Source organism: Meriones unguiculatus, chromosome 5 (assembly GCF_030254825.1).
Source record: "Meriones unguiculatus strain TT.TT164.6M chromosome 5, Bangor_MerUng_6.1, whole genome shotgun sequence".
NCBI classification, from domain to species: Eukaryota; Metazoa; Chordata; class Mammalia; order Rodentia; family Muridae; genus Meriones; species Meriones unguiculatus.
Window position 1 is genome coordinate 58909889 of NC_083353.1, and position 144179 is coordinate 59054067.

A 144179-nucleotide genomic window follows, 5' to 3' on the forward strand; every position below is an offset into this window, starting at 1 on the left:
ATATCATCCCAGATCAGAAAAAAATTGCTTCCAATTAAATCACCCTAGAACAAAAAAATTCCCTTTCTACGAAATCACCCGAGAACACAAAAAATTCGCTTCCAACGAAATCACCACAGAGCACAAAAAATTCGCTTTCAAAGAAAAGACTCCAGAGCACAGAAAATATGATTCCAATGAAATGACCCCATATTTCAAAAATATGCTTCCATCGAAATCCCCAGAGAACACAAAAAATTCGCTTCCAACGAAATCACCGCAGAGCACAAAAAATTCGCTTCCAACGAAATGACTCCAGAGCACAGAAAAGAAGCTTCAAATGAAATTACCCCAGAACACAAAAAATTCGCTTCCAACGAAATCACCCTAGAACATAAAAAATTCGCTTCCATCGAAATCACCACAGAAGACAAAAAATTCACTTCCAACCAAATCACCCCAGATCTCAAAAAATTCGCTTTTATGAAATTACCCTAGAACATAAAAAATTCGCTTTCAACGAAATCACCCGAGAACACAAAATATTCGCTTCCAAAGAAATCACCGCAGAGCCCAAAAAATTAGCTGCCAATGAAAAGACTTCAGAGTACAGAAAACACGCTTCCAAAGAAATGATCCCATACTTCAATAATTTGCTTCCATCGAAATCACCCAAGAACACCAAAAATTCGCTTCAAACGACATGAACCCATAACACAAAAAATTTGCTTACATCGAAATCACCCGAGAACAGAAAAAATTCGCTTCCAAAGAAATTACGCCAGACCACCAAAAATTCGCATCCAATGAAATCACACGAGAACAAAAATATTAGCTTCCAACGAAATCACGCTACAACATAAAAAAATCGCTTCCATCGAAATCACCCGAGAACACAAAAAAATTCGCTTCCAACGAAATTACCTCAGAACAGAAGAAATTCCCTTCCAACGAAATGGCTCCAGAGTACAGAAAACACGCTTCCAATGAAATGACCCCCTACTTCAAAAATTTGCTTCCATCGAAAAAACCAGAGAACACAAAAAATTCGCTTCCAACGAAATCACCCTAGAACACAAAAAATTCGCTTCCAATAAAATCACCCCAGAACACAAAAAATTCGCTTCCAAAGAAATCACCACAGAGCACAAAAAATTCGCTTTCAACGAAATCACCCTAAAGCAAAAAAATTCACTATCAATGAAATCACCCGAGAACACAAAAAATTCACATACAACGAAATTACCCGAGAATTGAAAAAATTTACTTCCAACCAAATCAACCTAGAGCACAAAAAATTCCCTTCCAACAAAATCACCCGAGAACACAAATATTGACTTCCCACGAAATTACCCCAGAATGGAAAAAGTTTGCTTCCATCGAAATCACCCCAGAACACAAAAAAATCGCTTCCAACAAAATTACCCCAACACACAAAAAATTTACTTCCAAAGAAATCAACCCAGAACACGAAAAATTTGCTTCTATTGAAATCACCCGAGAACAGAAAAAAATTCGCTTCCAACAAAAATACCACAGAACATGAAAAATTAGCTTCCACCGAAATCACCAGGGAACAAAAATATTTGCATCCAACGAAATCACCCAGGAACATAAAAAATTCGCTTCCAACGAAATGTCCCTATACTTCAAAAATTTGCTTCCAGCGAAATTACCTGAGAACAGAAAAAATTCGCTTCCAACGAAATTACCCCAGAACACAAAAAATTCGCTTGCAAAGAAATCTCCTGAGAAGACAAATATTCGCTTCCAAAGAAATCACCCCAGAGCACAAAAAATTCGCTTCCAACGAAATCACCCCAAGCACAAAAAATTCGCTTTCAATGAAATGAGCCCATACTTGAAAAATTTGCTTCATCGAAATCACCCGAGAACACGAAAAATTCGCTTCCAAAGAAATTACCCCAGAACACAAAAATTTGCTTCCAAGGAAATCACCCCAGAACACAAAAAATTTGCTTCCAAAGAAATGACTCCAGAGCACAGAAAACATGCTTCCAATGAAATCACCCCATACTTCAGAAAAATTCACTTCCAACTAAATTGCCCCAGAACACAAAAAATTCGCTTCCAACGAAATCAACCCAGAACACAAAAAATTTGCTTCCATCGAAATCACCCGAGAACAGAAAAAAATTCACTTCTAACGAAATCACCCGGGAACACAAATATTAGCTTCCAATGAAATCACCATAAAATCAAAAAATTCTGTTCCAAAGAAATCTCCTGAGAACACAAATATTCGCTTCCAAAGAAATCACCCCAGAGCACCAAAAATTCACTTCCAACGAAATAACCCTAAGGAAAAAAATTTCACTTTCAACGAAATCACCTGAGAACACAAAAAATTCGTGTCCAATGAAATCAACCCAGAACACAAAAAATTCTCTTGCAACGAAATCACTCCAGAACACAGAAAAAACGCTACCAACGAAATCACCCCAGAACACAAAAAATTTGCTTCCAAGGAAATGACTCCAATGCACAGAAAACATGCTTACAAAGAAATCACCCCAAAACACAAAAAATTTGCTTCCATCGAAATCACCCGAGAACAGAAAAAATTCGCTTCCAAAGAAATTACTCCAGAATAGATAAATTTACTTCCACCCAAATCAAGCCAGAGCACGAAAAATTCCCTTCCAAAAAAATCACCCGAGAACACAAATATTGGCTTCCAAAGAAATTACCCCAGAACGGAAAATTTTTACTTCCATCGAAATCCCCCAGAACACAAAAAATTCGCTTCCAACGAAATTCCCGCAGAGCACAAAAAATTGCTTCCAAGAAATCACCCTAGAATACAAAAAATTCGCTTCCAACAAAATCACCCCAGAACACAAAAAATTTGCTTCCAAGGAAATGACTCCAATGCACAGAAAACATGCTTACAAAGAAATCACCCCAAAACACAAAAAATTTGCTTCCAACGTACTTAACCCAGAACACAAAAAATTTGCTTCCAACGACATCTACCCAGAAGACAAGAAATTCGGGACCACCGAAATCACCCGAGAACACAAAAAAATTCGCTTCCAATGATATTACCCATACTTCAAAAATTTGCTTCCATCAAAATCACCTTAAAACACAAAAAAATAGCTTCCAACTAAAATACCCCGGAACACAAGAAATTCGCTTCCAACGAAATCACCCCAAAGCACAAAAAATTCGCTTCCAACGAAATTACCACAGAACACAAAAAATTCGCTTCCAAAGAAATCACCCCAGAACACAAAAAATTCACTTCCAAAGAAACGACTCCAGAGCACAGAAAACACGCTACAAACGAAATGACCCCCTACTTCAAAAATTTGCTTCCATCGAAAAAACCGGAGAACACAAAAAATTCTCTTCCAACGATATTACCCCAGAAGACAAAAAATTCTTTTCCAACGAAATCTCCTGAGAACACAGATTTTCGCTTCCAAAAATATCATCCCAGAGCACAAAATATTCGCTTCCAAAGAAATCACCCTAGAACGCAAAAATTCCCTTTCAACGAAATCACGCGAGAACACAAAAAATTCGCTTCCAACGAAATCACCCCAGAGCACAAAAAATTCGCTTCCAACGAAGTGACTCCAGAGCACAGAAAACACGCTTCCAACGAAATGATCCCATATTTCAAAAATTTGCTTCCATCGAAAAAACCGGAGAACACAAAAAATTCTCTTCCAACGATATTACCCCAGAAGACAAAAAATTCGCTTCCAATGAAATCACCTGGAAACACAAATATTCGCTTTCAACGAAATCACCAGAGAACACAAAAAATTTGCTTCCATAGAAATCACCCCAGAGCACAAAAAATTGGCTTCCAACAAATGACTCCAGAGCAATGAAAACATGCTTCCAACGAAATGACCCCCTACTTCAAAAATTTGCTTCAATTGAAAAAACCAGAGAACACAAAAAATTCGCTTCCAACAAAATCACCCCAGAGCACAAAAAATTTGCTTCCAAAGAAATGACTCCAGAGCACAGAAAACACGCTTCCAACTAAAGCCCTCCTGAGCACAAAAAATTTGCTTCCAACAAAATCACCCTAGAACATAAAAAATTCGCTTTCAACGAAATCACCCGAGAACACAAAAAATTCGCTTCCAAAGAAATGACTCCAGAGCACAGAAAACACGCTTCCAATGAAATGACCCCAGAAAACAAAAATTTCACTTCCAACGAAATCACCCTAGAACATAAAAAATTCGCTTCCATCGAAATCACCACAAAACACAAAAATTCACATCCAACGAAAAGACTCCAGAGCACAGAAAACACACTTCCAACGAAATGACCCCCTACTTGAAAAATTTTCTTCCATCGGAAAAACCAGCAAACACAAAAAATTAGCTTCCAATGAAATTACCCCAAAAGACAAAAAATTAGCTTGCAACGAAATCTCCTGAGAACACAAATATTTGCTTCCGACCAAATCAAGCAAAAACACAAATATTCGCTTCCAACGAAATCACCAGGGAACACAAAAAATTCGCATCCAAAGAAATTACCCCAGAATAGAAAAAAATTACTTCCAACCAAATCAACCCAGAGCACAAAAAATTCCCTTCCAACAAAATCACCCAGGAACACAAATATTGGCTTCCAACGAAATTACCCCAGAAATGAAAAAATTTGCTTCCATCGAAATCACCCAACAACACAAAACTTGGCTCCCAAAGAAATCACCGCAGAACACAAAAATTTCGCTTCCAACGAAATCACTCCAGAACACAGAAAAAACGCTACCAACGAAATCACCCGAAAACACAAAAAATTCGTTTCCAACGAAATCATCCTAGAACACAAAAAATTTGCATCCAATGAAATGACTCCAGAGCACAGAAAACACGCTTTCATCGAAAAACCCGAAAACATAAAAAATTCGCTTCCAAAGAAATGACCTCAGACTTCAAAAATTTTCTTCCATCGAAAAGACCAGAGAACACATAAAATTCGCTTCCAACGAAATTACCCCTGAACACAAAAAATTCACTTCTAAAGAAATCTATTGAGAATACAAATATTGGCTTCCAAAGAAATCATCCCAGAGCACAAAAAATTTGCTTCCAAAGAAATCACCCCAGAATACAAAAATTCCCTTCCAACAAAATCACCCGAGAACACAAATATTGGCTTCCATTGAAATCACCCCAGAACACAAAAATTTCGCTTCCACCGAAATGACTCCAGAGCACAGAAAACACGCTTCCATCGAAAAACCGGAGAACATAAAAAATTCGCTTCCACCGAAATTACCCCAGAACACAAAAAATTCTCTTGCAACGAAATTTTCTGAGAACACAAATATTCACTTCCAATGAAATCACCCCAGAACGAAAAAATTCGCTTCCAACGAAATGACTCCAGAGCACAGAAAACACGCTTCCAACAAAATGACCCCCTACTTCAAAAATTCGCTTCCATCGAAAAAACCAGAGAACACAAAAATTCGCTTCCAACAAAATTACTCAGGAACACAAAAATATGCTTCCAAAGAAATTACCCCAGAACACAAAAAATTTGTTTGGAAGGAAATCTCCTGAGAACACAAATATTCGCTTCCAAAGAAATCACCCCAGAGCACAAAAAATTCGCTTGCAACGCAATCTTCTGAGAACACGTATATTCGCTTCCAACAATATCACCCCAGAACACAAAAAATTCGCTTCCAATGAAATGACTCAAGATCACAGAAAACACGCTTCTAATGAAATGACCCCAGAAAACAAAAATTTCACTTCCAATGAAATCACCCTAGAACACAAAAAATTCGCTTCCAACGAAATCATCCTAGAACACAAAAAATTCGCATCCAACGAAATGACTCCAGAGCACAGAAAGCACGCTTCCAATGAAATGACCCCAGAAAACAAAAATTTCGCTTCCATCGTAATCACTGAAAAACACAATAATTCACATCCTACGAAAAGACTCCAGAGCACAGAAAATATGCTTTCAACGAAATGACCCCCTATTTCAAAAATTTGCTTCATTCAAAAAAACCGGAGACACAAAGAATTCGCCTCCAACGAAATCACCCCAGAACACAAAAAATTTGCTTCCAAAAAATTACTCTAGAGAACAGAAAACAACCTACCTACGAAAGAAACCCATACTTCAAAAAAATTCGCTTCCAACAAAATCACCCCAGAACAAAATCTTTTCCTTTCAACGAGATCACCCCAGAGCACAAAAAATTCAATTACAACGAAATTACCCCAGAACACAAGAAACACTCTTCCAACAAAATCACCCCAGAGCACAAAAAATTCGTTTCTAACGAAATTACCCCAGAACACAAAAAATTCGCTTCCAACGAAATCACCCCAGAGCACAAAAATTTGCTTCCAACGAAATGACTCCATAGGTAGAAAACACGCTTCGAACGAAATGACCCCCTACTTCAAACATTTGCTTCCATCGAAATCACCCGAGAACACAAAAAATTCGCTTCCAATGAAATCTCCCCAGAACATAAAACATTCGCTTCCAACGAAATGACTCCTGAGCACAGAAAACACGCTTCTAACGAAATCACCCCATACTTAAAAATATTCTCGTCCAACGAAATTATCCCAGAGCAGAAAACATTTGCTTCCAACGAAATCACCCCAGAGTACAAAAAATTCGCTTGCAAAGAAATCACCCTAAAGCACAAAAAATTCGATATCAACGAAATCATCCTAGAACACAAAAATTCCCTTTCAACGAAATTACCCCAGGATAGAAAAAATTTGCTTCTATCGTAGTCACCACAGAGCACGAAATATTCGTTCTCAATGTAATCACACCAGAACACAAAAAATTCACTTCCAACGAAATCACGCTAGAACACAAAAAATTAGCTTTTTCAACGAAATCACCCGAGAACACAAAAAATTCGCTTCCATTGAAATCACCCCAGAGCACAAAAAATTCGCTTGCAATGAAATCTCCTGAGAACATAAATGTTCGCTTCCAACGAAAGGACTCCAGAGCACAGAAAACACGCTTCCAATGAAATCACCCCAAAACACAAAACATTGTCTTCTAACGTAATTACATCAGAACACAAACATTCGCTTCCAAAGATATCATCCCAGAGCACAAAAAATTCGCTTCCAAAAAAATTACCCCAGAACACAAAAAATTCTTTTCAACGAAATCTCCTGAGAACACAAATATTCGCTTCCAAGGAAATCATCCCAGAGCACAAAAAAATTCGCTTTCTATGAAATCAACCTAGAACACAAAAAATTCCCTTTCAACGAAATCATCTGATAACACAAAAAATTCATGTCCAGCGAAATTATCACAGAACAGAAAAAATTCTCTTCCAACGAAAATTAGCTTTCAATGAAATCACCCCAGAGCACAAAAAATTCCCTTCGAACGAAATGACTCCATCGAAAAACCGGAGAACATAAAAAATTCGCTTCCCACGAAATTACCCCAGAACACAAAAAATTCGCTTGCAACGAAATCTTCTGAGAACACATATATTTGCTTCCAACGAAATCACCCCAGAACATAAAAAATTCGCTTCCAATAAAATGACTCCAGAGCACAGAAAACACGCTTCCAACGAAATGACCCCCTAATTCCAAAATTTGCTTCCATCGAAAAAACCGGAGAACATAAAAAATTCGCTTCCAACGAAATGACTCCAGAGCACAGAAAACACACTTCCAATGAAATGACCCCAGAAAACAAAAATTTCGCTTCCAACAAAATCACCCTAGAACATAAAAAATTCGCTTCCATCGAAATCACCGCAAAACACAAAAATTCACCTCCAATGAAAAGACTCCAAAGCACAGAAAACACGCTTCCAACGAAATGACCGCCTACTTGAAAAATTTTCTTCCATCGAAACAACCAGCGAACACAAAAAATTAGCTTCCAATGAAATTACACCAAAACACAAAAAAATTAGCTTGCAACGAAATCTCCTGAGAACACAAATATTCGATTCCGACGAAAACCGAAGAACACAAAAAATTCGCATCCAAAAAAATTAACCCAGAATAGAAAAAAATTACTTCCAACCGAATCAACCCAGAGCACAAAAAATTCACTTCCAACAAAATCACCCAAGAACACAAATATTGGCTTCCAACGAAATTACCCCAGAACTGAATAAAATCACCTGAGTACGCATATATTTGCTAACAACGAAATTACCCCAGAACAGTAAAAATTTGCTTCCATCGAAATCACCCCAGAACACAAAAATTTTGCTTCCATCGAAATCACCCCAGAACACAAAACTTTGCTTCCAAAGAAATCACCCCAGAACACAAAAATTCGCTTCCAACAAAATCACCCCAGAACACAAAAAATTTGCTCCCAAAGAAATCACCGCAGAACACAAAAATTTCGCTTCCAACGAAATGACTCCAGAACACAGAAAAAACTCTACCAACGGAATCACTCGAGAACACAAAAAATTCGCTTCCAACGAAATCATCCTAGAACACAAAAAATTCGCATCCAACGAAATGACTCCAGAGCACAGAAAACACACTTCCAATGAAATGACCCCAGAAAACAAATATTTCGCTTCCACCGAAATCACAGCAAAACACAAAAATTCACATCGAACGAAAAGACTCCAGAACACAGAAAAAACGCTACCAACGAACTCACCCGAGAACACAAAAAATTTGCTTCCAACGAAATCATCCTAGAACACAAAAAATTCGCATCCAACGATATGACTCCAGAGCACAGAAAACACGCTTCCAGTGAAATGACCCTAGAAAACAAAAATTTCGCTTCCATCGAAATCACCGAAAAACACAAAAATTCACGTCCAACGAAAAGACTCCAGAGCACGTAAAAAAACACGCTTCCAACGAAATGACCCCCTATTTCAAAAATTTGCTTCATTCGAAAAAACCGGAGACACAAAGAATTCGCCTTCCACGAAATCACCCCAGAACACAAAAAATTCGCTTCCAACGATATTACCCCAGAAGAAAAAAAATTTGCTTCCAACGAAATCTCCTAAGAACACAAATATTCGCTTCCAAAGAAATCACCCTTAGCACAAAAAATTTGCTTCCAAAGAAATCACCGCAGATTACAAAAATTCCCTTCCAACAAAATCACCCAAGAACACAAATATTGGCTTCCAACGAAATCACCCCAGAACACAAAAAATTCGCTTCTAACGAAATCACCCTAGAACACAAAAATTCCCTTTCAAAGAAATCACCCGAGAACAAAAAAAAATTCGCTTCCAACGAAATGACCCCAGAGAACAAAAATTTCGCTTCCAAAGAGTTGACTCCAGAACACAGAAAACACGCTTCCAAAGAAATGATCCCCTACTTCAAAAATTTGCTTCCATCGAAAAGACAGGAGAACAAAAAAATTCTCTTCCGACAATATTACCCCAGAGACAAAAAATTCTTTTCCAACGAAATCTCGTGAGAACACAAATATTCGCTTCCAAAGATATCATCCCAGAGAACAAAAAATTCGCTTCCAACGAAATTACCCCAGAGCACAAAACATTCGCTTCCAACGAAATCACCCCAGAATACCAAAAAATTCGCTTCCAAAGAAATAACCCAAGAATATAAAAAATTCGCTTCCAAAGAAATAATCCAAGAATATAAAAAATTCGCTTCGATCAAACTCACCCGAGAACACAAAAAATTCGATTCCAACGAAATTACCCCAGATTACAAGAAATTCCTTCCAACGAAATCACCCCAGAGCACAAAAAATTCCCTTCCAACGAAAGGACTCCAGAGCACAGAAAACACGAATCCAACGAAATGACCCCCTATTTCAAATATTTGCTTCCATGGAAATCACCTGAGAACACAAAAAATTCGCTTCCAACTAAATTACCCCAGAAGACAAAAATTTCTTTTCCAACGAAACCTCCTGAGAACACAAATATTGGCTTCCAACGAACTCACCCCAGAGCACAAAAAACTCGCTTCCAAAGAAATCACCCTAGAATATAAAAAATTCGCTTTCAACGATATCACCTGAGAATACAAAAAATTCGCTTCCAAAGAAATTACCCCAGAACACAAAAAATTCGCTTGCAATGAAATCTCCTGAGAACACAAATATTCGTTTCCAATGAAATCACCCCAGAGCACAAAAAAGTCGTTTCCAACGAAATGACTCCAGGGCACAGAAAGCACGCTTCCAACGAAATTACCCCCTACTTCAAAAATTTGTTTCCATTGAAATCACCTGAGAACACAAAAAAATTCACTTCCAACGAAATCACCCCAGAACACAAAAAATTCGCTTGCAACGAAATCTCCTGAGAACACAAATATTCGCTTCCAGCGAAATCACACCAAAGCACAAAAAATTCGCATCCAACGAAATGACTCCAGAGCACAGAAAACACGCTTGCAACGAAATGACCCCCTACTTCAAAAATTTGCTTCCTTCGAATAAACAGGAGAACACAAAAAAATTCTCTTCCAACGAGATTACCCCAGAAGACAAAAAATTCTTTTCCAATGAAATCTCCTGAGAACACAAATATTCGCTTCCAAAGAAGTCATCCCAGAGCACAAAAAAATTCGCTTCCAACGAAAGCACCCGATAACACAAAAAATTCACGTCCAACGAAATTATCACAGAACAGAAAAAAATTTGCTTCCATCGAAATCACCCCAGAATAAAAAAAATTTGCTTCTAACGAAATGACGCTAGAACACAAAAAATTAGCTTTTTCAACGAAATCACCCGAAAACACAAAATTTCCTTTCAAAGAAATCACCCGAGAACACAAAAAATTCGCTTCCAATGAAATCACCCCAGAACACAAAAAATTTGCTTGCAATGAAATCTCCTGAGAACACAAATATTCGCTTCCAACGAAATCGTCCCAGAGCACAAAAAATTCGCTTCCAACGAAATTACCCTAGAACACAAAAATTCCCTTTCAATGAAATCACCCAAGAACACAAAAAATTCGCTTCCAACGAAAACACCATAGAACAAAAAAAAAATCGCTTCCATCGAAATCACCACAGAAGACAAAAAATTCTCTTCCAATGATATTACCCGAGAAGACAAAAACTTCTTTTCAAACGAAATCTCGTGAGAACACAAATATTCGCTTCCAAAGATATCATCCCAGAGCACAAAAAATTCCCTTCGAACGAAATCACCCAAGCACGAAAAATTCGCTTCCAAAGAAATGACTCCAGAGCACAGAAAACATGCTTCCAATGATATGACCCCATACTTCAAAAATTTGCTTCCATCGAAATCACCCCTGAACACAAAAAATTCGCTGCCAACGAAATCACCCTAGAACACAAAACATTCCCTTTCAACGAAATCACCCGAGAACACAATAAATTAGCTTCCAACGAAATGACTCCAGAGCACAGAAAATTCGCTTCCAACGAAATCACCCTAGAACACAAAAAATTTCCTTTCAACAAAATCACCTGAGAACACAAAAAAGTCACGTCCAACGAAATTACCACAGAACAGAAAATATTTGTTTCCATCGAAATCACCCGAGAACACAAAAAATTCTCTTCCAACGAAATCACGCTAGAACCCAAAAAATTAGCGTTCAATGAAATCAACCCTGAGCAAAAAAAATTCTCTTCCAACGAAATGACTCCAGAGCACATAAAACACGAATCCAACGAAATGACCCCCTACTTAAAAAATTTGCTTCCATCGAAAAAAGGAGAACATAAAAAATTCGCTTACAACGAAATTACACCAGAACATAAAAAATTCGCTTGCAACGAAATTTTCTGAGAACACAAATATTCGCTTCCAACGAAATCACCCCAGAACACAAAAAATTCGCTTCCAACGAAATGACTCCAGAGCACAGAAAACACGCTTCAAACGAAATGACCCCCTACGTAAAAAATTCGCTTCCAAAAAAATCACCCGAGAACACAAAAAATTCGTTTCCAATGAAATCACCCCAGAACACAAAAAATTCGCTTGCAACGAAATCTCCTGAGAACACAAATATTCGCTTCCAACGAAATCGTCCCAGAGCACAAAAGATTCGCTTCCAACGAAATCACCCTAGAACGCAAAAAGTTCCCTTCCAACGAAAGGACTCCAGAGCACAGAAAACAAGCTTCCAACGAAATGACCCCCTACTTAAAAAATTTGCTTCCATCGAAAAACATGAGAAGATAAAAAATTCGCTTCCAAAGAAATTACCCCAGAACACAAAAAATTCGCTTGCAACGAAATTTTCTGAGAACACAAATATTCGCTTCCAACGAAATCACCCGAGAACAAAAAAATTCGCTTGCAACGAAATTACTCCAGAGCACAGAAAACATGCTTTCAACAAAATGATCTCATACTTCAAAAATTTGCTTCCATCGAAATCACCAGAGAACACAAAAAATTCGCTTCCAACGAAATGACTCCAGAGCACAGAAAACACGCTTCAAACGAAATGACCCCCTACTTAAAAAATTCGCTTCCATCGAAAAAAACGGAGAACACAAAAATACGCTTCCAACGAAATTACCCCAGAACACAAAAAATTCGCTTGCAACGAAATCTTCTGAGAACACATATATTCGCTTCTAACGAAATCACCCCAGAACACAAAAAATTCGCTTCCATTGAAATGACTCCAGATCACAGAAAACACGCTTCCAATGAAATGACCCCCTATTTCAATAATTTGCTTTCATTGAAAAAACCAGAGAACGCAAAAAATTAGCTTCCATCGAAATTACCCCAGAACACAAAAAATAGGCTTCCAACGAAATGAATCCAGAGCACAGAAAACAAGCTTCCAACGAAATGATCCCATACTTCAAAAATTTGCTTACATTGAAATAATCTGAGAACACAAAAAATTCGCTTCCAACGAAATTACCTCAGAAGACAAAAATTTCTTTTCCAACGAAATCTCCTGAGGACACAAATATTTGTTTCCAATGAAATCACCCCAGAGCACAAAAAAACTCGTTTCCAATGAAATGATTCCAGGGCTCAGAAAACACGCTTCCAACGAAATGACCCCCTACTTCAAAAATTTGCTTCCATCGAATAAACCGGAGAACACAAAAAATTCTCTTCCAACGAGATTACCCCAGAAGACAAAAAATTCTTTTCCAACGAAATCTCCTGAGAACACAAATATTCGCTTCCAAAGAAACCATCCCAGAGCACAAAAAAATTCGCTTCCAACAAAAGCCCCCGATAACACAAAAAATTCACGTCCAAAGAAATTATCACAGAACAGAAAAAAATTTGCTTCCATCGAAATCACCCCAGAATAAAAAAAAAATTGCTTCCAAAGAAATCACGCTACAACACAAAAAATTAGCTTTTTCAACGAAATCACCCGAAAACACAAAATTTCCTTTCAAGGAAATCACCCGAGAACACAAAAAATTCGCTTCCAATGAAATCACCCCAGAACACAAAAAATTCGCTTGCAATGAAATCTCCTGAGAACACAAATATTCGCTTCCAACGAAATCGTCCCAGAGCACAAAAGATTCGCTTCCAACGAAATCACCCTAGAACGCAAAAATTCCCTTTCAATGAAATCACCCGAGAACACAAAAAATTCGCTTCCTACGAAATCACCCCAGAACACAAAAAGTTCCCTTCCAACGAAAGGACTCCAGAGCACAGAAAATAAGCTTCCAACGAAATGACCCCCTACTTAAAAAAATTGCTTCCATCGAAAAACCGGAGAACATAACCGGAGAACATAAAGAATTCGCTTCCAAAGAAATTACCCCAGAACACAAAAAATTCGCTTGCAACGAAATCTTCTGAGAACACATATATTCGCTTCCAACGAAATCACCCCAGCACATAAAAAATTCGCTTCCAATAAAATGACTCCATAGCACAGAAAACATGCTTCCAACGAAATGACACACTATTTCAAAATTTGCTTCCATCGAAAAGACCGGAGAACACAAAAAAATTCTCTTCCAACGATATTACTCCAGAAGACAAAAAATTCTTTTCCAATGAAAACTCCTGAGAACACAAATATTCGCTTCCAAAGATATCATCCCAGAGCACAAAAAATTCGCTTCCAACGAAATCACCCTAGAACATAAAAAATTGGCTTCCGTCGAAATAACCACAGAAGACAAAAAATTCCCTTCTAACCAAATCACCACAGAGCACAAAAATTTCACTTCCAACGTAATCACCCTAGAACATAAAAAATTCGCTTTCAACGAAATCACCCGAGAATAGAAAAAATTCGCTTCCAAAGGAATCACCCGAGAATAGAAAAAATTCGCTTCCAACGAAAGCACCCCAGAGCACAAAAAATTCACTGCCAAAGAAATAACTCCAGAGCGCAGAGAACACGCTTCCAACGAAATGACCCTCTACTTAAAAAATTTGCTTCCATCGAAAAAGCGGAGAACACAAAAAATTTGCTTCCAACGAAATTACCCCAGAACACAAAAAAGTCGATTCCAACGTAATTACCCCAGAAAACAAAAAATGCGCTTCCAACGAAATCACCCTAGAACACAAAAAATTCCCTTTAAATGAAATCACCCGAGAACACAAAAAATTCGCTTCCAACGAAATCACTCCAGAGCACCAAAAATTCTCTTCCAACCAAGTGACTCCAGAGCACAGAAAACATGCTTCCAACAAAATGACCCCCTACTTCAAAAATTTGCTTCCATCGAAAAAACCGGAGAACACCAAAAATTCACTTACAACAAAATTTCCACAGAACAGAAAAAATTCGCTTTCAACGAAATCACCCCAGAACACAAAAAATTCGCTTCCAAAGAAATGACTCCAGAGCACAGAAAACAGGCTTCCAAAGAAATGACCCCAGAACACAAAAAATTCCCTTTCAACGAAATCACCCGAGAACACAAAAAATTCACTTCCAACGAAATGACTCCAGAGCACAGAAAACACGCTTCCAACGAAATGAGCCCAGAACACAAAAAATTCCCTTTCAACGAAATCACCAGAGAACCCAAAAAATTTGCTTCCAACGAAATCACCCAAGAGCACAAAAAATTCGCTTCCAATAAAATGACTCCAGAGCACAGAAAACACGCTTCCAATGAAATGATCCCAGAACACTAAAAATTTCCTTTAAACGAAATCACCCGAGAACACAAAAAAGTTCACTTCCAACGTAAATACCCCAGAAAACAAAAAATGCGCTTCCAACGAAATCAAAATAGAACACAAAAAATTCCCTTTCAATGAAATCACCCGAGAACACAAATATTAGCTTCCAATCAAATCACCCCAGAGCACAAAAAATTCGCTTCCAACGAAATCACCCTAGAACAGAAAAACTCTCTTTAAACGAAATCACCCTAGATCACAAAAAATTCGCTTCCAACGAAATGACTCCAGAGCACAGAAAACACGCTTCCAACGAAATGACCCTCTACTTAAAAAATTTGCTTCCATCGAAAAACCGGAGAACACAAAAAATTTGCTTCCAACGAAATTGCTCCAGAACATAAAAATTCGATTGCAAGGAAATATCCTGAGTACACAAATATTAGCTTCCAATCAAATCACCCCAGAGCACAAAAAATTCGCTTCCAATGAAATTACCCCAGAACACAAAAAATTCGCTTCCACCGAAATGACTCCAGAGCACAGAAAACATACTTCCAACGAAATGACCCCCTGCTTCAAATTTTGCTTCCATCGAAAAAACCGGAGAAAACAAAACATTCGCTTCCAACGAAATTAACCCGGAACACAATAAATTCGCTTCCAGCGATACCTCCTGAGAACACAAATATTTGCTTCCAAAGAAATCATCCCAGAGCACAAAAAAATTCGCTTCCAACGAAATCACCCTGGAACACAAAAAATTCCCTTTCAACGAAATCAACCGAGAACACAAAAATTTCGCTTCCAACAAAATCACCCCAGAGCACAAAATATTCACTGCCAAAGAAATTACTCCAGAGCACAGAAAACACGCTTCCAACGAAATGACCCTCTATTTAAAAAATTTGCTTCTATCGAAAAAACAGGAGAACACAAAAAATTCGCTTCCAATGAAATTACCCCAGAACACAAAAAATTTGCTTGCAATGAAATATCCTGAGAACACAAATATTAGCTTCCAATCAAATCATCCCAGAGCACCAAAAATTCGATTCCAACGAAATCACCCCAGAACACAAAAAATTCGCTTCCAACGAAATTACTCCAGAGCACAGAAAACATGCTTCCAACGAAATGATCCCCTGCTTCAAAAATTTGCTTCCATCAAAAAAACCGGAGAAAACCAAAAATTCACGTCCAACCAAATTACCACAGAACAGAAAAAAATTGCTTCCATCGAAATCACCACAGAACACAAAAAATTTGCTTCCAACGAAATCAGCCCAAAGCACAAAAAATTCCTTTCCAACGACATTACTCCAGAGCACAGAAAACGAGCTTCCAACGAAATGGCCCCTACTTCAAAAATTTGCTTCCATCGAAAAAACCGGAGAACACAAAAAATTCGCTTGCAACGAAATCGTCTGAGAACACAAATATTTGCTTCCAACGAAATGACTCCAGAGCACAGAAAACACGCTTCGAATGAAATGATACCATACTTCAAAAATTTGCTTCCATTGAAATGACCCGAGAACACAAAAAATTCGCTTCCAACAAAGTCACCCAGAACACAAAAAATTTGCTTCCACGAAATCCCCCCAGAGCACAAAAAATTCGCTTCCATCGAAATGACTCCAGAACACAGGAAACACGCTTCCAACTAAATGACCCCAGAACACTAAAAATTCGCGGCCAAAGAAATCACCCGAGAACACAAAAAATTCGCTTCCAACTAAATGACTCCAGAGCACAGAAAACAATGTAGCAATGAAATGACCCGAAAACACAAAAAATTCCCTTTCAAGAAATCACCCGAGAACACAAAAAATTCACGTCCAACGAAATTATGACAAAATAGAAAAATTTTGCTTCCATCGAAATCACTCCTGAACACAAAAAATTCGCTGCCAACGAAATGACCCTAAAACACAAAACATTCCCTTTCAACGAAATCACCCGAGAACACAAAAAATTAGCTTCCAACCAATTCACCCCAGAACCCAAAAAATTCGCTTCCAACCAAATGACTCCGGAGCACAGAAAACAGGCTTCCAACGAAATCACCCCTGAACACAAAATATTTGCTTCCATAGAAAATACCCGAGAACACAAAAAAATCGCTTCCAACGAAATTAACCCAGAACACAAAAAATTCGCTTCCAACGAAATCACCCAGAACACAAAAACTTTGCTTCCAACGAAATCACCCCAGAGCACAAAAAATTCGCTTCCATCGAAATTACTCCAGAACACAGAAAACACGCTTCCAACTAAATGAACCCAGAACACTAAAAATTCGCGGCCAAAGAAATCACCCGAGAACACAAAAAATGCGCTTCAAACGAAATGACTCCAGAGTACAGAAAACAATGTAGCAATGAAATGACCCGAGAACACAAAAAATTCACTTTCAATGAAATCACCTGAGAACAAAAAAATTCACGTCCAACGAAATTACCCCAGAATAGAAAAAAATTGCTTCCGACGAAATCACCCCAGAGCACAAAAAATTCCCTTCCAATAAATCACCTGAGAACAAAAATATTCGCTTCCCACAAAATTACCCCAGAACGGAAAAAATTTCTTTCCATCGAAATCACCGCAAAACAGAAAAAATTCGCTTCCAACGAAATGATTCCAGAGCACAGAAAACACGCTTCCAACGCAGTCACCCCAGAACACAAAAAAATTCCTTCCAACGAAATGACCCCAGAACACAAAAAATTCCCTTTCAACGAAATCAACCTAGAACCCAAAAAAATTGCTTCCAACGAAATCACCCAAGAGCACAAAAAATTAGCTTCCAACGAAATGATTCCAGCGCACAGAAAACACGCTTCGAATGAAATGATGCCAGAACACTAAAAATTTCCTTTCAATTAAATCACCCGAGAACACAAAAAATTCGCTTCCAAAGTAATTACCCCAGAAAACAAAAAATGCGACTCCAGAGCACAGAAAACATGCTTCCAACAAAATGACCCCCTACTTCAAAAATTTGCTTCCATCGAAAAAACCGGAGATCACAAAAAATTCGCTTCCAGAGCGACTCCAGAGAACAGAAAACATGCTTCCAACAAAATGACCCCCTACTTCAAAAATTTGCTTCCATCGAAAAAACCGGAGATCACAAAAAATTCGCTTCCAACAAAATTTCCACAGACCACAAAAAATTCGCTTTCAACGAAATCACCCCAGAACACAAAATATTCGCTTCCAACGAAATGACTCCAGAGCACAGAAAACAGGCTTCCAAAGAAATGACCCCAGAACACAAAAAATTCCCTTTCAACGAATCACCCGAGAACACAAAAAATTCACTTCCAACGAAATGACTCCATAGCACAGAAAACATACTTCCAACGAATTGACACACTATTTCAAAATTTGCTTCCATCAAAAAGACCGGAGAACGCAAAAAATTCTCTTCCAACGATATTACCCCAGAAGACAAAAATTCTTTTCGAACGAAAACTCCTGAGAACACAAATATTCGCTTCCAAAGATATCATCTCAGAGCACAAAAAAATTCGCTTCCAACGAAATAACCCTAGAACATAAAAAATTCGCTTTCAACGAAATCACCCGAGAATAGAAAAAATTCGCTTCCAACGAAATCACCCCAGAGCACAAAAAATTCACTGCCAAAGAAATGTCTCCAGAGCACAGAAAACACGCTTCCAACGAAATGACCCTCTACTTAAAAAAAATTGCTTCCATAGAAAAACCGGAGAACACAAAAAATTCGCTTCCAGCGAAATTACCCCAGAACATAAAAATTTGCTTGCAACGAAATATCCTAAGAACACAAATATTAGCTTCCAATCAAATCACCCCAGAGCACAAAAAATTCGCTTCCAACGAAATCACACCAGAACACAAAAAATTCGCTTCCAACGAAATTACCCCAGAACACAAAAAAATTGCTTCCATGAAATCACCCCAGAACACAAAAAATTCACTTCCAACGAAATGATTCCAGAGCAGAGATAACACACTTCCAATGAAATGACCCCCTGCTTCAAAAATTTGCTTCCATCGAAAAAACCGGAGAAAACAAAATATTCGCTTCCAACGAAATTACCCCAAAACACAAAAAAATTCGCTTGCAACGAAATCTTCTGAGAACACGAATATTTGCTTCCAACGAAATAACCACAGAACACAAAAAATTAGCTTCCAACATAATGACTCCAGAGCAAAGACGATTCCAACGAAATGACCACATATTTCAAAAATTTGCTTCTATCGAAAACACAAAAAATTCGCTTCTAACGAAATTACCCCAGAACACAATAAATTTGCTTCCAACGATACCTCCTGAGAACACAAATATTTGCTTCCAAAAAAATCATCCCAGAGCACAAAAAAATTCGCTTCCAATGAAATCACCCTGGAACACAAAAAATTCCCTTTCAACCAAATCACCCGAGAACACAAAAAATTCACGTCCAACGAAATTACCACAGAACAGAAAAATTTTGCTTCCATCGAAATCACCCCTGAACACAAAAAATTCACTGCCAACGAAATCACCCCAGAACACAAAAAATTTGCTACCAACGAAATCACCCCAGATCACAAAAAAATTCGCTTCCTGCGAAATGACTCCAGAGCACAGAAAACACGCTTCCAACTAAATGACCGCAGAAAACTAAAAATTCGCGGCCAAAGAAATCACCCAAGAACACAAAAAATTCGCTTCCAACGTAATTACCCCAGAACACAAAAAATTCGCTTCCAACAAAATGACTCCATCAAACAGAAAACAGGCTTCCAACGAAATGAACCCAGAACACTAAAAATTCGCGGCCAACGAAATCACCCGAGAACACAAAACGTTTACTTCCAACGAAATCAACACAGAGTACAAAAAATTGGCTTCCAACAAAGTGACTCCATAGCACAGAAAACAGGCTTCCAACGAAATGAACCCAGAACACTAAAAATTCGCGGCCAACGAAATCACCCGAGAACACAAAAAATTCGCATCCAACGTAATTACCCCAGAACACAAAAAATTCGCTTCCATCGAAATCACCCCAGAGCACAAAAAATTCCCTTCCAATGAAATGACTCCAGAGCACAGAAAACACGCTTCCAACGAAATGACACCCTCCTTCAAAAATTTGCTTCCATCAATAAAACCAGAGAAAACAAAAAATTCACGTCCAACGAAATTACCACAGAACAGAAAAAACTTGCTTCCATAGAAATCACCACAGAACACAAAAAATTCTCTTCCAATGAAATCTCCTGAGAACACAAATAGTCGCTTCCAAAGAAATCATCCCAGAGCCCAAACAAGTTCGCTTACAACGAAATCACCCCAGAGCGCAAAAAATTACCTTCCAACGAAATGACTCCAAAGCACAGAAACCACGATTATAACGAAATGACCCCCTACTTCAAAAATTTGCTTACATCAAAAAAACTGGAGAACACAAAAAATTCACTTCCATCGAAGTCACCCCAGAACACAGAAAATTCTCTTCCAACGAAATCACCCTCGAAAACAAAAACTTCCCTTTCAACGAAATCACCCGAGAACACAAAAAATTTGCTTCAAACGAAATTACCCCTGAACACAAGAAATTCACTTCCAACGAAATCACCCCAAAGCACATAAAATAGCTTCCAACGAAATGTCCCCATACTTCAAAAATTTGCTTCCATCGAAATCACCTGAGAACACAAAATAATTCGCTTCCAACGAAATTACCCCAGATCACAAAACATTCGCTTCCAACGAAATCACCCCTGAACACAAAAAATTTCGCTTCCAACGGTATGACCCCCTACTTCAAAAATTTGCTTCCATCAAAAAAACCAGAGAACACAAAAAAATTCGCTTCCAACGAAATTACCCCAGAACACAAAAAATTCGCTTCCAACAAAATCTCCTGAGGACACAAATATTCGCTTCCAAAGAAATCACCCCAGAGCACAAAAAATCCGCATCCAATGAAATCACCCTAAAGCAAAAAAAATTCACTTTCAACGAAATCACCTGAGACCAAAAAAATTCACGTCCAACGAAATTACCCCAGAATAGAAAAAATTTACTTTCAACCAAATCAACCCAGAGCACAAAAAATTCCCTTCCAACAAAATCACCCGAGAACAAAAATATTGGCTTCTAAAGAAATTATCCCAGAACGGAAAAAAATTGCTTCCAACGAAATCACCCCAGAGCACAAAAAATTCCCTTCCAATAAATCACCTGAGAACAAAAATATTGGCTTCCTACAAAATTACCCCAGAATGGAAAAAATTTCCTTCCATCGAAATCACCGCAGAACACAAAAAATTCGCTTCCAACGAAATGACTCCAGAGCACAGAAAAGACGCTTCCAATGAAATCACCCCAGAACACAAAAAATTTGCTTCCAACGAAATCAACCCAGAACACAAAAAATTTGCTTCCAACGAAATCAACTCAGAACACAAAAAATTCGCTTCCAACGAAATCACCATAGAATACAAAACATTCCCTCTCAACGAAATCACCCAAGAACACAAAAAATTCGCTTCCAACGAAATGACTCCAGAGCACAGAAAACGCACTTCGAACGAAATGATACCATACTTCAAAAATATGCTTCCATCGAAATCACCCGAGAAAACAAAAAATTCGCTTCCAACGAAATTTTCCCAGAACACAAAAACTTCGCCTGCAACGAAATCACCCCAGAACACAAAATATTCGCTTCCAACCAAATGACTCCAGAGCACAGAAAACAGGCTTCCAACGAAATGACCACAGAACACAAAAAATTCCCTTTTAACAAAATCACCCGAGAAAACAAAAAATTCGCTTCCAACGAAATGACTCCAGAGCACAAAAAATTCACTTTCAACGAAATCTCCCCAGAACACAAAAAAATCGCTTCCAAGGAAATGACTCCAGAGCACAAAAAATTCACTTTCAACGAAATCACCCAAGAGCACAAAAAATTCACTTCCAACGAAATCACCCCCGAGCACCAAAAATTTGCTTCCAACGAAATGACTCCAGAGCACAGAAAACGAGCTTACAACGAAATGACCCCATATTTCAAAAATTTGCTTCCATTGAAATCACCGGAGAACACAAAAAATCGCTTTCAACGAAATTACCCCAGACACAAAATATTCGCTTCCAACGAAATCTCCTGAGAACACAAATATTCGCTTCGAAAGAAATCATCCCAGAGCACAAAAAAATTCGCTTCCAAGGAAATCACCCTAGAACACTAATAATTCCCTTTCAAAGAAATCACACGAGAACAAAAAAAATTCACCTCCAACGAAATTACCAGAGAACAGAAAAAGTTTGCTTCCATCGAAATCACGGCAGAACACCAAAAATTCGCTTCCAACGAAATCACCCAGGAACACAAAAAATTCCCTTTCAACGAAATCACACTAGAACACAAAAAATTCACTTCCAACGAAATCAGCCCAAAGCACAAAAAATTCCCTTTCAACGAAATTACTCCAGAGCACAGAAAACAAGCTTCCAACGAAATGACCACCTACTTCAAAAATTTGCTTCCATCAATAAAACAGGAGAACACAAAAAATTCGCTTGCAACGAAATCGTCTGAGAACACAAATATTCGCTTCCAACGGAATGACTCCAGAGCACAGAAAACACGCTTCCAACTTAATGACCCCAGAACACTAAAAATTCGCGGACAAAGAAATGACCACAGGACACAAAAAATTCCCTTTCAACGAAATCACCCGAGAACACAAAAAATTCACTTCCAACGAAATCACCACAGAGTACCAAAAATTGGCTTCCAACAAAATGACTCCAGAATACAGAAAACATGCTTCCAATGAAATGACACACTATTTCAAAATTTGCTTCCATCGAAAAGACCGGAGAACAGAAAAAATTCTCTTCTAACGATATTACCCCCGAAGACAAAAAATTCTTTTCCAACGAAAACTCCTGAGAACACAAATATTCGCTTACAAAGATATCATCCCAGAGCACAAAAAATTCCGTTTCAACGAAATCACCTGAGAACACAAAAATATCGCTTCCAATGAAATCACCCGAGAGCACAAAAAATTCGCTTCCAACGAAATGACTCCAGAGCACAGAAAACAATTTACCAATGAAATGACCCGAGAACACAAAAAATTCGCTTCCAAAGAAATCACCCTAGAACATAAAAAATTGGCTTCCATTAAAATAACCACAGAAGACAAAAAATTCCCTTCCAATAAATCACCTGAGAACAAAAAAATTCACGTCCAACGAAATTACCCCAGAATAGAAAAAATTTGCTTCCAACGAAATCACCCCAGAGCACAAAAAATTCCCTTCCAATAAATCACCTGAGAACAAAAATATTGGCTTCCCACAAAATTACCCCAGAATGGAAAAAATTTCCTTCCATTGAAATCACCGCAGAACACAAAAAATTTGCTTCCAACGAAAAGACTCCAGAGCACAGAAAACACGCTTCCAACGAAATCACCCCAGAACACAAAAAATTTGCTTCCAATGAAATCAACCCAGAACACAAAAAATTTGCTTCCAAAGAAATGACTCCAGAGCACAGAAAACACGCTTCCAAAGAAATGACCCCAGAACACAAAAAATTCCCTTTCAACGAAATCACCACAGAACACAAAAAATTTGCTTCCAAAGAAATTACCCCAGAACACAAAATATTCGCTTCCAGTGAAATCACCCCAGATCTCAAAAACTTCATTTCCAAAGAAATCACACCAGAACAGAGAAAAATTCGCTTCTAACAAAATGACTCCAAAAGACATAAAACCCGCTTCCAAGAATATTACCCCAGAAAACAAAAAATTCACTTTCAACTATATCACCACAGAACACAAAAAATTCGCTTCCAACAATATCACCCCAGGAACACAAAAAATTCGCTTCCAACGAAATCTCCTGAGAACACAAATATTCGCTTCCAAAGTAATCACCCCAGACCACAGAAAACACGCTTCCAACGAAATCACCCCAGACCACCAAAAATTCGCTTCTAACAAAATCACCCCAGAACACAAAAAATTCGCTTCCAAAGAAATGAATCCAGAGCACAGAAAACACGCTTCCAACGAAATGACACCAGAACACTAAAAATTCCCTTTCAACGAAATCACCCTAGAACACAAAAAATTCGCTTCCAACGTAATTACCCCAGAAAACAAAAAATTCGCTTCCAAAGAAATCACACCAAAGCACCAAAAATTCCCTTCCAATGAAGTGACTCCAGAGCACAGAAAACACGCTTCCAACGAAATGACCCCCTACTTCAAAAATTTGCTTTCATCGAAAAAACCGGAGAACACAAAAAATTCCCTTCCAACGAAATTACCCCAGAACACAAAAAAATTCGCTTGCAATGAAATCTTCAGAGAACATGAATATTCGCTTCCAACGAAATCACCCAAGAACACAAAAAATTCGCTTCCAACGAAATGACTCTAGAGCACAGAAAACAGGCTTCCAACGAAATGATCCCATACTTCAAAAATTTGCTTCCATCGAAAACACCCGAGAACACAAAAAATTCGCTTCCAACAAAATTACCCCAGAACATAAAAAATTTGCTTTCATGGAAATCACCCAAGAACACAAAAAATTGGCTTCCAACGAAATCACCCGAGAACACAAAATATTCGCTTCCAACGAAATTGCCCCAGAGCACAAAAAATTAACTTCCAATGAAATGACTCCAGAGCACAGAAAACACGCTTCCAACAAAATGGCCCCCTACTTCAAAAATTTGCTTCCATCAAAATCACCCTAGAACACAAAAAATTTGCTTCCAACGAAATTACCCAAGAACACAAAAAATTAGCTTCCAACGAACTATCCTGAGAACACAAATATTCGCTTCCAAAGAAATCATCCCAGAGCACAAAAAAATTCACTTCCTCGAAATCACCCTGGAACACAAAAAATTCGCTTCCAACAAAATGACTCCAGAGCACAGAAAACAAACTTCGAACAAAATGATACCATACTTCAAAAATTTGCTTCCATCGAAATCAACCGAGAACACAAAAAATTCGCTTCCAACGAAATGACTCCTGAGCATAGAAAACACGCTACCAACGAAATGACCCCAGAACACAAAAAATTCGCTTCCATCAAAATCACCCTAGAACACAAATAGTTTGTTTCCAAAGAAATCATACCAGACCACAAAAAATTCGCTACCAACGAAATCATCCCAGATCACAAAATCTTCATTTCCAACGAAATCACACCAGAACAGAGAAAAATTCGCTTTTAGCGAAATGACTCCAAAGGACATAAAACCCGCTTCCAACAAAATTACCCCAGATCACAAAAAATTCCCTTCCAATGAAATCACCACAGAACACACACACAAAAAAATTCGCTTCCAATGAAATTACCCCAGAAGGCAAAACATTCTCTTACAACAAAAACATTCCAGAGCAAAAAAAATGCGTTTCCAACAAAATCACACCAGAACAGAGAAAAATTCGCTTCCAATGAAATGACTACAAAGGACATAAAACCCTCTTCCAACAAAATTACCCCAGAACGCCAAAAATTCGCTCCCACGGAAATCTCCCCAGAACACAAAAAAATCGCTTCGATAGAAATCAACCCAGAACACAAAATATTCGCTTCCATTAAAATGACTCCAGAGCACAGGAAACACGCTTCCAAATAAATCACCCCATACTTCAAAAAATTCGCTAACAACGAAATAAACCCAGACCACAAAAAATTCGCTTCCCACGAAATTACCCCAGAAAACAAAAAATTCACTTCCATCAAAATCACCCGAGGAACACAAAATATTCGCTTCCAACAAAATCACCCCAGAGCACAAAAAATTCGTTTACAATGAAAACACCCTAGAACACAAAAAATTTGCTTCCAACGAAATCACCCGAGAATGCAAAAAATTTGCTTCCAAACAAATTACCCCAGAACACAAAAATTTGCTTCCAACGAAATCACCACAGAGGACAAAAACTTCGTTTCCAAAGAAATCACACCAGAACAGAGAAAAATTCGCTTCTAACGAAATGACTCCAAAGGACATAACACCTGCTTCCAGAGATATTACCCCAGAACACAAAGAATTCACTTTCAACGAAATCACCCCACAACACAAAAAAATTCGCTTCAATCGAAATCAACCCAGAACATAAAAAGTTCGCTTCCAACAAAATTACCCCGATCACAAAAACATCATTTCCAACAAAATCAACAAAGATCACAAAAAATTTGCTTCCATCGAAATCACCCGAGATCACAAAAAATTAGCTTACAAAGAAATCACCCGAGAACACAAAAAATTAGCTTCCAATGAAATTAACAAAGAACGCAAAAAATTCGCTTCAAAGGAAATCACCCCAGAGCACAAAAAAATTCGTTTCCAACGAAATCACCGCAGATCACAAAAACTTCATTTCCAACGAAATCACACCAGAACAGAGAAAAATTCGCTTCTAACGAAATTACTCCAAAGGACATAAAACCTGCTTCCAAGGACATTACCCCAGAACACAAAAAATTCGCTTCCAACGAAATCACCCCAGAACACAAAAAATTCGCTTCCAACAATATCACCCCAGAACACAAAAAATTCGCTTCCAACGAAATCTCCTGAGAACACAAATATTCGCTTCCAAAGTAATCACTCCAGACCACAGAAAACACGCTTCCAACGAAATCACCCCAGACCACCAAAAATTCGCATCCAACGAAATCACCCCAGAAGACAAAAAATTCGCTTCCAACGAAATTGCCCCAGAACACAAAAAATTTGCTTCCAACGAAATCACCCCAGAACACAAATATTTCGCTTCCAAGGAAATGACTCCAGAGCACAGAAAACACGCTTGCAATGAAATGACCCCCTGCTTCAAAAATTTGCTTCATTGAAAAAAAACGGAGAAAACAAAAAATTCCCTTCAAAGGAAATAACCCCAGAACACAAAAAAATTCGCTTTCAACGCAATGACTCCAGAGCACAGAAAACACGCTCCAAACGAAATGATCCCAATCTTCAAAAATTGGCTTCCATCGAAATCACCCGAAAACACACAAAATTCGCTTCCAACGAAATTACGCCAGAACACAAAATATTCGCTTGCAACGAAATCTTCTGAGAACACATATATTCGCTTCCAACGAAATCACCCCAGAACACAAAAAATTCGCTTCCAACATAATGACTCGAGAGCAGAGAAACCACGCTTCCAATGAAATGACCCCATATTTCAAAAATTTAGTTCCATCGAAATCACCCGAGAACACAAAAAATTCGCTTCCAACGAATTTACCCAAGAACACAAAAAATTTGCTTCCAATGAAATCTCTGAGAACACAAATATTTGCTTCCAAAGAAATCATCCCAGAGCACAAAAAAATTCGCTTCCACCGAAATCACCCTGAAACACAAAAAAATCCCTTTCATCGAAAACACCCGAGAACACAAAAAATTCACGTCCAACGAAATTACCACAGAACAGAAAAAATTTGCTTACATCGAAATCACCCCTGAACACAAAAAATTCGCTTCCAACGAAATCACCCTAGAACACAAAACATTTCCTTTCAACGAAATCACCCGAGAACACAAAATATTCACGTCCAAAGAAATCACCACAGAGAACAAAAAATTCGCTTCCAACGAAATGACTCCAGAGCACAGAAAACACGCTTCCAACGAAGTGTCCCCAACTTCAAAAATTTGCTACCATCGAAAAAACCGGAGAACACAAAAAATTCGCTTCCAATGAAATTACCTTAGAACACAAAAAATTCGCTTCCAAAGAAATCACCCCGGGACACAAAAAAATTGCTTCCAACGAAATGACTCCAGAGCACAGAAAACAGGCTTCCAACGAAATGACCCCATATTTCAAAAATTTGCTTCCATTGAAATCACCCGAGAACACAAAAAATTAGCTTTCAACGAAATTACCCCAGAACACAAAATATTCGCTTCCAACGAAATCTCCTGAGAACACAAATATTCGCTTCGAAAGAAATCATCCCAGAGCACAAAAAAATTCGCTTCCAACGAAATCACCCTAGAACACAAATAATTCCCTTTCAATGAAATCACCCGAGAACACAAAAAATTCGCTTCCAACAAAATCAACCCAGAGCACAAAAAATTCGCTTCCAACGAAATGACTCCAGAGCACCGAAAACATGCTTCCAACGAAATGACCTCCTACTTCAAAAATTTACTTCCATCGAAAAAACCGGAGAACAGAAAAAATTCGATTGCAACGAAATCTTCTGAGAACACAAATATTCGCTTCCAACGAAATCTCCCCAGAACACAAAAAATTCGCTTCCAACGAAATGACTCCAGAGCACAGAAAACACGCTTCGAACAAATGATACCATACTTCAAAAATTTGTTTCCATTGAAATCACCCGAGAACACAAAATATTCACTTCCAACGAAATCACCCCAGAACACAAAAAATTCGCTTCCAAGGAAATCACCCCAGAACACAAAAAATTCGCTTCCAATGAAATTACCCCAGAACACAAAAAATTCGCTTGCAAGGAAATCTTCTGAGAACACAAATATTTGCTTCCAAAGAAATCATCCCAGAGCACAAAAAAATTCGCTTCCAAAAAAATCACCCTAGAACACAAAAAATTCACGTCCAACGAAATTACCCCAGAACACAAGAAAATCGCTTCCAGCGAAATTACCCGAGAACACAAAAATTGCGCTTCCAACAAAATCACCCCAGAGCACAAAAAATTCGATTCCAACGAAATGACTCCAGAGCACAGAAAACACCCTTCCAATGAAATGATACCATACTTCAAAAATTTGTTCCATCGAAATCACCCGAGAACACAAAAAATTCGCTTCCAACGAAATGACTCCAGAGCACAGAAAACACGCTTCCAACGAAATGACCCCAGAACACAAAAAATTCCCTTTTAACGAAATCTCCCGAGAACACAAAAAATTCGCTTCCAACGAAATCACCCCAGAGCAACAAAAATTCCCTTCCAACGAAGTGACTCCAGAGCACAGAAAACACGCTTCTAACGAAATGACCCCCTACATAAAAATTTGCTTCCATCGAAAAAACCTGAGAACACAAAAAATTCGCTTCCAACAACATTACCCCAGAACACAAAAAAATTCGCTTGCAACGAAATCTTCTGAGAACACGAATATTCGCTTCCAGGAAGTCACCCAAGAACACAAAAAATTCGCTTCCAACAAAATGACTCCAGAGCACAGAAAACACGCTTCGAACGAAATGATACCATACTTCAAAAATTTGTTTCCATTGAAATCACCCGAGAACACAAAATATTCGCTTGCAAGGAAATCTTCTGAGAAAACAAATATTCGCTTCCAAAGAAATCATTCCAGAGCACAAAAAAATTCGCTTCCAAAAAAATCACCCTAGAACACAAAAAATTCACGTCCAACGAAATTACCCGAGAACACAAGAAAATCGCTTCCAACAAAATTACCCGAGAACACAAAAATTTCGCTTCCAACAAAATCACCGCAGAGCACAAAAAATTCGATTCCAACGAAATGACTCCAGAGCACAGAAAACACGCTTTCAAGGAAATGATCCAATACTTCAAAAATTGGCTTCCATCGAAATCACCCAAGAACACAAAAAATTCACTTCCAACGAAATTATCCCTGAAAACAAAAAATGCGCCTCCAACGAAATCACCCCAGAGCACAAAAAATTTGCTTCCAACGAAGTGACTCCAGAGTAGAGAAAACACGCTTCCAACGAAATGACTCCCTACTTCAAAAATTTGCTTCCATCGAAAAATCCTGAGAACATAAAAATTTCTATTCCAACGATATTACCCCAGAACAAAAAAAATTCGCTTCCAAAGAAATGCCTCTAGAGCACAGAATACACTCTTCCAACGAAATGACCCCATATTTCAAAAATTTGCTTCCATTGAAATAATATAAGAACACAGAAAATTCTCTTCCAAAGATATTACACAAGAAGACAAAAAATTGTTTTCCCACGAAATCACCCGAGAACACAAAAAATTCTCTTTAAAAGAAATCACCTGAGAACACAAAAAATGTGCTTCCAACGAAATCACGCCTGAGCACCAAAAATTCCCTTCCAACGAAGTGACTCCAGAGCACAGAAAACACGCTTCCAACGAAATGACCCCCTACTTCAAAAATTTGCTTCCATCGAAGAAAAAGGAGAACACAAAAAATTCTCTTCCAACGATATTACCCCAGAAGAAAAAATTCTTTTCCAACGAAATCTCCTGAGAACACAAATATTCGCTTCCAAAGATATCATCCCAGAGCACAGAAAATTCGCTTCCAACGAAATCACCCTAAAACATAAAAAATTCGCTTCCATCGAAATCACCACAGAAGACAAAAATTTCGCTTCCAACAAAATCACCCCATAGCACAAAAAATTGTCTTCCAACGAAATTACTCCAGAGCACAGAAAACACGCTTCCAAGGAAATGATCCCATACTTCAAAAATTGGCTTCCATCGAAATCACCCAAGAACACAAAAAATTCACTTCCAACGAAATTATCCCAGAACACAAAAAATGCGCTTCCAACGAAATCACCCCAGAGCACAAAAAAATTCGCTTCCATCGAAATGACTCCAGAGCACAGAAAACACGCTTCCAACAAAATGACTCCCTACTTCAAAAATTTGCTTCCATCGAAAAATCCTGAGAGCACAAAAATTTCTATTCCAACGAAATTACACCAGAACACAAAAAATTCGCTTCCAACGAAATCACCCTCGAACACAAAAAATTCCCTTTCAACGAAATCACCCGAGAATACAAAAAAATCGCCTCCAACATAATCAACCCAGAGCACAAAAAATTCGATTCTGACAAAATGACTCCAGTGCACAGAAAATACGCTTCAAATGAAATGACCCCAGAACACCAAAAATTCGCTTCCAAAGAAATGACTCCAGAACATAGAAAACACCCTAGAACATAAAAAAATTGCTTCCATCGAAATCACCACAGAGACAAAAAATTCGCTTCCAACCAAATCACCCCAGGGCACAATAAATTCGCTTCCAACAAAATCACCCCAAAGCAGAAAAAATTTGCTTCCAAAGAAATGACCGTATACTTCAAAAATTTGCTTCCATTGAAATCACATGAGGACACAAAAAATTCGCTTCCAAACCAATTACCCCAGACCACAAAAAAGTCGCTTGCAACGAAATCTTCTGAGAACACAAATATTTGCTTCCATCGAACTCACCCCAGAACACAAAAAATTCGCTTCAATAGAAATGACTCCAGAGCACAGAAAACACACTTCCAACGAAATGATCCCATACTTCAAAAATTTCCTACAATCGAAATCACCCCAGAACACAAAAAATTCCCTTCTAACGAAGTTACCCCAGAACACAAAAAATTTGCTTCCAACGAAATGACTCCAGAGCACAAAAACACGCTTCCAAGGCAATGACCCCCTATTTCAAAAATTTGCTTCTATCGAAATACCGGAGAACACAAAAAATTCTCTTCCAACGAGATTACCCCAGAAGACAAAAAATTCTTTTCCAACAAAATCTCCTGAGAACAAAAATATTCGCTTCCAAAGATATCATCCCAGAGCACAAAAAATTCGCTTCCAACGAAAGCACCCTTGAACACAAAAATTCCCTTTCAACGAAATCACCCGAGAACAAAAAGAATTCGCTTCCAACGAAATCACCCCAGAACACAAAAAATTCACTTGCAACAAAATCTCCTGAGAACACAAATATTCGCTTCCAAAGAAATTACCCCAGAACACAAAAAATTCGCTTCCAACGAAATCACCGCAGAACACAAAAAATTCCCTTGCAAGGAAATCTCCTGAGAACACAAATATTTGCTTCCAACGAAATCACCCCGGAGCACCAAAAAATTCGCTTCCAATGAAATGACTCCAGAGCACACAAAACACGCTTCCAATGAAATGAGCACAGAACACAAAAAATTCCCTTCCAACGAAATCACCCTAGAATATAAAACACTCGCTTCCTTCGAAATCACCACAGAAGACAAAAAATTCGCTTCAAACCAAATCACCCAAGAGCACAAATATTTGCTTCCAAAGAAATTACCCCAGAATACAAATATTCGCTTGCAACGAAATCTTCCGAAAAAACATATATTCGCTTCCAACGAAATCAACCCAGAACACAAAAAATTCGTTTCCAACAAAGTGACTCCAGAGCACAGAAAACACGCTTCCAAAGAAATGACCCGATATTTCAAAAATTTGCTTCCATCGAAATCACCCGAGAACACAAAAAAATTCGCTTCGAACGAAATGACTCCAGAGCACAGAAAACATGCTTCCAACGAAATGACCCCATATTTCAAAAATTTGCTTCCATCGAAATCACCCAAGAACACAAAAAATTCGCTTCCAACGAAATTACCGAAGAACACAAACAATTCACTTCCAACGAAATCTCCTGATAACACAAATATTCGCTTCCAAAGTAATCATCCAAGGGCACAAAAAAATTCGCTTCCAACAAAATCACCCTAGAACACAAAAAATTCCCTTTCAGTGAAATCACCCGAGAACACAAAAAATTCACGTCTAACGAAATTACCACAGAACAGAAAAAATTTGCTTCCATCGAAATCACCCCAGAACACAAAAAATTAGCTTTAAACGAAATCACCTGAGAACACAAAAAATTCGCTTCAAACGGAATCACCAAAGAGCACAAAATATTCGCTTCCAATGAAATGACTCCAAAGCACAGAAAACACGCTTCGAAAGAAAGGACCCCAGAACACAAAAAATTCGCTTCCAATGAAATCACCCTAGAACATAAAAAATTCGCTTTCAACGAAATCACCCAAGAACACAAAAAAAATTCGCTTCCAACGAAATGACTCCAGAGCACAGAAAACACGCTTCCAATGAAATGACCCCAGAACACAAAAAATTCCCTTCCAAGAAAATCACCCTAGAACATAAAACCTTCCCTTCCTTCGAAATCACCACAGAAGACAAAAAATGCGCTTCCAACCAAATCACCCAAGAGCACAAAAAATTCGCTTCCAACGAAATCACCCTAAAACACAAAAAATTCGCTTGCAACGAAATCTCCTGAGAACACAAATATTCGCTTCCAACGAAATCACCCCAGAGCACAAAAAATTCGCTTCCAACAAAATGACTCCAGAGCACAGAAAACACGCTTCCAATGAAAAGACCCCCTACTTCAATAATTTGCTTCCATTGAAATAACTGGAGAACAAAAAAAATATTCTTCCAAAGATATTACCCCTGAAGACAAAAAATTCTTTTCCAACGAAATCTCCTGAGAACACAAATATTAGCTTCCAAAATATCATCCCAGAGCACAAAAAATTCGCTTCCAACGAAATCACCCTAGAACACAAAAATTCCCTTTCAACGAAATCCCCCGAGAACACAAAAAATTTGCTTCCAACGAAATCACCCCAGAGCACAAAAAATTCGCTTCCAAAGATATGACTCCAGAGCACAGAAAGCACGGTTCCAATGAAATGACCCCTGAACACAAAAAATTCGCCTCCAACGAAATCACCCTAAAACATAAAAAATTTGCTTCCATCGAAATCACCACAGAAGACAAAAAATTCGCTTCTAACCAAATCACCCCAGAGCACAAAAAATTTGCTTCGAACGAAATCACCCCAGAGCACAAAAAATTCGTTTCCAACGAAATGAATCCAGAGCACAGAAAACATGCTTCCAACGAAATGACCCCATATTTCAAAAATTTGCTTCCATTGAAATCACCCAAGAACACAAAAAATTTGCGTCCAAAGAAATTACCCCAGAAAACAAAAAATTCGCTTCCAACAAAATCTCCTGATATCACAAATATTCGCTTCCAAAGAAATCATCCAAGAGCACAAAAAAATTCGCTTCCAACAAAATCACCCTAGAACACAAAAAATTCGCTTTCAACGAAATCACCCGAGAACACTAAAAGTTCACTTCCAACAAAATTACCACAGAACAGAAAAAATTTGCTTCCATTGAAATCACCCCAGAACACAAAAAATTCGCTTCCAAAGCAATCACGTTAGAATACAAAAAATGAGCTATAAACGAAATCACCTGAGAACACAAAAAATTCGCTTCCAACAAAATCACCACAGAGCACAAAATATTCGCTTCCAACATAATGACTCGAGAGCAGAGAAACCACGCTTCCAACGAAATGACCCCATATTTCAAAAATTTAGTTCCATCGAAATCACCCGAGAACACAAAAAATTCGCTTCCAACGAATTTACCCAAGAACACAAAAAATTTGCTTCCAACGAAATCTCTGAGAACACAAATATTTGCTTCCAAAGAAATCATCCCAGAGCACAAAAAAATTCGCTTCCACCGAAATCACCCTGAAACACAAAAAAATCCCTTTCATCGAAAACACCCGAGAACACAAAAAATTCACGTCCAACGAAATTACCACAGAACAGAAAAAATTTGCTTACATCGAAATCACCCCTGAACACAAAAAATTCGCTTCCAACGAAATCACCCTAGAACACAAAACATTTCCTTTCAACGAAATCACCCGAGAACACAAAATATTCACGTCCAAAGAAATCACCACAGAGAACAAAAAATTCGCTTCCAACGAAATGACTCCAGAGCACAGAAAACACGCTTCCAACGAAGTGTCCCCCTACTTCAAAAATTTGCTACCATCGAAAAAACCGGAGAACACAAAAAATTCGCTTCCAATGAAATTACCTTAGAACACAAAAAATTCGCTTCCAAAGAAATCACCCCGGGACACAAAAAAAATGCTTTCAACGAAATGAATCCAGAGCACAGAAAACAGGCTTCCAACGAAATGACCCCATATTTCAAAAATTTGCTTCCATTGAAATCACCCGAGAACACAAAAAATTAGCTTTCAACGAAATTACCCAAGAACACAAAATATTCGCTTCCAACGAAATCTCCTGAGAACACAAATATTCGCTTCGAAAGAAATCATCCCAGAGCACAAAAAAATTCGCTTCCAACGAAATCACCCTAGAACACAAATAATTCCCTTTCAAAGAAATCACCCGAGAACACAAAAAATTCGCTTCCAACGAAATCAACCCAGAGCACAAAAAATTCGCTTCCAACGAAATGACTCCAGAGCACCGAAAACATGCTTCCAACGAAATGACCTCCTACTTCAAAAATTTACTTCCATCGAAAAAACCGGAGAACAGAAAAAATTCGATTGCAACGAAATCTTCTGAGAACACAAATATTCGCTTCCAACGAAATCTCCCCAGAACACAAAAAATTCGCTTCCAAAGAAATTACTCCAGAGCACAGAAAACACGCTTCGAACAAATGATACCATACTTCAAAAATTTGTTTCCATTGAAATCACCCGAGAACACAAAATATTCACTTCCAACGAAATCACCCCAGAACACAAAAAATTCGCTTCCAAGGAAATCACCCCAGAACACAAAAAATTCGCTTCCAATGAAATTGCCCCAGAACACAAAAAATTCGCTTGCAAGGAAATCTTCTGAGAACACAAATATTTGCTTCCAAAGAAATCATCCCAGAGCACAAAAAAATTCGCTTCCAAAAAAATCACCCTAGAACACAAAAAATTCACGTCCAACGAAATTACCCCAGAACACAAGAAAATCGCTTCCAACGAAATTACCCGAGAACACAAAAATTGCGCTTCCAACAAAATCACCCCAGAGCACAAAAAATTCGATTCCAACGAAATGACTCCAGAGCACAGAAAACACCCTTCCAATGAAATGATACCATACTTCAAAAATTTGTTCCATCGAAATCACCCGAGAACACAAAAAATTCGCTTCCAACGAAATGACTCCAGAGCACAGAAAACAGGCTTCCCACGAAATGACCCCATATTTCAAAAATTTGCTTCCATTGAAATCACCCGAGAACACAAAAAATTAGCTTTCAACGAAATTACCCCAGAACACAAAATATTCGCTTCCAACGAAATCTCCCCAGAACACAAATATTCGCTTTGAAAGAAATCATCCCAGAGCACAAAAAAATTCGCTTCCAACGAAATCACCCTAGAACACAAATAATTCCCTTTCAAAGAAATCACCCGAGAACACAAAAAATTCGCTTCCAACGAAATCAACCCAGAGCACAAAAAATTCGCTTCCAACGAAATGACTCCAGAGCACCGAAAACATGCTTCCAACGAAATGACCTCCTACTTCAAAAATTTACTTCCATCGAAAAAACCGGAGAACAGAAAAAATTTGATTGCAACGAAATCTTCTGAGAACACAAATATTCGCTTCCAACGAAATCTCCCCAGAACACAAAAAATTCGCTTCCAACGAAATGACTCCAGAGCACAGAAAACACGCTTCGAACAAATGATACCATTCTTCAAAAATTTGTTTCCATTGAAATCACCCGAGAACACAAAATATTCACTTCCAACGAAATCACCCCAGAACACAAAAAATTCGCTTCCAAGGAAATCACCCCAGAACACAAAAAATTCGCTTCCAATGAAATTACCCCAGAACACAAAAAATTCGCTTGCAAAAAAATCTTCTGAGAACACAAATATTTGCTTCCAAAGAAATCATCCCAGAGCACAAAAATATTCGCTTCCAAAAAAATCACCCTAGAACACAAAAAATTCACGTCCAACGAAATTACCCCAGAACACAAGAAAATCGCTTCCAACGAAATTACCCGAGAACACAAAAATTGCGCTTCCAACAAAATCACCCCAGAGCACAAAAAATTCGATTCCAACGAAATGACTCCAGAGCACAGAAAACACCCTTCCAATGATATGATACCATACTTCAAAAATTTGTTCCATCGAAATCACCCGAGAACACAAAAAATTCGCTTCCAACGAAATGACTCCAGAGCACAGAAAATACGCTTCCAACGAAATGACCCCAGAACACAAAAAATTCCCTTTTAACGAAATCTCCCGAGAACACAAAAAATTCGCTTCCAACGAAATCACCCCAGAGCAACAAAAATTCCCTTCCAACGAAGTGACTCCAGAGCACAGAAAACACGCTTCTAACGAAATGACCCCCTACATCAAAAATTTGCTTCCATCGAAAAAACCTGAGAACACAAAAAATTCGCTTCCAACAACATTACCCCAGAACACAAAAAAATTCGCTTGCAACGAAATCTTCTGAGAACACGAATATTCGCTTCCAGGAAGTCACCCAAGAACACAAAAAATTCGCTTCCAACAAAATGACTCCAGAGCACAGAAAACACGCTTCGAACGAAATGATACCATACTTCAAAAATTTGTTTCCATTGAAATCACCCGAGAACACAAAATATTCGCTTCCAACGAAATCACCCCAGAACACAAAAAATTCGCTTGCAAGGAAATCTTCTGAGAAAACAAATATTCGCTTCCAAAGAAATCATCCCAGAGCACAAAAAAATTCGCTTCCAAAAAAATCACCCTAGAACACAAAAAATTCACGTCCAACGAAATTATCCCTGAAAACAAAAAATGCGCCTCCAACGAAATCACCCCAGAGCACAAAAAATTTGCTTCCAACGAAGTGACTCCAGAGTAGAGAAAACACGCTTCCAACGAAATGACTCCCTACTTCAAAAATTTGCTTCCATCGAAAAATCCTGAGAACACAAAACTTTCTATTCCAACGATATTACCCCAGAACAAAAAAAATTCGCTTCCAAAGAAATGCCTCTAGAGCACAGAATACACTCTTCCAACGAAATGACCCCATATTTCAAAAATTTGCTTCCATTGAAATAATATAAGAACACAGAAAATTCTCTTCCAAAGATATTACACAAGAAGACAAAAAATTGTTTTCCCACGAAATCACCCGAGAACACAAAAAATTCGCTTCCAACGAAATCACCCTAGAACACAAAAAATTCTCTTTAAAAGAAATCACCCGAGAACACAAAAAATGTGCTTCCAACGAAATCACGTCTGAGCACCAAAAATTCCCTTCCAACGAAGTGACTCCAGAGCACAGAAAACACGCTTCCAACGAAATGACCCCCTACTTCAAAAATTTGCTTCCATCGAAGAAAAAGGAGAACACAAATAAAATTCTCTTCCAACGATATTACCCCAGAAGAAAAAATTCTTTTCCAACGAAATCTCCTGAGAACACAAATATTCGCTTCCAAAGATATCATCCCAGAGCACAAAAAATTCGCTTCCAACGAAATCACCCTAAAACATAAAAAATTCGCTTCCATCGAAATCACCACAGAAGACAAAAATTTCGCTTCCAACAAAATCACCCCATAGCACAAAAAATTGTCTTCCAACGAAATGACTCCAGAGCACAGAAAACACGCTTCCAAGGAAATGATCCCATACTTCAAAAATTGGCTTCCATCTAAATCACCCAAGAACACAAAAAATTCACTTCCAACGAAATTATCCCAGAACACAAAAAATGCGCTTCCAACGAAATCACCCCAGAGCACAAAAAAATTCGCTTCCATCGAAATGACTCCAGAGCACAGAAAACACGCTTCCAACGAAATGACTCCCTACTTCAAAAATTTGCTTCCATCGAAAAATCCTGAGAGCACAAAAATTTCTATTCCAACGAAATTACACCAGAACACAAAAAATTCGCTTCCAACGAAATCACCCTCGAACACAAAAAATTCCCTTTCAACGAAATCACCCGAGAATACAAAAAATTCGCCTCCAACATAATCAACCCAGAGCACAAAAAATTCGATTCCGACAAAATGACTCCAGAGCACAGAAAATACGCTTCCAATGAAATGACCCCAGAACACCAAAAATTCGCTTCCAAAGAAATGACTCCAGAACATAGAAAACACCCTAGAACATAAAAAAATTGCTTCCATCGAAATCACCACAGAGACAAAAAATTCGCTTCCAACCAAATCACCCCAGAGCACAATAAATTCGCTTCCAACAAAATCACCCCAAAGCAGAAAAAATTTGCTTCCAAAGAAATGACCGTATACTTCAAAAATTTGCTTCCATTGAAATCACATGAGGACACAAAAAATTCGCTTCCAAACCAATTACCCCAGACCACAAAAAAGTCGCTTGCAACGAAATCTTCTGAGAACACAAATATTTGCTTCCATCGAACTCACCCCAGAACACAAAAAATTCGCTTCAAAAGAAATGACTCCAGAGCACAGAAAACACACTTCCAACGAAATGATCCCATACTTCAAAAATTTCCTACAATCGAAATCACCCCAGAACACAAAAAATTCCCTTCTAACGAAGTTACCCCAGAACACAAAAAATTTGCTTCCAACGAAATGACTCCAGAGCACAAAAACACGCTTCCAAGGCAATGACCCCCTATTTCAAAAATTTGCTTCTATCGAAATACCGGAGAACACAAAAAATTCTCTTCCAACGAGATTATCCCAGAAGACAAAAAATTCTTTTCCAACGAAATCTCCTGAGAACAAAAATATTCGCTTCCAAAGATATCATCCAAGAGCACAAAAAATTCGCTTCCAACGAAAGCACCCTTGAACACAAAAGTTCCCTTTCAACGAAATCACCCGAGAACAAAAAGAATTCGCTTCCAACGAAATCACCCCAGAACACAAAAAATTCGCTTGCAACGAAATCTCCTGAGAACACAAATATTCGCTTCCAATGAAATTACCCCAGAACACAAAAAATTCGCTTCCAACGAAATCACCGCAGAACACAAAACATTCCCTTGCAAGGAAATCTCCTGAGAACACAAATATTTGCTTCCAACGAAATCACCCCGGAGCACCAAAAAATTCGCTTCCAACAAAATTACCCTAGAACACAAAAAATTCACTTTCAACAAAATCTCCCGAGAACACAAAAAATTCACGTCCAACGAAAATAACCCAGAACACAAAAAAATTCGCTTGCAACAAAATCTTCTGAGAACACTTATATTCACTTCCAACCAAATCACCACAGAACACAACAAATTCGCTTCCAAAGAAATGACTCCAGAGCACAGAAAACACGCTTCCAACGAAATGACCCCCTACTTCAAAAATTTGCTTCCATCGGAAACACCGGAGAACACAAAAAATTCTCTTCCAACGATATTACCCCAGAAGACAAAAAATTCTTTTCCAACGAAATCTCCTGAGAACACAAATATTCGCTTCCAAAGATATCATCCCAGAGCACAAAAAATTCGCTTCCAACGAAATCACCCTAGAACACAAAAAATTCGCTTTCAACGAAATCTCCTGAGAACACATATATTCGCTTCCAACGAAATCACCCCAGAGCACAAAAAATTCGCTTCCAACAAAATGACTCTACAGCACAGAAAACAGGCTTCCAACGAAATGACCCCCTATTTCAAAAATTTGCTTCCATCGAAAAAACCGGAGAACACAAAAAAATCTTCCAACAATATTACCCCAGAAGACAAAAAATTCTTTTCCAACGAAATCTCCTGAGAACAGAAATATTCGCTTCCAAAGATATCATCACAGAAGAAAAAAATCGATTCCAATGAAATCACCCTAGAACACAAAAATTCCCTTTCAACGAAATCCCCCGAGAACACAAAAAATTTGCTTCCAACGAAATCACCCCAGAGCACAAAAAATTCGCTTCCAAAGATATGACTCCAGAGCACAGAAAGCACGCTTCCAATGAAATGACCCCTGAACACAAAAAATTCGCCTCCAACGAAATCACCCTAAAACATAAAAAATTTGCTTCCATCGAAATCACCACAGAAGACAAAAAATTCGCTTCTAACCAAATCACCCCAGAGCACAAAAAATTTGCTTCGAACGAAATCACCCCAGAGCACAAAAAATTCGTTTCCAACGAAATGAATCCAGAGCACAGAAAACATGCTTCCAACGAAATGACCCCATATTTCAAAAATTTGCTTCCATTGAAATCACCCTAGAACACAAAAAATTTGCGTCCAAAGAAATTACCCCAGAACACAAATTATTCGCTTCCAACAAAATCTCCTGATATCACAAATATTCGCTTCCAAAGAAATCATCCAAGAGTACAAAAAAATTCGCTTCCAACAAAATCACCCTAGAACACAAAAAATTTGCTTTCAACGAAATCACCCGAGAACACTAAAAGTTCACTTCCAACAAAATTACCACAGAACAGAAAAAATTTGCTTCCATTGAAATCACCCCAGAACACAAAAAATTCGCTTCCAAAGCATTCACGCTAGAATACAAAAAATGAGCTATAAATGAAATCACCTGAGAACACAAAAAATTCGCTTCCAACAAAATCACCACAGAGCACAAAATATTCGCTTCCAATGAAATGACTCCAAAGCAAAGAAAACATGCTTCCAATGAAAGGAACCCAGAACACAAAAAATTCGCTTCGAATGAAGTTACCCCAGAACACAAAAATTCGCTTCCAACGAAATCACCGCAGAACACAAAAAATTCGCTTCCAACAAAATGACTCCAGAGCAAAGAAAACACGCTTCCAACGCAATGACGCCCTACTTCAAAAATTTGCTTCCATGGAAATACCGGAAAACACAAAAAATTCTCTTCTAACGATATTACCCCAGAAGACAAAAAATTCTTTTCCAACGAAATCTCCTGAGAACACAAATATTCGCTTCCAACGAAATCACACTAAAACAGAAAAATACCCTTTCAATGAAAACACAAAAAATTCGCTTCCAACGAAATCACCGCAGAACACAAAAAATTCCCTCGCAATGAAATCTCCTGAGAACACAAATATTCGCTTCCAACGAAATCACCCCAGAGCACAAAAAAATTTGCTTCCAATGAAATGACTCCAGAGCACACAAAATACGCTTCCAATGAAATGACACCAGAACACAAAAAATTCCCTTCCAACAAAATCACCCTAGAATATAAAACACTCGCTGCCTTCGAAATCACCACAGAAGACAAAAAATTAGCTTCAAACCAAATCACCCAAGAGCACAAAAAATTCCCTTCCAACGAAATCACCCTAGAACATAAAAAAATCGATTTCAACGAAATCACCCGAGAACACAAAAAATTTGCTTCCAATGAAATTATCCCAGAATACAAAAAATTCGCTTGCAATTAAATCTTCCGAAAAACACATATATTCGCTTCCAACGAAATCAACTCAGAACACAAAAAATTCGCTTCCAACGAAGTGACTCCAGAGCACAGAAAACACGCTTCCAAAGAAATCACCCGATATTTCAAAAATTTGCTTCCATCGAAATCACCCGAGAACACAAAAAATTCGCTTCCAATGAAATGACTCCAGAGCACAGAAAACATGCTTCCAACGAAATGACCTGATATTTCAAAAATTTGCTTCCATCGAAATCACCCAAGAACACAAAAAATCCCCTTTCAACGAAAACACAAAAAATTCACGTCCAACGAAATTACTACAGAACAGAAAAAATTTGCTTCTAATGAAATCACACCACAACACAAAAAATTCGCTTCCAACGCAATCACCACAGAGCACAAAATATTTGCTTCCAATGAAATGACTCCAAAGCACAGAAAACACGCTTCCAATGAAAGGACCCCAGAACACAAAAAATTCGCTTCCAATGTAATCACCCTATTACATAAAAAATTCGCTTTCAACGAAATGACTCCAGAGCACAAAAAGCACGCTTCCAATGAAATGACCCCAGAACACAAAAAAATTCCCTTCCAAGAAAACCACCCTAGAACATAAAACACTCGCTACCTTCGAAATCACCACAGAAGACAAACAATGCGCTTCCAACCAAATCACCCAAGAGCACAAAAAATTCGCTTCCAACGAAATCACCCTAGAACACAAAAAATTCGCTTGCAACGAAATCTCCTGAGAACACAAATATTCGCTTCCAACGAAATCACCCCAGAACACAAAATATTCGCTTCCAACGAAATGTCTGTAGAGCACAGAAAACACGCTTCCAACGAAATGTCCCCCTACTTCAAAAATTTGCTTCCATCGAAAACACCGGAGAACACAAAAAAATCTCTTCCAACGATATTACCACAGAAGACAAAAAATTCTTTTCCAACGAAATCTCTTGAGAACACAAATATTCGCTTCCAAAGATATCATCACAGAGTAGAAAAAAATCGCTTCCAAAGAAATCACCCTAGAACACAAAAATTCCCTTTCAACGAAATCCCCTGAGAACACAAAAAATTTGCTTCCGAAGATATGACTCCAGAGCACAGAAAGCATGCTTCCAATAAAATGACCCCTGAACACAAAAAATTCGCCTCCAATGAAATCACCCTAAAACATAAAAAATGCGCTTCCATCGAAATCACCACAGAAGACAAAAAATTCGCTTCCAAACAAATCACCCCAGAGCACAGAAAATTCGCTTCAAACGAAATCACCCCAGAGCACAAAAAATTCGCTTCCAACGAAATGACTCCAGAGCACAGAAAACACGCTTCCAACGAAATGACCCCATATTTCAAAAATTTGCTTCCATTGAAATCACCCAAGAACACAAAAAATTCGCGTCCAAAGAAATTACCCCGGAACACAAAAAATTCGCTTCCAACGAAAACTCCTGATAACACAAATATTCGCTTCCAAAGAATTCATCCCAGAGAACAAAAAAATTCGCTTCCAACAAAATCACCCTAGAACACAAAAAATTCGCTTTCAACGAAATCACCCGAGAATAATAAAGTTCACTTCCAACAAAATTACCACAGAACAGAAAAAATTTGCTTCCATCGAAATCACCCCAGAACACAAAAAATTCGCTTCCAACGCAATCACGCTAGAACACAAAAAATGAGCTATAATCGAAATCACCTGAGAACACAAAAAATTCGCTTCCAAAATAATCACCACAGAGCACAAAATATTCGCTTCCAATGAAATGACTCCAAAGAACAGAAAACATGCTTCCAATGAAAGGACCCCAGAACACAAAAAATTCGCTTCCAACGAAATGACTCCAGAGCACAGAAAACACGCTTCCAACGCAATGACCCCCTACTTCAAAAATTTGCTTCCATAGAAATACCAGAAAACACAAAAAATTCTCTTCTAACGATATTACCCCAGAAGACAAAAAATTCTTTTCCAACGAAATCTCCTGAGAACACAAATATTCGCTTCCAAAGATATCATGAGAGAGCACAAAAAATTCGCTTCCAACGAAATCACCCTAAAACAGAAAAATACCCTTTCAACGAAATCACCCGAGAACACAAAAAATTCGCTTCCAACGAAATCACCGCAGAACACAAAAACTTCCCTTGCAACGAAATCTGCTGAGAACACAAATATTCGCTTTCAAGGATATCATCCCAGACACAAAAATTTGCTTCCAACAAAATTACCCTAGAACACAAAAATTCCCTTTCAACGAAATCACCCAAGAACACAAAAAATTCGCTTTCAACGAAATCACCCCAGAGCACAAAAAATTCGCTTCCAACGAAATGACTCCAGAGCACAGAAAGCACGCTTCCAATGAAATGACCCCAGAACACAAAAAATTTGCTTCCAATGAAATCTCCTGATAATACAAATATTCGCTTCCAAAGAAATCATCCCAGAGAACAAAAAAATTCGCTTCCAACAAAATCACCCTAGAAAACAAAAAAATCCCGTTCAACGAAATCACTCAAGAACAGAAAAAATTCACGTCCAACGAAATTACCACAGAACAGAAAAAATTTGCTTCCATCGAAATCACCCCAAAACACAAAAAATTCGCTTCCAACGCAATCACGCTAGAACACAAAAAATTAATTTTAAACGAAATCACCTGAAAACACAAAAAATTCGCTTCCAACGGAATCACCACAGAGCTCAAGATATTCGCTTCCAATGAAATGACTCCATAGCACAGAAAACACGCTTCCAATGAAAGGACCCCAGAACACAAAAAATTCGCTTCCAACGAAATCACCCTAGAACATAAAAAATTCGCTTTCCAAGAAATCACCCGAGAACACAAAAAATTTGCTTCCCACGAAATTACCCCAGAACACAAAAAATTTGCTTGCAAAGAAATCTTCTGAGAACACATATATTCGCTTCCAACCAAATCACCCCAGAACACAAAAAATTCGCTTCCAAATAAATGACTCCAGAGCACAGAAAACACGCTTCCAACGAAATGAACCTCTACTTCAAAAATTTGCTTCCATTGAAAAGACCGAAAAGCACAAAAATTCTCTTCCAACGATATTACGCCAGAAGACAAAAAATTCTTTTCCAACGTAATCTTATAAGAACACAAACATTTGATTCCAAAGATATCATCCCAGAGCACAGAAAACACGCTTACAACGAAATGACCCCCTACTTCAAAAATTTGTTTCCATCGAGATCACCTGAGAACACAAAAAATTCTCTCTCAACGAAATTACCCCTGAACACAAAATATTCGCTTGCAGCGAAATCTCCTGAGAACACAAATATTGGCTTCCAACGAAATCACCCCAGAGCACAAAAAATTGGCTTCCAAAGAAATGACTCCAGAGCATAGAGAAAATGCTTCCAAAGAAATGACCCCCTACTACAAAAATTTGCTACCATTGAAAAGACCGGAGAACACAAAAAATTCTCTTCCAACAATATTGCCCCAGGAGACAAAAAATCCTTTTCCTACGAATTCTCCTGAGAAAACAAATATTCGTCTCAAAATTATCATCCCAGAGCAAAAAATTTTCTTCCAACGAAATCACCCTAGAATACAAAAATTCCCTTTCAATGAAATCACCCGAGAACACAAAAAATTCGCTTCCAATGAAATCAACCCAGATCACAAAAAATTCGCTTGCAACGAAATCTCCTGAGAACACAAAAATTCGCTTCCAACGAAATCACCCCAGAGCACAAAAAATTGGCTTCCAATGAAATTACCACAGAACAGAAAAAATTCGCTTCCAACGAAATCAGCCCAGAACACAAAAAATTCGCTTCTAACGAAATGACTCCAGAGCACAGAAAACAGGCTTCCAAAGAAATGACCCCAGAACACAAAAATTCCCTTTCAACGAAATCACCCGAGAACACAAAAAATTCACTTCCAACGAAATGACTCCAGAGCACAGAAAACACGCTTCCAACGAAATGAACCCCTACTTCAAAAATTTGCTTCCATCGAAAAAACCGGAGAACACAAAAAAATCTCTTCCAACGATATTACCCCAGAAGACAAAAAATTCTTTTCCAATGAAATCTCCTGAGAACACAATTATTCGCTTCCAAAGATATCATTCCAGAGCACAACAAATTCACTTCCAACGAAATCACCCTAGAACACTAATATTCCCTTTCAAAGTAATCACCCGAGAACACAAAAAATTTGCTTCCAACGAAATCACCCCAGAGCACAAAATATTCGCTTCCAACGAAATGAATCCAGAGCACAGAAAACATGCTTCCAACGCAATGACCCCCTACTACAAAAATTTGCTTCCATGGAAATACTGGAAAACAAAAAAAATTCTCTTCTAATGATATTACCCCAGAAGACAAAAAATTCTTTTCCAACGAAATCTTCCGAAAACAGAAATATTCGCTTCCAACGAAATCAACCCAGAACACAAAAAATTCGCTTCCAACGAAATCACCCTAAAACAGAAAAATACCCTTTCAACAAAATCACCCGAGAACACAAAAAATTCGCTTCCAACGAAATCACCGCAGCACACAAAAAATTCCCTTGCAAGGAAATCGCCTGAGAACACAAATATTCGCTTCCAATGAAATCACCCCGGAGCACCAAAATATTCGCTTCCAACGAAATGACTCCAGAACACACAAAACACGCTTCCAATGAAATGAGCACAGAACACAAAAAATTCCCTTCCAACGACATCACCCTAGAATATAAAACACTCGCTTCCTTCGAAATTACCACAGAAGACAAAAAATTCGCTTCCAACCAAATCACCCAAGAGCACACAAAATTTGCTTCCAAAGAAATTACCCCAGAATACAAAAAATTCGCTTGCAACGAAATCTTCCGAAAACACATATATTCGCTTCCAACGAAATCAACCAAGAACACAAAAAATTCGCTTCCAACGAAGTGACTCCAGAGCACAGAAAACACGCTTCCAAAGAAATGACCCGATATTTCAAAAATTTGCTTCAATCAAAATCACCCGAGAACACAAAAAATTCGCTTCCAACGAAATGACTCCAGAGCACAGAAAACACGCTTCCAAGAAAATTACCCCATATTTCAAAAATTTGCTTCCATCGAAATCACCCAAGAACACAAAAAATTCGCTTCCAACGAAATTACCGAAGAACACAAACAATTCACTTCCAACGAAATCTCCTGATAACACAAATATTCGCTTCCAAAGAAATCATCCAAGGGCACAAAAAAATTCGCTTCCAACAAAATCACCCTAGAACACAAAAAATTCCCTTTCAGTGAAATCAACCGAGAACACAAAAAATTCACGTCCAACGAAATTACCACAGAACAGAAAAAATTTGCTTCCATCGAAATCACCCCAGAACACAAAAAATTAGCTTTAAACGAAATCACCTGAGAACACAAAAAATTCGCTTCAAACGGAATCACCACAGAGCACAAAATATTCGCTTCCAATGAAATGACTCCAAAGCACAGAAAACACGCTTCCAAAGAAAGGACCCCAGAACACAAAAAATTCGCTTCGAATGAAATCACCCTAGAACATAAAAAATTCGCTTTCAACGAAATCACCCGAGAACACAAAGAATTCGCTTCCAACGAAATGACTCCAGAGCACAGAAAACACGCTTCCAATGAAATGACCCCAGAACACAAAAAATTCCCTTCAAAGAAAATCACCCTAGAACATAAAACCCTCGCTTCCTTCGAAATCACCACAGAAGACAAAAAATGTGCTTCCAACCAAATCACCCAAGAGCACAAAAAATTCGCTTTTATGAACAGAAAAAATGTGCTTCCAAAGAAATTACCCCAGAATACAAAAAATTCGCTTCCATCGAAATCCCCGCAGATCACAAAAAAATTGCTTCCAAAGAAATCACCCTAGAACACAAAAAATTCGCTTCCAACAAAATCACCCCAGAACACAAAAAATTTTCTTCCAAGGAAATGACTCCAATGCACAGAAAACATGCTTCCAACGAAATCACCCCATACTTCAAAAAAAATCACTTTCAACAAAATTGCCCCAGAACACAAAAAATTCTCTTCCAACGAAATCAACCCAGAACACAAAATATTCGCTTCCATCAAAATCACCCCAGAACACAAAAAATTCGCTTCCATCGAAATCACCCCAGAAAACAAAAAATTCGATTCCAAAGTAATTACCCCAGAACACAAAAATTGCTTCTATTGAAATTACCCCAGAACACAAAAAATTCGCTTCCAAAGAAATCACCACAGAACACAAAAATTTTGCATCCAACGAAATGACTCCAGAGCACAGAAAACACGCTTCCAACAAAATGACCTACTACTTCAAAAACTTGCTTCCATCGAAAAAAAAAAGGAGAAAACAAAAAATTCTCTTCCAACGATATTACCCCATTATACATAAAATTCTTTTCCAACGAAATCTCCTGAGTACACAAATATTCGCTTTCAAAGATATCATCCCAGATACAAAAATTCGCTTCCAACAAAATTACCCCAGAACACAAAAAATTCGCTTGCAAAGAAATGTCCTGAGAAGACAAATATTCGCTTCCAAAGAAATCACCCCAGAGCACAAAAAATTCGCTTCCAACAAAATCACACCAAGCACAAAAAATTCGCTTTCAACGAAATCACCCCAGAACACAAAATATTCGCTTCCATCAAAATCACCCCAGAACACAAAAAATTCACTTCCACGAAATTACCCTAGAACAAAAAAAAATTCGCTTGCAAAGAAATGTCCTGAGAAGACAAATATTCGCTTCCAAAGAAATCACCCCAGAGCACAAAAAATTCGCTTCCAACAAAATCACACCAAGCACAAAAAAATCGCTTTCAACGAAATCACCCCAGAACACAAAATATTCGCTTCCATCAAAATCACCCCAGAACACAAAAAATTCACTTCCACGAAATTACCCCAGAACAAAAAAAAATTCGCTTGCAAAGAAATGTCCTGAGAAGACAAATATTCGCTTCAAAAGAAATCACCCCAGAGCACAAAAAATTCGCTTCCAACAAAATCACACCAAGCACAAAAAATTCGCTTTCAACGAAATGAGCCCATACTTCAAAAATTTGCTTCCATCGAAATCACCGAAGAACACAAAAAACTCGCTTCCAACGAAATTACCCCAGAACACAAAAATTCACTTCCAACGAAATCACCCCAGAACACAAAAAAATTGATTCCAAAGAAATGACTCCAGAGCACAGAAAACACGCTTCCAATGAAATAACCCCATACTTCAAAAAAATTCGCTTCCAACTAAATTGCCCCAGAACACAAAAAATTCGCTTCCAACGAAATCAACCCAGAACACAAAAAATTTGCTTCCATCGAAATCACCCGAGAACAGAAAAAATTCGCTTCTAATGAAATCACCCGGGAACACAAATATTAGCTTCCAATGAAATCACCCTAAAATCAATAAATTCTTTTCCAACGAAATCTCCTGAGAACACAAATATTCGCTTCCAAAGAAATCACCCCAGAGCACCAAAAATTCACTTCCAACGAAATAACCCTAAGGGAAAAAATTTCACTTTCAACGAAATCACCTGAGAACACAAAAAATTCGTGTCCAACGAAATCAACCCAGAACACAAAAACTTTGCTTCCATCGAAATCACACGAGAACAGAAAAAATTCCTTTCTAACGAAATCCCCAGCGAACACAAATATTAGCTTCCAATGAAATCATCCTAAAGCACAAATAAATTCGCTTCCAACGAATTTACCCTAAGGCAAAAAAAAAAAATTCACTTTCAACAAAATCACCTGAGAACACAAAAAATTCGCGTCCAACGAAATCAACCCAGAACACAAAAAATTCGCATCCAAAGAAATCACCCAGAACACAAAAATTTCCCTTCCAACGAAATGACTCCAAAACACAGAAAACACGCTTCCAATTAAATCACCCCAGAGCACAAAAAATTCGCTTCCAACAAAATCAACCCAGAAAACAAAAAATGTGCTTCTACCCAAATCACCCGAGAACAGAAAAAATTCGCTTCCAAAGAAATTACCCCAGAATAGATAAACTTACTTCCACCCAAATCAAGCCAGAGCACAAAAAATTCCCTTCCAAAAAAATCACCCGAGAACACAAATATTGGCTTCCAACGAAATTACCCCAGAACGGAAAATTTTTACTTCCATCGAAATCCCCCAGAACACAAAAAATTTGCGTCCAACGAAATTCCCGCAGAGCACAAAAAAATTGCTTCCAAAGAAATCACCCTAGAACACAAAAAATTCGCTTCCAACAAAATCACCCCAGAACACAAAAAATTTGCTTCCAAGGAAATGACTCTAATGCACAGAAAAAAAGCTTCCAACAAAATCACCCCATACTTCAAAAAAAATCACTTTCAAGAAAATTGCCCCAGAACACAAAAAATTCTCTTCCAACGAAATCAACCCAGAACACAAAATATTCGCTTCCATCAAAATCACCCCAGAACACAAAAAATTCGTTTCCATCGAAATCACCCCATAAAACAAAAAATTTGATTCCAAAGTAATTACCCCAGAACACAAAAATTGCTTCTATTGAAATTACCCCAGAACACAAAAAATTCGCTTCCAAAGAAATCACCACAGAACACAAAAATTTTGCATCCAACGAAATGACTCCAGAGCACAGAAAACACGCTTCCAACAAAATGACCTACTACTTCAAAAACTTGCTTCCATCGAAAAAAAAAGGAGAAAACAAAAAATTCTCTTCCAACGATATTACCCCAGAAGACAAAAAATTCGCTTCCAACTAAATCTCCTGAGAACACAAATATTCGCTTCCAAAAATATCATCCCAGAGCACAAAAAATTCGCTTCCAACGAAATCACCCTAGAACGCAAAAATTCCCTTTCAACGAAATCACCCGAGAACACAAAAAATTTGCTACCAACGAATCACCCCAGAGCACAAAAATTCGCTTCCAACGAAATGACTCCAGAGCACAGAAAACACGGTTCCAATGAAATGACCCCGTATTTCAAAAATATGCTTCCATCGAAAAAACCGGAGAACACAAAAAATTCTCTTCCAACGATATTACCCCAGAAGACAAAAAATTTGCTTCCAATGAAATCACCTGGGAACACAAATATTCGCTTTCAACGAAATCACCCGAGAACACAAAAAATTTGCTTCCAAAGAAATCACCCCAGAGCACAAAAAATTGGCTTCCAACGAATGACTCCAGAGCAATGAAAACATGCTTCCAACGAAATGACCCCCTGCTTCAAAAATTTGCTTCAATCGAAAAAACCAGAGAACACAAAAAATTCGCTTCCAACGAAATCACCACAGAACACAAAAAATTTGCTTCCAACTAAATGACTCCTGAGCACAGAAAACACACTTCCAACAAAATGACCCCCTACTTCAAAAATTTGCTTCCATCGAAAAAACCAGAGAACACAAAAATTCTCTTTCAACGAAATTACCCCAGAAGACAAAAAATTCTTTTCTAACAAAATCTCCTGAGAACACAAATATTCGCTTCCAACGAAATCACCCCAGAGCACAAAAAACACGTTTCCAGCGAAATGACTCCAGGGCACAGAAAACACGCTTCTAACGATATGACCCCCTACTTCAAAAATTTGCTTCAATCGAAAAAACCGGAGAACACAAAAAATTTGCTTCCACCGAAATTTACGCAGAACACAAAAAATTGCTTGCAATGAAATCTCCTGAGAACACCAATATCGCTTCCAACGAAATCATCACAGCGCACAAAAAATTCGCTCTCAAAGAAATGACTCCAGAGCACAGAAAACACGCTTCCAACGAAATGACCCCATACTTCAAAAACTTGCTTCCATCGAAATCACCCGAGAACACAAAAAATTCACTTCCAAAGATATTACCCCAGAACAAAAAAAATTCTTTTCAACGAAATCTCCTGAGAACACAAATATTCGCTTTCAAAGATATCATCCCAGAGCACAAAAAAATCGCTTCCAATGAAATCACCCTAGAACACAAAAGATTCCCTTTCAACGAAATCACCTGAGAACACAAAAACTTCGTTTACAACGAAATTATCCTAGAGCACAAAAAATTCGCTTCCAATGAAATGGCTCCAGAGCACAGAAAACACGCTTCCAACGAAATGACCCCCTACTTCAAAAATTTGCTTCCATCGAAAAAACCGGAGAACACAAAAAAGTCGCTTGCAATGAAATTGCCCCAGAAAAAATAATTCGCTCGTAACGAAATCTTCTGAGAACACAAATATTCGCTTCCAACTAAATCTCCACAAAACACAAAAAATTCGGTTCCAACAAAATGACTCCAGGTCACAGAAAACACGCTTCCAACGACATGACCCCATACTTCAAAAATTTGCTTCAATCGAGATCACCCAAGAACACAAAAAATTCGCTTCCAAAGAAATTACCCCAGAACAAAAAAAAATCGCTTCCAACAAAATCTCCTGAGAACACAAATATTCGCTTCCAAAGAAATCATCCCAGAGCACAAAAAATTCGTTTACAACGAATTCACCATACAACACAAAAAATTCCCTTCAACGAAATCACCCGAGAACACAAAAAATTCGCGTCCAACGAAATTACCCCACAATAGAGAAAATTTACTTCCAACCATATCAATCCAGAGCACAAAAAATTCCCTTCCAATAAAATCACCCGAGTACGCAAATATTTGCTAACAACGAAATTACCCCAGGACAGAAAAAATTTGCTTCCATCGAAATCACCCCAGAACACAAAAATTTCACTTCCAACGAAATCACCCCAGAACACAAAAAATTCTCTTTCAACGATATTACCCCAGAAGACAAAAAATTCGCTTCCAACGAAAGCTCCAGAAAACACAAATATTTGCTTCCAAAGAAATCACACCAGAGCACAAAAAATTCGCTTTCAACGAAATGACTCCTTAACACAGAAAACACACTTCAAAAAATCACCCAGGAACACAAAAAAATTCGCTTCCAATGAAACAACTCCAGAGCACAAAATATTCTCTACCAACGAAATGACTCCAGAGCACAGAAAAGACGCTTCCAAGGAAATGACCCCAGAACACAAAAAATTTTCTTCCAACGTAATTACCACAGAACACAAAAAATTCGCTTCCAACAAAATCACCCGGAACACAAATATTCGCTTCCAACAAAATGACTCAAGAACACAGAAAACAAGCTACTAACGAAATCACCCCATACTTCAAAATCACTTCCAACGAAATTACCCCAGAACAGAAAAAATTTGCTTCCAACGAAATCAACCCAGAGCACAAAAAATTCCCTTCCAACGAAATCAACCTAGAGCACTCAAAATTCGCTTTCAACGAAGTCACCCCAGAACAAAAAAATTCGTGTCCAACGAAATCAACCCAGAAAACAAAAAATTTCCTTCCAACGAAATTACCCCAGAACACAAAAAATTCGCTTCCAACAAAATCACCCCAGAGCACAAAAAATTTGCTTCCAACGAAATGACTCCAGAGCACAAGAAAACACGCTTCCAACTAAAGACCTCCTGAGCTCAAAAAATTCCCTTCCAACAAAATCACCCTAGAACATAAAAAATTCGCTTTCAAATAAATCACCCGAGAACACAAAAAATTCGCTTCCAAAGAACTGCCTCCAGAGCACAGAAAACACGTTTCGAACAAAATGATACCATACTTCAAAAATTTGCTTCAATCGAAATCACCTGAGAATACAAAATATTCTCTTCCAACGAAATTACCCCAGAACACAAAAAAATTCGCTTCCAAAGAAATCAACCCAGAACACAAAAAATTCACTTCCAACGAAATCACCACAGAACACAAATAATTTGGTTCCAATGAAATAACTGCAGAGCACAGAAAACATGCTTCCAATGAAAGGACCCAAAAGACAAAAAATTCGCTTCCAAAGAAATCACCATAGAACATAAAAAATTCGCTTTCAACGAAATCACCCGAGAACACAAAAATTTCGCTTCCAACGAAATTACCCTAGAACACAAAAAATTCGCTTACAACGAAATCTCCTGAGAACACAAATATTCGCTTCAAACGAAATCACCGCGGAGCACAAAAAATTCGCTTCCAATGAAATGACTCCAGAGCACAGAAAACATGCTTCCAACGAAATGACCCCCTACTTCAAAAATTTGCGTCCATCGAAAAAACCAGAGAACACAAAAAATTCGCTTCTAACCATATTACCCCAGAAGACGAAATATTCTTTTCCAACGAAATCTCCTGAGAACACAAATATTCTCTTCCAAAGATATCATCCCAGAACACAAAATTTTGCTCCCAACGAAATCAACTTAGAACAAAAAAATTCCCTTCCAAAGAAATCACCCCAGAGCAGAAAAAATTTGCTTCCACCGAAATGACTCCAAAGCACAGAAAACACGATTCCAAAAAAATGAATACAGAACACAAAAATTATTCCAACGAAATCACCCTAGTACATAAAAAATTCGCTTCCATGGAAATCACCACAGAAGACAAAAAATTTGTTTCCAATGAAATCACCCCAGATCACAAAGAATTCGCTTCCAACGAAATGACTCCAGAGCACAGAAAACAAGCTTCAAATGAAATTACCCCAGAACACAAAAAAATTCGCTTCCAACGAAATCACCCTAGAACATAAAAAATTCGGTTCCTTCGAAATCACCACAGAAGACAAAAAATTCGCTTCCAACCAAATCACCCCAGAGCTCAAAAAATTCGCTTTTATGAAATTACCCTAGAACATAAAAAATTCGCATTCAACAAAATCACCCGAGAACACAAAATATTCGCTTCCAACGAAATCACCCCAGAGCACAGAAAACACGCTTCCAAAGAAATGACCACATACTTCAAAAATTTGCTTCCATCGAAATCACCCAAGAACACAAAAAATTCGCTTCCAACGAAATTACCCCAGAACACAAAAAATTCGCTTGCAACGAAATCTTCTGAGCACACATATATTCGCTTCCACAGAAATCATCGCAGAGCACAAAAAAATTCGCTTCCAACGAAATCTCCCTAGAACACAAAAAATTCCCTTTCAATGAAATCACCCGAGAACACAAAAAATTCCCTTTCAACGAAATCACCTTAGGACACAAATAATTCGCTTGCAATGAAATCTCCTAAGAACACAAATATTCGCTTCAAACGAATTCACCCCAGAGCAAAAAGAATTCCCTTCCAACGAAATGACTCCAGAGCACAGAAAACATGCTTCAAAAGAAATGACCCCATACTTCAAAAATTTACTTCCATCGAAAAAACCGGAGAACACAAAAAATTCGCTTGCAACGAAATCTTCATAGAACACAAATATTCGCTGCCAAAGAAATCACCTGAGAACACAAAAAATTTGCTTGCAACGAAATCTCCTTAGAAGAAAATATTCGCTTCCAAGGAAATCACCCCAGAGCACAAAAAATTCGCTTCCAAAGGAATCACTCTTAAACATAAAAAATTCGCTGCCAACGAAATGACGCCAGAGCACAGAAAACACGCTTCCAACAAAATGACCGCAAACTTCAAAAATTTGCTTCCATTGAAATCATCCGAGAACATAAAAAATTTGCTTCCAACGAAATTACCCCAGAACCCAAAAATTCGCTTGCAACAAAATCGTCTGAGAACACATATATTTGCTTCCAACGGAATCACACCAGAACACAAAAAATTCGCTTCCAACTAAATGACTCCAGAGCACAGAAAACACGCTTTCAAAGAAAAGACCCCATACTTCAAAAATTTGCTTCCATCGAAATCACCCGAGAACACAAAAAATTCGCTTCCAAAGAAATCACCCCAGAGAACGAAAAATTCGTTTCCAACCAAATGACTCCTGAGCACAGAAAACACGCTTCCAACGAAATGACCACATACTTCAAAAATTTGCTTCCATCGAAATCACCCCAGAACACAAAAAATTCGCTTCCAACGAAATCTCCTGAGAACACAAATATTCGCTTCCAACGAAATCTCCACAGAGCACAAAAAATTCGCTTCCAACGAAATGACTCCAGAGCACCGAAAACACGCTTCCAATGAAATGACCCCCTACTTCAAAAATTTGCTTCCATCGAAAAGACCGTAGTACACAAAAAATTCTCTTTTAAAGATATTACCCCAGAAGACAAAAAAAATCTTTTCCAAGGAAATCTCCTGAGAACACCAATATTCCCTTCCAAAGATATCATCCCAGAGCAGAAAAAAATTGCTTCCAATTAAATCACCCTAGAACACAAAAATTCCCTTTCAACGAAATCACCCGAGAACACAAAAAATTTGCTTCCAACAAAAATACCCCAGAACATAAAAAATTAGCTTCCAACGAAATCACCAGGGAACACAAATATTTGCTTCCAACGAAATCACCCAGGAACATAAAAAATTCGCTTCCATCGAAATCACCCGAGAACACAAAAAAATTCGCTTCCAACGAAATTACCCCAGAACACAAAAAATTCGCTTCCAATGAAATCACCCCAAAGGACAAAAAATTCGCTTCCAACGAAATGTCTCTATACTTCAAAAATTTGCTTCCATCGAAATTACCTGAGAAGACAAAAAATTCGCTTCCAACGAAATTACCCCAGAACACAAAAAATTCGCTTGCAAAGAAATCTCCTGAGAAGACAAATATTCGCTTCCAAAGAAATCACCCCAGAGCACAAAAAATTCGCTTCCAACGAAATCACCCCAAGCACAAAAAATTAGTTTTCAACGAAATGAGTCCATACTTGAAAAATTTGCTTCCATCGAAAAAACCGGAGAAAACAAAAATTTGATTCCAACGAAATTACCCCAGAACACAAAATTTCGCTTGCAACTAAATCTCCTGAGAACACAAATATTCGCTTCCAAAGAAAACATCACAGATCACAAAAAATTCATTTCCAACGAAATCACCCTAGAACACAAAAAATTCCCTTTCAACGAAATCACCCAAGAACACAAAATATTCGCTTCCAACGAAATCACCACATAGCACAAAAAATTCGCTTCCAACAAAATGACTCCAGAGCACAGAAAAAACGCTTCCAAAGAAATGACCACAGAACACAAAAAATTCGCCTCCAACGAAATCACCCTAGAACATAAAAAATTCACTTCCATCGAAATCACGACAGAAGACAAAAAATTCGCTTCTAACCAAATCACCCCAGAGCACAAAAAATTCGCTTCGAATGAAATCACCCTAGAACATAAAAAATTCCCTTTCAACGAAATCACCCGAGAACACAAAAAATTCACGTCCAACGAAATTACCACAGAACAGAAAAAACTTGCTCCCATCGAAATCACCCCAGAAAACAAAAAATTCGCTTCCAAAGAAATCACGCTAGAACACAAAAAATTAGCTTTTAAGGAAATCACCTGAGAACACAAAAAATTCGCTTCCAACGAAATCACACCAGAGCACAAAAAATTCGCTTCCAACGAACTGACTCCAGAGCACAGAAAACACGTTTCGAACGAAATGATACCATACTTCAAAAATTTGCTTCCATCGAAATCACCCGAGAATACAAAATATTCTCTTCCAACGAAATTACCCCAGAACACAATAAAATTCGCTTCCAAAGAAATCAACCCAGAACACAAAAAATTCACTTCCAACGAAATTCCCCAGAACACAAAAAATTTGGTTCCAATGAAATGACTGCAGAGCACAGAAAACACGCGTCCAACGAAATGACCCTCTACTTCAAAAATTTGCTTCCATCGAAAAGACCGTAGTACACAAAAAATTCTCTTTTAAAGATATTACCCCAGAAGACAAAAAAATCTTTTCCAAGGAAATCTCCTGAGAACACCAATATTCACTTCCAAAGATATCATCCCAGATCAGAAAAAAATTGCTTCCAATTAAATCACCCTAGAACACAAAAATTCCCTTTCTACGAAATCACCCGAGAACACAAAAATTTCGCTTCCAACGAAATCACCACAGAGCACAAAATATTCGCTTCCAACGAAATGACTCCAGAGCACAGAAAAGAAGCTTCAAATGAAATTACCCCAGAACACAAAAAATTCGCTTCCAATGAAATCACCCTAGAACATAAAAAATTCGCTTCCATCGAAATCACCACAGAAGACAAAATATTCACTTCCAACCAAATCACACCAGAGCTCAAAAAATTCGCTTTTACGAAATTACCCTAGAACATAAAAAATTCGCTTTCAATGAAATCACCCGAGAACACAAAATATTCGCTTCCAAAGAAATCACCGCAGAGCCCAAAAAATTAGCTGCCAACGAAAAGACTTCAGAGTACAGAAAACACGCTTCCAAAGAAATGATCCCATCCTTCAAAAATTTGCTTCCATCGAAATCACCCAAGAACACCAAAAATTCGCTTCAAACGAAATTACCCCAGAACACAAAAAATTCGCTTCCAACGACATGAACCCATAACACAAAAAATTTGCTTACATCGAAATCACCCGAGAACAGAAAAAATTCGCTTCCAAAGAAATTACGCCAGACCACCAAAAATTCGCATCCAATGAAATCACACGAGAACAAAAATATTAGCTTCCAACGAAATCACGCTACAACATAAAAAAATCGCTTCCATCGAAATCACCCGAGAACACAAAAAAATTCGCTTCCAACGAAATTACCTCAGAACAGAAGAAATTCCCTTCCAATGAAATGGCTCCAGAGTACAGAAAACACGCTTCCAATGAAATGACCCCCTACTTCAAAAATTTGCTTCCATCGAAAAAACCAGAGAACACAAAAAATTCGCTTCCAACGAAATCACCCTAGAACACAAAAAATTCGCTTCCAATAAAATCACCCCAGAACACAAAAAATTCGCTTCCAAAGAAATCACCACAGAGCACAAAAAATTCGCTTTCAACGAAATCACCCTAAAGCAAAAAAAATTCACTTTCAACGAAATCACCCGAGAACACAAAAAATTCACATACAACGAAATTACCCGAGAATTGAAAAAATTTACTTCCAACCAAATCAACCTAGAGCACAAAAAATTCCCTTCCAACAAAATCACCCGAGAACACAAATATTGACTTCCCACGAAATTACCCCAGAATGGAAAAAGTTTGCTTCCATCGAAATCACCCCAGAACACAAAAAAATCGCTTCCAACGAAATCACCCCAACACACAAAAAATTTACTTCCAAAGAAATCAACCCAGAACACGAAAAATTTGCTTCTATTGAAATCACCCGAGAACAGAAAAAAATTCGCTTCCAACAAAAATACCCCAGAACATGAAAAATTAGCTTCCAACGAAATCACCAGGGAACAAAAATATTTGCATCCAACGAAATCACCCAGGAACATAAAAAATTCGCTTCCAACGAAATGTCCCTATACTTCAAAAATTTGCTTCCATCGAAATTACCTGAGAACAGAAAAAATTCGCTTCCAACGAAATTACCCCAGAACACAAAAAATTCGCTTGCAAAGAAATCTCCTGAGAAGACAAATATTCGCTTCCAAAGAAATCACCCTAGAGCACAAAAAATTCGCTTCCAACGAAATCACCCCAAGCACAAAAAATTAGCTTTCAATGAAATGAGCCCATACTTGAAAAATTTGCTTCATCGAAATCACCCGAGAACACAAAAAATTCGCTTCCAAAGAAATTACCCCAGAACACAAAAATTCGCTTCCAAGGAAATCACCCCAGAACACAAAAAATTTGCTTCCAAAGAAATGACTCCAGAGCACAGAAAACATGCTTCCAATGAAATCACCCCATACTTCAGAAAAATTCACTTCCAACTAAATTGCCCCAGAACACAAAAAATTCGCTTCCAACGAAATCAACCCAGAACACAAAAAATTTGCTTCCATCGAAATCACCCGAGAACAGAAAAAATTCGCTTCTAACGAAATCACCCGGGAACACAAATATTAGCTTCCAATGAAATCACCCTAAAATCAAAAAATTCTTTTCCAACGAAATCTCCTGAGAACACAAATATTCGCTTCCAAAGAAATCACCCCAGAGCACCAAAAATTCACTTCCAACGAAATAACCCTAAGGAAAAAAATTTCACTTTCAACGAAATCACCTGAGAACACAAAAAATTCGTGTCCAATGAAATCAACCCAGAACACAAAAAATTCGCATCCAAAGAAATCACTCAGAACACAAAAAATTCGCTTCCAATGAAATGACTCCAAAACACAGAAAACACGCTTCCAATGAAATCACCCCAGAGCACAAAAAATTCGCTTCCAACGAAATCAACCTAGAACACAAAAAATTTGCTTCTATCCAAATCACCTGAGAACAGAAAAAATGCGCTTCCAAAGAAATTACCCCAGAATACAAAAAATTCGCTTCCATAGAAATCCCCGCAGAGCACAAAAAAATTGCTTCCAAAGAAATCACCCCAGAACACAAAAAATTCGCTTCCAACAAAATGACCCCAGAACACAAAAAATTTGCTTCCAAAGAAATGACTCCAATGCACAGAAAATACGCTTCCAATAAAATCACCCCATAATTCAAAAAAATTCGCTTTCAAAAAATTGCCCCAGAACACAAAAAATTCTCTTCCAACGAAATCAACCCAGAACACAAAATATTCGCTTCCATCAAAATCACCCCAGAACACAAAAAATTCACTTCCACGAAATTAACCCAGAACACAAAAAATTCGCTTGCAAAGAAATGTCCTGAGAAGACAAATATTCGCTTCCAAAGAAATCACCCCAGAGCACAAAAAATTTGATTCCAAAGAAATGACTCCAGAGCACAGAAAACACGCTTCCAATGAAATCACCCCATACTTCAAAAAAATTCGCTTCCAACTAAATTGCCCCAGAACACAAAAAATTCGCTTCCAACGAAATCAACCCAGAACACAAAAAATTTGCTTCCATCGAAATCACCCGAGAACAGAAAAAATTCGTTTCTAACGAAATCACCCGGGAACACAAATATTAGCTTCCAATGAAATCATCCTAAAGCACAAAAAATTTGCTTCCAACGAAATCTCCTGAGAACACAAATATTCCCTTCCAAAGAAATTAACCCAGAGCACAAAAAATTCGCTTACAACGAATTTACCCAAGGCAAAAAAAAAAAAATTCACTTTCAACGAAATCACCTGAGAACACAAAAAATTCGCGTCCAACGAAATCAACCCAGAACACAAAAAATTCGCATCCAAAGAAATCACACAGAACATAAAAATTTCCCTTCCAACGAAATGACTCCAAAACACAGAAAACATGCTTCCAATGAAATCACCCAAGAGCACAAAAAATTCGCTTCCAACAAAATCAACCCAGAACACAAAAAATGTGCTTCTATCCAAATCACCCGAGAACAGAAAAAATTAGCTTCCAAAGAAATTACCCCAGAATAGATAAATTTACTTCCACCCAAATCAAGCCAGAGCACGAAAAATTCCCTTCCAAAAAAATCACCCGAGAACACAAATATTGGCTTCCAAAGAAATTACCCCAGAACGGAAAACTTTTACTTCCATCGAAATCCCCCAGAACACAAAAAATTCGCTTCCAACGAAATTCCCGCAGAGCACAAAAAATTGCTTCCAAAGAAATCACCCTAGAACACAAAAAATTCGCTTCCAACAAAATCACCCCAGAACACAAAAAATTTGCTTTCAAGGAAATGACTCCAATGCACAGAAAACATGCTTACAAAGAAATCACCCCAAAACACAAAAAATTTGCTTCCAACATACTTAACCCAGAACACAAAAAATTTGCTTCCAACGACATGTACCCAGAACACAAGAAATTCGGGACCACCGAAATCACCCGAGAATACAAAAAAATTCGCTTCCAATGAAATTACCCATACTTCAAAAATTTGCTTCCATCGAAATCACCTTAAAACACAAAAAAATAGCTTCCAACTAAAATACCCCAGAACACAAGAAATTCGCTTCCAACGAAATCACCCCAAAGCACAAAAAATTCGCTTCCAACGAAATTACCACAGAACACAAAAAATTCGCTTCCAAAGAAATCACCCCAGAACACAAAAAATTCGCTTCCAAAGAAACGACTCCAGAGCACAGAAAACACGCTACAAACGAAATGACCCCCTACTTCAAAAATTTGCTTCCATCGAAAAAACCGGAGAACACAAAAAATTCTCTTCCAACGATATTACCCAAGAAGACAAAAAATTCTTTTCCAACGAAATCTCCTGAGAACACAAATTTTCGCTTCCAAAAATATCATCCCAGAGCACAAAATATTCGCTTCCAACGAAATCACCCTAGAACGCAAAAATTCCCTTTCAACGAAATCACGCGAGAACACAAAAAATTCGCTTCAAACGAAATCACCCCAGAGAACAAAAAATTCGCTTCCAACGAAGTGACTCCAGAGCACAGAAAACACGCTTCCAACGAAATGACCCCGTATTTCAAAAATTTGCTTCCATCGAAAAAACCGGAGAACACAAAAAATTCTCTTCCAACGATATTACCCCAGAAGACAAAAAATTCGCTTCCAATGAAATCACCTGGGAACACAAATATTCGCTTTCAACGAAATCACCAGAGAACACAAAAAATTTGCTTCCATAGAAATCACCCCAGAGCACAAAAAATTGGCTTCCAACAAATGACTCCAGAGCAATGAAAACACGCTTCCAACGAAATGACCCCCTACTTCAAAAATTTGCTTCAATTGAAAAATCCAGAGAACACAAAAAATTCGCTTCCAACAAAATCACACCAGAGCACAAAAAATTTGCTTCCAAAGAAATGACTCCAGAGCACAGAAAACACGCTTCCAACTAAAGCCCTCCTGAGCACAAAAAATTTGCTTCCAACAAAATCACCCTAGAACATAAAAAATTCGCTTTCAACGAAATCACCCGAGAACACAAAAAATTCGCTTCCAAAGAAAGGACTCCAGAGCACAGAAAACACGCTTCCAATGAAATGACCCCAGAAAACAAAAATTTCACTTCCAACGAAATCACCCTAGAACATAAAAAATTCGCTTCCATCGAAATCACCGCAAAACACAAAAATTCACATCCAACGAAAAGACTCCAGAGCACAGAAAACACACTTCCAACGAAATGACCCCCTACTTGAAAAATTTTCTTCCATCGGAAAAATCAGCGAACACAAAAAATTAGCTTCCAATGAAATTACCTCAAAAGACAAAAAATTAGCTTGCAACGAAATCTCCTGAAAACACAAATATTTGCTTCCGACCAAATCAAGCAAAAACACAAATATTCGCTTCAAACGAAATCACCGAAGAACACAAAAAATTCGCATCCAACGAAATTACCCCAGAATAGAAAAAAATTACTTCCAACCAAATCAACCCAGAGCACAAAAAATTCCCTTCCAACAAAATCACCCAGGAACACAAATATTGGCTTCCAACGAAATCACCCAAGAACACAAAACTTTGCTCCCAAAGAAATCACCGCAGAACACAAAAATTTCGCTTCCAACAAATGACTCCAGAACACAGAAAAAAACGCTACCAACGAAATCACCTGAAAACACAAAAAAATTCGTTTCCAACGAAATCATCCTAGAACACAAAAAATTCGCATCCAATGAAATGACTCCAGAGCACAGAAAACACGGTTCCAATGAAATGACCCCAGAAAACAAAAATTTCGCTTCCATCGAAATCACCGCAAAAGACAAAAATTCACATCCAATAAAAAGACTCCAGAGCACAGAAAACACGCTTCCAACGAAATGACCCCCTATTTCAAAAATTTACTTCATTCGAAAAAACCAGAGACACAAAGAATTCGCCTCCAACGAAATCACCCCAGAACACAAAAAATTCGCTTCCAACAAAATCACCCCAGAACAAAATCTTTTTCTTTCAACGAAATCACCCCAGAGCTCAAAAAATTCGATTACAACAAAATTACCCCAGAACACAAGAAATACTCTTCCAACAAAATCGCCCCAGAGCACAAAAAATTCGTTTCCAACGAAATCACCCTGGAACACAAAAAATTGGCTTTCTACAAAATCACCCGAGAACACAAAAAATTTGCTTCCAATGAAATTAGCCCAGAACACAAAAAATTCACTTCCAACGAAATCACCCCAGAGCACAAAAAATTTGCTTCCAACGAAATGACTCCATAGCTAGAAAACACGCTTCGAACGAAATGACCACCTATTTCAAACATTTGCTTCCATCGAAATCACCCGAGAACACAAAAAATACGCTTCCAACGAAATCACCCCAGAACATAAAACATTCGCTTCCAACGAAATGACTCCTGAGCACAGAAAATACGCTTCTAACGAAATCACCCTATACTTAAAAATATTCTCGTCCAACGAAATTATCCCAGAGCAGAAAACATTTGCTTCCAACGAAATCACCCCAAAGCACAAAAAATTCGCTTCCAACAAAATCACCCTAAAGCACAAAAAATTCGATATCAACGAAATCATCCTAGAACACAAAAAATTCCCTTTCAACGAAATTACCCCAGGAGAGAAAAAATTTGCTTCTATCGTAGTCACCACAGAGCACGAAATATTCATTCCCAAAGTTATCACACCAGAACACAAAAAATTAGCTTCCAACGAAATTAACCCTGAAGAGAAAAAATTTGCTTCAAACAAAATCACCAGACAGCACAAAAAATTCGCTTCCAACTAAATACCCAAGAACACAAAAAATTCTCTTTCAACGAAAACACCCGAGAACAAAAAAAATTCGCTTCCAACGAAATCACCACAGAGCACAAAAAATTAGCTTCCAACGAAATGACTCCAGAGCACAGAAAACACGCTTCCAAAGAAATGACCCCAGAACACAAAAAATTCACTGCCAACAAAATCACCTAGAACACAAAAAATTCGCTTTCAACGAAATCACCCGAGAAAAAAAAATTCACTTCCAACGTAATCACCACAGAGCACAAAAAATTCGCTTCCCGTAAAATGACCCTATAACATAAAAAATTCACTTCAATCGAAATCACCAGAGAAGACAAAATATGCGCTTCCAATCAAATACCCCAGAGGAAAAAAAAAAATTGCTTACAACGAAATCACCCTGGAACATAAAAACTTCGCTTTCAACAAAATGAACAGGGGATACAAAAAATTCGCTTCCAACGAAATCACCCCAGAGCACAAAAAATTCTCTTCCAACGAAATGACCCCCTACGTCAAAAATTTTCTTCCAGCGAAAAACAGTAGAACACAAAAAATTCGCTTCCTACGAAATTACCCAAGAAAACAAAAAATTCGCTTGCAACCAAATCTTCGGAGAACACAAATATTCGCTTCCAAAGAAATCACACTAGAGCATAAAAAATTCGCTTACAACGAAGTGACTCCAGAGCACAGAAAACACGCTTGCAAAGAAATGACCCCATACTTCAAAAATTTGTTTCCATCGAAATCACCCGAAAACATAAAAAATTCGCTTCCAAAGAAATGACCTCAGACTTCAAAAATTTTCTTCCATCGAAAAGACCAGAGAACACATAAAATTCGCTTTCAACGAAATTACCCCTGAACACAAAAAATTCACTTCTAAAGAAAACTATTGAGAATACAAATATTGGCTTCCAAAGAAATCATCCCAGAGCACAAAAAATTTGCTTCCAAAGAAATCACCCCAGAGTACAAAAATTCCCTTCCAACAAAATCACCCAAGAACACAAATATTGGCTTCCATTGAAATCACCCCAAAACACAAAAATTTCGCTTCCAACGAAATGACTCCAGAGCACAGAAAACACGCTTCCATTGAAAAACCGGAGAACATAAAATATTCGCTTCCACTGAAATTACCCCAGAACACAAAAAATTCTCTTGCAACGAAATTTTCTGAGAACACAAATATTCACTTCCAACGAAATCACCCCAGAACAAAAAAATTCGCTTCCAACGAAATGACTCCAGAGCACAGAAAACACGCTTCCAACAAAATGACCCCCTACTTCAAAAATTCGCTTCCATCGAAAAAACCAGAGAACACAAAAATACGCTTCCAAAGAAATTACCCCAGAACACAAAAAAATTGCTTGGAAGGAAATCTCCTGAGAACACAAATATTCGCTTCCAAAGAAATCACCCCAGAGAACAAAAAAATTCGCTTGCAACGCAATCTTCTGAGAACACATATATTCGCTTCCAACGAAATCACCCCAGAACACAAAAAATTCGCTTCCAATGAAATGACTCAAGATCACAGAAAACACGCTTCCAACGAAACGACCCCCTAATTCAAAAATTTGCTTCCATCGAAAAAACCGGAGAACATAAAAAATTCGCTTCCAAAGAAATGACTCCAGAGCACAGAAAACACGCTTCCAATGAAATGACCCCAGAAAACAAAAATTTCACTTCCAACGAAATCACCCTAGAACACAAAAAATTCGCTTCCAACGAAATCATCCTAGAACACAAAAAATTCGCATCCAACGAAATGACTCCAGAGCACAGAAAGCACGCTTCCAATGAAATGACCCCAGAAAACAAAAATTTCGCTTCCATCGTAATCACCGCAAAACACAAAAATTGACATCCAACGAAAAGACTCCAGAGCACAGAAAATATGCTTTCAACGAAATGACCCCCTATTTCAAAAATTTGCTTCATTCAAAAAAACCGGAGACACAAAGAATTCGCCTCCAACGAAATCACCCCAGAACACAAAAAATTTGCTTCCAAAAAATTACTCTAGAGAACAGAAAACACCCTACCTACGAAAGAAACCCATACTTCAAAAAAATTGGCTTCCAAGAAAATCACCCCAGAACAAAATCTTTTCCTTTCAACGAGATCACCCCAGAGCACAAAAAATTCAATTACAACGAAATTACCCCAGAACACAAGACACACTCTTCCAACAAAATCACCCCAGAGCACAAAAAATTCATTTCCAACGAAATTACCCCAGAACACAAAAAATTCGCTTCCAACGAAATCACCCAAGAGCACAAAAAATTTGCTTCCAACGAAATGACTCCATAGCTAGAAAACATGCTTCGAACAAAATGACCCCCTACTTCAAACATTTGCTTCCATCGAAATCACCCGAGAACACAAAAAATTCGCTTCCAATCAAATCTCCCCAGAACATAAAACATTCGCTTCCAACGAAATGACTCCTGAGCACAGAAAACACGCTTCTAACGAAATCACCCCATACTTAAAAATATTCTCGTCCAACGAAATTATCCCAGAGCAGAAAACATTTGCTTCCAACGAAATCACCCCAGAGTACAAAAAATTCGATTGCAACGAATTCACCCTAAAGCACAAAAAATTCGATATCAACGAAATCATCCTAGAACACAAAAAATTCCCTTTCAACCAAATTACCCCAGGATAGAAAAAATTTGCTTCTATCGTAGTCACCACAGAGCACGAAATATTTATTCCCAATGTAATCACACCAGAACACAAAAAATTCACTTCCAACGAAATCACGCTAGAACACAAAAAATTAGCTTTTTCAACGAAATCACCCGAGAACACAAAAAATTCGCTTCCAATGAAATCACCCCAGAGCACAAAAAATTCGCTTGCAATTAAATCTCCTGAGAACATAAATGTTCGCTTCCAGCGAAAGGACTCCAGAGCACAGAAAACACGCTTCCAACGAAATCACCCCAAAACACAAAACATTGTCTTCTAACGTAATTACATCAGAACACAAACATTCGCTTCCAAAGATATCATCCCAGAGCACAAAAAATTCGCTTCCAAAGAAATTACCCCAGAACACAAAAAATTCTTTTCAACGAAATCTCCTGAGAACACAAATATTCGCTTCCAAGGAAATCATCCCAGAGCACAAAAAAATTCGCTTTCTATGAAATCAACCTAGAACACAAAAAATTCCCTTTCAACGAAATCATCTGATAACACAAAAAATTCATGTCCAGCGAAATTATCACAGAACAGAAAAAATTCTCTTCCAACGAAAATTAGCTTTCAATGAAATCACCCCAGAGCACAAAAAATTCCCTTCGAACGAAATGACTCCATCGAAAAACCAGAGAACATAAAAAATTCGCTTCCAACGAAATGACTCCAGAGCACAGAAAACACGCTTCCAATGAAATGACCCCAGAAAACAAAAATTTCGCTTCCAAAGAAATCACCATAGAACATAAAAAATTCGCTTCCATCGAAATCACCGCAAAACATAAAAATTCACCTCCAATGAAAAGACTCCAAAGCACAGAAAACACGCTTCCAACGAAATGACCCCCTACTTGAAAAATTTTCTTCCATCGAAACAACCAGCGAACACAAAAAATTAGCTTCCAATGAAATTACACCAAAACACAAAAAATTAGCTTGCAACGAAATCTCCTGAGAACACAAATATTCGCTTCCGACGAAAACCGAAGAACACAAAAAATTCGCATCCAAAAAAATTAACCCAGAATAGAAAAAAATTACTTCCAACCGAATCAACCCAGAGCACAAAAAATTCCCTTCCAACAAAATCACCCAAGAAGACAAATATTGGCTTCCAACGAAATTACCCCAGAACTGAATAAAATCACCTGAGTACGCATATATTTGCTAACAACGAAATTACCCCAGAACAGAAAAAATTTGCTTCCATCGAAATCACCCCAGAACACAAAAATTTCGCTTCCATCGAAATCACCCCAGAACACAAAACTTTGCTTCCAAAGAAATCACCCCAGAACACAAAAATTCGCTTCCAACAAAATCACCCCAGAACACAAAAAATTTGCTCCCAAAGAAATCACCGCAGAACACAAAAATTTCGCTTCCAACAAAAGGACTCCAGAACACAGAAAAAACGCTACCAACGGAATCACTCGAGAACACAAAAAATTCGCTTCCAACGAAATCATCCTAGAACACAAAAAATTCGCATCCAATGAAATGACTCCAGAGCACAGAAAACACACTTCCAATGAAATGACCCCAGAAAACAAATATTTCGCTTCCATCGAAATCACCGCAAAACACAAAAATTCACATCGAATGAAAAGACTCCAGAACACAGAAAAAACGCTACCAACGAACTCACCCGAGAACACAAAAAATTTGCTTCCAACGAAATCATCCTAGAACACAAAAAATTCGCATCCAACGAAATGACTCCAGAGCACAGAAAACACGCTTCCAGTGAAATGACCCTAGAAAACAAAAATTTCGCTTCCATCGAAATCACCGAAAAACACAAAATTTCACGTCCAACGAAAAGACTCCAGAGCTCGTAAAAAAACATGCTTCCAACGAAATGACCCCCTATTTCAAAAATTTGCTTCATTCGAAAAAACCGGAGACACAAAGAATTCGCCTTCCACGAAATCACCCCAGAACACAAAAAATTCGCTTCCAACGATATTACCCCAGAAGAAAAAAAATTTGCTTCCAACGAAATCTCCTAAGAACACAAATATTCGCTTCCAAAGAAATCACCCTTAGCACAAAAAATTTGCTTCCAAAGAAATCACCCCAGAGTACAAAAATTCCCTTCCAACAAAATCACCCAAGAACACAAATATTGGCTTCCAACGAAATCACCCCAGAACACAAAAAATTCGCTTCTAACGAAATCACCCTAGAACACAAAAATTCCCTTTCAATGAAATCACCCGAGAACAAAAAAAAATTCGCTTCCAATGAAATCACCCCAGAGAACAAAAATTTCGCTTCCAATGAGTTGACTCCAGAGCACAGAAAACACGCTTCCAAAGAAATGATCCCCTACTTCAAAAATTTGCTTCCATCGAAAAGACAGGAAAACACAAAAAATTCTCTTCCAACAATATTACCCCAGAGACAAAAAATTCTTTTCCAACGAAATCTCGTGAGAACACAAATATTCGCTTCCAAAGATATCATCCCAGACAACAAAAAATTCGCTTCCAACGAAATTACCCCAGAGCACAAAACATTCGCTTCCAACGAAATCACCCCAGAATACAAAAAAATTCGCTTCCAAAGAAATAACCCAAGAATATAAAAAATTCGCTTCCAAAGAAATAATCCAAGAATATAAAAAATTCGCTTCGATCAAAATCACCCGAGAACACAAAAAATTCGATTCCAACGAAATTACCCCAGATTACAAGAAATTCCTTCCAACGAAATAACCCCAGAGCACAAAAAATTCCCTTCCAACGAAAGGACTCCAGAGCACAAAAAACACGAATCCAACGAAATGACCCCCTATTTCAAATATTTGCTTCCATGGAAATCACCTGAGAACACAAAAAATTCGCTTCCAACTAAATTACCCCAGAAGACAAAAATTTCTTTTCCAATGAAACCTCCTGAGAACACAAATATTCGCTTCCAACGAACTCACCCCAGAGCACAAAAAACTCGCTTCCAAAGAAATCACCCTAGAATATAAAAAATTCGCTTTCAACGATATCACCTGAGAATACAAAAAATTCGCTTCCAAAGAAATTACCCCAGAACACAAAAAATTCGCTTGCAATGAAATCTCCTGAGAACACAAATATTCGTTTCCAATGAAATCACCCCAGAGCACAAAAAAGTCGTTTCCAACGAAATGACTCCAGGGCACATAAAGCACGCTTCCAACCAAATTACCCACTACTTCAAAAATTTGTTTCCATCGAAATCACCTGAGAACACAAAAAAATTCACTTCCAACGAAATCACCCCAGAACACAAAAAATTCGCTTGCAAAGAAATATCCTGAGAACACACATATTCGCTTCCAGCGAAATCACACCAAAGCACAAAAAATTCGCATCCAACGAAATGACTCCAGAGCACAGAAAACACGCTTGCAACGAAATGACCCCCTACTTCAAAAATTTGCTTCCTTCGAATAAACCGGAGAACACAAAAAATTCTCTTCCAACGAGATTACCCCAGAAGACAAAAAATTCTTTTCCAATGAAATCTCCTGAGAACACAAATATTCGCTAACAACGAAATCACTCCAGAACAAAAAAAATTCGCTTCCAGCGAAATTACTCCAGAGCACAGAAAACATGCTTTCAACAAAATGATCTCATACTTCAAAAATTTGCTTCCTTCGAAATCACCAGAGAACACAAAAAATTCGTTTCCAACGAAATGACTCCAGAGCACAGAAAACACGCTTCCAACGAAATGACCCCCTACTTAGAAATTTCGCTTCCATCGAAAAAACCGGAGAACACAAAAATACGCTTCCAACGAAATTACCCCAGAATTCAAAAAATTCGCTTCCAACGAAATCTCCTGAGAACACAAATATTCGCTTCCAAAGCAATAACCCCGAGCACAAAAAATTCGCTTTCAACGAAATCTTCTGAGAACACATATATTCGCTTCCAACGAAATCACCCCAGAACACAAAAAAATTTGCTTGCAATGAAATGACTCAAGATCACAGAAAACACGCTTCCAATGAAATGACCCCCTATTTCAATAATTTGCTTCCATTGAAAAAACCAGAGAACACAAAAAATTAGCTTCCTTCGAAATTACCCCAGAACACAAAAAATAGGCTTCCAACGAAATGAATCCAGAGCACAGAAAACAAGCTTCCAACGAAATGATTTCATACTTCAAAAATTGGCTTCCTTTGAAATAATCTGAGAACACAAAAAATTCGCTTCCAACCAAATTACCTCAGAAGACAAAAATTTCTTTTCCAACGAAATCTCCTGAGGACACAAATATTTGTTTCCAATGAAATCACCCCAGAGCACAAAAAACTCGTTTCCAACAAAATGATTCCAGGGCTCAGAAAACACGCTTCCAACGAAATGACCCCCTACTTCAAAAATTTGCTTCTATCGAATAAACCAGAGAACACAAAAAATTCTCTTCCAACGAGATTACCCCAGAAGACAAAAAATTCTTTTCCAACGAAATCTCCTGAGAACACAAATATTCGCTTCCAAAGAAACCATCCCAGAGCACAAAAAAATTCGCTTCCAACAAAAGCCCCCGATAACACAAAAAATTCACGTCCAAAGAAATTATCACAGAACAGAAAAAAATTTGCTTCCATCGAAATCACCCCAGAATAAAAAAAATTTGCTTCCAACGAAATCACGCTACAACACAAAAAATTACCTTTTTCAACGAAATCACCCGAAAACACAAAATTTCCTTTCAAAGAAATCACCCGAGAACACAAAAAATTCGTTTCCAATGAAATCACCCCAGAACACAAAAAATTCGCTTGCAATGAAATCTCCTGAGAACACAAATATTCGCTTCCAACGAAATCGTCCCAGAGCACAAAAGATTCGCTTCCAACGAAACCACCCTAGAACGCAAAAATTCCCTTTCAATGAAATCACCCGAGAACACAAAAAATTCGCTTCCTACGAAATCACCCCAGAACACAAAAAGTTCCCTTCCAACGAAAGGACTCCAGAGCACAGAAAACAAGCTTCCAACGAAATGACCCCCTACTTAAAAAATTTGCTTCCATCGAAAAACCGGAGAAGATAAAAAATTCGCTTCCAAAGAAATTACCACAGAACACAAAAAATTCGCTTGCAACGAAATTTTCTGAGAACACAAATATTCGCTTCCAACGAAATCACCCCAGAACAAAAAAATTCGCTTGCAACGAAATTTTCTGAGAACACAAATATTCGCTTCCAACGAAATTACCCCAGAACACAAAAAAATTCGCTTGCAACGAAATTTTCTGAGAACACATATATTCGCTTCCAACGAAATCACCCCAGAACCCAAAAATTCGCTTCCAACGAAATTACTCCAGAGCACAGAAAACATGCTTTCAACAAAATGTTCTCAAACTTCAAAAATTTGCTTCCATCGAAATCACCAGAGAACACAAAAAATTCGCTTCCAACGAAATGACTCCAGAGCACAGAAAACACGCTTCAAACGAAATGAACCCCTACTTAAAAAATTCGCTTCCATCGAAAAAACCGGAGAACACAAAAATAAGCTTCCAACGAAATTACCCCAGAACACTAAAAATTCTCTTGCAACGAAATCTCCTGAGAACACAAATATTCGCTTCCAAAGAAATCACCCCAGAGCACAAAAAATTCGCTTTCAACGAAATCTTCTGAGAACACATATATTCGCTTCCAACGAAATCACACCAGAACACAAAAAATTCGCTTCCAATGAAATGACTCCAGATCACAGAAAACACGCTTCCAATGAAATGACCCCCTATTTCAATAATTTGCTTCCATTGAAAAAACCGGAGAACACAAAAAATTAGCTTCCAACAAAATTACCCCAGAACACAAAAAATTCGCTTCCAACGAAATTTTCTGAAAACACAAATATTCGCTTCCAACGAAATCACTCCAGAACAAAAAAAATTCGCTTCCAGCGAAATTACTCCAGAGCACAGAAAACATGCTTTCAACAAAATGATCTCATACTTCAAAAATTTGCTTCCTTCGAAATCACCAGAGAACACAAAAAATTCGCTTCCAACGAAATGACTCCAGAGCACAGAAAACACGCATCCAACGAAATGAACCCCTACTTAAAAAATTCGCTTCCATCGAAAAAACCGGAGAACACAAATATACGCTTCCAACGAAATTACCCCAGAACACAAATAATTCGCTTGCAACGAAGTCTCCTGAGAACACAAATATTCGCTTCCAAAGCAATCACCCCAGAGCACAAAAAATTCGCTTTCAACGAAATCTTCTGAGAACACATATATTCGCTTCTAACGAAATCACCCCAGAACACAAAAAATTCGCTTCCATTGAAATGACTCCAGATCACAGAAAACACGCTTCCAATGAAATGACCCCCTATTTCAATAATTTGCTTCCATTGAAAAAACCAGAGAACACAAAAAATTAGCTTCCTTCGAAATTACCCCAGAAAACAAAAAATAGGCTTCCAAAGAAATGAATCCAGAGCACAGAAAACAAGCTTCCAACGAAATGATCCCATACTTCAAAAATTTGCTTCCATTGAAATAATCTGAGAACACAAAAAATTCGCTTCCAACGAAATTACCTCAGAAGACAAAAATTTCTTTTCCAACGAAATCTCCTGAGGACACAAATATTTGTTTCCAATGAAATCACCCCAGAGCACAAAAAAAACTCGTTTCCAACGAAATGATTCCAGGGCTCAGAAAACACGCTTCCAACGAAATGACCCCCTAATTCAAAAATTTGCTTCCATCGAATAAACCAGAGAACACAAAAAATTCTCTTCCAACGAGATTACCCCAGAAGACAAAAAATTCTTTTCCAACGAAATCTCCTGAGAACACAAATATTCGCTTCAAACGAAATCACCCCAGAACCCAAAAATTCGCTTCCAACGAAATTACTCCAGAGCACAGAAAACATGCTTTCAACAAAATGATCTCATACTTCAAAAATTTGCTTACATCGAAATCACCAGAGAACACAAAAAATTCGCTTCCAACGAAATGACTCCAGAGCACAGAAAACACGCTTCAAACGAAATGAACCCCTACTTAAAAAATTCGCTTCCATCGAAAAAACCGGAGAACACAAAAATAAGCTTCCAACGAAATTACCCCAGAACACTAAAAATTCTCTTGCAACGAAATCTCCTGAGAACACAAATATTCGCTTCCAAAGAAATCACCCCAGAGCACAAAAAATTCGCTTTCAACGAAATCTTCTGAGAACACATATATTCGCTTCCAACGAAATCACACCAGAACACAAAAAATTCGCTTCCAATGAAATGACTCCAGATCACAGAAAACACGCTTCCAATGAAATGACCCCCTATTTCAATAATTTGCTTCCATTGAAAAAACCGGAGAACACAAAAAATTAGCTTCCAACAAAATTACCCCAGAACACAAAAAATTCGCTTCCAACGAAATTTTCTGAAAACACAAATATTCGCTTCCAACGAAATCACTCCAGAACAAAAAAAATTCGCTTCCAGCGAAATTACTCCAGAGCACAGAAAACATGCTTTCAACAAAATGATCTCATACTTCAAAAATTTGCTTCCTTCGAAATCACCAGAGAACACAAAAAATTCGCTTCCAACGAAATGACTCCAAAGCACAGAAAACACGCATCCAACGAAATGAACCCCTACTTAAAAAATTCGCTTCCATCGAAAAAACCAGAGAACACAAAAATACGCTTCCAACGAAATTACCCCAGAACACAAATAATTCGCTTGCAACGAAGTCTCCTGAGAACACAAATATTCGCTTCCAAAGCAATCACCCCAGAGCACAAAAAATTCGCTTTCAACGAAATCTTCTGAGAACACATATATTCGCTTCTAACAAAATCACCCCAGAACACAAAAAATTCGCTTCCATTGAAATGACTCCAGATCACAGAAAACACGCTTCCAATGAAATGACCCCCTATTTCAATAATTTGCTTCCATTGAAAAAACCAGAGAACACAAAAAATTAGCTTCCTTCGAAATTACCCCAGAAAACAAAAAATAGGCTTCCAAAGAAATGAATCCAGAGCACAGAAAACAAGCTTCCAACGAAATGATCCCATACTTCAAAAATTTGCTTCCATTGAAATAATCTGAGAACACAAAAAATTCGCTTCCAACCAAATTACCTCAGAAGACAAAAATTTCTTTTCCAACGAAATCTCCTGAGGACACAAATATTTGTTTCCAATGAAATCACCCCAGAGCACAAAAAAACTCGTTTCCAACGAAATGATTCCAGGGCTCAGAAAACACGCTTCCAACGAAATGACCCCCTACTTCAAAAATTTGCTTCCATCGAATAAACCAGAGAACACAAAAAATTCTCTTCCAACGAGATTACCCCAGAAGACAAAAAATTCTTTTCCAACGAAATCTCCTGAGAACACAAATATTTGCTTCCAAAGAAACCATCCCAGAGCACAAAAAAATTCGCTTCCAACAAAAGCTCCCGATAACACAAAAAATTCACGTCCAAAGAAATTATCACAGAACAGAAAAAAATTTGCTTCCATCGAAATCACCCCAGAATAAAAAAAATTTGCTTCCAAATAAATCACGCTACAACACAAAAAATTAGCTTTTTCAACGAAATCACCCGAAAACACAAAATTTCCTTTTAAAGAAATCACTCGAGAACACAAAAAAATTCGCTTCCAATGAAATTACCCCAGAACACAAAAAATTCGCTTGCAATGAAATCTCCTGAGAACACAAATATTCGCTTCCAAAGAAATCGTCCCAGAGCACAAAAGATTCGCTTCCAAAGAAATCACCCTAGAACGCAAAAATTCCCTTTCAATGAAATCACCCGAGAACACAAAAAATTCGCTTCCTACGAAATCACCCCAGAACACAGAAAACACACTTCCAACGAAATGACCCCCTACTTAAAAAATTCGCTTCCATCGAAAAAACCGGAGAACACAAAAATACGCTTCCAACGAAATTACCCCAGAACACAAAAATTCCCTTTCAACGAAATCACCCGAGAACACAAAAAATTCGCTTCCAACGAAATCACCCCAGAGCACAAAAAATCGCTTCCAACGAAAACACCCTAGAACATAAAAAATTCGCTTCCATCGAAATCACCACAGAAGCCAAAAAATTCGCTTCCAACCAAATCACCCCAGAGCAGAAAAATATTCACATCCAACGAAATCACCCTAGAACATAAAAAATTCGCTTTCAACGAAATCACCCGAGAACACAAAAAATTCGCTTCCAACAAAATCACCCCAGGGCACGAAAAACTCGCTTCCAAAGAAATGATTCCAGAGCACAGAAAACACGCTTCCAACGATATGACCCCATACTTCAAAAATTTGCTTCCATCGAAATCACCTGAGAACACAAAAAATTCGCTTCCAACGAAATTAACCCTGAACACAAAAAATTTGCTTGCAACGAAATCACCCCAGAAGACAAAAAGCTTGCTTCCTACGAAATGACTCCTTAGCACAGAGAACACGCTTCCAATGAAATGACCCCCTACTTCAAATATTTGCTTCCACCGAAAAGACCGGAGAACACAAAAAATTCTCTTTCAAAGATATTACCCCAGAAGACAAAAAATTCTTTTCCAATGAAATCTCCTGAGAACACAAATATTCTCTTCCAAAGATATCCTCCTAGAGCACAAAAAATTCGCTTCCAACGAAAACACGCCAGAGCACAAAAAATTCGCTTCGAACGAAATGATTCCAGAGCACAAAAAACACGCTTCCAACGAAATGACCCCCTATTTCAAAAATTTGCTTCCATCGAAATCAACCGAGAACACAAAAAATTCTCTTCAAACGATATTACCCCAGAAGACAAAAAATTCTTTTCCAACAAAATCTCCTGAGAGCACACATATTCGCTTCCAAAGATATCATTCAAGAGCAGAAAAAATTGGCTTCGAACGAAATCACCCTAGAGTACGAAAAATTCACTTCCAAAGAAATGACTCCAGAGCACTGAAAACATGCTTCCAACGATATGACCCCATATTTCAAAAATTTGCTTCCATCGAAATCATCCGAGAACACAAAAATTTCGCTTCCAACGAAATTACCCCAGAACACAAAAAAATCGCTTCCGACGAAATTTCCTGGGAACACAATATCTGCTTCCAAAGAAATCCTCACAGAGCACAAAAAAATTCGCTTCCAATGAAATCACCCTAGAACACAAAAAATTCCCTTTCAACGAAATCACCCGAGAACACAAAAAATTCACATCCAACGAAATTACCACAGAACAGAAATAATTTGCTTCCATCGAAATCACCCCAGAACACAAAAAATTCGCTTCTAATGAAATCACGACAGAACACAAAAATTAGCTTTCAATGAAATAACCCGAGAACACAAAAAATAGGCTTCCAACGAAATCACCCCAGAGCACAAAAAATTCCCTTCCAATGAAATGACTCCAGAGCACAGAAAACATGATTCCAACGAAATGACCCCCTACTTCAAAAACTTGCTTCCATCGAAAAACCGGAGAAGATAAAAAATTCGCTTCCAACGAAATAACCCCAGAACACAAAAAATTTGCTTGCAACGAAATTTTCTGAGAACACAAATATTCGCTTCCAACGAAATCACCCCAGAACACAAAAAATTAGCTTCCAACGAAATTACCCCAGAGCACAGAAAACATGCTTCCAACGAAATGAACCCTAACTTCAAAAATTTGCTTCCATCGATAACACCCGAGAACACAAAAAATTCGCTTCCAACGAAATGACTCCAGAGCACAGAAAACACACTTCCAACGAAATGACCCCCTACTTAAAAAATTCGCTTCCATCGAAAAAACCGGAGAACACAAAAATACGCTTCCAACGAAATTACCCCAGAACACAAAAAATTCGCTTGCAACGAAGTCTCCTGAGAACACAAATATTCGCTTCCAAAGCAATCACCCCAGAGCACAAAAAATTCGCTTTCAACGAAATCTTCTGAGAACACATATATTCGCTTCCAACGAAATCACCCCAGAACACAAAAAATTCGCTTCCATTGAAATGACTCCAGATCACAGAAAACACGCTTCCAATGAAATGACCCCCTATTTCAATAATTTGCTTCCATTGAAAAAACCGGAGAACACAAATATTAGCTTCCAACGAAATTACCCCAGAACACAAAAAATTTACTTGCAACGAAATTTTCTGAGAACACAAATATTCGCTTCCAACGAAATCACTCCAGAACAAAAAAAATTCGCTTCCAGCGAAATTACTCCAGAGCACAGAAAACATGCTTTCAACAAAATGATCTCATACTTCAAAAATTTGCTTCCTTCAAAATCACCAGAGAACACAAAAAATTCGCTTCCAACGAAATGACTCCAGAGCACAGAAAACACGCTTCTAACGAAATGACCCCCTATTTCAATAATTTGCTTCCATTGAAAAAACCAGAGAACACAAAAAATTAGCTTCTATCGAAATTACCCCAGAACACAAAAAATAGGCTTCCAACGAAATGAATCCAGAGCACAGAAAACAAGCTTCCAACGAAATGATCCCATACTTCAAAAATTTGCTTCCATTGAAATAATCTGAGAACACAAAAAATTCGCTTCCAACGAAATTACCTCAGAAGACAAAAATTTCTTTTCCAACGAAATCTCCTGAGGACACAAATATTTGTTTCCAATGAAATCACCCCAGAGCACAAAAAAACTCGTTTCCAATGAAATGATTCCAGGGCTCAGAAAACATGCTTCCAACGAAATGACCCCCTACTTCAAAAATTTGCTTCCATCGAATAAACCAGAGAACACAAAAAATTCTCTTCCAACGAGATTACCCCAGAAGACAAAAAATTCTTTTCCAACGAAATCTCCTGAGAACACAAATATTCGCTTCCAAAGAAACCATCCCAGAGCACAAAAAAATTCGCTTCCAACAAAAGCCCCCGATAACACAAAAAATTCACGTCCAAAGAAATTATCACAGAACAGAAAAAAATTTGCTTCCATCGAAATCACCCCAGAATAAAAAAAAAAATTTGCTTCCAACGAAATCACGCTACAACACAAAAAATTAGCTTTTTCAACGAAATCACCCGAAAACACAAAATTTCCTTTCAAAGAAATCACCCGAGAACACAAAAAATTCGCTTCCAATGAAATCACCCCAGAACACAAAAAATTCGCTTGCAATGAAATCTCCTGAGAACACAAATATTCGCTTCCAACGAAATCGTCCCAGAGCACAAAAGATTCGCTTCCAATGAAATCACCCTAGAACGCAAAAATTCCCTTTCAATGAAATCACCCGAGAACACAAAAAATTCGCTTCCTACGAAATCACCCCAGAACACAAAAAGTTCCCTTCCAACGAAAGGACTCCAGAGCACAGAAAATAAGCTTCCAACGAAATGACCCCCTACTTAAAAAATTTGCTTCCATCGAAAAACCGGAGAACATAAAAAATTCGCTTCCAAAGAAATTACCCCAGAACACAAAAAATTCGCTTGCAACGAAATTTTCTGAGAACACAAATATTCGCTTCGAACGAAATCACACCAGAACAAAAAAATTGGCATGCAACGTAATTTTCTGAGAACACAAATATTCGCTTCCAACAAAATCACCCCAGAACACAAAAAATTCGCTTCCAACGAAATGACTCCATAGCACAGAAAACATGCTTCCAACGAAATGACACACTATTTCAAAACTTGCTTCCATCGAAAAGACCGAAGAACACAAAAAAATTCTCTTCCAACGATATTACTCCAGAAGACAAAAAATTCTTTTCCAATGAAAACTCCTGAGAACACAAATATTCGCTTCCAAAGATATCATCCCAGAGCACAAAAAATTCGCTTTCAACGAAATCACCCTAGAACATAAAAAATTGGCTTCCATCGAAATAACCACAGAAGACAAAAAATTCCCTTCTAACCAAATCACACCAGAGCACAAAAAATTCACTTCCAACGTAACAACCCTAGAACATAAAAAATTCGCTTTCAACGAAATCACCCGAGAATAGAAAAAATTCGCTTCCAAAGAAATCACCCGAGAATAGAAAAAATTCGCTTCCAACAAAATCACCCCAGAGCACAAAAAATTCACTGCCAAAGAAATAACTCCAGAGCGCAGAGAACACGCTTCCAACGAAATGACCCTCTACTTAAAAAATTTGCTTCCATCGAAAAACCGGAGAACACAAAAAATGCGCTTCCAACGAAATCACCCTAGAACACAAAAAATTCCCTTTAAATGAAATCACCCGAGAACACAAAAAATTCGCTTCCAACGAAATCACTCCAGAGCACCAAAAATTCTCTTCCAACCAAGTGACTCCAGAGCACAGAAAACATGCTTCCAACAAAATGACCCCCTACTTCAAATATTTGCTTCCATCGAAAAAACCGGAGAACACAAAAAATTCACTTCCAACAAAATTTCCACAGAACACAAAAAATTTGCTTTCAACGAAATCACCCCAGAACACAAAAAATTCGCTTCCAACGAAATGACTCCAGAGCACAGAAAACAGGATTCCAAAGAAATGACCCCAGAACACAAAAAATTCCCTTTCAACGAAATCACCCGAGAACACAAAAAATTCACTTCCAACGAAATCACCAAAGAGTACAAAAAATTCGCTTCCAACGAAATGACTCCATAGCACAGAAAACATGCTTCCAACGAAATGACACACTATTTCAAAATTTGCTTCCATCGAAAAGACCGGAGAACACAAAAAATTCTCTTCCAACGATATTACCCCAGAAGACAAAAAATTCTTTTCCAATGAAAACTCCTGAGAACACAAATATTGGCTTCCAAAGATATCATCCCAGAGCACAAAAAATTCGCTTCCAACGAATTCACCCTAGAACATAAAAAATTGGCTTCCATCGAAATAACCACAGAAGACAAAAAATTCCCTTCTAACCAAATCACCCCAGAGAACAAAAAATTCGCTTCCAACGAAATCACCTAGAACAAAAAAATTCGCTTTCAACGAAATCACCCGAGAATAGAAAAAATTCGCTTCCAAAGAAATCATCCCAGAGCACAAAAAATTCACTGCCAAAGAAATGACTCCAGAGCACAGAAAACACGCTTCTAACGAAATGACCCTCTACTTAAAAAATTTGCTTCCATCGAAAAACCGGAGAACACAAAAAATTTGCTTCCAACGAAATTACCCCAGAACGTAAAAATTCGCTTGCAACGAAATATCCTGAGAAGACAAATATTAGCTTCAAATCAAATCACCCCAGAGTACAAAATATTCGCTTCCAACGAAATTACCCCAGAACACAAAAAATTGCTTCCATGAAAACACCCCTGAACACAAAAAATTTGCTTCCACCGAAATGACTCCAGAGCACAGAAAACATACTTCCAACGAAATGACCCCCTGCTTCAAATTTTGCTTCCATCGAAAAAACCGGAGAAAACAAAATATTCGCTTCCAACGAAATTAACCCGGAACACAATAAATTCGCTTCCAATGATACCTCCTGAGAACACAAACATTTGCTTCCAAAGAAATCATCCCAGAGCACAAAAAAATTCGCTTCCAACGAAATCACCCTGGAACACAAAAAATTCCCTTTCAACGAAATCACCCGAGAACACAAAAATTTCGCTTCCAACAAAATCACCCCAGAGCACAAAATATTCACTGCCAAAGAAATGACTCCAGAGCACAGAAAACACGCTTCCAACGAAATGACCCTCTATTTAAATAATTTGCTTCCATCGAAAAAACCGGAGAACACAAAAAATTCGCTTCCAACGAAATTACCCCAGAACACAAAAAATTTGCTTGCAATGAAATATCCTGAGAACACAAATATTAGCTTCCAATCAAATCACCCCAGAGCACCAAAAATTCGATTCCAACGAAATCACCCCAGAACACAAAAAATTCGCTTCAACGAAATGACTCCAGAGCACAGAAAACACGCTTCCAACGAAATGACCCCCTGCTTCAAAAATTTGCTTCCATCAAAAAAACCGGAGAAAACCAAAAATTCACGTCCAACCAAATTACCACAGAACAGAAAAAAATTGCTTCCATCGAAATCACCACAGAACACAAAAAATTCGCTTCCAACAAAATCACCCTAGAACACAAAAAATTCCCCTTCAACGAAATCACACCAGAACACAAAAAATTCGCTTCCAACTAAATCAGCCCAAAGCACAAAAAATTCCCTTCCAACGAAATTACTCCAGAGCACAGAAAACGAGCTTCCAACGAAATGGCCCCTACTACAAAAATTTGCTTCCATCGAAAAAACCGGAGAACACAAAAAATTCGCTTGCAACGAAATCGTCTGAGAACACAAATATTTGATTCCAACGAAATGACTCCAGAGCACAGAAAACACGCTTCGAATGAAATGATACCATACTTCAAAAATTTGCTTCCATTGAAATGACCCGAGAACACAAAAAATTCGCTTCCAACGAAGTCACCCAGAACACAAAAAATTTGCTTCCAAAGAAATCACCCCAGAGCACAAAAAATTCGCTTCCATCGAAATGACTCCAGAACACAGGAAACACGCTTCCAACTAAATGACCCCAGAACACTAAAAATTCGCGGCCAAAGAAATCACCCGAGAACACAAAAAATTCGCTTCCAACTAAATGACTCCAGAGCGCAGAAAACAATGTAGCAATGAAATGACCCGAGAACACAAAAAATTCACTTTCAATGAAATCACCTGAGAACAAAAAAATTCACGTCCAACGAAATTACCCCAGAATAGAAAAAATTTGCTTCCGACAAAATAACCCCAGAGCACAAAAAATTCCCTTCCAATAAATCACCTGAGAACAAAAATATTCGCTTCCCACAAAATTACCCCAGAACGGAAAAAATTTCCTTCCATCGAAATCACCGCAGAAAACAAAAAATTCGCTTCCAACGAAATGATTCCAGAGCACAGAAAACACGCTTCCAACGCAGTCACCCCAGAGCACAAAAAAATTCCTTCCTACGAAATGACACCAGAACACAAAAAATTCCCTTTCAACGAAATCACCCTAGAACCCAAAAAAATTGCTTCCAACGAAATCACCCAAGAGCACAAAAAACTAGCTTCCAACGAAATGATTCCAGAGCACAGAAAACACGCTTCCAATGAAATGATGCCAGAACACTAAAAATTTCGTTTCAATGAAATCACCCGAGAACACAAAAAATTCGCTTCCAAAGTAATTACCCCAGAAAACAAAAAATGCGCTTCCAACGAAATCACCCTAGAACACAAAAAATTCCCTTTAAATGAAATCATCCGAGAACACAAAAAATTTGCTTCCAACGAAATCACTCCAGAGCACCAAAAATTCTCTTCCAACCAAGTGACTCCAGAGCACAGAAAACATGCTTCCAACAAAATGACCCCCTACTTCAAAAATTTGCTTCCATCGAAAAAACCAAAGAACACAAAAAATTCGCTTCCAACAAAATTTCCACAGACCACAAAAAATTCGCTTTCAACGAAATCACCCCAGAACACAAAAAATTCGCTTCCAACGAAATGACTCCAGAGCACAGAAAACAGGCTTCCAAAGAAATGACCCCAGAACACAAAAAATTCCCTTTCAACGAAATCACCCGAGAACACAAAAAATTCACTTCCAACGAAATGACTCCATAGCACAGAAAACATGCTTCCAACGAATTGACACACTATTTCAAAATTTGCTTCCATCGAAAAGACCGGAGAACGCAAAAAATTCTCTTCCAACGATATTACCCCAGAAGACAAAAAATTCATTTCCAACGAAAACTCCTGAGAACACAAATATTCGCTTCCAAAGATATCATCCCAGAGCACAAAAAAATTCTCTTCCAATGAAATAACCCTAGAACATAAAAAATACGCTTTCAACGAAATCACCCGAGAATAGAAAAAATTCGCTTCCAACGTCACCCCAGAGCACAAAAAATTCACTGCCAAAGAAATGACTCCAGAGAACAGAAAACACGCTTCCAATGAAATGACCCTCTACTTAAAAAATTGCTTCCATAGAAAAACCGGAGAACACAAAAAATTCGCTTCCAACGAAATTACCCCAGAACATAAAAATTCGCTTGCAACGAAATATCCTAAGAACACAAATATTAGCTTCCAATCAAATCACCCCAGAGCACAAAAAATTCGCTTCCAACGAAATAACCCTAGTACATAAAAAATTCGCTTTCAACGAAATCACCCGAGAATAGAAAAAATTCGCTTCCAACGAAATCACCCCAGAGCACAAAAAATTCACTGCCAAAGAAATGACTCCAGAGCACAGAAAACACGCTTCCAACGAAATGACCCTCTACTTAAAAAAATTGCTTCCATAGAAAAACCGGAGAACACAAAAAATTCGCTTCCAACGAAATTACCCCAGAACATAAAAATTCGCTTGCAACGAAATATCCTAAGAACACAAATATTAGCTTCCAATCAAATCACCCCAGAGCACAAAAAATTCGCTTCCAACAAAATCACAACAGAACACAAAAAATTCGCTTCCAACGAAATTACCCCAGAACACAAAAAAATTGCTTCCATGAAATCACCCCAGAACACAAAAAATTCGCTTCCAACGAAATGATTCCAGAGCACAGAAAACACACTTCCAATGAAATGACCCCCTGCTTCACAAATTTGCTTCCATCGAAAAAACCGGAGAAAACAAAATATTCGCTTCCAACGAAATTCCCCAGAACACAAAAAAATTCGCTTGCAACGAAATCTTCTGAGAACACGAATATTCGCTTCCAACGAAATCACCACAGAACACAAAAAAATTAGCTTCCAACATAATGACTCCAGAGCAGAGAAAAGACGATTCCAACGAAATGACCCCATATTTCAAAAATTTGCTTCCATCGAAAACACAAAAAATTCACTTCTAACGAAATTACCCCAGAACACAATAAATTTTCTTCCAACGATACCTCCTGAGAACACAAATATTTGCTTCCAAAAAAATCATCCCAGAGCACAAAAAAATTCGCTTCCAATGAAATCACCCTGGAACACAAAAAATTCCCTTTCAACCAAATCACCCGAGAACACAAAAAATTCACGTCCAACGAAATTACCACAGAACAGAAAAATTTTGCTTCCATCGAAATCACCCCTGAACACAAAAAATTCGCTGCCAACGAAATCACCCCAGAACACAAAAAATTTGCTACCAACGAAATCACCCCAGATTACAAAAAATTCGCTTCCTACGAAATGAGTCCAGAGCAAAGAAAACACGCTTCCAACTAAATGACCCCAGAAAACTAAAAATTCGCGGCCAAAGAAATCACCCGAGAACACAAAAAATTCGCTTCCAACGTAATTACCCCAGAACACAAAAAATTCGCTTCCAACGAAATCAACCTTGAACACAAAAAATTCCCTTTCAACGAAATCACCTGAGAACAAAAAAATTCGCTTCCAACGAAATCACCCCAGAGAACAAAAAATTCCCTTCCAACGAAATGACTCCAGAGCACAGGAAACACGCTTCCAATGAAATGATGCCAGAACATTAAAAATTTCCTTTAATCGAAATCCCCCGAGAACACAAAAAATTCGCTTCCAACGTAAATACCCCAGAAAACAAAAAATGCGCTTCCAACGAAATCACCCTAGAACACAAAAAAATTCCCTTTAAATGAAATCACCCGAGAACACAAAAAATTCGCTTCCAACGAAATCAACCCAGAGCACCAAAAATTCTCTTCCAACCAAGTGACTCCAGAGCACAGAAAACACGCTTCCAACAAAATGAACGCCTACTCCAAAAATTTACTTCCATCGAAAAAACCGGAGAACACAAAAAATTCGCTTCCAACAAAATTTCCACAGAACACAAAAAATTCGCGTCCAACGAAATCACCCGGGAACACAAAAAATTCGCTTCCAACGAAATGACTCCAGAGCACAGAAAACAGGCGTCCAAAGAAATGACCCCAGAACACAAAAAATCCCTTTCAACGAAATCACCCGAGAACACAAAAAATTCACTTCCAACGAAATCAACACAGAGTACAAAAAATTGGCTTCCAACAAAATGACTCCAGAATACAGAAAACATGCTTCCAACGAACTGACACACTATTTCAAAATTTGCTTCCATCGAAAAGACCGGAGAACAGAAAAAATTCTCTTCCAACGATATTACCCCAGAAGACAAAAAATTCTTTTCCAACGAAAACTCCTGAGAACACAAATATTCGCTTCCAAAGATATCATCCCAGAGCACAAAAAATTCCGTTTCAACGAAATCACCCGAGAACACAAAAATATCGCTTCCAATGAAATCACCCGAGAGCACAAAAAATTCGCTTCCAACGAAATGACTCCAGAGCACAGAAAACAATTTACCAATGAAATGACCCGAGAACACAAAAAATTCGTTTCCAAAGAAATCACCCTAGAACATAAAAAATTGGCTTCCATTGAAATAACCACAGAAGACAAAAAATTCCCTTCCAATAAATCACATGAGAACAAAAAAATTCACGTCCAACGAAATTACCCCAGAATAGAAAAAATTTGCTTCCAACGAAATCACCCCAGAGCACAAAAAATTCCCTTCCAATAAATCACCTGAGAACAAAAATATTGGCTTCCCACAAAATTACCCCAGAATGGAAAAAATTTCCTTCCATTGAAATCACCGCAGAACACAAAAAATTCGCTTCCAACGAAAAGACTCCAGAGCACAGAAAACACGCTTCCAACGAAATCACCCCAGAACACAAAAAATTTGCTTCCAATGAAATCAACCCAGAACACAAAAAATTTGCTTCCAAATAAATGACTCCAGAGCACAGAAAACACGCTTCCAAAGAAATGACCCCAGAACACAAAAAATTCCCTTTCAACGAAATCACCACAGAACTCAAAAAATTTGCTTCCAAAGAAATTACCCCAGAACACAAAATATTCGCTTCCAATGAAATCACCCCAGATCTCAAAAACTTCATTTCCAAAGAAATCACACCAGAACAGAGAAAAATTCGGTTCTAACAAAATGACTCCAAAAGACATAAAACCCGCCTCCAAGAATATTACTCCAGAAAACAAAAAATTCACTTTCAACTATATCACCACAGAACACAAAAAATTCGCTTCCAACAATATCACCCCAGGAACACAAAAAATTCGCTTCCAACGAAATCTCCTGAGAACACAAATATTCGCTTCCAAAGTAATCACCCCAGACCACAGAAAACACGCTTCCAACGAAATCACCCCAGACCACCAAAAATTCACTTCTAACAAAATCACCCCAGAACACAAAAAATTCGCTTCCAAAGAAATGAATCCAGAGCACAGAAAACACGCTTCCAACGAAATGACACCAGAACACTAAAAATTCCCTTTCAACGAAATCACCCTAGAACACGAAAAATTCGCTTCCAACGTAATTACCCCAGAAAACAAAAAATTCGCTTCCAAAGAAATCACACCAAAGCACCAAAAATTCCCTTCCAATGAAGTGACTCCAGAGCACAGAAAACACGCTTCCAACGAAATGACCCCCTACTTCAAAAATTTGCTTTCATCGAAAAAAACGGAGAACACAAAAAATTCGCTTCCAACGAAATTACCCCAGAACACAAAAAAATTCGCTTGCAATGAAATCTTCTGAGAACATGAATATTCGCTTCCAACGAAATCACCCAAGAGCACAAAAAATTCGCTTCCAACGAAATGACTCTAGAGCACAGAAAACACGCTTCCAACGAAATGATCCCATACTTCAAAAATTTGCTTCCATCGAAAACACCCGAGAACACAAAAAATTCGCTTCCAACGAAATTACCCCAGAACATAAAAAATTTGCTTTCATGGAAATCACCCAAGAACACAAATAATTGGCTTCCAACGAAATCACCCGAGAACACAAAATATTCGCTTCCAACGAAATTGCCCCAGAGCACAAAAAATTAACTTCCAATGAAATGACTCCAGAGCACAGAAAACACGCTTCCAACAAAATGGCCCCCTACTTCAAAAATTTGCTTCCATCAAAATCACCCTAGAACACAAAAAATTTGCTTCCAACGAAATTACCCAAGAACACAAAAAATTAGCTTCCAACGAACTATCCTGAGAACACAAATATTCGCTTCCAAAGAAATCATCCCAGAGCACAAAAAAATTCACTTCCTCGAAATCACCCTGGAACACAAAAAATTCGCTTCCAACAAAATGACTCCAGAGCACAGAAAACAAGCTTCGAACAAAATGATACCATACTTCAAAAATTTGCTTCCTTGGAAATCAACCGAGAACACAAAAAAATCCCTTCCAACGAAATGACTCCTGAGCATAGAAAACACGCTACCAACGAAATGACCCCATATTACAAAAAATTCGCTTCCATCAAAATCACCCTAGAACACAAATAGTTTGTTTCCAAAGAAATCATACCAGACCACAAAAAATTCGCTACCAACCAAATCACCCCAGATCACAAAATCTTCATTTCCAACGAAATCACACCAGAACAGAGAAAAATTCGCTTTTAGCGAAATGACTCCAAAGGACATAAAACCCGCTTCCAACAAAATTACCCCAGATCACAAAAAATTCCCTTCCAAGGAAATCACCCCAGAACACACACACAAAAAAATTCGCTTCCAATGAAATTACCCCAGAACGCAAAACATTCTCTTACAACAAAAACATTCCAGAGCAAAAAAATGCGTTTCCAACAAAATCACACCAGAACAGAGAAAAATTCGCTTCCATTGAAATGACTACAAAGGACATAAAACCCTCTTCCAACAAAATTACCCCAGAACGCCAAAAATTCGCTTCCACGGAAATCTCCCCAGAACACAAAAAAATCACTTCGATAGAAATCAACCCAGAACACAAAAAATTCGCTTCCATCAAAATGACTCCAGAGCACAGGAAACACGCTTCCAAATAAATCACCCCATACTTCAAAAAATTCGCTAACAACGATATCATCCCAGACCACAAAAAATTCGCTTCCTTCGAAATCACCCGAGATCACAAAAAAATTGTTTCCAACGAAATCACCCCAGAGCACAGAAAACACGCTTCCAACGTAATCACCCCATACTTCAAAAAATTCGCTAACAACGAAATAAACCCAGACCACAAAAAATTCGCTTCCAACGAAATTACCCCAGAAAACAAAAAATTCACTTCCATCGAAATCACCCGAGGAACACAAAATATTCGCTTCCAACAAAATCACCCCAGAGCACAAAAAATTCGTTTTTAACGAAAACACCCTAGAACACAAAAAATTTGCTTCCAACGAAATCACCCGAGAATGCAAAAAATTTGCTTCCAAACAAATTACCCCAGAACACAAAAATTTGCTTCCAACGAAATCACCACAGAGGACAAAAACTTCGTTTCCAAAGAAATCACACCAGAACAGAGAAAAATTCGCTTCTAACGAAATGACTCCAAAGGACATAACACCTGCTTCCAGAGATATTACCCCAGAACACAAAGAATTCACTTTCAACGAAATCACCCCACAACACAAAAAAATTCGCTTCGATCGAAATCAACCCAGAACATAAAAAGTTCGCTTCCAACAAAATTACTTCGATCACAAAAACATCATTTCCAACAAAATCAACAAAGATCACAAAAAATTTGCTTCCATCGAAATCACCCGAGACCACAAAAAATTAGCTTACAAAGAAATCACCCGAGAACACAAAAAATTAGCTTCCAATGAAATTACCCAAGAACGCCAAAAATTCGCTTCAAAGGAAATCACCCCAGAGCACAAAAAAATTCGTTTCCAACGAAATCACCGCAGATCACAAAAACTTCATTTCCAACGAAATCACACCAGAACAGAGAAAAATTCGCTTCTAACGAAATTACTCCAAAGGACATAAAACCTGCTTCCTAAGAAATTACTCCAGAACACCAAAAATTTGAGTCCACTGAAATCATCCCAGAACACAAAAAATTCGCTTACAACGAAATCAACCCAGAACACAAAAAATTCGCGTCCATCGAAATAACCAGAGAACACAAAAAATTCGCTTCCAACGAAACCACCCCAGAGCAGAAAAAAATCACTTCCAACAAAATTACCCCAAAACAGATAAAATTTTCTTCCAATGAAATCATCCCAGAGGACAAGAAATTCTTTCCAAAGAAATCACACCAGAACACAAAAAATTCGCTTCCAACATAATGACTCGAGAGCAGAGAAACCACGCTTCCAACGAAATGACCCCATATTTCAAAAATTTAGTTCCATCGAAATCACCCGAGAACACAAAAAATTCGCTTCCAACGAATTTACCCAAGAACGCAAAAAATTTGCTTCCAACGAAATCTCTGAGAACACAAATATTTGCTTCCAAAGAAATCATCCCAGAGCACAAAAAAATTCGCTTCCACCGAAATCACCCTGGAACACAAAAAAATCCCTTTCATCGAAAACACCCGAGAACACAAAATATTCACGTCCAACGAAATTACCACAGAACAGAAAAAATTTGCTTACATCGAAATCACCCCTGAACACAAAAAATTCGCTGCCAACGAAATCACCCTAGAACACAAAACATTTCCTTTCAACGAAATCACCCGAGAACACAAAATATTCACGTCCAAAGAAATCACCACAGAGAACAAAAAATTTGCTTCCAACGAAATGACTCCAGAGCACAGAAAACACGCTTCCAACGAAGTGTCCCCCTACTTCAAAAATTTGCTTCCATCGAAGAAAAAGGAGAACACAAAAAATTCTCTTCCAACGATATTACCCCAGAAGAAAAAATTCTTTTCCAACGAAATCTCCTGAGAACACAAATATTCGCTTCCAAAGATATCATCCCAGAGCACAAAAAATTCGCTTCCAACGAAATCACCCCATAGCACAAAAAATTGTCTTCCAACGAAATGACTCCAGAGCACAGAAAACACGCTTTCAAGGAAATGATCCCATACTTCAAAAATTGGCTTCCATCGAAATCACCCCAGAACACAAAAAATTCACTTCCAACGAAATTATCCCAGAACACAAAAAATGTGCTTCCAACGAAATCACCCCAGAGCACAAAAAAATTCGCTTCCATCGAAATGACTCCAGAGCACAGAAAACACGCTTCCAACAAAATGACTCCCTACTTCAAAAATTTGCTTCCATCGAAAAATCCTGAGAGCACAAAAATTTCTATTCCAACGAAATTACACCAGAACACAAAAAATTCGCTTCCAACGAAATCACCCTCGAACACAAAAAATTCCCTTTCAACGAAATCACCCGAGAATACAAAAAATTCGCCTCCAACATAATCAACCCAGAGCACAAAAAATTCGATTCCAACAAAATGACTCCAGAGCACAGAAAATACGCTTCCAATGAAATGACCTCAGAACACCAAAAATTCGCTTCCAAAGAAATGACTCCAGAACATAGAAAACACCCTAGAACATAAAAAAAATTGCTTCCATCGAAATCACCACAAAGACAAAAAATTCGCTTCCAACCAAATCACCCCAGAGCACAATAAATTCGCTTCCAACAAAATCACCCCAAAGCAGAAAAAATTTGCTTCCAAAGAAATAACCGTATACTTCAAAAATTTGCTTCCATTGAAATCACATGAGGACACAAAAAATTCGCTTCCAAACCAATTACCCCAGACCACAAAAAAGTCGCTTGCAACGAAATCTTCTGAGAACAAAAATATTTGCTTCCATCGAACTCACCCCAGAACACAAAAAATTCGCTTCAAAAGAAATGACTCCAGAGCACAGAAAACACACTTCCAACGAAATGATCCCATACTTCAAAAATTTCCTACAATCGAAATCAGCCCAGAACACAAAAAATTCCCTTCTAACGAAGTTACCCCAGAACACAAAAAATTTGCTTCCAACGAAATGACTCCAGAGCACAAAAACACGCTTCCAAGGCAATGACCCCCTATTTCAAAAATTTGCTTCTATCGAAATACCGGAGAACACAAAAAATTCTCTTCCAACGAGATTACCCCAGAAGACAAAAAATTCTTTTCCAACGAAATCTCCTGAGAACGAAAATATTCGCTTCCAAAGATATCATCCAAGAGCACAAAAAATTCGCTTCCAACGAAAGCACCCTTGAACACAAAAATTCCCTTTCAACGAAATCACCCGAGAACAAAAAGAATTCGCTTCCAACGAAATCACCCCAGAACACAAAAAATTCGCTTGCAACGAAATCTCCTGAGAACACAAATATTCGCTTCCAATGAAATTACCCCAGAACACAAAAAATTCGCTTCCAACGAAATCACCGCAGAACACAAAACATTCCCTTGCAAGGAAATCTCCTGAGAACACAAATATTTGCTTCCAACGAAATCACCCCGGAGCACCAAAAAATTCGCTTCCAATGAAATGACTCCAGAGCACACAAAACACGCTTCCAATGAAATGAGCACAGAACACAAAAAATTCCCTTCCAATGAAATCACCCTACAATATAAAACACTCGCTGCCTTCAAAATCACCACAGAAGACAAAAAATGCGCTTCCAACCAAATCACCCAAGAGCACAAAAAATTCGCTTCCAACGCAATCACCCTAGAACATAAAAAATTCCCTTTCAATGAAATTACCCCAGAACACAAAAAATTCGCTTGCAACGAAATCACCTGAGAACACAAAAAATTCGCTTCAAACGGAATCACCACAGAGCACAAAATATTCGCTTCCAATGAAATGACTCCAAAGCACAGAAAACACGCTTCCAAAGAAAGGACCCCAGAACACAAAAAATTTGCTTCCAATGAAATCACCCTAGAACATATAAAATTCGCTTTCAACGAAATCACCCAAGAACACAAAAAAATTCGCTTTCAACGAAATGACTCCAGAGCACAGAAAACACGCTTCCAATGAAATGACCCCAGAACACAAAAAATTCCCTTCCAAGAAAATCACCCTAGAACATAAAACCTTCCCTTCCTTCGAAATCACCACAGAAGACAAAAAATGTGCTTCCAACCAAATCACCCAAGAGCACAAAAAAATTCGCTTCCAACGAAATCACCCTAAAACACAAAAAAATTCGCTTGCAACGAAATCTCCTGAGAACACAAATATTCGCTTCCAACGAAATCACCCCAGAGCACAAAAAATTCGCTTCCAACAAAATGACTCCAGAGCACAGAAAACACGCTTCCAATGAAAAGACCCCCTACTTCAAAAATTTGCTTCCATTGAAAAAACTGGAGAACACAAAAAATATTCTTCCAAAGATATTACCCCTGAAGACAAAAAATTCTTTTCCAATGAAATCTCCTGAGAACACAAATATTCGCTTCCAAAGATATCATTCCAGAGCACAAAAAAATTCGCTTCCAAAAAAATTACCCTAGAACACAAAAAATACCCTTTCAACGAAATCTCCCGAGAACACAAAAAATTCACGTCCAACGAAAATAACCCAGAACACAAAAAATTCGCTTGCAACAAAATCTTCTGAGAACACTTATATTCACTTCCAACCAAATCACCACAGAACACAACAAATTCGCTTCCAAAGAAATGACTCCAGAGCACAGAAAACACGCTTCCAACGAAATGACCCCCTACTTCAAAAATTTGCTTCCATGGAAATACCGGAAAACACAAAAAATTCTCTTCTAACGATATTACCCCAGAAGACAAAAAATTCTTTTCCAACGAAATCTCCTGAGAACACAAATATTCGCTTCCAACGAAATCACACTAAAACAGAAAAATACCCTTTCAACGAAAACACAAAAAATTCGCTTCCAACGAAATCACCGCAGAACACAAAAAATTCCCTCGCAACGAAATCTCCTGAGAACACAAATATTCGCTTCCAACGAAATCACCCCAGAGCACAAAAAAATTTGCTTCCAATGAAATGACTCCAGAGCACACAAAACACGCTTCCAATGAAATGACCCCAGAACACAAAAAATTCCCTTCCAACAAAATCACCCTAGAATATAAAACACTCGCTGCCTTCGAAATCACCACAGAAGACAAAAAATTAGCTTCAAACCAAATCACCCAAGAGCACAAAAAATTCCCTTCCAACGAAATCACCCTAGAACATAAAAAAATCGATTTCAATGAAATCACCCGAGAACACAAAAAATTTGCTTCCAATGAAATTACCCCAGAATACAAAAAATTCGCTTGCAATGAAATCTTCCGAAAAACACATATATTCGCTTCCAACGAAATAAACTCAGAACACAAAAAATTCGCTTCCAACGAAGTGACTCCAGAGCACAGAAAACACGCTTCCAAAGAAATCACCCGATATTTCAAAAATTTGCTTCCATCGAAATCACACGAGAACACAAAAAATTCGCTTCCAATGAAATGACTCCAGAGCACAGAAAACATGCTTCCAACGAAATGACCCGATATTTCAAAAATTTGCTTCCATCGAAATCACCCAAGAACACAAAAAATTCGCTTCCAACGAAATTACCCCAGAACACAAAAAATTCACTTCCAACGAAATCTCCTGATAACACAAATATTCGCTTCCAAAGAAATCATCCCAGGGAACAAAAAAATTCGCTTCCAACAAAATCACCCTAGAACACAAAAAATTCCCTTTCAACGAAAACACAAAAAATTCACGTCCAACGAAATTACTACAGAACAGAAAAAAATTGCTTCTAATGAAATCACCCCACAACACAAAAAATTCGCTTCCAACGCAATCACCACAGAGCACAAAATATTCGCTTCCAATGAAATGACTCCAAAGCACAGAAAACACGCTTCCAATGAAAGGACCCCAGAACACAAAAAATTCGCTTCCAATGTAATCACCCTATTACATAAAAAATTCGCTTTCAACGAAATGACTCCAGAGCACAGAAAGCACGCTTCCAATGAAATGACCCAAGAACACAAAAAATTCCCTTCCAAGAAAACCACCCTAGAACATAAAACACTTGCTACCGTCGAAATCACCACAGAAGACAAAAAATTCGCTTCAAACCAAATCACCCAAGAGCACAAAAAATTCCCTTCCAACGAAATCACCCTAGAACATAAAAAAATCGATTTCAACGAAATCACACGAGAACACAAAAAATTTGCTTCCAATGAAATTACCCCAGAATACAAAAAATTCGCTTGCAATGAAATCTTCCGAAAAACACATATATTCGCTTCCAACGAAATAAACTCAGAACACAAAAAATTCGCTTCCAACGAAGTGACTCCAGAGCACAGAAAACACGCTTCCAAAGAAATCACCCGATATTTCAAAAATTTGCTTCCATCGAAATCACACGAGAACACAAAAAATTCGCTTCCAATGAAATGACTCCAGAGCACAGAAAACATGCTTCCAACGAAATGACCCAATATTTCAAAAATTTGCTTCCATCGAAATCACCCAAGAACACAAAAAATTCGCTTCCAACGAAATTACCCCAGAACACAAAAAATTCACTTCCAACGAAATCTCCTGATAACACAAATATTCGCTTCCAAAGAAATCATTCCAGGGCACAAAAAAATTCGCTTCCAACAAAATCACCCTAGAACACAAAAAATTCCCTTTCAACGAAAACACAAAAAATTCACGTCCAACGAAATTACTACAGAACAGAAAAAATTTGCTTCTAATGAAATCACCCCACAACACAAAAAATTCGCTTCCAACGCAATCACCACAGAGCACAAAATATTCGCTTCCAATGAAATGACTCCAAAGCACAGAAAACACGCTTCCAATGAAAGGACCCCAGAACACAAAAAATTCGCTTCCAATGTAATCACCCTATTACATAAAAAATTCGCTTTCAACGAAATGACTCCAGAGCACAGAAAGCACGCTTCCAATGAAATGACCCCAGAACACAAAAAATTCCCTTCCAAGAAAACCACCCTAGAACATAAAACACTTGCTACCTTCGAAATCACCACAGAAGACAAACAATGTGCTTCCAACCAAATCACCCAAGAGCACAAAAAATTCGCTTCCAACGAAATCACCCTAGAACACAAAAAATTCGCTTGCAACGAAATCTCCTGAGAACACAAATATTCACTTCCAACGAAATCACCCCAGAACACAAAATATTCGCTTCCAACGAAATGACTCCAGAGCACAGAAAACACGCTTCCAACGAAATGACCCCCTACTTCAAAAATTTGCTTCCATCGAAAACACCGGAGAACACAAAAAAATCTCTTCCAAAGATATTACCACAGAGAACAAAAAATTCTTTTCCAACGAAATCTCCTGAGAACACAAATATTCACTTCCAAAGATATCATCACAGAGTAGAAAAAAATCGCTTCCAAAGAAATCACTCTAGAAAACAAAAATTCCCTTTCAACGAAATCCCCCGAGAACACAAAAAATTTGCTTCCGAAGATATGACTCCAGAGCACAGAAAGCATGCTTCCAATGAAATGACCCCTGAACACAAAAAATTCGCCTCCAACGAAATCACCCTAAAATATAAAAAATGCGCTTCCATCGAAATCACCACAGAAGACAAAAAATTCGCTTCCAAACAAATCACCCCAGAGCACAGAAAATTCGCTTCAAACGAAATCACCCAAGAGCACAAAAAATTCGCTTCCAACGAAATGACCCCAGAACACAGAAAACACGCTTCCAACGAAATGACCCCATATTTCAAAAATTTGCTTCCATTGAAATCACCCAAGAACACAAAAAATTCGCGTCCAAAGAAATTACCCCGGAACACAAAAAATTCGCTTCCAACGAAATCTCCTGATAACACAAATATTCGCTTCCAAAGAAATCATCCCAGAGAACAAAAAAATTCGTTTCCAACAAAATCAAACTAGAACACAAAAAATTTGCTTTCAACGAAATCACCCGAGAATAATAAAGTTCACTTCCAACAAAATTACCACAGAACAGAAAAAATTTGCTTCCATCGAAATCACCCCAGAACACAAAAAATTCGCTTCCAACGCAATCACGCTAGAACACAAAAAATGAGCTATAATCAAAATCACCTGAGAACACAAAAAATTCGCTTCCAAAAACATCACCACAGAGCACAAAATATTCGCTTCCAATGAAATGACTCCAAAGCACAGAAAACATGCTTCCAATGAAAGGACCACAGAACACAAAAAATTCGCTTCCAACGAAATGACTCCAGAGCACAGAAAACACGCTTCCAACGCAATGACCCCCTACTTCAAAAATTTGCTTCCATGGAAAAACCGGAAAACACAAAAAATTCTCTTCTAACGATATTACCCCAGAAGACAAAAAATTCTTTTCCAACGAAATCTCCTGAGAACACAAATATTCGCTTCCAAAGATATCATGACAGAGCACAAAAAATTCGCTTCCAACGAAATCACCCTAAAACAGAAAAATACCCTTTCAACGAAATCACCCGAGAACACAAAAAATTCGCTTCCAACGAATTCACCGCAGAACACAAAAAATTCCCTTGCAACGAAATCTGCTGAGAACACAAATATTCGCTTTCAAAGATATCATCCCAGACACAAAAATTCGTTTCCAATAAAATTACCCTAGAACACAAAAATTCCCTTTCAACGAAATCACCCAAGAACACAAAAAATTCGCTTTCAACGAAATCACCCCAGAGCACAAAAAATTCGCTTCCAACGAAATGACTCCAGAGCACAGAAAGCACGCTTCCAATGAAATGACCCCAGAACACAAAAAATTTGCTTCCAATGAAATCTCCTGATAATACAAACATTCGCTTCCAAAGAAATCATCCCAGAGAACAAAAAAATTCGCTTCCAACAAAATCACCCTAGAACACAAAAATATCCCATTCAACGAAATCACTCAAGAACAGAAAAAATTCACGTCCAATGAAATTACCACAGAACAGAAAAAATTTGCTTCCATCGAAATCACCCCAAAACACAAAAAATTTGCTTCCAACGCAATCACGCTAGAACACAAAAAATTAATTTTAAACGAAATCACCTGAAAACACAAAAAATTCGTTTCCAACGGAATCACCACAGAGCTCAAGATATTCGCTTCTAATGAAATGACTCCATAGCACAGAAAACACGCTTCCAATGAAAGGACCCCAGAACACAAAAAATTCGCTTCCAACGAAATCACCCTAGAACATAAAAAATTCGCTTTCCAAGAAATCACCCGAGAACACAAAAAATTCGCTTCCCACGAAATTACCCCAGAACACAAAAAATTTGCTTGCAAAGAAATCTTCTGAGAACACATATATTCGCTTCCAACCAAATCACCCCAGAACACAAAAAATTCGCTTCCAAATAAATGACTCCAGAGCACAGAAAACACGCTACAAACGAAATGACCCTCTACTTCAAAAATTTGCTTCCATTGAAAAGACCGGAAAGCACAAAAATTCTCTTCCAACGATATTACGCCAGAAGACAAAAAATTCTTTTCCAACGTAATCTTATAAGAACACAAACATTTGATTCCAAAGATATCATCCCAGAGCACAGAAAACACGCTTCCAACGAAATGACCCCCTACTTCAAAAATTTGTTTCCATCGAGATCACCTAAGAACAAAAAAAATTCTCTCTCAACAAAATTACCCCTGAACACAAAATATTCGCTTGCAGCGAAATCTCCTGAGAACACAAATATTGGCTTCCAACGAAATCACCCCAGAGCACAAAAAATTGGCTTCCAAAGAAATGACTCCAGAGCATAGAAAAAACGCTTCCAAAGAAATGACCCCCTACTACAAAAATTTGCTACCATTGAAAAGACCGGAGAACATAAAAAATTCTCTTCCAACGATATTGCCCCAGGAGACAAAAAATCCTTTTCCTATGAATTCTCCTGAGAAAACAAATATTCGTCTCAAAATTATCATCCCAGAGCAAAAAATTTTCTTCCAACGAAATCACCCTAGAATACAAAAATTCCCTTTCAATGAAATCACCCGAGAACACAAAAAATTCGCTTCCAATGAAATCAACCCAGATCACAAAAAATTCGCTTGCAACGAAATCTCCTGAGAACACAAAAATTCGCTTCCAACAAAATCAACCCAGAGCACAAAAAATTGGCTTCCAAAGAAATGACTCCAGAGCATAGAAAACACGCTTCCAACGAAATGACCCGATACTTCAAAAATTTGCTACCATCGAAATGACCCCAGAACACAAAAAATTCGCTTCCAATGAAATTACCACAGAACACAAAAAATTCGCTTCCAACGAAATCAGCCCAGAACACAAAAAATTCGCTTGCAAAGAAATCTCTGAGAACACAAATATTCGCTTTCAACGAAATCACCCGAGAACACAAAAAATTCACTTCCAACAAAATGACTCCAGAGCACAGAAAACACGCTTCCAACGAAATGACCCTCTACTTCAAAAATTTGCTTCCATCGAAAAGACCGGAGAACACAAAAAATTCTCTTTCAACGATATTAACCCAGAAGATAATAAATTCTTTTCCAACGAAATCTCCTGAGAACACAAATATTCGCTTCCAAAGATATCATCCCAGAGCACAAAAAATTTGCTTCCAACAAAATCACCCTAGAACACAAAAATTCCCTTTCAACGAAATCACCCGAGAACACAAAAATTTTGCTTCCAAGGAAATCACCCCAGAACACAAAAAATTCGATTGCAAGGAAATCTCCTGAGAACACAAATATTGGCTTTCAACGAAATCACTCCAGAGCACAAAAAATTGGCTTCCAAAGAAACGACTCCAGCGCATAGAAAACACGCTTCCAACGAAATGACCCCCTACTTCAAAAATGTGCTTCCATGGAAAAGACCAGAGAACACAAAAAATTCTCTCCCAACGATATTACCCCAGAAGACAATAAATTATTTTCCAACGAAATTTCCTGAGAACACAAATATTCGCTTCCAAAGATATCATCCCAGAGCACAAAAAATTTGCTTCCAACAAAATCACCCTAGAACACAAAAATTCCCTTTCAACGAAATCACCCGAGAACACAAAAATTTTGCTTCCAAGGAAATCACCCCAGAACACAAAAAATTCGCTTGCAACGAAATCTCCTGAGAACACAAATATTGGCTTTCAACGAAATCACCCCAGAGCACAAAAAATTCGCTTCCAACGAAATGACTCCAGAGCACAGAAAACACGCTTCCAATGAAATGACCCCCTACTTCAAAAATGTGCTTCCATCGAAAAAACTGGTGAACACAAAAAATTCTATTCCAACGATATTAACCCAGAATAAATAAAATACTTTTCCAACAAAATCTCCTGAGTACACAAATATTCGCTATCAAAGATATCATCCCAGAAACAAAAATTCGCTTCCAACAAAATTACCCTAGAACACAAAAATTCCCTTTCAACGAAATCACCCGAGAACAAAAAAATTTGCTTCCATCGAAATCACCCCAAAACACAAAAAATTCGCTTCCAATGCAATCACGCGAGAACACAAAAAATTAATTTAAACGAAATCACCTGAGAACACAAAAAATTCGCTTCCAACAGAATCACCACAAAGCACAAAATATTTGTTTCCAATGAAATGACTCCATAGCACAGAAAACACGCTTCAAATGAAAGGACCCCAGAACACAAAAAATTCGCTTCCAACGAAATCACCCTAGAAAATAAAAAATTCGCTTTCCAAGAAATCACCCGAGAACACAAAAAATTTGCTTCCTACGAAATTACCCCAGAACACAAAAAATTCTCATGCAAAGAAATTTTCTGAGAACACATATATTGGCTTCCAACCAAATTACCCAGAACACAAAAAATTCGCTTCCAAATAAATGACTCCAGAGCACAGAAAACACGCTTCCAAAGAAATGACCCTCTACTTCAAAAATTTGCTTCCATTGAAAAGACCGGAAAACACAAAAAATTCTCTTCCAACGATATTACACCAGAAGACAAAAAATTCTTTTCCAATGAAATCTCCTGAGAACACAAATATTCGCTTCCAAAGATATCATTCCAGAGCACAACAAATTCGCTTCCAACGAAATCACCCCAGAACACAAAAAATTTGCTTCCAACGAAGTGACTCCAGAGCACAGAAAACACGCTTCCAATGCAATGACCCCCTACTACAAAAATTTGCTTCCATGGAAATACCGGAAAACACAAAAAATTCTCTTCTAATGATATTACCCCAGAAGACAAAAAATTCTTTTCCAACGAAATCTCCTGAGAACCCAAATATTTGCTTCCAAAGATATCATCACAGAGCACAAAAAATTCGCTTCCAACGAAATCACCCTAAAACAGAAAAATACCCTTTCAACGAAATCACCCGAGAACACAAAAAATTCGCTTCCAACGAAATCACCGCAGAACACAAAAAATTCCCTTGCAAGGAAATCGCCTGAGAACACAAATATTCGCTTCCAATGAAATCACCCCGGAGCACCAAAATATTCGCTTCCAACGAAATGACTCCAGAGCACACAAAACATGCTTCCAATGAAATGAGCACAGAACACAAAAAATTCCCTTCCAACGATATCACCCTAGAATATAAAACACTCGCTTCCTTCGAAATTACCACAGAAGACAAAAAATTCGCTTCCAACCAAATCACCCAAGAGCACACAAAATTTGCTTCCAAAGAAATTACCCCAGAATACAAAAAATTCGCTTGCAACGAAATCTTCCGAAAACACATATATTCGCTTCCAACGATATCAACCAAGAACACAAAAAATTCGCTTCCAACGAAGTGACTCCAGAGCACAGAAAACACGCTTCCAAAGAAATGACCCGATATTTCAAAAATTTGCTTCCATCGAAATCACCCGAGAACACAAAAAATTCGCTTCCAACGAAATGACTCCAGAGCACAGAAAACATGCTTCCAATAAAATGACCCCATATTTCAAAAATTTGCTTCCATCGAAATCACCCAAGAACACAAAAAATTTGCTTCCAACGAAATTACCGAAGAACACAAACAATTCACTTCCAACGAAATCTCCTGATAACACAAATATTCGCTTCCAAAGAAATCATCCAAGGGCACAAAAAAATTCGCTTCCAACAAAATCACCCTAGAACACAAAAAATTCCCTTTCAGTGAAATCACCCGAGAACACAAAAAATTCACGTCCTACGAAATTACCACAGAACAGAAAAAATTTGCTTCCATCGAAATCACCCCAGAACACAAAAAATTAGCTTTAAACGAAATCACCTGAGAACACAAAAAATTCGCTTCAAACGGAATCACCACAGAGCACAAAATATTCGCTTCCAATGAAATGACTCCAAAGCACAGAAAACACGCTTCCAAAGAAAGGACCCCAGAACACAAAAAATTCGCTTCCAATGAAATCACCCTAGAACATAAAAAATTCGCTTTCAACGAAATCACCCGAGAACACAAAAAAAATCGCTTCCAACGAAATGACTCCAGAGCACAGAAAACACGCTTCCAATGAAATGACCCCAGAACACAAAAAATTCCCTTCAAAGAAAATCACCCTAGAACATAAAACCCTCGCTTCCTTCGAAATCACCACAGAAGACAAAAAATGCGCTTCCAACCAAATCACCCAAGAGCACAAAAAATTCGCTTTTACGAACAGAAAAAATGTGCTTCCAAAGAAATTACCCCAGAATACAAAAAATTCGCTTCCATCGAAATCCCCGCAGAGCACAAAAAAATTGCTTCCAAAGAAATCACCCTAGAACACAAAAAATTCGCTTCCAACAAAATCACCCCAGAACACAAAAAATTTGCTTCCAAGGAAATGACTCCAATGCACAGAAAACATGCTTCCAACGAAATCACCCCATACTTCAAAAAAAATCACTTTCAACAAAATTGCCCCAGAAAACAAAAAATTCTCTTCCAACGAAATCAACCCAGAACACAAAATATTCGCTTCCATCAAAATCACCCCAGAACACAAAAAATTCGCTTCCATAGAAATCACCCCAGAAAACAAAAAATTCGATTCCAAAGTAATTACCCCAGAACACAAAAATTGCTTCTATTGAAATTACCTCAGAACACAAAAAATTCGCTTCCAAAGAAATCACCACAGAACACAAAAATTGTGCATCCAACGAAATGACTCCAGAGCACAGAAAACACGCTTCCAACAAAATGACCTACTACTTCAAAAACTTGCTTCCATCGAATAAAAAGGAGAAAACAAAAAATTCTCTTCCAACGATATTACCCCAGAATACATAAAATTCTTTTCCAACGAAATCTCCTGAGTACACAAATATTCGCTTTCAAAGATATCATCCCAGATACAAAAATTCGCTTCCAACAAAATTACCCCAGAACGCAAGAAATTCGCTTCCAACGAAATCACAGCAAAGCACAAAAAAATCGCTTCCAACAAAATCACACCAAGCACAAAAAATTCGCTTTCAACGAAATCACCCCAGAACACAAAATATTCGCTTCCATCAAAATCATCCCAGAACACAAAAAATTCACTTCCACGAAATTACCCCAGAACAAAAAAAAATTCGCTTGCAAAGAAATGTCCTGAGAAGACAAATATTCGCTTCCAAAGAAATCACCCCAGAGCACAAAAAATTCGCTTCCAACAAAATCACACCAAGCACAAAAAATTCGCTTTCAACGAAATCACCCCAGAACACAAAATATTCGCTTCCATCAAAATCATCCCAGAACACAAAAAATTCACTTCCACGAAATTACCCCAGAACAAAAAAAAATTCGCTTGAAAAGAAATGTCCTGAGAAGACAAATATTCGCTTCCAAAGAAATCACCCCAGAGCACAAAAAATTCGCTTCCAACAAAATCACACCAAGCACAAAAAATTCGATTTCAACGAAATGAGCCCATACTTCAAAAATTTGCTTCCATCGAAATCACCGAAGAACACAAAAAATTCGCTTCCAACGAAATTACCCCAGAACACAAAAATTCGCTTCCAACGAAATCACCCCAGAACACAAAAAATTTGATTCCAAAGAAATGACTCCAGAGCACAGAAAACATGCTTCAAATGAAATAACCCCATACTTCAAAAAAATTCGCTTCCAACTAAATTGCCCCAGAACACAAAAAATTCGCTTTCAACGAAATCAACCCAGAACACAAAAAATTTGCTTCCATCGAAATCACCCGAGAACAGAAAAAATTCGCTTCTAATGAAATCACCCTAAAATCAAAAAATTCTTTTCCAACGAAATCTCCTGAGAACACAAATATTCGCTTCCAAAGAAATCACCCCAGAGCACCAAAAATTCACTTCCAACGAAATAACCCTAAGGAAAAAAATTTCACTTTCAACGATATCACCTGAGAACACAAAAAATTCGTGTCCAACGAAATCAACCCAGAACACAAAAACTTTGCTTCCATCGAAATCACACGAGAACAGAAAAAATTCCTTTCTAACGAAATCCCCAGCGAACACAAATATTAGCTTCCAATGAAATCATCCTAAAGCACAAATAAATTCGCTTCCAACGAATTTACCCTAAGGCAAAAAAAAAAAAAAAAATCACTTTCAACGAAATCACCTGAGAACACAAAAAATTCGCGTCCAACGAAATCAACCCAGAACACAAAAAATTCGCATCCAAAGAAATCACCCAGAACACAAAAATTTCCCTTCCAACGAAATGACTCCAAAACACAGAAAACACGCTTCCAATTAAATCACCCCAGAGCACAAAAAATTCGCTTCCAACAAAATCAACCCAGAACACAAAAAATGTGCTTCTACCCAAATCACCCGAGAACAGAAAAAATTCGCTTCCAAAGAAATTACCCCAGAATAGATAAACTTACTTCCACCCAAATCAAGCCAGAGCACAAAAAATTTCCTTCCAAAAAAATCACCCGAGAACACAAATATTGGCTTCCAACGAAATTACCCCAGAACGGAAAATTTTTACTTCCATCGAAATCCCCCAGAACACAAAAAATTCGCTTCCAACGAAATTCCTGCAGAGCACAAAAAAATTGCTTCCAAAGAAATCACCCTAGAACACAAAAAATTCACTTCCAACAAAATCACCCCAGAACACAAAAAATTTGCTTCCAAGGAAATGACTCCAATGCACAGAAAAAAAGCTTCCAATGAAATCACCCCATACTTCAAAAAAAATCACTTTCAACAAAATTGCCCCAGAACACAAAAAATTCTCTTCCAACGAAATCAACCCAGAACACAAAATATTCGCTTCCATCAAAATCACCCCAGAACACAAAAAATTCGTTTCCATCGAAATCAGCCCAGAAAACAAAAAATTTGATTCCAAAGTAATTACCCCAGAACACAAAAAATTCGTTTCCATCGAAATCAGCCCAGAAAACAAAAAATTCGCTTCCAAAGAAATCACCACAGAACACAAAAATTTTGCATCCAACGAAATGACTCCAGAGCACAGAAAACACGCTTCCAACAAAATGACCTACTAATTCAAAAACTTGCTTCCATCAAAAAAAAAAAGGAGAAAACAAAAAATTCTCTTCCAACGATATTACCCCAGAAGACAAAAAATTCGCTTCCAACTAAATCTCCTGAGAACACAAATATTCGCTTCCAAAAATATCATCCCAGAGCACAAAAAATTCGCTTCCAACGAAATCACCCTAGAACGCAAAAATTCCCTTTCAACGAAATCACCCGAGAACACAAAAAATTTGCTACCAACGAATCACCCCAGAGCACAAAAATTCGCTTGCAACGAAATGACTCCAGAGCACAGAAAACACGCTTCCAACGAAATGACCCCGTATTTCAAAAATATGCTTCCATCGAAAAAACCGGAGAACACAAAAAATTCTCTTCCAACGATATTACCCCAGAAGACAAAAAATTCGCTTCCAATGAAATCACCTGGGAACACAAATATTCGCTTTCAACGAAATCACCCGAGAACACAAAAAATTTGCTTCCAAAGAAATCACCCCAGAGCACAAAAAATTGGCTTCCAACGAATGACTCCAGAGCAATGAAAACATGCTTCCAACGAAATGACCCCTACTTCAAAAATTTGCTTCAATCGAAAAAACCAGAGAACACAAAAAATTCGCTTCCAACGAAATCACCCCAGAACACAAAAAATTCGCTTCCAACTAAATGACTCCAGAGCACAGAAAACACACTTCCAACGAAATGACCCCCTACTTCAAAAATTTGCTTCCATCGAAAAAACCGGAGAACACAAAAATTCTCTTTCAACGAAATTACCCCAGAAGACAAAAAATTCTTTTCTAACAAAATCTCCTGAGAACACAAATATTCGCTTCCAACGAAATCACCCCAGAGCACAAAAAACACGTTTCCAGCGAAATGACTCCAGGGCACAGAAAACACGCTTCTAACGATATGTCCCCCTACTTCAAAAATTTGCTTCCATCGAAAAAACCGGAGAACACAAAAAAGTCGCTTGCAATGAAATTGCCCCAGAAAAAATAATTCGCTCGTAACGAAATCTTCTGAGAACACAAATATTCGCTTCCAACTAAATCTCCACAGAACACAAAAAATTTGGTTCCAACAAAATGACTCCAGGTCACAGAAAACACGCTTCCAACGACATGACCCCATACTTCAAAAATTTGCTTCCATCGAGATCACCCAAGAACACAAAAAATTCGCTTCCAAAGAAATTACCCCAGAACAAAAAAAAATCACTTCCAACAAAATCTCCTGAGAACACAAATATTTGCTTCCAAAGAAATCATCCCAGAGCACAAAAAATTCGTTTACAACGAATTCACCATAGAACACAAAAAATTCCCTTCAACGAAATCACCCGAGAACACAAAAAATTCGCGTCCAACGAAATTACCCCACAATAGAGAAAATTTACTTCCAACCATATCAATCCAGAGCACAAAAAATTCCCTTCCAATAAAATCACCCGAGTACGCAAATATTTGCTAACAACGAAATTACCCCAGAACAGAAAAAATTTGCTTCCATCGAAATCACCCCAGAACACAAAAATTTCACTTCCAACGAAATCACCCCAGAACACAAAAAATTCTCTTCCAACGATATTACCCCAGAAGACACAAAATTCGCTTCCAACGAAAGCTCCAGAAAACACAAATATTTGCTTCCAAAGAAATCACACCAGAGCACAAAAAATTCGCTTTCAACGAAATGACTCCTTAACACAGAAAACACACTTCAAAAAGTCACCCAGGAACACAAAAAAATTCGCTTCCAATGAAACAACTCCAGAGCACAAAATATTCTCTACCAACGAAATGACTCCAGAGCACAGAAAAGACGCTTCCAAGGAAATGACCCCAGAACACAAAAAATTTTCTTCCAACGTAATTACCACAGAACACAAAAAATTCGCTTCCAACAAAATCACCCGGAACACAAATATTCGCTTCCAACAAAATGACTCAAGAACACAGAAAACAAGCTACTAACGAAATCACCCCATACTTCAAAATCACTTCCAACGAAATTACCCCAGAACAGAAAAAATTTGCTTCCAACGAAATCAACCCAGAGCACAAAAAATTCCCTTCCAACGAAATCAACCTAGAGCACTCAAAATTCGCTTTCAACGAAGTCACCCCAGAACAAAAAAATTCGTGTCCAACGAAATCAACCCAGAAAGCAAAAAGTTTCCTTCCAACGAAATTACCCCAGAACACAAAAAATTCGCTTCCAACAAAATCACCCCAGAGCACAAAAAATTTGCTTCCAATGAAATGACTCCAGAGCACAAGAAAACACGCTTCCAACTAAAGACCTCCTGAGCTCAAAAAATTCGCTTCCAACAAAATCACCCTAGAACATAAAAAATTCGCTTTCAAATAAATCACCCGAGAACACAAAAAATTCGCTTCCAAAGAACTGACTCCAGAGCACAGAAAACACGTTTCGAACGAAATGATACCATACTTCAAAAATTTGCTTCAATCGAAATCACCTGAGAATACAAAATATTCTCTTCCAACGAAATTACCCCAGAACACAAAAAAATTCGCTTCCAAAGAAATCAACCCAGAACACAAAAAAATTCACTTCCAACGAAATCACCACAGAACACAAAAAATTTGTTTCCAATGAAATAACTGCAGAGCACAGAAAACAAGCTTCCAATGAAAGGACCCAAAAGACAAAAAATTCGCTTCCAAAGAAATCACCATAGAACATAAAAAAATTCGCTTTCAACGAAATCACCCGAGAACACAGAAAATTTGCTTCCAACGAAATTACCCTAGAACACAAAAATTCGCTTACAACGAAATCTCCTGAGAACACAAATATTCGCTTCAAACGAAATCACCGCGGAGCACAAAAAATTCGCTTTCAATGAAATGACTCCAGAGCACAGAAAACATGCTTCCAACGAAATGACCCCCTACTTCAAAAAATTGCGTCCATCGAAAAAACCAGAGAACACAAAAAATTCGCTTCCAACCATATTACCCCAGAAGACGAAATATTCTTTACTAACGAAATCTCCTGAGAACACAAATATTCTCTTCCAAAGATATCATCCCAGAGCACAAAATTTTGCTCCCAACGAAATCACCTTAGAACAAAAAAATTCCCTTCCAAAGAAATCACCCCAGAGCAGAAAAAATTTGCTTCCACCGAAATGACTCCAAAGCACAGAAAACACGTTTCGAACGAAATGATACCATACTTCAAAAATTTGCTTCCATCGAAATCACCCGAGAATACAAAATATTCTCTTCCAACGAAATTACCCCAGAACACAATAAAATTCGCTTCCAAAGAAATCAACCCAGAACACAAAAAATTCACTTCCAACGAAATCACCCCAGAACACAAAAAATTTGGTTCCAATGAAATGACTGCAGAGCACAGAAAACACACGTCCAACGAAATGACCCTCTACTTCAAAAATTTGCTTCCATCGAAAAGACCGTAGTACACAAAAAATTCTCTTTTAAAGATATTGCCCCAGAAGACAAAAAAATCTTTTCCAAAGAAATCTCCTGAGAACACCAATATTCACTTCCAAAGATATCATCCCAGATCAGAAAAAAATTGCTTCCAATTAAATCACCGTAGAACACAAAAATTCCCTTTCTACGAAATCACCCGAGAACACAAAAATTTCGCTTCCAACGAAATCACCACAGAGCACAAAAAATTCGCTTCCAAAGAAAAGACTCCAGAGCACAGAAAATATGATTCCAATGAAATGACCCCATATTTCAAAAAAACGCTTCCATCGAAATCCCCAGAGAACACAAAAAATTCGCTTCCAATGAAATCACCGCAGAGCACAAAAAATTCGCTTCCAACGAAATGACTCCAGAGCACAGAAAAGAAGCTTCAAATGAAATTACCCCAGAACACAAAAAATTCGCTTCCAATGAAATCACCCTAGAACATAAAAAATTCGCTTCCATCGAAATCACCAGAGAAGACAAAAAATTCACTTCCAACCAAATCACCCCAGAGCTCAAAAAATTCGCTTTTACGAAATTACCCTAGAACATAAAAAATTCGCTTTCAACGAAATCACCCGAGAACACAAAATATTCGCTTCCAAAGAAATCACCGCAGAGCCCAAAAAATTAGCTGCCAATGAAAAGACTTCAGAGTACAGAAAACACGCTTCCAAAGAAATGATCCCATACTTCAAAAATTTGCTTCCATCGAAATCACCCAAGAACACCAAAAATTCGCTTCAAACGAAATTACCCCAGAACACAAAAAATTCGCTTCCAACGACATGAACCCATAACACAAAAAATTTACTTACATCGAAATCACCCGAGAACAGAAAAAATTCGCTTACAGAGAAATTACGCCAGACCACCAAAAATTCGCATCCAATGAAATCACATGAGAACAAAAATATTAGCTTCAAACGAAATCACGCTACAACATAAAAAAATCGCTTCCATCGAAATCACCCGAGAACACAAAAAAATTCGCTTCCAACGAAATTACCTCAGAACAGAAGAAATTCCCTTCCAACGAAATGGCTCCAGAGTACAGAAAACACGCTTCCAATGAAATGACCCTCTACTTCAAAAATTTGCTTCCATCGAAAAAACCAGAGAACACAAAAAATTCGCTTCCAACGAAATCACCCTAGAACACAAAAAATTCGCTTCCAATAAAATCACCCCAGAACACAAAAAATTCGCTTCCAAAGAAATCACCACAGAGCACAAAAAAATTGCTTTCAACGAAATCACCCTAAATCAAAAAAATTCACTTTCAACGAAATCACCCGAGAACACAAAAAATTCACATACAACGAAATTACCCGAGAATTGAAAAAATTTACTTCCAACCAAATCAACCTAGAGCACAAAAAATTCCCTTCCAACAAAATCACCCGAGAACACAAATATTGACTTCCCACGAAATTACCCCAGAATGGAAAAAGTTTGCTTCCATCGAAATCACCCCAGAACACAAAAAATTCGCTTCCAACGAAATCACCCCAACACACAAAAAATTTACTTCCAAAGAAATCAACCCAGAACACGAAAAATTTGCTTCTATTGAAATCACCGGAGAACAGAAAAAAATTCGCTTCCAACAAAAATACCCCAGAACATGAAAAATTAGCTTCCAACGAAATGTCCCTATACTTCAAAAATTTGCTTCCATCGAAATTACCTGAGAACACAAAAAATTTGCTTCCAACGAAATTACCCCAGAACACAAAAAATTCGCTTGCAAAGAAATCTCCTGAGAAGACAAATATTCGCTTCCAAAGAAATCACCCTAGAGCACAAAAAATTCGCTTCCAACGAAATCACCCCAAGCACAAAAAATTCGCTTTCAATGAAATGAGCCCATACTTGAAAAATTTGCTTCATCGAAATCACCCGAGAACACAAAAAATTCGCTTCCAAAGAAATTACCCCAGAACACAAAAATTCGCTTCCAAGGAAATCACCCCAGAACACAAAAAATTTGCTTCCAAAAAAATGACTCCAGAGCACAGAAAACATGCTTCCAATGAAATCACCCCATACTTCAAAATAATTCACTTCCAACTAAATTGCCCCAGAACACAAAAAATTCGCTTCCAACGAAATCAACCCAGAACACAAAAAAATTGCTTCCATCGAAATCACCCGAGAACAGAAAAAATTCGCTTCTAACGAAATCACCCGGGAACACAAATATTAGCTTCCAATGAAATCACCCTAAAATCAAAAAATTCTTTTCCAACGAAATCTCCTGGGAACACAAATATTCGCTTCCAAAGAAATCACCCCAGAGCACCAAAAATTCACTTCCAACGAAATAACCCTAAGGAAAAAAATTTCACTTTCAACGAAATCACCTGAGAACACAAAAAATTCGTGTCCAATGAAATCAACCCAGAACACAAAAAATTCGCATCCAAAGAAATCACTCAGAACACAAAAATTTCCCTTCCAACGAAATGACTCCAAAACACAGAAAACACGCTTCCAATGAAATCACCCCAGAGCACAAAAAATTCGCTTCCAACGAAATCAACCTAGAACACAAAAAATTTGCTTCTATCCAAATCACCTGAGAACAGAAAAAATGCGCTTCCAAAGAAATTACCCCAGAATACAAAAAATTCGCTTCCATAGAAATCCCCGCAGAGCACAAAAAAATTGCTTCCAAAGAAATCACCCCAGAACACAAAAAATTTGCTTCCAAAGAAATGACTCCAATGCACAGAAAATACGCTTCCAATAAAATCACCCCATAATTCAAAAAAATTCGCTTTCAAAAAATTGCCCCAGAACACAAAAAATTCTCTTCCAACGAAATCAACCCAGAACACAAAATATTCGCTTCCATCAAAATCACCCCAGAACACAAAAAATTCACTTCCACGAAATTACCCCAGAACACAAAAAATTCGCTTGCAAAGAAATGTCCTGAGAAGACAAATATTCGCTTCCAAAGAAATCACCCCATAGCACAAAAAATTTGATTCCAAAGAAATGACTCCAGAGCACAGAAAACACGCTTCCAATGAAATCACCCCATACTTCAAAAAAATTCGCTTCCAACTAAATTGCCCCAAAACACAAAAAATACGCTTCCAACGAAATCAACCCAGAACACAAAAAATTTGCTTCCATCGAAATCACCCGAGAACAGAAAAAATTCGTTTCTAACGAAATCACGCGGGAACACAAATATTAGCTTCCAATGAAATCATCCTAAAGCACAAAAAATTTGCTTCCAACGAAATCTCCTGAGAACACAAATATTCCCTTCCAAAGAAATTAACCCAGAGCACAAAAAATTCGCTTACAACGAATTTACCCAAGGCAAAAAAAAAAAAAATTCACTTTCAACGAAATCACCTGAGAACACAAAAAATTCGCGTCCAACGAAATCAACCCAGAACACAAAAAATTCGCATCCAAAGAAATCACACAGAACATAAAAATTTCCCTTCCAACGAAATGACTCCAAAACACAGAAAACATGCTTCCAATGAAATCACCCAAGAGCACCAAAAATTCGCTTCCAACAAAATCAACCCAGAACACAAAAAATGTGCTTCTATCCAAATCACCCGAGAACAGAAAAAATTAGCTTCCAAAGAAATTACCCCAGAATAGATAAATTTACTTCCACCCAAATCAAGCCAGAGCACGAAAAATTCCCTTCCAAAAAAATCACCCGAGAACACAAATATTGGCTTCCAAAGAAATTACCCCAGAACGGAAAATTTTTACTTCCATCGAAATTCCCCAGAACACAAAAAATTCGCTTCCAACGAAATTCCCGCAGAGCACAAAAAATTGCTTCCAAAGAAATCACCCTAGAACACAAAAAATTCGCTTCCAACAAAATCACCCCAGAACACAAAAAATTTGCTTTCAAGGAAATGACTCCAATGCACAGAAAACATGCTTACAAAGAAATCACCCCAAAACACAAAAAATTTGCTTCCAACGTACTTAACCCAGAACACAAAAAATTTGATTCCAACGACATGTACCCAGAACACAAGAAATTCGGGACCACCGAAATCACCCGAGAATACAAAAAAATTCGCTTCCAATTAAATTACCCATACTTCAAAAATTTGCTTCCATCGAAATCACCTTAAAACACAAAAAAATAGCTTCCAACTAAAATACCCCAGAACACAAGAAATTCGCTTCCAACGAAATCACCCCAAAGCACAAAAAATTCGCTTCCAACGAAATTACCACAGAACACAAAAAATTCGCTTCCAAAGAAATCACCCCAGAACACAAAAAATTCGCTTCCAAAGAAACGACTCCAGAGCACAGAAAACACGCTACAAACGAAATGACCCCCTACTTCAAAAATTTGCTTCCATCGAAAAAACCGGAGAACACAAAAAATTCTCTTCCAACGATATTACCCCAGAAGACAAAAAATTCTTTTCCAACGAAATCTCCTGAGAACACAAATTTTCGCTTCCAAAAATATCATCCCAGAGCACAAAATATTCGCTTCCAACGAAATCACCCTAGAACGCAAAAATTCCCTTTCAACGAAATCACGCGAGAACACAAAAAATTCGCTTCAAACGAAATCACCCCAGAGAACAAAAAATTCGCTTCCAACGAAGTGACTCCAGAGCACAGAAAACACGCTTCCAACGAAATGACCCCGTATTTCAAAAATTTGCTTCCATCGAAAAAACCGGAGAACACAAAAAATTCTCTTCCAACGATATTACCCCAGAAGACAAAAAATTCGCTTCCAATGAAATCACCTGGGAACACAAATATTCGCTTTCAACGAAATCACCAGAGAACACAAAAAATTTGCTTCCATAGAAATCACCCCAGAGCACAAAAAATTGGCTTCCAACAAATGACTCCAGAGCAATGAAAACACGCTTCCAACGAAATGACCCCCTACTTCAAAAATTTGCTTCAATTGAAAAATCCAGAGAACACAAAAAATTCGCTTCCAACAAAATCACACCAGAGCACAAAAAATTTGCTTCCAAAGAAATGACTCCAGAGCACAGAAAACACGCTTCCAACTAAAGCCCTCCTGAGCACAAAAAATTTGCTTCCAACAAAATCACCCTAGAACATAAAAAATTCGCTTTCAACGAAATCACCCGAGAACACAAAAAATTCGCTTCCAAAGAAAGGACTCCAGAGCACAGAAAACACGCTTCCAATGAAATGACCCCAGAAAACAAAAATTTCACTTCCAACGAAATCACCCTAGAACATAAAAAATTCGCTTCCATCGAAATCACCAGAGAAGACAAAATATGCGCTTCCAACCAAATACCCCAGAGCACAAAAAAAATTGCTTACAACGAAATCACCCTGGAACATAAAAACTTCGCTTTCAACAAAATGAACAGGGGATACAAAAAATTCGCTTCCAACGAAATCACCCCAGAGCACAAAAAATTCTCTTCCAACGAAATGACCCCCTACGTCAAAAATTTTCTTCCAGCGAAAAAGAGTAGAACACAAAAAATTCGCTTCCTACGAAATTACCCAAGAAAACAAAAAATTCTCTTGCAACCAAATCTTCGGAGAACACAAATATTCGCTTCCAAAGAAATCACACTAGAGCACAAAAAATTCGCTTACAACGAAGTGACTCCAGAGCACAGAAAACACGCTTGCAAAGAAATGACCCCATACTTCAAAAATTTGTTTCCATCGAAATCACCCGAAAACATAAAAAATTCGCTTCCAAAGAAATGACCTCAGACTTCAAAAATTTTCTTCCATCGAAAAGACCAGAGAACACATAAAATTCGCTTTCAACGAAATTACCCCTGAACACAAAAAATTCACTTCTAAAGAAAACTATTGAGAATACAAATATTGGCTTCCAAAGAAATCATCCCAGAGCACAAAAAATTTGCTTCCAAAGAAATCACCCCAGAGTACAAAAATTCCCTTCCAACAAAATCACCCAAGAACACAAATATTGGCTTCCATTGAAATCACCCCAGAACACAAAAATTTCGCTTCCAACGAAATGACTCCAGAGCACAGAAAACACGCTTCCATCGAAAAACCGGAGAACATAAAAAATTCGCTTCCACTGAAATTACCCCAGAACACAAAAAATTCTCTTGCAACGAAATTTTCTGAGAACACAAATATTCACTTCCAACGAAATCACCCCAGAACAAAAAAATTCGCTTCCAACGAAATGACTCCAGAGCACAGAAAACACGCTTCCAACAAAATGACCCCCTACTTCAAAAATTCGCTTCCATCGAAAAAACCGGAGAACACAAAAATACGCTTCCAAAGAAATTACCCCAGAACACAAAAAATTTGCTTGGAAGGAAATCTCCTGAGAACACAAATATTCGCTTCCAAAGAAATCACCCCAGAGAACAAAAAAATTTGCTTGCAACGCAATCTTCTGAGAACACATATATTCGCTTCCAACGAAATCACCCCAGAACACAAAAAATTCGCTTCCAATGAAATGACTCAAGATCACAGAAAACACGCTTCCAACGAAACGACCCCCTAATTCAAAAATTTGCTTCCATCGAAAAAACCGGAGAACATAAAAAATTCGCTTCCAAAGAAATGACTCCAGAGCACAGAAAACACGCTTCCAATGAAATGACCCCAGAAAACAAAAATTTCACTTCCAACGAAATCACCCTAGAACACAAAAAATTCGCTTCCAATGAAATCATCCTAGAACACAAAAAATTCGCATCCAACGAAATGACTCCAGAGCACAGAAAGCACGCTTCCAATGAAATGACCCCAGAAAACAAAAATTTCGCTTCCATCGTAATCACCGCAAAACACAAAAATTCACATCCAACGAAAAGACCCAGAGCACAGAAAATATGCTTTCAACGAAATGACCCCCTATTTCAAAAATTTGCTTCATTCAAAAAAACCGGAGACACAAAGAATTCGCCTCCAACGAAATCACCCCAGAACACAAAAAATTTGCTTCCAAAAAATTACTCTAGAGAACAGAAAACACCCTACCTACGAAAGAAACCCATACTTCAAAAAAATTCGCTTCCAACAAAATCACCCCAGAACAAAATATTTTCCTTTCAACGAGATCACCCCAGAGCACAAAAAATTCAATTACAACGAAATTACCCCAGAACACAAGACACACTCTTCCAACAAAATCACCCCAGAGCACAAAAAATTCATTTCCAACGAAATTACCCCAGAACACAAAAAATTTGCTTGCAACGAAATATTCTGAGAACACATATATTTGCTTCCAACGAAATCACCCCAGAACATAAAAAATTCGCTTCCAATAAAATGACTCCAGAGCACAGAAAACACGCTTCCAACGAAATGACCCCCTAATTCCAAAATTTGCTTCCATCGAAAAAACCGGAGAACATAAAAAATTCGCTTCCAACGAAATGACTCCAGAGCACAGAAAACATGCTTCCAATGAAATGACCCCAGAAAACAAAAATTTCGCTTCCAACGAAATCACCCTAGAACATAAAAAATTCGCTTCCATCGAAATCACCGCAAAACACAAAAATTCACCTCCAATGAAAAGACTCCAAAGCACAGAAAACACGCTTCCAACGAAATGACCCCCTACTTGAAAAATTTTCTTCCATCGAAACAACCAGCGAACACAAAAAATTAGCTTCCAATGAAATTACACCAAAACACAAAAAATTAGCTTGCAACGAAATCTCCTGAGAACGCAAATATTCGCTTCCGACGAAAACCGAAGAACACAAAAAATTCGCATCCAAAAAAATTAACCCAGAATAGAAAAAAATTACTTCCAACCGAATCAACCCAGAGCACAAAAAATTCCCTTCCAACAAAATCACCCAAGAACACAAATATTGGCTTCCAACGAAATTACCCCAGAACTGAATAAAATCACCTGAGTACGCATATATTTGCTAACAACGAAATTACCCCAGAACAGAAAAAATTTGCTTCCATCGAAATCACCCCAGAACACAAAAATTTCGCTTCCATCGAAATCACCCCAGAACACAAAACTTTGCTTCCAAAGAAATCATCCCAGAACACAAAAATTCGCTTCCAACAAAATCACCCCAGAACACAGAAAAAACGCTACCAACGGAATCACTCGAGAACACAAAAAATTCGCTTCCAACGAAATCATCCTAGAACACAAAAAATTCGCATCCAATGAAATGACTCCAGAGCACAGAAAACACACTTCCAATGAAATGACCCCAGAAAACAAATATTTCGCTTCCATCGAAATCACCGCAAAACACAAAAATTCACATCGAACGAAAAGACTCCAGAACACAGAAAAAACTCTACCAACGAACTCACCCGAGAACATAAAAAATTTGCTTCCAACGAAATCATCCTAGAACACAAAAAATTCACATCCAACGAAATGACTCCAGAGCACAGAAAACACGCTTCCAGTGAAATGACCCTAGAAAACAAAAATTTCGCTTCCATCGAAATCACCGAAAAACACAAAAATTCACGTCCAACGAAAAGACTCCAGAGCACGTAAAAAAACACGCTTCCAACGAAATGACCCCCTATTTCAAAAATTTGCTTCATTCGAAAAAACCGGAGACACAAAGAATTCGCCTTCCACGAAATCACCCCAGAACACAAAAAATTCGCTTCCAACGATATTACCCCAGAAGAAAAAAAATTTGCTTCCAACGAAATCTCCTAAGAACACAAATATTCGCTTCCAAAGAAATCACCCTTAGCACAAAAAAATTTGCTTCCAAAGAAATCACCCCAGAGTACAAAAATTCCCTTCCAACAAAATCACCCAAGAACACAAATATTGGCTTCCAACGAAATCACCCCAGAACACAAAAAATTCGCTTCTAACGAAATCACCCTAGAACACAAAAATTCCCTTTCAAAGAAATCACCCGAGAACAAAAAAAAATTCGCTTCCAATGAAATCACCCCAGAGAACAAAAATTTCGCTTCCAATGAGTTGACTCCAGAGCACAGAAAACACGCTTCCAAAGAAATGATCCCCTACTTCAAAAATTTGCTTCCATCGAAAAGACAGGAAAACACAAAAAATTCTCTTCCAACAATATTACCCCAGAGACAAAAAATTCTTTTCCAACGAAATCTCGTGAGAACACAAATATTCGCTTCCAAAGATATCATCCCAGAGAACAAAAAATTCGCTTCCAACGAAATTACCCCAGAGCACAAAACATTCGCTTCCAACGAAATCACCCCAGAATACAAAAAAAATTCGCTTCCAAAGAAATAACCCAAGAATATAAAAAATTCGCTTCCAAAGAAATAATCCAAGAATATAAAAAATTCGCTTCGATCAAAATCACCCGAGAACACAAAAAAATTTGCTTCCAATGAAATTACCCCAGAACACAAAAAATTCGCTTCCAACGAAATCACCCCAGAGCACAAAAAATTTGCTTCCAACGAAATGACTCCATAGCTAGAAAACACGCTTCGAACGAAATGACCCCCTATTTCAAACATTTGCTTCCATCGAAATCACCCGAGAACACAAAAAATTCGCTTCCAATGAAATCTCCCCAGAACATAAAACATTCGCTTCCAACGAAATGACTCCTGAGCATAGAAAACACGCTTCTAAGGAAATCACCCCATACTTAAAAATATTCTCGTCCAACGAAATTATCCCAGAGCAGAAAACATTTGTTTCCAACGAAATCACCCCAAAGCACAAAAAATTCGCTTCCAACAAAATCACCCTAAAGCACAAAAAATTCGATATCAACGAAATCATCCTAGAACACAAAAAATTCTCTTTCAACGAAATTACCCCAGGAGAGAAAAAATTTGCTTCTATCGTAGTCACCACAGAGCACGAAATATTCATTCCCAATGTTATCACACCAGAACACAAAAAATTAGCTTCCAACGATATTAACCCTGAAGAGAAAAAATTCGCTTCAAACAAAATCACCAGACAGCACAAAAAATTCGCTTCCAACTAAATACCCAAGAACACAAAAAATTCGCTTCCAACGATATTACCCCAGAAGAAAAAAAATTCGCTTCCAACGAAATCTCCTGAGAACACAAATATTCGCTTCCAAAGAAATCACCCTTAGCACAAAAAATTCACTTCCAACGAAATCACCCTAGAACACAAAAAATTCTCTTTCAACGAAAACACCCGAGAACAAAAAAAATTCGCTTCCAACGAAATCACCACAGAGCACAAAAAATTAGCTTCCAACGAAATGACTCCAGAGCACAGAAAACACGCTTCCAAAGAAATGACCCCAGAACACAAAAAATTCACTGCCAACAAAATCACCTAGAACACAAAAAATTCGCTTTCAACGATATCACCCGAGAAAAAAAAATTCACTTCCAACGTAATCACCACAGAGCACAAAAAATTCGCTTCCCGTAAAATGACCCTATAACATAAAAAATTCGCTTCAATCGAAATCACCAGAGAAGACAAAATATGCGCTTCCAACCAAATACCCCAGAGCACAAAAAAAATTGCTTACAACGAAATCACCCTGGAACATAAAAACTTCGCTTTCAACAAAATGAACAGGGGATACAAAAAATTCGCTTCCAACGAAATCACCCCAGAGCACAAAAAATTCTCTTCCAACGAAATGACCCCCTACGTCAAAAATTTTCTTCCAGCGAAAAAGAGTAGAACACAAAAAATTCGCTTCCTACGAAATTACCCAAGAAAACAAAAAATTCTCTTGCAACCAAATCTTCGGAGAACACAAATATTCGCTTCCAAAGAAATCACACTAGAGCACAAAAAAATTCGCTTACAACGAAGTGACTCCAGAGCACAGAAAACACGCTTGCAAAGAAATGACCCCATACTTCAAAAATTTGTTTCCATCGAAATCACCCGAAAACATAAAAAATTTGCTTCCAAAGAAATGACCTCAGACTTCAAAAATTTTCTTCCATCGAAAAGACCAGAGAACACATAAAATTCGCTTTCAACGAAATTACCCCTGAACACAAAAAATTCACTTCTAAAGAAAACTATTGAGAATACAAATATTGGCTTCCAAAGAAATCATCCCAGAGCACAAAAAATTTGCTTCCAAAGAAATCACCCCAGAGTACAAAAATTCCCTTCCAACAAAATCACCCAAGAACACAAATATTGGCTTCCATTGAAATCACCCCAGAACACAAAAATTTCGCTTCCAACGAAATGACTCCAGAGCACAGAAAACACGCTTCCATCGAAAAACCGGAGAACATAAAAAATTCGCTTCCACTGAAATTACCCCAGAACACAAAAAATTCTCTTGCAACGAAATTTTCTGAGAACACAAATATTCACTTCCAACGAAATCACCCCAGAACAAAAAAATTCGCTTCCAACGAAATGACTCCAGAGCACAGAAAACACGCTTCCAACAAAATGACCCCCTACTTCAAAAATTCGCTTCCATCGAAAAAACCGGAGAACACAAAAATACGCTTCCAAAGAAATTACCCCAGAACACAAAAAATTTGCTTGGAAGGAAATCTCCTGAGAACACAAATATTCGCTTCCAAAGAAATCACCCCAGAGAACAAAAAAATTTGCTTGCAACGCAATCTTCTGAGAACACATATATTCGCTTCCAACGAAATCACCCCAGAACACAAAAAATTCGCTTCCAATGAAATGACTCAAGATCACAGAAAACACGCTTCCAACGAAACGACCCCCTAATTCAAAAATTTGCTTCCATCGAAAAAACCGGAGAACATAAAAAATTCGCTTCCAAAGAAATGACTCCAGAGCACAGAAAACACGCTTCCAATGAAATGACCCCAGAAAACAAAAATTTCACTTCCAACGAAATCACCCTAGAACACAAAAAATTCGCTTCCAACGAAATCATCCTAGAACACAAAAAATTCGCATCCAACGAAATGACTCCAGAGCACAGAAAGCACGCTTCCAATGAAATGACCCCAGAAAACAAAAATTTCGCTTCCATCGTAATCACCGCAAAACACAAAAATTCACATCCAACGAAAAGACCCAGAGCACAGAAAATATGCTTTCAACGAAATGACCCCCTATTTCAAAAATTTGCTTCATTCAAAAAAACCGGAGACACAAAGAATTCGCCTCCAACGAAATCACCCCAGAACACAAAAAATTTGCTTCCAAAAAATTACTCTAGAGAACAGAAAACACCCTACCTACGAAAGAAACCCATACTTCAAAAAAATTCGCTTCCAACAAAATCACCCCAGAACAAAATATTTTCCTTTCAACGAGATCACCCCAGAGCACAAAAAATTCAATTACAACGAAATTACCCCAGAACACAAGACACACTCTTCCAACAAAATCACCCCAGAGCACAAAAAATTCATTTCCAACGAAATTACCCCAGAACACAAAAAATTTGCTTGCAACGAAATATTCTGAGAACACATATATTTGCTTCCAACGAAATCACCCCAGAACATAAAAAATTCGCTTCCAATAAAATGACTCCAGAGCACAGAAAACACGCTTCCAACGAAATGACCCCCTAATTCCAAAATTTGCTTCCATCGAAAAAAACGGAGAACATAAAAAATTCGCTTCCAACGAAATGACTCCAGAGCACAGAAAACACGCTTCCAATGAAATGACCCCAGAAAACAAAAATTTCGCTTCCAACGAAATCACCCTAGAACATAAAAAATTCGCTTCCATCGAAATCACCGCAAAACACAAAAATTCACCTCCAATGAAAAGACTCCAAAGCACAGAAAACACGCTTCCAACGAAATGACCCCCTACTTGAAAAATTTTCTTCCATCGAAACAACCAGCGAACACAAAAAATTAGCTTCCAATGAAATTACACCAAAACACAAAAAATTAGCTTGCAACGAAATCTCCTGAGAACGCAAATATTCGCTTCCGACGAAAACCGAAGAACACAAAAAATTCGCATCCAAAAAAATTAACCCAGAATAGAAAAAAATTACTTCCAACCGAATCAACCCAGAGCACAAAAAATTCCCTTCCAACAAAATCACCCAAGAACACAAATATTGGCTTCCAACGAAATTACCCCAGAACTGAATAAAATCACCTGAGTACGCATATATTTGCTAACAACGAAATTACCCCAGAACAGAAAAAATTTGCTTCCATCGATATCACCCCAGAACACAAAAATTTCGCTTCCATCGAAATCACCCCAGAACACAAAACTTTGCTTCCAAAGAAATCATCCCAGAACACAAAAATTCGCTTCCAACAAAATCACCCCAGAACACAAAAAATTTGCTCCCAAAGAAATCACCGCAGAACACAAAAATTTCGCTTCCAACGAAATGACTCCAGAACACAGAAAAAACGCTACCAACGGAATCACTCGAGAACACAAAAAATTCGCTTCCAACGAAATCATCCTAGAACACAAAAAATTCGCATCCAATGAAATGACTCCAGAGCACAGAAAACACACTTCCAATGAAATGTCCCCAGAAAACAAATATTTCGCTTCCATCGAAATCACCGGAAAACACAAAAATTCACATCGAACGAAAAGACTCCAGAACACAGAAAAAACTCTACCAACGAACTCACCCGAGAACATAAAAAATTTGCTTCCAACGAAATCATCCTAGAACACAAAAAATTCGCATCCAACGAAATGACTCCAGAGCACAGAAAACACGCTTCCAGTGAAATGACCCTAGAAAACAAAAATTTCGCTTCCATCGAAATCACCGAAAAACACAAAATTTCACGTCTAACGAAAAGACTCCAGAGCACGTAAAAAAACACGCTTCCAACGAAATGACCCCCTATTTCAAAAATTTGCTTCATTCGAAAAAACCGGAGACACAAAGAATTCGCCTTCCACGAAATCACCCCAGAACACAAAAAATTCGCTTCCAACGATATTACCGCAGAAGAAAAAAAATTTGCTTCCAACGAAATCTCCTAAGAACACAAATATTCGCTTCCAAAGAAATCACCCTTAGCACAAAAAAATTTGCTTCCAAAGAAATCACCCCAGAGTACAAAAATTCCCTTCCAACAAAATCACCCAAGAACACAAATATTGGCTTCCAACGAAATCACCCCAGAACACAAAAAATTCGCTTCTAACGAAATCACCCTAGAACACAAAAATTCCCTTTCAAAGAAATCACCCGAGAACAAAAAAAAATTCGCTTCCAATGAAATCACCCCAGAGAACAAAAATTTCGCTTCCAATGAGTTGACTCCAGAGCACAGAAAACACGCTTCCAAAGAAATGATCCCCTACTTCAAAAATTTGCTTCCATCGAAAAGACAGGAAAACACAAAAAATTCTCTTCCAACAATATTACCCCAGAGACAAAAAATTCTTTTCCAATGAAATCTCGTGAGAACACAAATATTCGCTTCCAAAGATATCATCCCAGAGAACAAAAAATTCGCTTCCAACGAAATTACCCCAGAGCACAAAACATTCGCTTCCAACGAAATCACCCCAGAATACAAAAAAATTCGCTTCCAAAGAAATAACCCAAGAATATAAAAAATTCGCTTCCAAAGAAATAATCCAAGAATATAAAAAATTCGCTTCGATCAAAATCACCCGAGAACACAAAAATTCGATTCCAACGAAATTACCCCAAATTACAAGAAATTCCTTCCAACGAAATAACGCCAGAGCACAAAAAATTCCCTTCCAACGAAAGGACTCCAGAGCACAGAAAACACGAATCCAACAAAATGACCCCCTATTTCAAATATTTGCTTCCATGGAAATCACCTGAGAACACAAAAAATTCGCTTCCAACTAAATTACCCCAGAAGACAAAAATTTCTTTTCCAACGAAACCTCCTGAGAACACAAATATTAGGTTCCAACGAACTCACCCCAGAGCACAAAAAACTCGCTTCCAAAGAAATCACCCTAGAATATAAAAAATTCGCTTTCAACGATATCACCTGAGAATACAAAAAATTCGCTTCCAAAGAAATTAACCCAGAACACAAAAAATTCGCTTGCAATGAAATCTCCTGAGAACACAAATATTCGTTTCCAATGAAATCACCCAGAGAACAAAAAAGTCGATTCCAACGAAATGACTCCAGGGCACAGAAAGCACGCTTCCAACGAAATTACCCCCTACTTCAAAAATTTGTTTCCATCGAAATCACCTGAGAACACAAAAAATTCACTTCCAACGAAATCACCCCAGAACACAAAAAATTCGCTTGCAACGAAATCTCCTGAGAACACAAATATTCGCTTCCAGCGAAATCACACCAAAGCACAAAAAATTCGCATCCAACGAAATGACTCCAGAGCACAGAAAACACGCTTGCAACGAAATGACCCCTACTTCAAAAATTTGCTTCCATCGAATAAACCGGAGAACACAAAAAATTCTCTTCCAACGAGATTACCCCAGAAGACAAAAAATTCTTTTCCAATGAAATCTCCTGAGAACACAAATATTCGCTTCCAAAGAAATCATCCCAGAGCACAAAAAAATTCGCTTCCAACGAAAGCACCCGATAACACAAAAAATTCACGTCCAACGAAATTATCACAGAACAGAAAAAAATTTGCTTCCATCGAAATCACCCCAGAATAAAAAAAATTTACTTCCAACGAAATCACGCTACAACACAAAAAATTAGCTTTTTCAACGAAATCACCCGAAAACACAAAATTTCCTTTCAAAGAAATCACCCGAGAACACAAAAAATTCGCTTCCAATGAAATCACCCCAGAACATAAAAAATTTGCTTGCAATGAAATCTCCTGAGAACACAAATATTCGCTTCCAACGAAATCGTCCCAGAGCACAAAAAATTCGCTTCCAACGAAATTACCCTAGAACACAAAAATTCCCTTTCAATGAAATCACCCAAGAACACAAAAAATTCGCTTCCAACGAAAACACCATAGAACAAAAAAAAATCGCTTCCATCGAAATCACCACAGAAGACAAAAAATTCTCTTCCAATGATATTACCCCAGAAGACAAAAACTTCTTTTCCAACGAAATCTCGTGAGAACACAAACATTCGCTTCCAAAGATATCATCCCAGAGCACAAAAAATTCCCTTCGAACGAAATCACCCAAGAGCACGAAAAATTCGCTTCCAAAGAAATGACTCCAGAGCACAGAAAACACGCTTCCAATGATATGACCCCATACTTCAAAAATTTGCTTCCATCGAAATCACCCCTGAACACAAAAAATTCTCTTCCAACGAAATCACGCTAGAACCCAAAAAATTAGCGTTCAATGAAATCACCCCTGAGCACAAAAAATTCTCTTCCAACGAAATGACTCCAGAGCACATAAACCACGAATCCAACGAAATGACCCCCTACTTAAAAAATTTGCTTCCATCGAAAAACCGGAGAACATAAAAAATTCGCTTACAACGAAATTACCCCAGAACATAAAAAATTCGCTTGCAACGAAATTTTCTGAGAACACAAATATTCGCTTCCAACGAAATCACACCAGAACACAAAAAATTCGCTTCCAACGAAATGACTCCAGAGCACAGAAAACACGCTTCCAACGAAATGACCCCCTACTTAAAAAATTCGCTTCCATCGAAAAAACCGGAGAACACAAAAATACGCTTCCAACGAAATTACCCCAGAACACAAAAAATTCGCTTGCAACGAAATCTCCTGAGAACACAAATATTCGCTTCCAAAGAAATCACCCCAGAGCACAAAAAATTCGCTTTCAACGAAATCTTCTGAGAACACATATATTCGCTTCCAAAGAAATCACCCCAGAACAGAAAAAATTCGCTTCCAATGAAATGACTCCAGATCACAGAAAACACGCTTCCAATGAAATGACCCCCTATTTCAATAATTTGCTTCCATTGAAAAAACCAGAGAACACAAAAAATTAGCTTCCAACAAAATTACCCCAGAACACAAAAAATTCGCTTCCAACGAAATTTTCTGAGAAAACAAATATTTGCTTCCAACGAAATCACTCCAGAACAAAAAAAATTCGCTTCCAGCGAAATTACTCCAGAGCACAGAAAATATGCTTTCAACAAAATGATCTCATACTTCAAAAATTTGCTTCCTTCGAAATCACCAGAGAACACAAAAAATTCGCTTCCAACGAAATGACTCCAGAGCACAGAAAACACGCTTCCAACGAAATGACCCCCTACTTAAAAAATTCGCTTCCATCGAAAAAACCGGAGAACACAAAAATACGCTTCCAACGAAATTACCCCAGAACACAAAAAATTCGCTTGCAACGAAATCTCCTGAGAACACAAATATTCGCTTCCAAAGCAATCACCCCAGAGCACAAAAAATTCGCTTTCAATGAAATCTTCTGAGAACACATATATTCGCTTCCAACAAAATCACCCCAGAACACAAAAAATTTGCTTCCAAAGAAATGACTCCAGATCACAGAAAACATGCTTCCAATGAAATGACCCCCTATTTCAATAATTTGCTTCCATTGAAAAAACCAGAGAACACAAAAAAATTAGCTTCCTTCGAAATTACCCCAGAACACAAAAAATAGGCTTCCAACGAAATGAATCCAGAGCACAGAAAACAAGCTTCCAACGAAATGATCACATACTTCAAAAATTTGCTTCCTTTGAAATAATCTGAGAACACAAAAAATTCGCTTCCAACGAAATTACCTCAGAAGACAAAAATTTCTTTTCCAACGAAATCTCCTGAGGACACAAATATTTGTTTCCAATGAAATCACCCCAGAGCACAAAAAACTCGTTTCCAATGAAATGATTCCAGGGCTCAGAAAACACGCTTCCAACGAAATGACCCCCTACTTCAAAAATTTGCTTCCATCGAATAAACCAGAGAACACAAAAAATTCTCTTCCAACGAGATTACCCCAGAAGACAAAAAATTCATTTCCAACGAAATCTCCTGAGAACACAAATATTCGCTTCCAAAGAAACCATCCCAGAGCACAAAAAAATTCGCTTCCAACAAAAGCCCCCGATAACACAAAAAATTCACGTCCAAAGAAATTATCACAGAACAGAAAAAAATTTGCTTCCATCGAAATCACCCCAGAATAAAAAAAATTTGCTTCCAAAGAAATCACGCTACAACACAAAAAATTAGCTTTTTCAAGGAAATCACCCGAAAACACAAAATTTGCTTTCAAAGAAATCACCCGAGAACACAAAAAATTCGTTTCCAATGAAATCACCCCAGAACACAAAAAATTCACTTGCAATGAAATCTCCTGAGAACACAAATATTCGCTTCCAACGAAATCGTCCCAGAGCACAAAAGATTCGCTTCCAACGAAATCACCCTAGAACGCAAAAATTCCCTTTCAATGAAATCACCCGAGAACACAAAAAAATTCGCTTCCTACAAAATCACCCCAGAACACAAAAAGTTCCCTTCCAAGGAAAGGACTCCAGAGCACAGAAAACAAGCTTCCAACGAAATGACCCCCTACTTCAAAAATTTGCTTCCATCGAAAAACCGGAGAAGATAAAAAATTCGCTTCCAAAGAAATTACCCCAGAACACAAAAAATTCGCTTCCAACGAAATTTTCTGAGAACACAAATATTCGCTTCCAACGAAATCACTCCAGAACAAAAAAAATTCGCTTCCAGCGAAATTACTCCAGAGCACAGAAAACATGCTTTCAACAAAATGATCTCATACTTCAAAAATTCGCTTCCATCGAAAAAACCAGAGAACACAAAAATAGGCTTCCAACGAAATTACCCCAGAACACAAAAAATTCGCTTGCAACGAAGTCTCCTGAGAACACAAATATTCGCTTCCAAAGCAATCACCCCAGAGCACAAAAAATTCGCTTTCAAAGAAATCACCCGAGAACACAAAAAATTCGCTTCCAACGAAATCACACCAGAACACAAAAAATTCGCTTGCAATGAAATCTCCAGAGAACACAAATATTCGCTTCCAACGAAATCGTCCCAGAGCACAAAAGATTCGCTTCCAACGAAATCACCCTAGAACACAAAAATTCCCTTTCAATGAAATCACCCGAGAACACAAAAAATTCGCTTCCTACGAAATCACCCCAGAACACAAAAAGTTCCCTTCCAACGAAAGGACTCCAGAGCACAGAAAATAAGCTTCCAACGAAATGATCCCCTACTTAAAAAATTTGCTTCCATCGAAAAACCGGAGATCATAAAAAATTCGCTTCCAAAGAAATTACCCCAGAACACAAAAAATTCGCTTCCAATGAAATTTTCTGAGAACACAAATATTCGCTTCCAACGAAATCACCCCAGAACAAAAAAATTCGCTTGCAATGAAATTTAATGAGAACACAAATATTCGCTTCCAACGAAATCACCCCAGAACACAAAAAATTCGCTTTCAACGAAATTACTCCAGAGCACAGAAAACATGCTTTCAACAAAATGATCTCATACTTCAAAAATTTGCTTCCATCGAAATCAACCGAGAACACAAAAAATTCGCTACCAACAAAATGACTCCAGAGCACAGACAACACGCTTCAAACGAAATTACCCCCTACTTAAAAAATTCGCTTCCATCGATAAAACTGGAGAACACAAAAATACGCTTCCAACGAAATTACCCCAGAACACAAAAAATTCGCTTGCAACGAAATCTCCTGAGAACACAAATATTCGCTTCCAAAGAAATCGTCCCAGAGCACAAAAGATTCGCTTCCAATGAAATCACCCTAGAACGCAAAAATTCCCTTTCAATGAAATCACCCGAGAACACAAAAAATTCGCTTCCTACAAAATCACCCCAGAACACAAATGTTCCCTTCCAACGAAAGAACTCCAGAGCACAGAAAACACGATTCCAACGAAATGTCCCCCTATTTCATATATTTGCTTCTATCGAAATCACCCAAGAACACAAAAAATTCACTTCCAACGAAATTACCCCAGAAGACAAAAATTTCTTTTCCAACGAAACTTCCTAAGAACACAAATATTCGCTTCCAACGAACTCACCCCAGAGCACAAAAAACTTGCTTCCAAAGAAATCACCCTAGAATAAAAAGATTCGATTTCAACGATATCACCTGAGAACACAAAATATTCGCTTCCAATGAAATTACCCCAGAAAACAAAAAATTCGCCTGCAACGAAATCTTCTGAGAACACATATAATCGCTTCCAACGAAATCACCCCAGAACACAAAAAATTCGCTTCCAATGAAATGACTCCAGATCACAGAAAACACGCTTCCAATGAAATGACCCTCTATTTCAATAATTTGCTTCCATTGAAAAAACCGGAGAACACAAAAAATTAGCTTCCAACGAAATTACCCCAGAACACAAAAAATTCGCTTGCAATGAAATTTTCTGAGAACACAAATATTCGCTTCCAACGAAATCACTCCAGAACAAAAAAAATTCGCTTCCAGCGAAATTACTCCAGAGCACAGAAAAGATGCTTTCAACAAAATGATCTCATACTTCAAAAATTTGCTTCCATCGAAATCACCAGAGAACACAAAAAATTCACTTCCAACGAAATGACTCCAGAGCACAGAAAACACGCTTCCAACGAAATGACCCCCTACTTAAAAATTTCGCTTCCATCGAAAAAACCGGAGAACACAAAAATACGCTTCCAACGAAATTACCCCAGAACACAAAAAATTCGCTTGCAACGAAATCTCCTGAGAACACAAATATTCGCTTCCAAAGCAATCACCCCAGAGCACAAAAAATTCGCTTTCAACGAAATCTTCTGAGAACACATATATTCGCTTCCAACGAAATCACCCCAGAACACAAAAAATTCGCTTCCAATGAAATGACTCCAGATCACAGAAAACACGCTTCCAATGAAATGACCCCCTATTTCAATAATTTGCTTCCATTGACAAAACAAGAGAACACAAAAAATTAGCTTCCATCGAAATTACCCCAGAACACAAAAAATAGGCTTCCAACGAAATGAATCCAGAGCACAGAAAACAAGCTTCCAACGAAATGATCCCATACTTCAAAAATTTGCTTCCATTGAAATGATCTGAGAACACAAAAAATTCGCTTCCAACGAAATTACCTCAGAAGACAAAAATTTCTTTTCCAACGAAATCTCCTGAGGACACAAATATTTGTTTCCAATGAAATCACCCCAGAGCACAAAAAACTCATTTCCAACGAAATGATTCCAGGGCTCAGAAAACACGCTTCCAACGAAATGACCCCCTACTTCAAAAATTTGCTTCCATCGAATAAACCGGAGAACAAAAAAATTCTCTTCCAACGAGATTACCCCAGAAGACAAAAAATTCTTTTCCAACGAAATCTCCTGAGAACACAAATATTCGCTTCCAAAGAAACCATCCCAGAGCACAAAAAAATTCGCTTCCAACAAAAGCCCCCAATAACACAAAAAATTCAAGTCCAAAGAAATTATCACAGAACAGAAAAAAATTTGCTTCCATCGAAATCACCCCAGAATAAAAAAAATTTGCTTCCAACGAAATCACGCTACAACACAAAAAATTAGCTCTTTCAACGAAATCACCCGAAAACACAAAATTTCCTTTCAAAGAAATCACAAGAGAACACAAAAATTCGCTTCCAACGAAATCACCCCAGAGTACAAAAAATTCGCTTCCAACGAAATGACTAAAGGGCACAGAAAACACGCTTCCAACGAAATGACCCCTTACTTCAAAAATTTGCTTCCATCAAAAAAACCAGAGAACACAAAAAATTCTCTTCCAACGATATTACCCCAGAAGACAAAAAATTCTTTTCCAATGAAAACTCCTGAGAACACAAATATTTGCTTCCAAAGATATCATCCCAGAGCACAAAAAATTCGCTTCCAACGAAATAACCCTATAACACAAAAATTTCCTTTCAACGAAATCAACCGAGAACACAAAAATTTCGCTTCCAACAAAATCAACCTAGAACAAAAATTACGCTTCCATCGAAATCACCACAGAAGACAAAAAATTCGCTTCCAACCAAATCACCCCAGAGCAGAAAAAATTCACTTCCAACGAAATCACCCGAGAATACAAAAAATTCGTTTCCAACGATATGACCCCATACTTCAAAAATTTGCTTCCATCAAAATCACCCGAGAACAGAAAAAATTCGCTTCCAACGAAATCACCTCACAGCACAAAAAATTCGCTTCCAACGAAATGAATCCAGAGTACAGAAAACCCGCTTCCAATGAAATGACCACCACTTCAAAAATTTTTTTCCATCGAAATCACCCCAGAACACAAAAAATTCGCTTCCAACGAATTTATCCCAGAACACAAAAAATTCTTTTCCAATGAAATCTCCTGAGAGCACAAATATTCGCTTCCAAAAATATCATCCCAGAGCATAAAAAATTCGCTTCCAACGAAATCACCGTAGAACATAAAATATTCGCTTCCACTGAAATCACCACAGAAGACAAAAAATTCGCTTCCAACCAAATCACCCCAGAGCAGAAAAAATTCACTTCCAACGAAATCACCCTAGTACATAAAAAATTCGCTTCCAAATAAATCACCCCAGAGCACAAAAATTCGCTGCCAACGAAATGACTCCAGAGCACAGAAAACACAGTTCCAATGAAATGACCGCCTACTTAAAAAATTTGCTTCCATCGAAAAACCCGTAGAATACAAAAAATTCACTTCCAACGAAATTACCCCAGAACACAAAAAAATTGCTTCCAACGAAATCTCCTGGGAACACAAATATTCGCTTCCAAAGAAATCATCCCAAAACACAAAAAATTCCCTTTCAACGAAATCACTCGAGAACACAAAAAATTCACGTCGAACAAAATTACCACAGAACAGAAAATATTTGCTTCCATCGAAATAACCCCAGAACACAAAAAATTCGCTTCCAACGAAATCACGATAGAACACAAAAAAATTAGCTTAAAATGAAATCACCCCAGAGCACAAAAAATTCCCTTCCAAGGAAATGACTCCAGAGCACATAAACCATGATTCCAACGAAATGACCCTCTACTTAAAAAATTTGCTGCCATCGAAAAACCGGAGAACATAAAAAATTCGCTTCCAAAGAAATTACCCCAGAACACAAAAAATTCGCTTGCAACGAAATTTTCTGAGAACACACATATTCGCTTTCAACGAAAGCACACCAGAACACAAAAAATTCGCTTCCAATGAAATGACTCCAGGGCACAGAAAACACGCTTACAATGAATTGACCCCATATTTGAAAAATTTGCTTCCATCGAAATCACCCGAGAACACAAAAAATTCGCTTCCAACGAAATTACCCCAGAACAGAATAAATTCGCTTCCAACGAAATCTCCTGGGAACACAAATATTCGCTTCCAAAGAAATCATCCTAGAGCACAAAAAAATTCGCTTCCCACGAAATCACACTAGAACACAAAAATTAGCTTTCAATGAAATCACCCGAGAACACAAAAAATTGGCTTCCAACAAAATCCCCCCAGAGCACAAAAAATTCCCTTCCAACGAAATGACTCCACAGCACAGAAAACACGATCCCAACGAAATGACCCCCTACTTCAAAAATTTGCTTCCATCGAAAAACCAGAGAACATAAAAAAGTTGCTTCCAAAGAAATAACCCCAGAACACTAAAAATTTGCTTGCAACGAAATTTTCTGAGAACACAAATATTCGCTTCCAACGAAATCACCCCAGAACACAAAAACTTCGCTTCCAACGAAATTACTTCTAAGCACAGAAAACACTCTTCCAACGAAATAATCCCTTACTTCAAAAATTTGCTACCATCGATATCACCCGAGAACACAAAAAATTCGCTTCCAACGAAATGACTCCAGAGCACAGAAAACACACTTCCAACGAAATGACCCCCTACTTAAAAAATTCGCTTCCATCGAAAAAACCGGAGAACACAAAAATACGCTTCCAACGAAATTACCCCAGAACACAAAAATTCACTTTCAACGAAATCACCCGAGAACACAAAAAATTCGCTTCCAACGAAATCACCCCAGAGCACAAAAAATCGCTTCCAACGAAAACACCCTAGAATATAAAAATTCGCTTCCATCGAAATCACTACAGAAGCCAAAAAACTCGCTTCCAACCAAATCACCCCAGAGCAGAAAAATATTCACTTCCAACGAAATCACCCTAGAACACAAAAAATTCACTTCCAACAAAATCACCCCAGGGCACGAAAAATTCGCTTCCAAAGAAATGACTCCAGAGCACAGAAAACACGCTTCCAACGATATGACCCCATACTTCAAAAATTTGCTTCCATCGAAATCACCTGAGAACAAAAAAAATTCTCTTTCAAAGATATTACCCCAGAAGACAAAAAATTCTTTTCCAATGAAATCTCCTGAGAACACAAATATTCTCTTCCAAAGATATCCTCCTAGAGCACAAAAAATTCGCTTCCAACAATAACACGCCAGAGCACAAAAAATTCGCTTCGAACGAAATGACTCCAGAGCACAGAAAACACGCTTCCAACAAAATGACCCCCTATTTCAAAAATTTGCTTCCATCGAAATCAACCGAGAACACAAAAAATTCTCTTCCAACGATATTACCCCAGAAGACAAAAAATTCTTTTCCAACAAAATCTCCTGAGAGCACAAATATTCGCTTCCAAAGATATCATTCAAGAGCACAAAAAATTTGCTTTGAACGAAATCACCCTAGAGTACGAAAAATTCACTTCCAAAGAAATGACTCCAGAGCACCAAAAACATGCTTCCAACGATATGACCCCATATTTCAAAAATTTGCTTCCATCGAAATCACCCGAGAACACAAAAATTTCGCTTCCAACGAAATTACCCAGAACACAAAAAATCGCTTCCGACGAAATTTCCTGGGAACACAATATCTGCTTCCAAAGAAATCATCACAGAGCACAAAAAAATTCGCTTCCAAAGAAATCACCATAGAACACAAAATATTCCCTTTCAACGAAATCACCCGAGAACACAAAAAATTCACGTCCAACGAAATTACCACAGAACAGAAATAATTTGCTTCCATCGAAATCACCCCAGAACACAAAAAATTCGCTTCTAATGAAATCACGCTAGAACACAAAAATTAGCTTTCAATGAAATCACCCGAGAATACAAAAAATAGGCTTCCAACGAAATCACCCCAGAGCACGAAAAATTCCCTTCCAACGAAATAACTCCAGAGCACAGAAAACACGATTCCAACGAAATGACCCCCTACTTCAAAAACTTGCTTCCATCGAAAAACCGGAGAATATAAAAAATTCGCTTCCAACGAAATAACCCCAGAACACAAAAAATTTGCTTGCAACGAAATTTTCTGAGAACACAAATATTCGCTTCCAACGAAATCACCCCAGAACACAAAAAATTAGCTTCCAACGAAATTACCCCAGAGCACAGAAAACATGCTTCCAACGAAATGAACCCTTACTTCAAAAATTTGCTTCCATCGAAATCACCCGAGAACACAAAAAATTCGCTTCCAATGAAATGACTCCAGAGCACAGAAAACACACTTCCAACAAAATGACCCCCTACTTAAAAAATTCGCTTCCATCGAAAAAACCGGAGAACACAAAAATATGCTTCCAACGAAATTACCCCAGAACACAAAAATTCCCTTTAAACGAAATCACACGAGAACAGAAAAAATTCGCTTCCAACTAAATCACCCCAGAGCACAAAAAATTCGCTTCCAACGAAATCACCCTAGAACATAAAAAATTCGCTTCCATCGAAATCACCACAGAAGACAAAAAATTCGCTTCCGACCAAATCACCCCAGAGCAGAAAAAACTTCACTTCCAAGGAAATCACCCTAGAACACAAAAAATTCCCTTTCAAATAAATCACCAAAGAACACAAAAAATACACGTCCAATGAAATTCCCACAGAACAGAAAAAATTTGCTTCCAACGAAATCAACCCAGAACACAAAAAATTCGCTTCCAACGAAACAACGCTAAAACACAAAAAATTAGCTTTCAAAGAAATCACCCGAGAAGGCAAAAAATTGGCTTCCAACGAAATCACCCCAGAGAAAAAAAATTCACTTCCAATGAAATGACTCCACAGCACAGACAACATGCTTCCAATGAAATGACCCTAGAACACAAAAAAATTCGCTTCCAATGAAATCACCCTAGAACATAAAAAATTCCTTTTCAACGAAATCACACGAGAACACAAAAAATTCGCTTCCAACGAAATTACCCAAGAACACAACAAATTCGCTTGTAATGAAATCTCCTGAGAACACAAATATTCGATTCCAAGGAAATCACCCCAGAGCACAAAAAATTCACTTCCAAAGAAATGACTCCAGATCATAGAAAACACGCTTCCAACGAAATGACCTCGTACTTCAAAAATTTGCTACAATCGAAATCACCCCAGAACACAAAAAATTCGCTTCCAACAAAATCACCCCAGAACACAAAAAATTCGCTTCCATGAAATCACCCCAGAACACAAAAAATTTGCTTCCAACGAAATGATTCCAGAGCACAGAAAACACACTTCCAATGAAATGACCCCCTGCTTCAAAAATTTGCTTCCATCGAAAAAACCGGAGAAAACAAAATATTCGCTTCCAACGAAATTACCCCAGAACACAAAAAAAAATTCGCTTGCAACGAAATCTTCTGAGAACACGAATATTCGCTTCCAACGAAATCTCCCCAGAACACAAAAAAAATCGCTTCCAACGAAATTGCTCCAGAGCACAGAAAACACGCTTCCAATGAAATGATCCCTTACTTCAAAAATTTGCTTCAATCGAAATCACCCGAGAACACAAAAAATTCGATTCCAACCATAGCACACCAGAGCACAAAAAATTTGCTTCCAACGAAATGACTCCAGAACACAGAAAACACGCTTACAAAGAAATGACCCCCTACATAAAAAATTTGCTTCCATCGAAAAAACCGAACAACATAAAAAATTCTCTTCCAATGATATTACCCCAGAGGACAAAAAAATTCTTTTCCAACGAAATCTCCTGAGAACAAAAAAATCGCTTCCAACGAAATCTCCTGGGAACACAAATATTCGCTTCCAAAGAAATCATCCCAGAGCACAAAAAATTCCCTTTCAATGAAATCACCTGAGAACACAAAAAATTCACATCCAACGAAATTACCACAGAAGAGAAAATATTTGCTTCCATCGAAATAACCCCACAACACAAAAAATTCGCTTCCAACGAAATCATGCTAGAACCCCAAAAAATTCGCTTTCAATGAAATCACCCCAGAGCACAAAAAATTCCCTTCCAAGGAAATGACTCCAGAGCACATAAAACACGATTCCAACGAAATGACCCCCTACTAAAAAATTTGCTGCCATCGAAAAACCGGAGAACATAAAAAATTCACTTCCAACAAAATTACCACAGAACACAAAAAATTCACTTGCAACGAAATTTTCTGAGAAAACAAATATTCGCTTCCAACGAAATCACCCCAGAACACAAAAAAAAATCCCTTCCAACGAAATGACTTCAGAGCACAGAAAACACGCTTCCAATGAAATGACCCCCTACTTAAAAAAATTCCCTTCCATCAAAAAAACCGAAGAACACAAAAATACGCTTCCAACGAAATTACCCCAGAACACAAAAAATTCGCTTGCAACAAAATCTCCTGAGAACACAAATATTTGCTTCCAACGAAATCACCCCAGAGCACAAAAAATTCGCTACCAAAGAAATGACTCCAGAGCACAGAAAACACGCTTCCAACGAAATGACCCTCTACTTAAAAAATTTGCTTCCATCGAAAAAACCGGAGAACACAAAAAATTCGCTTACAAAGAATTACCGCAGAACCCAAAAAATTCGCTTGCAACGAAATGTCCTGAGAACTCAAATATTTGCTTCCAACGAAATCACCCCAGAACACAAAAAAAATCCCTTCCAACGAAATGACTTCAGAGCACAGAAAACACGCTTCCAATTAAATGACCCCCTACTTAAAAAAATTCCCTTCCATCAAAAAAACCGAAGAACACAAAAATACGCTTCCAACGAAATTACCCCAGAACACAAAAAATTCGCTTGCAACAAAATCTCCTGAGAACACAAATATTTGCTTCCAAAGAAATCACCCCAGAGAACAAAAATTTGCTTCCAAAGAAATGACTCCAAAGCATAGAAAACATGCTTCCAGGGAAATGACCCCATATTTCAAAAATTTGCTTCCATCGAAATCACTTGAGAATACAAAAAATTAGCTTCCAACGAAATTACCCCAGAACAAAATAAATTCGCTTGCAACGAAATCTCCTGAGAACACAGATATTCGCTTCCAAAGAAATCATCCCAGAGCAAAAAAAAGTTCGCTTCCAACGAAATCACCCTAGAACACAAAAAATTCCCTTTCGATGAAATCACCCGAGAACAAAAAAATTCATTTCCAACGAAATCACCCTAGAACACAAAAAATTTCCTTTCAACGAAATCACACTAGAACACAAAAAATTCGCTTCCAACGAAATCACCCCAAAGCACAAAAAATTCCCTTCCAAAGATCTGACTCCAGAGCACAGAAAACAAGCTTCCAACGAAAAGTCCCCCTATTTCAAAAATTTGCTTCCATCGAAATGACCCCAGAACACAAAAAATTCGCTTCCAACGAAATTACACCAGAACACAAAAAATTTGCTTCCAACGAAATCACCCCAGAAAACAAAAAATTCGCTTCCAACGAAATGACTCCAGAGCACAGAAAACACGCTTCCAACGAAATGACCCCCTGCTTCAAAAATTTGCTTCCATCAAAAAAACCGAAGAAAACAAAAAATTCGCTTGCAACGAAATCATCTTAGAACACAAATATTCGCTTCCAACAAAATGACTCCAGAGCACAGAAAACACGCTTCGAACGAAATGATACCATACTTCAAAAATTTGCTTCCATTGAAATGACCCGAGAACACAAAAAATTCACTTCCAACGAAATTACCCCAGAACACAAAAAATTTACATCCAACGAAATGACCCCAGAACACAAAAAATTGCTTCCAACGAAATTACCACAGAACACAAAAAATTTGCTTCCATGAAATCACCCCAAAACACAAAAAATTCGCTTCCAACGAAATGACTCCAGAGCATAGAAAACACACTTCCAACGAAATGACCCCATATTTCAAAAATTTGCTTCCATTGAAAAAACCGGAGAAAACAAAAAATTCGCTTCCAACGAAATCTTCTGAGAACACGAATAATCGCTTCCAACGAAATCACCCCAGAACACAAAAAATTCGCTTTTAAACGGAATGACTCCAGAGCACAGAATACACGCTCCCAAAGAAATGATCCCATACTTCAAAAATTTGCTTCCATTGAAATCACCCGGGAACACAAAAAATTTGCTTCCAACGAAATCACCCCAGAACACAAAAAATTAGTTTCCAACATAATGACTCCAGAACAGAGAAAACACGGTTCCAACGAAATGACCCCATATTTCAAAAATTTGCTTCCATCGAAATCACCCGAAAACACAAAAAATTCGCTTCCAACGAAATTACCCCAGAACACAATAAATTCGCTTAAAACAATCTCTCCTGAGAACACAAATATCTGCTTCCAAAGAAATCATCCCAGAGCACAAAAAAATTCGCTTCCAACGAAATCACCCTGGAACACAAAAATTCCCTTTCGACAAAATCACCCGAGAACACAAAAAATTAGCTTCCAACGAAATCACAGCAGAACACAAAAAATTCGCTTCCAAACAAATGACTCTAGAACCCAGAAAACAGGCTTCCAACGAAATGACCCCAGAACACCAAAAATTCCCTTTCAACGAAATCACAGGAGAACACAAAAAATTCACTTCCAACGAAATCACCACAGAGTACAAAAAATTCCCTTCCAACAAAATGACTCCATAGCACAGAAAACACGATTCCAACGAAATGACCCGAGAACACAAAAAATTCCCTTTCAACGAAATCACCCTAGAACACAAAAAAATTCCCTTTCAACGAAATCACCCTAGAATACAAAAAATTCACTTACGACGAAATCACCCGAGAACACAAAAAATTCATGTCCAACTAAATCACCCTAGAACACAAAAAATTCCCTTTCAACGAAATCACACTAGAACACAAAAAATTCGCTTCCAACGAAATCACCCCAAAGCATAAAATATTCCCTTCCAAAGATATGACTCCAGAGCACAGAAAACAAGCTTCCAACGAAATGTCCCCCTACTTCAAAAATTTGCTTCCTTCGAAATCCCCCGAGAAGACAAAAAATTCGCTTCCTACGAAATTACCCCAGAACACAAAAAATTTGCTTCCAACGAAATCACACCAGAACACAAAAAATTCTCTTCCAACAAAATGACCCCAGAGACAAAAAAATCGCTTCTATCGAAATTACCCCAGAACTCACAAAATTCGCTTCCAACGAAATCACTCCAGAGCACCAAAAATTCTCTTCCAACCAAGTGACTCCAGAGCACAGAAAACACGCTCCCAACGAAATGATCCCATACTTCAAAAATTCGCTTCCAACGAAATTACGCCAGAACACAAAAAATTTGCTTGCAACACAATCTTCTGAGAACAATATATTCTCTTCCAACGAAATTACCCCAGAACACAAAAAATTACCTTCCAACATAATGACTCCAGAGCAGAGAAAACACGGTTCCAACGAAATGACCCCATATTTCAAAAACTTGCTTACATAGAAATCACCCGAAAACACAAAAAATTCACTTCCAACGAAATTACCCCAGAACACAATAAATTTGCTTCCAACGATACCTCCTAAGAACACAAATATTTGCTTCCAAGGAAATCATCCCAGAGCACAAAAAAAATCGCTTCCAATGAAATCACCCTGGAACACAAAAAATTCCCTTTCAACCAAATCACCCGAGAACACAAAAAATTCACGTCCAAAGAAATTACCACAGAACAGAAAAATTTTGCTTCCATCAAAATCACCCCTGAACACAAAAAATTCGCTGCCAACAAAATCACCCTAGAACATAAAAAATTAGCTTTAAAGGAAATCACCCTAGAACAAAAAAAATTCCCTTTCAAATAAATCACCAAAGAACACAAAAAATACACGTCCAATGAAATACCCACAGAACAGAAAAAATTTGCTTCCAACGAAATCAACCCAGAACACAAAAACTTCGCTTCCAACGAAACAACGCTAAAACACAAAAAAATTAGCTTTCAAAGAAATCACCCGAGAAGACAAAAAATTGGCTTCCAACGAAATCACCCCAGAGAAAAAAAAATTCACTTCCAATGAAATGACTCCACAGCACAGACAACATGCTTCCAATGAAATGACCCTAGAACACAAAAAAATTCGCTTCCAATGAAATCACCCTAGAACATAAAAAATTCCTTTTCAACGAAATCACACGAGAACACAAAAAATTCGCTTCCAACGAAATTACCCAAGAACACAACAAATTCGATTGTAATGAAATCTCATGAGAACACAAATATTCGATTCCAAGGAAATCACCCCAGAGCACAAAAAATTCACTTCCAAAGAAATGACTCCAGATCATAGAAAACACGCTTCCAACGAAATGACCTCGTACTTCAAAAATTTGCTACAATCGAAATCACCCCAGAACACAAAAAATTCGCTTCCAACAAAATCACCCCAGAACACAAAAAATTCGCTTCCATGAAATCACCCCAGAACACAAAAAATTTGCTTCCAACGAAATGATTCCAGAGCACAGAAAACACACTTCCAATGAAATGACCCCCTGCTTCAAAAATTTGCTTCCATCGAAAAAACCGGAGAAAAAAAAATATTCGCTTCCAACGAAATTACCCCAGAACACAAAAAAATTCACTTGCAACGAAATCTTCTGAGAACACGAATATTCGCTTCCAACGAAATCTCCCCAGAACACAAAAAATTCGCTTCCAACGAAATTGCTCCAGAGCACAGAAAACACGCTTCCAATGAAATGATCCCTTACTTCAAAAATTTGCTTCAATCGAAATCACCCGAGAACACAAAAAATTCGATTCCAACCATAGCACCCCAGAGCACAAAAAATTTGCTTCCAACGAAATGACTCCAGAGCACAGAAAACACGCTTACAAAGAAATGACTCCCTACATCAAAAATTTGCTTCCATCGAAAAAACCGAACAACATAAAAAATTCTCTTCCAATGATATTACCCCAGAGGACAAAAAAATTCTTTTCCAACGAAATCTCCTGAGAACAAAAAAATCGCTTCCAACGAAATCTCCTGGGAACACAAATATTCGCTTCCAAAGAAATCATCCCAGAGCACAAAAAATTCCCTTTCAATGAAATCACCTGAGAACACAAAAAATTCACATCCAACGAAATTACCACAGAAGAGAAAATATTTGCTTCCATCGAAATAACCCCACAACACAAAAAATTCGCTTCCAACGAAATCATGCTAGAACCCCAAAAAATTCGCTTTCAATGAAATCACCCCAGAGCACAAAAAATTCCCTTCCAAGGAAATGACTCCAGAGCACATAAAACACGATTCCAACGAAATGACCCCCTACTAAAAAATTTGCTGCCATCGAAAAACCGGAGAACATAAAAAATTCACTTCCAACAAAATTACCACAGAACACAAAAAATTCACTTGCAACGAAATTTTCTGAGAAAACAAATATTCGCTTCCAACGAAATCACCCCAGAACACAAAAAAAATCCCTTCCAACGAAATGACTTCAGAGCACAGAAAACACGCTTCCAATGAAATGACCCCCTACTTAAAAAAATTCCCTTCCATCAAAAAAACCGAAGAACACAAAAATACGCTTCCAACGAAATTACCACAGAACACAAAAAATTCGCTTGCAACAAAATCTCCTGAGAACACAAATATTTGCTTCCAACGAAATCACCCCAGAGCACAAAAAATTCGCTACCAAAGAAATGACTCCAGAGCACAGAAAACACGCTTCCAACGAAATGACCCTCTACTTAAAAAATTTGCTTCCATCGAAAAAACCGGAGAACACAAAAAATTCGCTTACAAAGAATTACCGCAGAACCCAAAAAATTCGCTTGCAACGAAATGTCCTGAGAACTCAAATATTAGCTTCCAAAGAAATCACCCCAGAGCACAAAAATTTGCTTCCAAAGAAATGACTCCAAAGCATAGAAAACATGCTTCCAGGGAAATGACCCCATATTTCAAAAATTTGCTTCCATCGAAATCACTTGAGAATACAAAAAATTAGCTTCCAACGAAATTACCCCAGAACAAAATAAATTCGCTTGCAACGAAATCTCCTGAGAACACAGATATTCGCTTCCAAAGAAATCATCCCAGAGCAAAAAAAAGTTCGCTTCCAACGAAATCACCCTAGAACACAAAAAATTCCCTTTCGATGAAATCACCCGAGAACAAAAAAATTCATTTCCAAGAAATCACCCTAGAACACAAAAAATTTCCTTTCAACGAAATCACACTAGAACACAAAAAATTCGCTTCCAACGAAATCACCCCAAAGCACAAAAAATTCCCTTCCAAAGATCTGACTACAGAGCACAGAAAACAAGCTTCCAACGAAAAGTCCCCCTATTTCAAAAATTTGCTTCCATCGAAATGACCCCAGAACACAAAAAATTCGCTTCCAACGAAATTACACCAGAACACAAAAAATTTGCTTCCAACGAAATCACCCCCGAAAACAAAAAATTCGCTTCCAACGAAATGACTCCAGAGCACAGAAAACACGCTTCCAACGAAATGACCCCCTGCTTCAAAAATTTGCTTCCATCAAAAAAACCGAAGAAAACAAAAAATTCGCTTGCAACGAAATCATCTTAGAACACAAATATTCGTTTCCAACAAAATGACTCCAGAGCATAGAAAACACGCTTCGAACGAAATGATACCATACTTCAAAAATTTGCTTCCATGGAAATGACCCGAGAACACAAAAAATTCACTTCCAACGAAATTACCCCAGAACACAAAAAATTTACATCCAACGAAATGACCCCAGAACACAAAAAATTGCTTCCAACGAAATTACCACAGAACACAAAAAATTTGCTTCCATGAAATCACCCCAAAACACAAAAAATTCGCTTCCAACGAAATGACTCCAGAGCATAGAAAACACACTTCCAACGAAATGACCCCATATTTCAAAAATTTGCTTCCATTGAAAAAACCGGAGAAAACAAAAAATTCGCTTCCAACGAAATCTTCTGAGAACACGAATAATCGCTTCCAACGAAATCACCCCAGAACACAAAAAATTCGCTTTTAAACGGAATGACTCCAGAGCACAGAATACACGCTCCCAAAGAAATGATCCCATACTTCAAAAATTTTCTTCCATTGAAATCACCCGGGAACACAAAAAATTTGCTTCCAACGAAATCACCCCAGAACACAAAAAATTCGCTTCCAACGAAATTACCCCAGAACACAATAAATTCGCTTAAAACAATCTCTCCTGAGAACACAAATATCTGCTTCCAAAGAAATCATCCCAGAGCACAAAAAAATTCGCTTCCAACGAAATCACCCTGGAACACAAAAATTCCCTTTCGACAAAATCACCCGAGAACACAAAAAATTAGCTTCCAACGAAATCACAGCAGAACACAAAAAATTCGCTTCCAAACAAATGACTCTAGAAAACAGAAAACAGGCTTCCAACGAAATGACCCCAGAACACCAAAAATTCCCTTTCAACGAAATCACAGGAGAACACAAAAAATTCACTTCCAACGAAATCACCACAGAGTACAAAAAATTCCCTTCCAACAAAATGA